This window comes from Scyliorhinus torazame, chromosome 18 (genome assembly GCF_047496885.1).
Source record: "Scyliorhinus torazame isolate Kashiwa2021f chromosome 18, sScyTor2.1, whole genome shotgun sequence".
In the NCBI taxonomy this organism is placed as follows: Eukaryota; Metazoa; Chordata; class Chondrichthyes; order Carcharhiniformes; family Scyliorhinidae; genus Scyliorhinus; species Scyliorhinus torazame.
In genome coordinates this window covers 141,988,797-142,116,438 of record NC_092724.1, presented here as the reverse complement: position 1 = coordinate 142,116,438, position 127,642 = coordinate 141,988,797, and the positions used below count along the sequence as shown (strand labels likewise).

At 47.8% G+C, this 127,642-nt stretch overlaps 2 protein-coding genes and 2 long non-coding RNA genes across 6 annotated transcripts; 2 read left to right on the top strand and 2 right to left on the bottom strand.

Annotated features, from left to right (window-relative positions):
- Positions 1-14,006: 14,006 nt before the first annotated feature.
- LOC140395574 (uncharacterized) lies at positions 14,007-23,565 on the bottom strand. The gene is made up of 2 exons (XR_011936237.1): positions 22,886-23,565; positions 14,007-16,298 (listed from the first exon to the last, which is right to left on the bottom strand). It is a non-coding gene; the product is annotated as an uncharacterized lncRNA (long non-coding RNA).
- On the top strand, positions 23,565-65,049 carry sirt7 (sirtuin 7). 2 transcript variants are annotated; one of them, XM_072483524.1, is made up of 11 exons: positions 23,565-23,720; positions 29,722-29,859; positions 35,523-35,627; positions 41,975-42,045; positions 44,796-44,868; positions 47,393-47,491; positions 54,420-54,656; positions 57,698-57,778; positions 59,571-59,677; positions 61,368-61,486; positions 64,897-65,049. In XM_072483524.1, exons 1-11 carry the CDS (start codon positions 23,631-23,633, stop codon positions 64,944-64,946), a joined length of 1,170 nt encoding a protein of 389 aa, XP_072339625.1. In that variant the 5' UTR covers positions 23,565-23,630; the 3' UTR covers positions 64,947-65,049. The 2 variants fall into 2 exon arrangements, with proteins under 2 accessions (XP_072339625.1, XP_072339626.1); XM_072483525.1 differs by lacking the exon at positions 47,393-47,491 and having other exon boundaries at positions 61,368-65,049.
- LOC140395575 (uncharacterized) lies at positions 48,744-73,743 on the bottom strand. The gene is made up of 2 exons (XR_011936238.1): positions 73,610-73,743; positions 48,744-49,048 (listed from the first exon to the last, which is right to left on the bottom strand). It is a non-coding gene; the product is annotated as an uncharacterized lncRNA (long non-coding RNA).
- Positions 73,744-73,896: 153 nt separating this feature from the next.
- Positions 73,897-117,438, top strand: LOC140395572 (Fc receptor-like protein 5). 2 transcript variants are annotated; one of them, XR_011936236.1, is made up of 10 exons: positions 73,897-74,080; positions 75,474-75,509; positions 87,633-87,911; positions 95,061-95,351; positions 97,150-97,419; positions 99,004-99,243; positions 100,116-100,214; positions 104,108-104,166; positions 104,797-104,907; positions 114,721-117,438. XR_011936236.1 is itself a non-coding variant. In XM_072483523.1 (8 exons), exons 1-8 carry the CDS (start codon positions 74,044-74,046, stop codon positions 104,128-104,130), a joined length of 1,275 nt encoding a protein of 424 aa, XP_072339624.1. In that variant the 5' UTR covers positions 73,897-74,043; the 3' UTR covers positions 104,131-106,897. The 2 variants fall into 2 exon arrangements, 1 of the variants encoding a protein (XP_072339624.1); XM_072483523.1 differs by lacking the exon at positions 114,721-117,438 and having other exon boundaries at positions 104,108-106,897.
- The last annotated feature ends 10,204 nt before the right edge of the window (positions 117,439-127,642 follow it).

Sequence of the window (127,642 nt, the reverse complement as noted above, 5' to 3'; positions counted from 1 at the left end):
TCTCAGAGTGACCCTGTCAGCATTGCCCCTCACCCCATCTCAGAGTGACCATCAGCATTGCCCCTAACCCCATCTCAGAGTGACCCTGTCAGCATTGCCCCTCACCCCATCTCAGAGTGACCCTGTCAGCATTGCCCGAACCCAATCTCAGAGTGACCCTGTCAGCATCACCCCCAAACCCCATCTCAGAGTGACCCTGTCAGCATTGCCCCTAACCCCATCTCAGAGTGACCATCAGCATTGCCCCGAACCCCATCTCAGAGTGACCCTGTCAGCATTGCCCCTAACCCCATCTCAGAGTGACCCTGTCAGCATTGCCCCTAACCCCATCTCAGAGTAACCCTGTCAGCATTGCCCCTAACCCCATCTCACAGTGACACTGTCAGCATTGCCCCTAACCCCACCTCAGAGTGACCCTGTCAGCATTGCCCCGAACCCCATCTCAGAGTGACCCTGTCAGCATTGCCCCTAACCCCATCTCAGAGTGACCCTGTCAGCATTGCCCCAACCCCATCTCACAGTGACCCTGTCAGCATTGCCCCTAACCCCATCTCAGAGTGACCATCAGCATTGCCCCTAACCCCATCTCAGAGTGACCCTGTCAGCATTGCCCCCAAACCCCATCTCAGAGTAACCCTGTCAGCATTGCCCCTAACCCCATCTCAGAGTGACCCTGTCAGCATTGCCCCTAACCCCATCTCAGAGTGACCATCAGCATTGCCCCTAACGCCATCTCAGAGTGACCCTGTCAGCATTGCCCCTAACCCCATCTCAGAGTGACCCTGTCAGCATTGCCCCTAACCCCATCTCAGAGTGACCATCAGCATTGCCCCTAACCCCATCTCAGAGTGACCCTGTCAGCATTGCCCCTAACCCCATCTCAGAGTGACCATCAGCATTGCCCCTAACCCCATCTCAGAGTGACCCTGTCAGCATTGCCCCTAACCCCATCTCAGAGTGACCGTCAGCATTGCCCCCAAACCCCATCTCAGAGTAACCCTGTCAGTATTGCCCCTAACCCCTTCTGAGAGTGACCCTGTCAGCATTGCCCCGAACCTCATCGCAGAGTGACCCTGTCAGCATTGCCCCTAACCCCATCTCAGAGTGACCGTCAGCATTGCCCCCAAACCCCATCTCAGAGTAACCCTGTCAGTATTGCCCCTAACCCCTTCTCAGAGTGACCGTCAGCATTGCCCCTAACCCCTTCTCAGAGTGACCCTGTCAGCATTGCCCCTAACCCCATCTCAGAGTGACCCTGTCAGCATTGCCCCTAACCCCATCTCAGAGTGACCATCAGCATTGCCCCTAAACCCATCTCAGAGTGACCCTGTCAGCATTGCCCCTAACCCCATCTCAGAATGACCGTCAGCATTGCCCCTAACCCCTTCTCAGAGTGACCCTGTCAGCATTGCCCCAAACCCCATCTCAGAGTGACCATCAGCATTGCCCCTAACCCCATCTCAGAGTGACCCTGTCAGCATTGCCCCTAACCCCTTCTCAGAGTGACCCTGTCAGCATTGCCCCCAAACCCCATCTCAGAGTGACCGTCAGCATTGCCCCTAACCCCATCTCAGAGTGACCCTGTTAGCATTGCCCCTAATCCCATCTCAGAGTGACCATCAGCATTGCCCCTAACCCCATCTCAGAGTGACCCTGTCAGCATTGCCCCTAACCCCTTCTCAGAGTGACCCTGTCAGCATTGCCCCCAAACCCCATCTCAGAGTGACCGTCAGCATTGCCCCTAACCCCATCTCAGAGTGACCCTGTCAGCATTGCCCCCAAACCCCATCTCAGAGTGACCGTCAGCATTGCCCCTAACCCCTTCTCAGAGTGACCCTGTCAGCATTGCCCCCAAACCCCATCTCAGAGTGACCGTCAGCATTGCCCCTAACCCCATCTCAGAGTGACCCTGTCAGCATTGCCCCCAAACCCCATCTCAGAGTGACCGTCAGCATTGCCCCTAACCCCATCTCAGAGTGACCCTGTTAGCATTGCCCCTAACCCCATCTCAGAGTGACCCTGTCAGCATTGCCCCTAACCCCATCTCAGAGTGACCGTCAGCATTGCCCCATACCCCATCTCCCAGTGACCCTGTCAGCATTGCCCCTAACCCCATCTCAGAGTGACCCTGTCAGCATTGCCCCTAACCCCTTCTCAGAGTGACCCTGTCAGCATTGCCCCTAACCCCATCTCAGAGTGACCCTGTCAGCATTGCCCCTAACCCCATCTCAAAGTAACCCTGTCAGCATTGCCCCCGAACCCCATCTTAGTGTGACCCTGTCAGCATTGCCCCGAACCCCATCTCAGAGTGACCCTGTCAGCATTGCCCCCAAACCCCATCTCAGAGTGACCGTCAGCATCACCCCCAAACCCCATCTCAGAGTGACCCTGTCAGCATTGCCACGAACCTCATCTCAGAGTGACCGTCAGCATCACCCCCAAACCCCATCTCAGAGTGACCGTCAGCATTGCCCCTAACCCCATCTCAGAGTGACCCTGTCAGCATTGCCCCTAACCCCATCTCACAGTGACTGTCAGCATTGCCCCGAACCCCTTCTCAGAGTAACCCTGTCAGCATTGCCCCTAACCCCATCTCAGAGTGACCGTCAGCATTGCCCCTAACCCCATCTCAGAGTGACCATCAGCATTGCCCCTAACCCCATCTCAGAGTGACCCTGTCAGCATTGCCCCTCACCCCATCTCAGAGTGACCCTGTCAGCATTGCCCCTAACCCCATCTCAGAGTGACCGTCAGCATTGCCCCTAACCCCATCTCAGAGTGACCATCAGCATTGCCACTAACCCCCAGAGTGACCCTGTCAGCATTGCCCCTAACCCCATCTCAGAGTGACCGTCAGCATTGCCCCTAACTCCTTCTCAGAGTGACCCTGTCAGCATTGCCCCGAAGCCCATCTCAGAGTGACCCTGTCAGCATTGCCCCTAACCCCATCTCAGAGTGACCGTCAGCATTGCCCCTAACCCCATCTCAGAGTGACCATCAGCATTGCCCCTAACCCCATCTCAGAGTGACCCTGTCAGCATTGCCCCCAACCCCATCTCACAGTGACCCTGTCAGCATTCCCCCTAACCCCATCTCAGAGTGACCCTGTCAGCATTGCCCCGAACCCCATCTCAGAGTGACCTCAGCATTGGCCCTAACCCCATCTCCCAGTGACCCTGTCAGCATTGCCCCTAACCCCATATCAGAGTGACCCTGTCAGCATTGCCCCTAACCCCATCTCAGAGTGACCGTCAGCATTGCCCCATACCCCATCTCAGAGTGACCATCAGCATTGCCCCATACCCCATCTCAGAGTGACCATCAGCATTGCCCCTAACCCCATCTCAGAGTGACCCTGTCAGCATTGCCCCGAACCCCATCTCAGAGTGACCATCAGCATTGCCCCTAATCCCATCTCAGAGTGACCCTGTCAGCATTGCCCCTAACCCCATCTCAGAGTGACCCTGTCAGCATTGCCCCTAACCCCATCTCAGAGTGACCCTGTCAGCATTGCCCCTAACCCCATCTCACAGTGACCCTGTCAGCATTGCCCCTAACCCCATCTCAGAGTGACCATCAGCATTGCCCCTAACCCCATCTCAGAGTGACCCTGTCAGCATTGCCCCCAAACCCCATCTCAGAGTAACCCTGTCAGCATTGCCCCTAACCCCATCTCAGAGTGACCCTGTCAGCATTGCCCCTAACCCCATCTCACAGTGACCCTGTCAGCATAGCCCCTAACCCCATCTCAGAGTGACCATCAGCATTGCCCCTAACCCCATCTCAGAGTGACCATGTCAGCATTGCCCCCAAATCCCATCTCAGAGTGACCCTGTCAGCATTGCCCCTAACCCCATCTCAGAGTGACCCTGTCAGCATTGCCCCTAACCCCATCTCAGAGTGACCCTGTCAGCATTGCCCCGAACCCCATCTCAGAGTAACCCTGTCAGCATTGCCCCTAACCCCATCTCAGAGTGACCCTGTCAGCATTGCCCCTAACCTCATCTCAGAGTGACCCTGTCAGCATTGCCCCTAACCCCATCTCAGAGTGACCGTCAGCATTGCCCCCAAACCCCATCTCAGAGTAACCCTGTCAGTATTGCCCCTAACCCCTTCTGAGAGTGACCCTGTCAGCATTGCCCCGAACCTCATCTCAGAGTGACCCTGTCAGCATTGCCCCTAACCCCATCTCAGAGTGACCATCAGCATTGCCCCATACCCCATCTCAGAGTGACCCTGTCAGTATTGCCCCTAACCCCTTCTCAGAGTGACCCTGTCAGCATTGCCCCTAACCCCTTCTCAGAGTGACCCTGTCAGCATTGCCCCTAACCCCATCTCAGAGTGACCCTGTCAGTATTGCCCCTAACCCCTTCTCAGAGTGACCCTGTCAGCATTGCCCCTAACCCCATCTCAGAGTGACCCTGTCAGCATTGCCCTAACCCCTTCTCAGAGTGACCCTGTCAGCATTGCCCCTAACCCCTTCTCAGAGTGACCCTGTCAGCATTGCCCCTAACCCCATCTCAGAGTGACCATCAGCATTGCCCCTAAACCCATCTCAGAGTGACCCTGTCAGCATTGCCCCTAACCCCTTCTCAGAGTGACCCTGTCAGCATTGCCCCTAACCCCTTCTCAGAGTGACCCTGTCAGCATTGCCCCTAACCCCATCTCAGAGTGACCCTGTCAGCATTGTCCCTAACTCCATCTCAGAGTGACCCTGTCAGCATTGCCCCCAAACCCCATCTCAGAGTGACCGTCAGCATTGCCCCTAACCCCATCTCAGAGTGACCCTGTTAGCATTGCCCCTAACCCCATCTCAGAGTGACCCTGTCAGCATTGCCCCTAACCCCATCTCAGAGTGACCGTCAGCATTGCCCCTAACCCCATCTCCCAGTGACCCTGTCAGCATTGCCCCTAACCCCATCTCAGAGTGACCCTGTCAGCATTGCCCCTAACCACTTCTCAGAGTGACCCTGTCAGCATTGCCCCTAACCCCATCTCAGAGTGACCGTCAGCATTGCCCCATACCCCATCTCAGAGTGACCCTGTCAGCATTGCCCCGAACCCCATCTCAGGGTGACCGTCAGCATTGCCCCCAAATCCCATCTCAGAGTGACCATCAGCATTGCCCCTAACACCATCTCAGAGTGACCGTCAGCATTGCCCCTAACCCCATCTCAGAGTGACCCTGTCAGCATTGCCCCGAACCCCATCTCCCAGTGACCCTGTCAGCATTGCCCCGAACCCCATCTCAGAGTGACCGTCAGCATTGCCCCAACCCCATCTCAGAGTGACCCTGTCAGCATTGCCCCTAACCCCATCTCAGAGTGACCCTGTCAGCATTGCCCCTAACCCCATCTCAGAGTGACCCTGTCAGCATTGCCCCGAAGCCCATCTCAGAGTAACCCTGTCAGCATTGCCCCTAACCCCATCTCAGAGTGACCCTGTCAGCATTGCCCTAACCCCATCTCAGAGTAACCCTGTCAGCATTGCCCCCAACCCCATCTCAGAGTAACCCTGTCAGTATTGCCCCCAAACCCCATCTCAGAGTGACCCTGTCAGCATTGCCCCTAACCCCATCTCAGAGTGACCCTGTCAGCATCACCCCCAAACCCATCTCAGAGTAACACTGTCAGCATTACATCCCAAACCCATCTCAGAGTAACACTTTCAGCATCACCCCCAAACCCATCTCAGAGTAACGCTTTCAGCATCACCCCCAAACCCATCTCAGAGTAACACTGCCAACATTACATCCCAAACCCATCTCAGAGTTACAGTGTTGCCATTACTCCCGACCCCATCTCAGAGTAACACTGTCAACATTACCCCCAAACCCCATTTCAGAGTACTGTCAGCATTACACCCCCACACATACCTATCTCAGGGTAACACTATTTGTATTACCACCAAACCCCTTCTCAGAGAAACACTGTAAACATTATCCCCAAATCCATCTCAGGGTAACATTGTCAGTATTACCCACAAACACCATCTCAGAGTAGCATTGTCAGCATTATCCCCAAACCATCTCAGAGTCATACTGGTAGCATTATCCCCTGACCCATCTCAGGGCAACACTATTCGTATTACCACCAAACCTCTTCTCAGAGTAACACTGCAACCATTACCTCCAAATCCATCTCAGGATAACATTTTCAGTATTACCCCAAAACCCCATCTCAGATGTTGACTATGTCTGCACCTTGGGAAAGCGGGCAGCATAATCAAAGACCCCTCCCACCCAGCTTTCTCACTCTTCCAACTTATTCCATCGGGCAGGAGATACAAAAGTCTGAGAATACGCACTTACAGATTCCAAAACAGCTTCTGCCCCGCTGTTACCAGACTCCTAAACGACCCTCTTATGGACTGAGCTGATCTTTTCATACACCTTCTCTACTGAGTAGCATTACACTCCTGTGTGCTTCACCTGGTGCCTGTGTCGATGTATTTACATTGTGTATTTTATGTTTGCCCATGTACTTTCCTTTCATGTATGGAATTATCTGTCTGAGCTGCACACAGAAAAATATTTTTCACTGTACCTTGGTACATGTGACAATAAACAAATCCAATCTCCCAAAAAATACTACTGTCAGCATTACCCCCAAACCCATCTCTGTGTAACATTGTCGGCATTGTCCCTAAACACATGTCAGTGTATCATGGTTAGAATGACCTCCCAACCCTATCCCAGAGTAACACTGTCAGTATTACTCCCAAACCCATCTCAGAGTAACACTGTTAACATTACCCTCCATCCTCACCTCAAGAGTAACACTGCCTGCATTGTCCCCTCAATCCATCTCAGAGTAATACTGCTAGCAGTACCCCAAACCTCATCTCAGAGTAACACTGTCAGCATTAGCCCCCAAATTCATCTCAGAGTAACACTGTCACCATTACTCCCAAACACATCTCGGAGTAACACTGTTGACATTACTCCCAAACTCATCCCTGAGTAACATTACCCCTAAACCAATCTCAGAATAATACTATCAGCCTTACCCCCCAATCATAGTGACACTGCATCATTAGGACCCGCATCCCCATATCCGAATGACACCGCCAGCATTACCCCAAAACACATCGCAGGATAACAATGTCAGCAGTACACCAGAATCCATCCAGAGTAACACTGCAAGCATTACCACCCACCCACCCCATCTCAGAGTAACACTGTCAGCCTTACCCCCCAAGCCCATGTCAGTGTAACATGGTCAGCATTACCCCACTACCCTCTCTCAGAGTAATACTGTGAGCATTATCCCCAACCCATCTCAGGGTAACACTGTCAGCATTATCCCCTAAATCTATCTTTGAGTAACACTGTCAGCTCAGAGTAACAATGCCTGCATTACCTCCTAAACCCATATCAGAGTAACAGTGTCAGCATTACTCCCATCCTCATTTAAGAGTAACACTGTCAGCAGAACCCCTCCATCCTCATTTCAGAGTAACATTATCGCCATTACTCCCAAAACCATCTCCGAAGTAACGCTGTCAGCATCAGCCCCAAACTCATCTCAGGGTTACATTGTCAGTGTTGCCCACAAAACCCATCTCAGAATAACACTGTAAGAATTACCCCCAAACACATCTCAGAGTTACTGTCAGCATTATCCACAACCCTATCTCAGAGTAACACTGTCAGCATTACTCCCCCACCAAACACCATCTCAGAGTAACACTGTCAGCATTACTCCCCCACCAAACACCATCTCAGAGTAACACTGTCAGCATTCTCTCTAACCTATCTCAGAGTAACACTGTCTGCATTACCTACAAACCCCATTTCAGAGTAACACTGTCAACATTGCCCCAAATCTATTTCAGAGTAATGTTATCTCCCAAACCCCATCTCAGAGTAACACTGTCAGCATTACCTCCTAAATCCCATCTCAGAGTAACACTGTCAGCATTACCTCTTAAATCCAATCTCAGAGTAACACTGTTAGCATTACCCCAAACCCCCATCTCAGAGTAACACTAACAGCATTACCCTCCAAACCCCATTCCATAGTAACTCTGTAAGAATTACTGTGAAACCCCACCTTGGAGCAACACTGTCAACATTTAAAAAAAATATTTTTAAAAATTCTCCTTTTTCACATTTTCATCCATATTTACACCCACCGACAAACAATCTATGGTGACAAATACAATGTCAATCCCCTGGCCAACATTTCCTCCCTCCCATCAACCCCCAAACAATCCTCAACATTTTAAATACATGAATTGTAGAACCCTTCCATCCTTCTCCTCAACACAAACTTCACCTTCTCGGGTGTTAAAAACTCCAACAGATCACTGCGCCAGGCCAGGGCACAGGGTGGAGAGACAGAACTCCACCCCAACAGGATCCGCCTTCGGGCGATCAACGAGGCGAAGGCTACAACATCTGCCTCTGCACCCGCTTCCAACCCCGGAAGATCTAATACCCCGAATATGGCCTCCAGAGGACCTGGCTCAAGCCTCACAAGTATCACCTTCGAAATTACCCTGAACACCTCCCTCCAATACCCCTGCAGCTTTGGACAGGACCAAAACATATGAACGTGGTTTGAGGCCCCCCCACCTCACCCCCACCCACCCCCTCCCTGCAATGTTCACAAACATCCTCTACCTTCTCAAAGAATCAGCTCATCCTCACCTTTGTGACCACCTTCAGCTGTATCAGCCCCAACCTCGCACACAAAGTTGAGGCATTCACCCTCCGGAGCACCTCACACCACAACCCCTCCTCCATGCCCTCTCCGAACTCTTCCTCCCACTTTGTCTTAATCCCCTCCAGCGGTACCTTCTCTTCTCCCAGAATCGCCCCATAAATCGCCGACACCACCCCCTTCTCCATTTCCCCTGTCGTCAGCACCTCCTCCAACAGTGTGGAGACCGGCGCCACTGGAAAGCTCTGCATCTCCTTCTTAGCAAAATCTCGGACCTACATATACCTAAACATTGACCCCAGCCCCAACCCATATTTCGCAGCCAGCTCCTTCAATCCGGCAAACTGGCCCCCTAGAAACGAATCCTTTAATGCCCTGACTCCCTTCTCCTCCCATATCCGAAAACTCCCATCCCCCATCCCTGGCTCAAACCTGTGATTCCCCCTAATCGGCATTTCCCTTGATCCCGCCCCCAGCCTAAAGTGTTGGTGCAACTGCCTCCAGATTTACAACGTCGTTACTACTACCGGACTCCAACACTATCAACAGTACGACCACACACAGCAGCACAGCATCATCATGGTTGCAAACTAAGCAGCAAAGAAGAACTCAGAAGGAAATCCTTTCTAAAAATGTTGCAGGTTTCCTCTTAAAATTTGAAAATTAAATTTAAATCTAAAAATTGCATTCAGTCCACATGATAAAATCCAGATTATGCTGCTACTCATACATCATGCACATGGAGAAAGAAATTACTGTCAGACTGCCTTCGGGGTAATTTGGATCTTGCCGAAAAACGTGAATATAATTGTGACATGTACAGAGTTTGTATTAAATAAATACCTGTTGGTAAGTTACTGTCACAAATAATAGATGATAAATATTAATAACTTCCATACCAAAATCTTTATCATGGGATTATTCTCCTTCCACACTTCTTGGAGTGTGCATCTTCCAAAGAAGATATGGAGGCATGGAGTTGCCGAATAAAATTCAAACAAAAGAGCCATCTTTTTTAGAGGTGCGCAACTGATAAACAACCAGATCACAGAAGAAAACAATGGAAATTTTCAACTTGAATAGTAATGTTTTTTGCCACATCTATTATGCGTGCCCTATTATGCGTGCCCTTCCCTGCAGTGTCCACCCATTGTGGGTGTACCATAAGACATAGAAGCAGAATTAGGCCACTTGGCCCATCGAGTCTGCTCCGCCATTCAACCATGGCTGATATTTTTCTCATCCCCATTGTAAGAGATCTACCATGCGGAATTAGCGAGGAACTCGCGACAGTAAAACTCAGTTGAAATTTGAGATAAAACTTCTCGGATGCAAACAAGAATCGTTTATTGCCTTTATTTGATTACAATTGAGAGTCACTTAAATCTTATTCTCTAATAAGTACGGCTAGCAAAAAGGACTTAAAGAGAAGTAACTTGTACACAATTTAACTTTAAATTAAATAAATTTAGAGTACTCAATTAATTTTTTCAATTAAGGGTCAATTTAGCATGGCCAATCCACCTAGCCTGCACATCTTTGGGTTGTGGGGGCGAAACCCACGCAAACACGGGGAGAATGTACAAACTCCACATGGACAGTGACCCAGAGCCGGGATCGAACCTGGGACCTCGGCGCCGTGAGGCTGCAGTGCTAACCCACTGCGCCACCGTGCTGCCCTCACAATTTAACTTTTAAAATAATACAGAAATGGTTTCCTGCTTACGGCACAACAGCTTGCATTTACTTCAAGAGTTAGAGTGGAAAAGTGAAAAATAGAGATAGCGAATAGTTTAGATCAAAGTATAGAATGATCCGGATAAAGATGGCCGTACGGACCTTCACGGTTATAGGAAATCATATCTATCTTTAGCCATTATCTACACCTCTAAGTCATCCTAATTGGTTTGGGTTAGAATCAAATGAGTTTGATTTGACGGTTAGCTGTCAATCTTTAATGTGCAACATTAGCTTTAAATGTTTCATGTCTGAATACTTGTGCATGTTATGGAATGCAATTCTGTGCTGTTATCACGACCAGTTTAAACTGGACTTCTGCTGACTTAGCTGTTAGCCACATTGTAAACAATAGCGCCTTAATGTTGCTATGGTGCCTGCCCTGTCCTTGGATTAATATCTGGTACGGCTTGTGTTTTAATGTCACACTGTCTTGCAAATGTATTTGCTCGAACAATGGAGCTCAGTAAAAGTGAATTATGCTGTGTCATGCTATTTTGTGTCTCTATTGAAGCTATATGTTTTGAGATGATGTGAGGTTATGAGTGAATTTAAAATGGGTATTTAAAACTGGGGCTTAATATTTTACGCTAAATAGCCATCTTTTACCTATCAGGTGTATTAGAAAATAGTTGGTTTCTACACCCATTCTCCTGCCTTCTTCCCATAACCTCTGATCTCATTAATCAAGAACCTATCTATCTCTGTCTTAAAGACACTCAATGATTTGGCCTCCACAGCCTTCTGCGGCAAAGAGTTCCACAGATTCACCACCCTCTGGCTGAAGAAATTCCTCCTCATCATCGCAGATACCGTGTGTTTTCTCGGGCCACCTAGGCACAGACAAGACTGCAGCAAGGAAGCGGGAAGTCAGAGCGATCTCCCTCACGGGCCATGCCCACCTTAGATCTGTCGAAGGCCATGTTGCCTATGCCCGGGAGGAGGCCCTTGGGTATGCCTACCTCCTCCACACTTGACGACCAAAAGATCAAGAGTGTGGGACTGAAGCGGTTCCAGAGTTTGTGGAGCAGGCCCTTCAAATAGTGGGACAATGGCATGGGGCAATCAATGCATTATCACAGTACAATTCTCTGGCCGGTATGTCTATACTTATCACATGCATGTGGGAAAGCATCGTGACAGTTAAAAGATCTATTTTGTTGACGTAAATCAAAAGATCAAATGATCTCAACTGGCTATTTTTGTTCTTGCCTGTGAGTCATCTTTTCATGCCCCACCCTGAGCCTTGCTGCTTTATTTGATGAGAAAGACCAAAAACAAATCAGAGGCATCCAGGGCAGTTGTGGTGTAGAATAGTACTGACAAGTGTCATGACCTGCCTTCATAATATGAGTGAGAAAAGCCAAGAACAGCAAGGAAAATTATCACTAGTAAATATCTTTGGCATACACTGTAAAGTTTGGTGCATGTATCACACCTATATAAATACAGATGACGTAACACGCTGAGAATACAAGTTATGTTACACAGTTGAGATTTGTCTGGCTAGTTCTTGTAAAAATATTGGGTACAGGAAATACCACTGGACTTGACCACATCAATTTCAACCCATTGGTGACAATTAAGTATGTCTGTAATAATCTCTTGTCAAACCCTTACTTTTACCTCCCTCTTACATAATAATAAATGGTACAGTTATTAAGTTTCATTGTCCAACCCCACTGATGACTTGTATCAATAATCCAAGGTTCAAATTGATTCACCAGGTGAGGTTATTCAAAGGAGTGTTGGATTTTATTACTCCATACAAGTTTGTAATATATAATTCCATTAAGTGCTTTGGTATGGTGGGTGTTGTGTCAAATGCCACCTAAACTGCTGAGTTTTCAATCTCTGCCTGTGCTAATTGGTGAAGTGGGACTCTCAGGGAAAGTAAAGCACTTCCCCCAAAGACAGAGAGAGACATATGATCTGAGGAAAGAATCGACTGAAGTCACTCAGGCATAATTCCCATCAGCCAGGGGCTAGGTATCATTGACAGGTCAGATATGGGTGAGTAACATATGGAATCTCACACAGGGAACAACAGTTGGGAAGAACAAAAGAAAAGATACATGTGGAATGCATTACCACAAGTTGCCACGGGATCGAGTTTAGTCGCAGGATTTAAGACTTCAGGAAGAATAATATGACAAAGGTGCGGGCGAGAGAAGGGAAATGGATTTGAGCTTCTAGTTCTGATGGTTCCAGCCTTGAAGGACTTTTGTGCTGGAATTTCTAGGAATCCATGATTCCATCACATGGTTACTTTAAAGAGTTAACATCAGAAGCTTAGAAGGAAACAGGTTAGAGGGGGCATTTTCAAAGTGGAACTCGCGACCACTGGGTGGGTCGCAGATGGGTGTCGGGAGGGTCAAGGAGCCGTCCGTCGCGGCGTTCCTGATAGTGCAAATTCGAGCGCCAGCAGCTGCCTTTTAACAATACCGGCTGCGAGTATCCTGGAACTCCCTCCCTAACAGCATTGTGGATGCACCTACATCACATGGACTGCAGCGGTTCAAGAAGGCAACTCACCTCCACCTTCTCACGGGTAATTAGGGATGGACAATAAATGCTAGTCTAGCCAGTGACACCTACATCCTGTCAATGAATTAAAAAATATTTGTATATTTTTAAAAATAAATTTAGAGTACCCAATTCATTTTTTCCAATGAAGCGGCAAATTAGCGTTACCAGTCCACCTAGCCTGCACATCTTTGGGTTGTGGGGGCGAAACCCACGCAAACACGGGGAGAATGTGCAAACTCCACACGGACAGTGACCCAGAGCCAGGATTGAACCTGGGACCTCGGCGCCGTGAGGCAGCAGTGCTACCCACTGCACCACCGCGCTGCCGCCCAAAAAATATATGTATATTTAGGTATCCATGCCCCAAATCCTAGCAATGTTGTCCCAAATGGCAGTCTCTGAGAACATCTGAGTGACAATCAATGGCGTACATAACCATCAGTCCCGTTTGTCAGATCACATAAATTTATATAAAAGTGTAACGTATACACTGACTGCTTGCGAGGCTGCATTAAATGTCTGATGGGCCTCTTGCCACATTACCTTGTTATCTTACTTGGAACCTGATTGTGATGCCAAGTTAGCTGAGATATTCCTCTCACAGTACAATGAATGTTTTGCTACCTTTTTCCAGAGTAGGAAATCATAGCAGCCAAATATGCTACCCAGCTGCACGCACCCACTGATCCGTTAGTAGTGTTTCCTAAAAGGTCTCAGTAAAAGGTTTGTGAATAGTAAGTTCGTCATTACATCTGAATTTAGAATGCTTTTCTTTTTATAAATACGTGTGTGATAATAATGTGATTAGCATAGGGCTACATTCATACTACAAGAAGCTACACCAGTCCACAGCCCATAACAAACTAAATCAAGAACACAAAGCATCAACTGCAAAGCAAACACTTGATGGCGCAAAGGAAAAGTGATGTTTTGCAAAATCGACGGCATTTTGAGAGCAATTACACATTTTTCCTTGCTCTTTACCACCTCAGCTTCCCCACTTACCCCAACCCTTGCTTTCTCGCCCTTCATTTTCACCCCTGTTGTACCCTCAATAACGACGCTTAGAGAGTAAACGGTAAAGAAGGCTTTAATAAGCTAAGAACTAGCCTGGTGCCGAGACGGGTGCTAACTGGGTGCCGCCCACAAGGCGGCCCCTTATATACGGCTCCCAGGTGGGCGGAGCCAGAGGCGGAGTCCCCCAGGGTTCCAAGCCTGGTCTTAAAGGGGACATCACTTTACATGATGACAAGGGTACAGTAATACAGTAACCGTTCATAACATTCACCCCGTTTTTAAAAAAAAGTCCGGCGGGGTGAAGTGCCATCATAAGTCCATTCATCTCGGTGGCCTGATCGTCCTTATCGACCTCCTCAGCTCGGGCGGCGGTGCGGCGGACACGGACGTCTTAGTTGAGGGTACGTCCGGGAGCACGCCTTGGTCCGGGTCAGGGTAGGGGATCGGGGCACAGGGGGAATAGGTGGGGCTGGGGATAGCGGTGCCGGTGCCGGCGCCGGCGGGGTGTGTAGGGGGGGGCGCTAGGGGGCGTGCGCGGTGGGTGCCTACCAACGGGGAGTGGGGCCAGGAGGGGGTGTGTTGTAGTGGGTGCCGGGTCCTGCAGGGGAGCTGCGAGGGAAGGTGCGTCTGTAGTGGGGGAACTAACGGGTGCCAAATCCCGGCGGGAAACCGTATCTTGCCTGCCGTCGGGGTACTAGACGTAGGTGTAACTGGGGTTTGCTTGTAGTAATCGGACCTTCTCGACGAGGGGGTCCGTTTTATGGCTCCTCGTGTGCCTCCGGAGAAGAACAGGTCCCGGAGCCGTGAGCCAAGGTGGAAGCGAGACCCCGGAGGTTGACTTCCTGGGGAAGACAAACAATTGGTTGTGTGGGGTCTCATTCGTGGCCGTGCAGAGGAGCGACCTAATGGAGTGTAGGGCGTCAGGCAGGACCTCCTGCCAGCGGGTAGTTGGGAGACTTCTCGACTGTAGGGCCAAAAGGACAGCTTTCCACACTGTCGCGTTCTCCCTCTCCACCTGCCCGTTTCCCCGCGGGTTATAACAGGTCGTTCTGCTTGAGCAGATACTGACGCAGTTCATCGCTCATGAACGATGTACCCCGGTCGCTGTGGATATAAGCGGGGAAACCAAACCGGGTGAAGATGCTGTGCAGTGCCTTTATCACGGTGGCAGAGGTCATGTCGGGGCAGGGAATGTCGAATGGGAAGCGGGAGAACTCATTGATAATGGTGAGGAAATAGGCATTGTGGTTGGTGGATGGGAGGGGCCCCTTGAAGTCCACGCTTAGTCGTTCGAAGGGCCCCGAGGCCTTCACAAGCCGAGCCTTGTCTGGCCGGTAGAGGCCCATAACGTGGCTGAGTCTGAGGAAGTCTGAGGGGGCCTTGCAGAGTCCGCGGGGTACATACCCAAATTATGTCGGGCCACCTCCAGTGATGAGGCGAGCGTTAGCGTGTCCTGGAGGTCTTTTGCCACGTTTTTGAGTAGCCGCTGCCGGATGTAGGTCGAGCGGATCCCGGACACGAACGCGTCTCTGATGTGCAGGTTCACATGGGTTTCCCCTGTCACATCCTGATGGTCACAGTCCCTGGCAAGCGTGGTGAGTTTTTCAACAAATTTGTCTAGCGATTCCCCCGAGCGCTGCCGGCAGGTAGAGAGCAGGTGCCTGGCGTGTACCTCGTTGATGGGTTTGACAAACCGCTTGCGGAGTAACTCGACTGCCTCTTCATAAGTAGTCACCTTTTCGAGCGTGGCGGAGATTCTGTGACTCACCCGGGCGTGGAGTAGGCGCAGCTTGCATGGCCCCAGGATGGGGGTCACTGAGGAGTCCAGGTAGGCCTCAAAACATCGGAGCCAGTATTTAAACATTTCTTTTGCCTCCGGTGTCCGTGCTTCCAGGTTGAGCTTCTCTGGTTTTAGGCTTGCATCCATCCTGATGTAGTTTAGCTTATTAAATTGTTGTACCCTCAATAACGACGCTTAGAAAGTAAAACGGTAAAGAAGGCTTTAATAAGCTAAGAACTAGCCTGGTGCCGAGACGGGTGCTAACTGGGTGCCGCCCACAAGGCGGCCCCTTATATACGGCTCCCAGGTGGGCGGAGCCGGAGGCGGAGTCCCCCAGGATTCCAAGCCCGGTCTTAAATGGGACATCACCTTACATGATGACAAGGGTACAGTATTACAGTAACCGTTCATCACAACCCCGAAAGTCGAAATCTGTTTTACTCCGATGGGACTGGAAACGACTAAAAAATGGAGAGTGGTCCAGATGTTCTGCCAAAAGGCACAAGATGATTGTTGATGTGAAGGTGAACAACCAGCATCATGGTGACCCCCATGTAACACGGGGAAAGCTGAAAGAGAGAGGATGGAAAGGTAGATTTTCAGCCCATTAATTGTGAGCAGGTCACTATTTGAAAAGAGGTGATCAACAACAAAACAAGAAATCACATTCTGAAAGACTAAGGACGGCTGCAGTAGGATATTGAGGAAAGTATCAGGCTGATTATACCAGCTGAAACTCTCCTGTGGTTGGAGTCAAGGATATTGTTGAGGATTGATTCTTTACCATAGAATCCCTACAGTGCAGAAGGAGGACATTCGGCCCATCGAGTCTGCACCGACCCTTGGAAAGAGCACCATACCTAGGCCCACACCTCCACCCTATCCCTGTAACCCCTCCTGATATTTCGGACACTAAGGGGCAATTTAGCATGGCCAATCCACCTATCCTGCACACCTTTGGACTGTGGGCGGCAATCGGAGCACCCGGAGGAAACCCACACACACACGGGGAGAAAGTGTAAACACCACACAGGCAGATACCCGAGGCGGTGAGGCTGCAGTGCTAACCACTGTGCCATTGTGCCACACATACTATAGCTGACCTAGGAGTGCTTGGACAGAACGTTTGAAGTAAAAAGATGATTCAGCTCTAACCTTTACCTGAATCAGCATAACATTTCTTGCAAAAGTCCACAATCCCTAAATGCCATAAAAAGTTAAGCTATTGGAAGCCTGGGACATTGGGACTGTACAGTACAACATAAGATGGCTGAACCCTCAGTTGGACATTCCACGTGAGGAAAGGTGTTCAGAGGGAATACTGTGTTCAAGAAATCGCAGACCTGGGGCGAAATTCTCCCCCAACAGCGCGATGTCCGCCGACTGGCGCCAAAAACGGCGCCAATCAGACGGGCATCGCGCCGGCCCAAAGGTGCAGAATGCTCCGCATCTTTGGGGGCCGAGCCCCAACATTGAGGGGCTAGGCCGGCGCCGGAGGGATTTCCGCCCCGCCAGCTGGCGGAAATGGCATTTGTTGCCCCGCCAGCTGGCGGAAATGGCGTTTGGTGCCCCGCCAGCTGGCGCGGAAATGCGGCGCATGCGCGGGAGCGTCAGCGGCCGCCAACAGTTTCCCGTGCATGCGCAGTGGGGAGAGTCACTTCCTCCTCCGCCATGGTGGAGACCGTGGCGGAGGCGGAAGGGAAAGAGTGCCCCCACGGCACAGGCCCGCCCGCGGATCGGTGGGCCCCGATCGCGGGCCAGGCCACCGTGGGGGCACCCCCCGGGGTCAGATCGCCCCGCGCCCCCCCCCCCCCAGGACCCCGGAGCCCGCCCACGCCGCCTGGTCCCGCCGGTAAATACCAGCTTTGATTTACACCGGCGGGACAGGCAATTTCTGGGCGGGACTTCGGCCCATCCGGGCCGGAGAATTGAGCGGGGGGTCCCGCCAACCGGCGCGGCCCGATTCCCGCCCCTGCCCAATCTCCGGTACTGGAGACGTCGGCGGGGGCGGGATTCACGGCAGCCAACGGCCATTCTCCGACCCGGCGGGGGGTCGGAGAATGACGCCCCTGTAGTTTCTGACTTTCCATTCACGAACTTGGAGGAACAGAAAATTAAAGTCTGCTGACGCACAGTTACACAGCCAACACTGGGAGAATGCCACCGCAAAAGCTCATTCCTTCCTTGAAGCATCTGATTAGGGAGTCAGCTCAATGCTTCCAAATTGACTTAAAACACTCTAGACTTTGCAAATGTGATTTGTGGTGAAGTCCACACTTTAAATGTGTCTTACTGTAATGAGGTCAGAAGCTTAGGGACCCTGGTGGAACCTAAACTGAACACCCTTGAGCAGACAATTGGTGAGTATGTGCTGCTTGACAGTGCTGTCGATGACCCCTTCCATCATTTTACTGATGCATGTTGGGGTGGTAACTGGCAAGGTTGGATTTGTCCTGTTTCTTGTATACAGGACATACCGGGGCAATTTTCCACATTACCGGGTAGATGCCAGTGTTGCAGCTGAACTGGAAGAGTTTGGATGGGGGCACATCAAGTTCTGGAGCACAAGTCTTCATTAGCACTGGCAGGAAAAATAAAATAGCATGTTCCTTAAATAGAGAATGACTACTGAATTCCAAGGTACAGAGGAATATAGGTGTGTGGTAGTCTGTGTAGAGGTATTACGGTACCTGGTAATGCTGGAACACCATTGGTAGATATTGTATGTTTCCTATTGGTCAAGCTGTATGGTAGCTCTGCCCTGCAAGGCGGGGTATAAGAGCCCGTGCTGCCCCAGCAGCCTTCTTTCTGTCCCTGATCTGCTGGGGGAAACATCTAGCCTATTAAAGCAGTCAGTTGGACTACAACCTCGCTTTAGTGATCATTGATGGTGCATCAATTTAATAAACTAGATTTAAAACGATGGAGCTCCGAATCAAGCCGGAGTGTCTGCAACCCGGCCCCCACGCAGCGAACTCAGCGGCAACCTTCAAGCACTGGCTGGTGTGTTTTAACAGATATCTCGGAACGGCCGAAAACACACCCACGGGAGAACAGAAATTGCAAGTCCTGCACTTGAGGGTGAGCCCGGAAATTTACACCCTCAACGAGGAAGCGGATGACTTCAATGCAGCAATGGAGCAGCTAAAAGGACTTTATATTCGCCCGATACACCAGCTCTATGCCCGACATCTGCTACCAATGAGGCGACAAATCCCTGGGGAAATCGCTGGAAGAATTCTACCATGCGCTCCTGGTATTGGGGAGAAACTGCAGCTGCCCGCAAGTTTTGGCGAGCGACCACACAGAACTCTTGATCCGGGATGCTTTCGTGGCAGGTATGCAGTCCTCCCAAATCCACCAGCGATTGCTGGAAAAAGACACCCTAGGCCTCAAGGAGGCACGGGCCCTTGCAGGCTCCCTGGATGTGGCCTCCCGAAACGCCCGCGTTTACGTTCCCGACCGCGCGGCAGCCCCCTGTGCAGCGTGGAACCCCTCCGCAGCCGACCCCGAGACATCCCCCATCCCCCCACAAGCTTGTGCTGCAAGGCGGCCTGGCAAACCGGGGGACCCCGCTGCTACTTTTGCGCACAGGCCAAGCACCCCCGGCAGCGCTGCCTGGCCCGCGCATCCACCTGCAAGGGATGCGGTAAAAAGAGCCACTTCGTGGTGGTATGCCAGGCCCGTGCGGTCGCCGCGGTCTCCGGTGGCGAATGCGGACCACCACCGGCCTCGAACACTCTCAACTGCTACAACAACAGTACTAATCAACGGGCACGAGACGTCCTGCTTAATCGACTCTGGGAGCACGGAGAGCTTCATACACCCCAAAAACGTCCCTTTCGTTTTCGAAAACGTTCAGGAAGTACGTGTTGCAGTTGGTGGAGGGGAGGGGGCCTTTGAAGTCCATGCTGAGGCGTTCAAAGGGACAGGAAGCCTTTATCAGGTGCACCCTCTCTGGCCGGTTGAAGTGCGGTTTGCACTCCGCGCAGATTTGGCAGTCCCTGGTGGCTGTCCTGACCTCCTCGATGGAGTAGGGCAGGTTGTGGGTCTTTATAAATTGGAAGAAGCGAGTGACCCCCGGGTGGCAGTGGTCCTCGTGGAGGGCTCGGAGACGGTCCACTTGTGCATTGGCACATGTGCCGCGGGACAGGCCGTCAGGAGGCTCGTTTAGCTTCCCGGAACGATACAAGATCTCGTAGTTGTAGGTGGAGAGTTCGAACCTCCACCGAAAGATCTTATCGTTTTTTATCTTGCCCCGCTGTGCATTATCGAACATGAAAGCAACCGGCCGTTGGTCAGTGAGGAGAGTGAATCTCCTGCCGGCCAGGTAATGCCTCCAATGTCGCACAGCTTCTACTATGGTCTGGGCCTCCTTTACGACTGAGGAGTGGCGGATTTCAGAAGCATGGAGGTTACGTGAGAGGAAGGCCACGGGTCTGCCTGCTTGGTTGAGGGTGGCCGCCAGAGCTACGTCAGACGCGTCACTCTCGACCTGGAAGGGGAGGGACTCATCGATGGCATGCATCGTGGCCTTTGCGATATCTGCTTTGATGCGGCTGAAGGCCTGACAGGCCTCTATCGACAGGGGAAAAGCCGTGGATTGGATCAGGGACGGGCCTTGTCCGCATAGTTGGGGACCCACCGGGCACAGTAAGAGAAAAACGCTAGGCAGCGCTTCAGGGCCTTGGAGCAGTGAGGGAGGGCGCACTCCATAAGGGGGCGCATGCGTTCAAGGTCGGGGCCTATGACTCCATTTCGCACTACGTAGCCTAGGATGGCTAGACGGTCGGTGCTAAACATGCATTTATCCTTATTGTAGGTCAGATTAAGGATATTCGCGGTCTGGAGAAATTTTCAGAGGTTGGTGTCGTGGTCCTGCTGGTCATGGCAGTAGATGGTGACGTTATCAAGATACGGGAACGTTGCACGTAAGCCGTACCGGTCAACCATTCGGTCCATCGCACATTGGAAGACCGAGACCCCGTTTGTGACACCGAAGGGAACCCTTAAAAAGTGATAGAGCCGCCCATCTGCTTCGAAGGCAGTGTACTGGCGGTCACCATGACGGAGGGGCAGCTGGTGGTAGGCAGACTTGAGATCCACCGTGGAGAAAACCTTGTACTGCGCAATCCTGTTTACCAGGTCGGCTATACGGGGGAGAGGGTACGCGTCCAGTTGCGTAAACCTGTTGATGGTCTGGCTGTAGTCGATGACCATCCTATGTTTCTCCCCGGTCTTTACCACCACGACTTGAGCTCTCCAGGGGCTGTTGCTTGCTTCGATGACCCCTTCCTTCAACAGCCTTTGGACCTCGGACCTAATGAAGGTCCGGTCCTGGGCACTGTACCGTCTGCTCCTGGTGGCGACGGGTTTGCAATCCGGGGTGAGGTTCGCAAACAGGGAAGGCGGGTCGACCTTAAGGGTCGCGAGGCCGCAGACAGTAAGGGGGGTATAGTGCCGCCAATTTTAAAGGTCAGGCTTTGTAGGTGGCCCTGGAAATCCAGCCCAAGAAGGGTGGCTGCGCAGAGGTGCGGCAGAATGTACTGGCGGAAATTGCGGAATTCCCTGCCTTGGACAGTGAGGTTTGCTAGGCAGAACCCCTTTATCTCCACTGCGTGTGACGCGGAGGCCAGGGAGGTCCGTTGGTTTACGGGATGGGTGACAAGAGAACAGCACCTTACCGTGTCGGGGTGGACAAAGCGTTCCGTGCTCCCGGAATCGATCAGGCATGACGTCGCGTGGCCGTTGATGGCGATCGTTGTGGTGGCTTTCGCTAGCGTCAGGGGCCGACTCTGGTCCAGGGTAACGGAGGCCAGCTGCAGCAAGGGGGAGTTCTGGTCGGGCAGCATGGAGTCGGCTATGCTGGGGGCTTGAGGCCCCATCCAAGATGGCATCAGCCACGGGTCGCACATGGAGTCCGGGGATGCAGAAGATGGTGGCGGCGAGGGACAAAATGGCGGGGGGCAAAATGGCCGCGGCCGTGGGTCGCACGTTGCCTGGGGATAGAAGGGCGGCGGTGGGCCTTGGACGGCCGGGACCTGAAAAAAAGGCTGCTGATAGTCGCTGGAGACTGCTGCCCGACATAGTGGCCTTTCTTGCCGCACCCTTTGCAGGTGGCGGTGCGGGCCGGGCAGCGCGCGCGGGGATGACTTGCCTGGCCGCAGAAGAAGCAGCGTTGGCCGGCGATGAAAACGGGCCGTCTTGCCGCGTAGGCCTGAGGGGTTAGCAGGAAAGTCTGGGGGGCTGCCGCGACGGGATGCTACGCAGCCCAGGGGGGCACCGTGCGTCCGGGAGCAAAAGCCAGTGCGTTTTGTACACAATGTCCATGGACCCTGCCAGGGCCCGTGCCTCAGTGAGGCCCAGTGTGTCCATTTCAAGGAGCCTTCTGCGGATGTCGGGGGAAGTCATACCTGCCATGAAAGCGTCCCGAATTAAAAGTTCCGTGTGCTCGTTCCCCGTAACTGCTGGGCAGCCACAGTTTCGGCCAAGCACTATTAGTGCCCGATAGAAGTCTTCCAGTGTTTCTTCTGGGCTCTGCCTTCTAGTTGCCAGCAGGTGACGGGCGTAGACCTGGTTCAGAGGACGGATGTAATGTCCTTCTAGCAGCTCGATAGCTCCAGCATAATTCTCCGCCTCCTCGATCAGAGGGTAGATTGCAGGGCTGACCCGGGAGCGTAGAAGGTGCATTTTCTGCCTCTCCGTGGGGGTGTCGGCGGCCATGTCGACGAAGCTCTTAAAACGCGCCAGCCAGTGCTTGAAGATAGCAGCGGAGTTGTCTGCGTGGGGGCTGAGCTGAAGGCACTCCGGCTTGATGCAGAGATCCAAACTTTCAGAAGTAATAGCTGATTAAATTGATGCACAATCAATTACTCTCGAGACAAGGTGAGTCATAACTAATAGGCTTTAATCAGATAGAACTGTATCCAGCAGCTTTGATACAGAAAGTGAAGGCTGCTGGGACGGCATTAGTTCTTATACCCCGCCTCCCAGGGTGGAGCTATGTACGTTAGCCAATGGTAGACTCTACGTCTAGCCAATGGTCATCCACCTCTCAGGTACTGCAATACCTGGTATTACCACAGGAACTTTGTTCCCATTTAGTTAAATCGCACCCATAAAGTCTGACATAAGAACTTCTTCGGCGATCACTCACCGACGAGTATGATTGTGGACCTAAGAAATTCTGTGTCGTTGTTCATGGGCTCTGTGGGTGCCTGTGTGGCTGATGAGCCCGATCCGCGAGCCATTTATCTGACCACATACTCGGTTGGGGGTTTCTGGGAGGTGGGATGGATTTGTCCTTGGACTCGAGATTGCTGGTATTCCTTTCCCAGTCTACTTTCCGTAACTCCTCTTGCTGTCGGGTGTTCACGAAGAATAGTGTCCCTTCAATCAGAAGATTCATCCTGAGAATCTTCGACAACCGGGACATCCATGCTGATCCCAAGATCTTCATGTACAAGGCAGTCCATGGTGCCAACTCTTCTATACCACTCAGAAACCTGGACGTAAGAATGCAGTCAAGAATATCAAAAGTAGCTCCCAAAACTTGGGGTTATAAGTAAAGTTGAAATCCAAAATATTATGTCCAGTGATTACGTTTTGCTGATGGATCTTACAGGTAAGAGTGTGCTGGCTCAGTGATTCCTATCCCCTTCAAGCGACTGCTGAAACACGGGGTGTTGTTTAGACTCCGGCCACAGGAGCCGCTGCTGCAGGGAGTTGTTTAGACTCCGGCCACAGGAGCCGCTGCTGCAGGGAGTTGTTTAAACTCCGACCACAGGTGCCGCTGTTGCAGGGGTGAGTGCTCCTCATCCAGGCTCCGGTGGAGCGGGGAGCCCGCTCCCTCCTTGTTTTAAAGGGCCCGGTAGCTGCAGAGAGAGGCTGCTTGCCCGCCCATGGCCGGAGTGTCCCAGCGGGAGGTCCGGAAAGCGGCTGATCGGCGGCAGAAGCGGGTGCTGGAGGAGCAGAGGGCCAGGATCAAACTGGTCAGGTTCACAGCGGCTTCATCGTCTGCTCGGTGTCCGACCACAAGAGCGGGAATTGGCGGGGCGGCTCCTGCAGCCGGGGAGGGCTCGGGTCCCGGTAACCAGCACCGGAGGGGACAGAGCGACCTGGTCAAACTGCCCCCTCCTCACCCCCTGGGCCTTCCCCCCCCCCATCCCCCCACGCCACCCCCTCCATTTCCCCCCAGCCCCTCAATTTCCCCCCAGCCCCTCACCACCTGTGCGCCTCCCCTCCCTGTCTCTTCCCCCGCCCCGTCTCCTCCCACTGCTCCCCGTCGCCCCCTCCGCCTTGCCCCGCCTCTCCCTCCGCCTGGCCCCGCCTCCCCCTCCGCCTGCCCCCCCCCCCCCCTGTCAATGCCCCCTGTCAGCCCCTGCGTCTCTCTTTCTCCCCCCCCCCCCCCCCCGTCACCCACTGCGTCTCTCCCGCACCCCCCCTGGTCACCCCCTGCATCTCCCCGTTGTGGTGGTATGTATTAGGGGTATTCCCCACCCCTCCGTCACCTCCCTGCGTCTCTCCCTCCGTCTCTCCCTCCATCACCCCCCTGCGTCTCTTTTCCCCCCCCCCCCCATCACGCCTTGAGTCTCCTCCCCCCCCCCCCCCCCACAGCGTTTCTTTTCCGCCCGTCACTCTCTTCCCCCTCCCACGCACTCTTTCCCCCTCCCACGCACTCTTTCCCCTTCCCCATGTCTCTTCTCTCCCCCTGTCACTCCCTGCGTCTCTTCCCCTGCCCCCCGTCACCCCCCTGCGTCTCTACCCCTGCCCCCCCCCCGTCACCCCCTGCCCCCTGTCACCCCCTGCATCTCTTCCCCTACCCTCCTGTCACCCCCTGCGTCTCTACCCCTGCCCCCATCACCCCCTGCGTCTCTACCCCTGCCCCCATCACCCCCTGCGTCTCTACCCCTGCCCCCATCACCGCCTGTGTCTCTACCCCTGCCCCCCGTCACCCTGTGTCTCTACCCCTGCCCCCGTCACCCCCCTGTGTCTCTTCTCCACCCCCCCCCCCATCACTCCCTGCGTCTCTTCCCCACCCCCCTGCGTCTCTCCCTCCGTCACTCTCTCGCGCCTCTCCTCCTCTCCCCCCCCCCCCCCCCCGGGTCACCCCTTGCGTATCTCCCCAACCCCGGCGTTTCTTTTCTGCCCGTCGCTCTCTTCCCCCTCCAACGTCACTCTTTCTCCCCCCCCCCCAATGTCTTCTCTCTTCCCCCCCCCCCCCATCACTCCCTGCGTCTCTTCCCCTGACCCCCCCCCCCCCCCCCGTCATTCCCTGAGTCTCTACCCCTGCCCCCCCGTCACCCCCTGCGACTCTCTTCTCCTGACCCCCGTCACCACCCCTGCGCCCGTCACCCCCTGCGTCTCTATCCCTGCCCCGTCACCTCCTGCGTCTCTACCCCTGCCACCGTCACCCCCTGCATCTCTACCGCAGCCCCCCCCCCGCCACCCCCTGCGTCTCTACCCCCACCCCGTCACCCCCTGCGTCTTTACCACTGCCCCCCCCCCCCCCCCCCGTCACCATTTTCCATCTGTAGTGCTCTGAGAAGGCTGGGCCGATGTGCTGTAAATGGCTGAGCTGTGCATCGCAGGAGAGAACGTGCTTGTGTTTGTGGCTTTTATAAGTATGTGTGTGCATATGGAAGAGCTGTGAGGGTAGAATTGGGACCTGCTGCAATGACTCCTTTCTGTGAACATTGGCGAGTTGGGCAAGGCACTGGAAGGTGCCTGGCATCCTTTAATTTGTGCTCTGGTATACCATGTTTTCAGGGAAAGGCGGGTAGAAAAGTGTAGAGTAAAAAGGAAAAACAAGCCAATTACTATCGCGCTTCCACACTAGGTTGCAGAGGTGGGAACATAGAACATTACAGCGCAGTACAGGCCCTTCGACCCGCTATGTTGCTCCGACCTGTGAAACCACTCTAAAGCCCATCTACACTATTCCCTTATCGTCCATATGTCTATCCAATGACCAGTTGAATGCCCTTAGTGTTGGCGAGTCCACTACTGTTGCAGGCAGGGCATTCTAGACTACTCTCTGAGTAAAGAACCTACCTCTGACATCTGTCTTATATCTATCTCCCCTCAATTTAAAGCTATGTCCCCTCGTGCTAGACATCACCACCTGAGGAAGAAGGCTCTCTGTCCACCCTATCCAATCCTCTGATCACCTTGTATGCCTCAATTAAGTCACCTCTTAACCTTCTCTCTCATGAAAACAGCCTCGAGTCCCTCAGCCTTTCCTCATAAGATCTTCCATCCCATACCAGGCAACATTCTGGTAAATCTCCTCTGCGCCCTTTCCAATGCTTCCACATCCTTCCTATAATGCGGCGACCAGAATTGCACGCAATACTCCAAATGCGGCAGCACCAGAGTTTTGTACAGCTGCAACATGACCTCATGGCTCCGAAACTCAATCCCTCTACCAATAAAAGCTAACACACCGTACGCCTTCTTAACAACCCTCTCAACCTGGGTGGCAACTTTCAGGGATCTATGTACGTGGACACCGAGATCTCTCTGCTCATCCACACTGCCAAGAATCTTGCTATTAGCCCAGTACTCTGTCTTCCTGTTATTCCTTCCAAAATGAATCACCTCACACTTTTCTGCATTAAACTCCTCATTTACCACCTCTCAGCCCAGCGCTGCAGCTTATCTATGTCCCTCTGTAACTTATAACATCCGTCCGCACTGTCCACAACTCCACCGACTTTAGTGTCATCTGCAAATTTTTTCACCCATCCTTCTACGCCCTCCTCCAGGTCATTCAAACAGCAGTGGCCCCAAAACAGATCCTTGTGGTACACCACTAGTAACTGGACTCCAGTCTGAACATTTCCCATCAACCACCACCCTTTGTCTTCTTCCAGCTAGCCAATTTCTGATCCAATCTGCTAAATCACCCTGAATCCCATGCCTCTGTATTTTCTTCAGTAGCCTACCATGGGGAACCTTATCAAACACTTTACTGAAATCCATATACGCCACATCAACTGCTTTACCCTCATCCACCTGTTTGGTCACCTTCTCAAAGAACTCAATAAGGTTTGTGAGGCACGACCTACCCTTTACAAAACCGTGTTGACTATCTCTAATCAAATTATTTTTTTACAGATGATTATACATCCTATCTCTTATAAACCTTTCCAAGATTTTGCCCACAACAGAAGTAAGGCTCACTGGTCTATAGTTACCGGGGTTGTCTCTACTCCCCTTCTTGAACAAGGGGACAACATTTGCTATCTTCCAGTCTTCTGGCACTATTCCTGTAGACAAAGATGACTTAAAGATCAAAGCCAAAGGCTCAGCAATCTCCTCCCTAGCTTCCCAGAGAATCCTAGGATAAATCCCATCTGGCGCAGGGGACTTATCTATTTTCACACTTTCCAGAATTGCTAACACCTCCTCCTTATGAACCTCAAGCCCTTCTAGTCTAGTAGCCTGAATCTCAGTATTCTCCTCGACAACATTGTCTTTTTCCTGTGAGAATACTGACAAAAAATATTCATTTAGCACCTCTCCTACCTCCTCGGACTCCAAGCACGACTTCCCACTACTGTCCTTGACTGGCCCAACCCTTGCCCTAGTCATTCGTTTATTCCTGACGTATCTATGGGTTATCCTTGATCCTACCTGCCAAAGACTTCTCATGTCCCCTCCTGGCTCTTAGCTCTCTCTTTAGGTCCTTCCTAGCTAACTTGTAACTCTCGAGCGCCCTAACTGAACCTTCATGACTCATCTTTACAGAAGCCTCTTTCTTCCTCTTGACAAGTGTTTTGACTGCTTTAGTAAACCACGGTTCCCTTGCTCGACCACTTCCTCCCTGCCTGACAGGTACATACTTATCTAGGACACGCAGTAGCTGTTCCTTGAGCAAGCTCCACATTTCCATTGTGCCCATCCCCTGCAGTTTTCCTCTCCATCCGATGCATCCTAAGTCTTGCCTCATTGCATCATAATTGCCTTTCCCCCAGATACAACTCTTGCCCTGCGGTATATACCTATCCCTTTCCATCACTAAAGTAAACGTAATCGAATTGTGGTCACTATCACCAAAGTGCTCACCTACCTCCAAATCTAACACCTGTCCTGGTTCATTACCCAGCACACTGGGCTAAATAGCTGGCTTTGAAAGCAGACCAAGGCAGGCCAGCAGCATTGTTCAATTCCCATACCAGCCTCCCCGAACAGGTGCCGGAATGTGGCGACTAGGAGCTTTTCACAGTAACTTCATTTGAAGCCTACTTGTGACAATAAGCTGTTTCCATTTCATTTTCAATATGGCCTCGCCTCTTGTTGGCCTATCTACATACTGTGTCAGGAAACCCTCCTGCACACATTGGACAAAAATGGACCCATCTAAAGTACTCGAACTATAGCGTTTCCAGTCAATATTTGGAAAGTTAAAGTCCCCCATAACAACTACCCTGTTGCTTTCGCTCCTATCCAGAATCATCTTTGCAATCCTTTCCTCTACACCTCTGGAACTTTTTGGAGGCCTATAGAAAACCCCTGATCATCTGTGGTTGGGACTGCCCAAAAGGTTAGGGTGATTGATGTTAGTGTGGTGCTGTATCCCACAACAAATCTTATGAATATTTACAGTCACTACTTGTAGTGCAAATCTCTGCTAAACACCACAGTTTAGCATGACAATTCTTGGTCGTAAAAATGCCGTTTTCTAAGTGAGAGCATTTGCCTACAAATGACACTTGGGGGTTGCTTTTAATGCAGTAATTGGTAGCATATATTGGTAGCATATCAAGTAATTTCTGTGTATGAATCATGGTGACAGTTTGCTAGATAACACATAACTAATTAAGCTGGGGACAATGACTGCATGTGCCTGGGTAAAAATACTGTCATTCAATTAACTAGTAATGGTAATACTGGAAAACTTCTCTTTTAGTGCAATGAGTACGTGTTTAAAATCTTTCAAGTCTGGCCCATGAGTAAATGGCATATTACTCTTTTAATTAGATATTAATGGCATTCTTTCAACTTTATCAAAAATTAAACCTTCAACTATCATCGCAGCACTAACGTGTGATATTCAGCAGCAAGTGTTAGTTGTGCTGTTGCATAGTATTAAATTAGCCAATGTCCATATACTCCATTGATGAGGCATCATTACTATTATAGAATAGAAATGTCCCTTGTTACACTGGAGATTATCACAAAGAGATTACTTTCTTCAGTGGCAAGTGCCTGGTGCAATAAATTGCTATTTATATTTTTACCAGGGACAGGACGATCACAGTGAAGAGGAAAGGATAGTTACAAATAGGATTTTAGCAAAGTGTAATGTGGGCGTGTGAAAATTGAACTATGAAAAACACTCAACTAGTTTTTTGATTTCTTCGTCTGTGCATTAGTTTTGACAAACATGCAAGTTTGTAAACATGTTTATGATTCATTGGAACAATTGCACAAAGTAAATATTTGAGGCTTACAAACCAGGAACGTGCCTGGAGGGAATGTGACACCTTTGGTAGTTGTGGAAGCAATGTGACATGATCTACGAAGAGTGTTACACAACAACTGCCTAGGTAAAATTAGTTGGCTCAAATATTTTATCGGTACAGGAATTAAAACTGTTTTCAACTCCTGTTCGATGGTGTTCAATTGGAGCAGTAAATTAGAATATGTTTTTTTTTTTTTTTACAATTAGATTCTTCATTCTTTCACACATTAAACCATGACTAGAAAGAGCTGATGTTTGCTAACATTTAGAATTTGTCTGTTGAAATTAAAGTTTGTAAAGTAACGACCCTGGTAAATAATTGTGGAACTTACTGAGGAGTATTGTCACTTGGTCTACACTAGCTATCTGTTCTCTTTCAATTCTTCTGCTCCTATATGCGCTCAATGTTTTTCTTCAAGTATTAACACTTATAGGCAGTTGGATAATTGAATCCGCTGTAACAAGTGTTGCACATCTTCATTGCCCATTTTTTCTAATCTCCTCTTAAACTGAATCTTTTGCAGGTCTCCAAAATCCTACAAAAACCGGATCAACTGCGAACAAAGGATGACCTCACTGTCCTTGCAGCATGTGTTGACACCGTGCAGGAGTTGCAAAAGCGAAAGCAGAAGACCGAGGCACGAAAAAGAAAACTTGAAGAAGTGGGTAATTTATCCGGTGCAATGTAGTTGACTCCTGAACTTCATTATTGATTAGCGACAGACTCTGTCAATAGTGGTTTAAATCAGAGAAACACTTAAAAAAAAAAAAAAAACAATTTTTAAATTCTAGGGCATAATTCTCTATCCTCGTTGCGCTTGATGACAGTGCGAGGGGACCAGTGAATAGCGGGAGAGGCCAAAAACCGCGTGGGCGCCAAACAGTTTGCGATGCAACCAGGCCGCTTCCATTGATGAAACTGGGATCCCGCCGTGAGTGGTGAAAAGCCAATAATGACCACTTAAGCCCTATTTCCATACAATTAACGGGAGCCACCCCATGTCCAATAGCCGGCTGTGATTCCACGGTATCCCCAGCAAGTGGTCACGCTGGCGTCGATTAGTACTCCTTTTTAAAAACGTGAACCTGACGGAAGGACTTCTGCGGGGAGTCGAGGAGGTGAGCAGCCATCTTTGTTCACAGGCAAAGAGCCTCGGGGGAACTGGGCTCGCCGCCCCAGTGCTTGGCGGGGGTTGGGGAGCTGGGCATCTTCGGCTGGCGTGGTCTGCCATGCCGGGTGGGGCAACCACAAGTGACTCCACCATGCCAACCCCTGGATCGTGCACCCGTTCCATGGACAACCCTTGTCCCTGCCCGTCTGCCACACCGACCACCCGTAATCCCCACTGACTGCTGAGGACTCTGGCCGTGTGGCTGAAGGGTATTGCTGAATTGGCAGTCGTAGTTAAGTGAGCACTTTACTCATCCCGAGTGGATTCCCGTAGGTGGGTGGGCCATATAACATGTGTGAGTTCTTGCCTAGCATCCCAATCAGACTGTGATTCCTGGTCACTGCCTGATCACTGCAGCAGGCCACACCACTGACACAGCAGCCAACATTCTAGCACCCAGGGGATGGGACACAGCTCCGGGAACATGTCCTTGGCTGGAGGATGGGTGAGTGCAACGGGGAGGGACCAGCGCCCTGTCCAGCTAACGTTATGTGCGGGTGTCAGGGTTACAGGGTCTGGGGTTTGTTAAGTGGGGGGCCAGCTGTGACCGGAAGTGCTTGGGCAGGGCGTTTTGTGTGTGGGGAAGGGAGTGGGGGGGGAGGATCAACGAGAATTGGAGGGTCCTGGGGTGGGAGCTACCACTCTTGTCAGTCTAACACCCTCTCCCAATTCCTTACAAATATTGGACAGTATTTTGGACCCCACAGAACAGGCCCTAGTGGTGCTGCTGGTAGGCCTGGCCAGAGACAGTGGCAACGGCAATGTTTGCAGAGGCTCGAGGCGGCGGCCATGTGCTGGACCCTGCCCCACACCCTGAGGACTCGGCTGCCCTTCAGCCAGGGTGAGACCCAGAGAGGGAGGCCCATGGCGGCCCAGGGTATGCAGACGTGACCGGTCGTTCAAACAGATGACAGACAGTGTGTGCTGCAGGAAGCTCTGCCTCAACAAGCAGACAGTGCGGCACCTGCGCCGTGTCCTCGCGGACCTGGTACAATATAGAGGATGAGGACCTCGCGAATGGCTGTCAAGGTCACCGCGGTCTTGAACCTTTACACCCCAGGATCATTCCACGGCTCGAATGGGGACCTGTGTGCATCTCGTAGGCCACAGCCCACGGGTGCATCCAACAGGTCATGGCTGCCCTGTTTACCTGGGCGGAAAACTATATCAACTTTGCCGTGGACCGAGCCAGACCAGCTGCCTGGCCAGCAGGATTCGCCGCCATCACCAGGATGGCCCAGGACCTGATACTGCACGCATGTCGCCTTGCATGTACCAGGCCACGCATGTCGCCTTGCATGTACCAGGCCAGCTGGGAGTGCCTTGCATTAACAGGAAGGGCTTCCACTCCCTCAGCGTTCGGCTCGTGTGTGACCACAACGTACAGATCGTTGCACGCTTCCCAGGCTAAAACCGGTGCAGTCAGGCATCCCCGTCATCTTTGAGGACCACCCCAGGATGGCCGGTTTGCTCTTGGGGGATAAGGGGTACCCGCTGAGGATCTGGTTAATGACGCCAGTACAGAGGCTGGAAACCAAAGCGGAGTCTCAATACAACGAGGCCCGCGTGGCCACCCGGGCAGGCATCAAGCGATGCATCAGACTGCTCAAAATGCAGTTCCGATGCGTTGACTGCTCCAGTGGTGCCCTGTCATATCTCTTTCTCTCTCTCGCTTTGTTGAAGCCTGCTGTGTCTTCCACAACCTGGCACAGCAGCAGTGCGACGTTCTGCAGGTGGGGGATGAGGAATATGTGGCCACCGCCGAGGAGGGGGATGAGGAGGAGCCGGACCAGCCGGGGCTGGAGGAGGATCCCGGGGATGAACTGGGGGACCATCCAGAGGCTGTAGGACAGGTGGCAGCGGTGAGGGTCTGGCAGGCCCAGAGAGTCTGTACTCGCCCGCTTCACATAGGACATGGCCTGGTCCATCATTGATACCTTCCCCATCCCTGTTTCCCACTGTCCAAGGCTATGTGTTACATCATTCCAGGGTGCTGGGACTGTATCACTGTCGAGGGCAGGGGCTTGATAATCCGCAGAGAGATGAGCGCTGGCCCTCCTCAATCTATGCCATAGTCTGACCCCTGCTTGTCTGCTAATTGCCTGCTCACACCCATCACCTGCACGCGGTGTGTGGGGGGGGGGCGGGGTGCACTCCTGGAGAGATGGACCAAGGGTTTGGATGTCAGAAGCCAAGTGACAGGTGTCATACTGGTTGCGGTGAAGGGTTTTTAATGTTTCACAGGTGTCCAACAATGCCCCACTCTCCCAGTGGTGTCACCCCCCACCCCAGTTCCCTCAGTGATCCCCGACGTGCTTAGCCTTCCATGCTCTACCGCTACGTCTAGGTGCATCACCAGGATGAACATCCGAGGTGGAGACAGCCAACTGTTTACAATGGCCTTTGCCCCTCGGATACGTCCTCTGGAGCCAGCTGGGTCATTGGATTCAGTGGACCTGCTGTCTCGTCTGGACGTCACTGACTCAGCCTGATCTGCATCAGCAACTGTGTGGTGCTCACCAGATTGTGCCCCAGAAGCCTGACTACTAACGTTGACCACCGAGGTGTGTGTCTCTGTGCTGGTGGAGGCTGGGGATGACGGCTGTGACGCTTTATCTGTGGCATCCTTGGAGCTCTCCTCTGAGGTGGTCGCAGGGGAGGAGGCCACCCCGGATGGCCGTCGGGCTGGAGGACCTGCGGGAGAATGGACATTGTGGTCAGTGGAAGGGATTGGTCAGTTGATATGGCATTAACAGCTTGCGTTTGACAGGTCCTCTGGGTGGGTTCCGGTGGACCCTCGCCTCTACGGTGTACGCCAACCTCCGCACCGGTGACCGCTCTCTTTGGCCACCTCCAGGGCCTGTTCCTTGAAGGTAGTGAGGATTCTTGTGTCCAGCACCCTCTGCCTGTCTGGGCCCCTCTCCACGATTGTGAGAGAGCTTCTGCAGAGGCCATTGTTAGCTGCACACGTGGTTCATAGTGGTGGTGGTGGTGGTGGTGGTGGTGGGGGGGGGGGGTGAAAGGTGAGGGTTGGGTGGGGGATGCTCGCGTGGCTCACTCTCGGGACCCTTTGGGAACATCCCTTTTGGCCTTCACCGCATCTAGGAGCCGCCCCAGGTCTGCGCCTCAACCTTGGGGCCGGATGTCTCGGCGCTATGCCTGCGAGCTGAGTGGGATTGACTGTGCAAGTTTTGTTTTTAAGTGCTGCTCTACCTTGTTAATGGGAGGGGCTGGTGAGCATGGTCCTGGCAAATCGGCTGGTGAACCTTCATTTGCAGCGTGACGCCCATGGAGCCTTCTCAAGTGGACCAATGAACATTGTATTGCATTGCTAGGCTGAGCGCTGGGAAGCTTGCAACAGTTCCCGCTCACCACCACACTTGGTGTGCCTAGTGTTCAACTGCTGTTTTGACCAATTTTAATAATAATCTTTATTGTCACAAGTAGGCTTAACATTAACACTGCAATAAAGTTACTGTGAAAAGCCCCTAGTCACCACATTCCGGCTGTGGGAGGAAACCGGAGCGCCCGGAGGAAACCCACGCAGACACGGGGAGAACGTGCAGACTCCGCACAGACAGTGACCCAAGCCGGGAATCGAACCTGGGACCCTGGTGCTGTGAAGCAACAGTGCTAACTACTGTGCTACCGTGCACCATTCTTTCAATGGATAAGAAAAACTTGCATTTCTTTGGTGCCTTTTATATTGTCTTAAGACCAAAATGTCACTCTTGCAATGTAGGAAACATGACAATCAACTTATCTTTGCAAAGTTCTTCAAACAGCAATGTGATAATGACCAGATAATCTCTTTTAGATGTTAGTTGAGGGATAAATATTAACTAGGGCACAACTGCCATTGTTCTTCGTCAAACTAATGCCATGGGATCTTTTACATCTGCTCGACAGCAGATGGGGCCCCAGTTTGACATCTCATCTGAAAGATAGTGTAGTACTGCACTAACCTAGATTATGTGCTCAAGTCCCGGAATTGGGGCCTGAATCCACGACCTTTTAACTCGGAGCCACAGTTGGCACTTTAGTGTGGGTACATGCTCCCTCTTCTCCTATAACATATTTAATTCTCATATGTTACTCAATACTGAGGCAACTATGAGATTTCCATCGTCCCTTGCCTGCCAATGCCATGCATAATTTGTTTGGTATGGAAACTGTTCTTCGGCATATGCCAATTTGTAAACTAGCACTTGGAGACTGCACGTGTTAACCTTTTCGTTCCTCCGGAAAGCCCTGAAGTCTGCCCTCGTTTCCTCAATGCTATGATCATTATTGGTAACTCGTGTGAAGAAATTGCAGACATTAATTCAACTTCTATTATTGTAATACAGCAAAATAGTGAATTTACTCACTGGGCTGCCTATTATATATCAGCCTTGGCTCAGTAGTAGCACACGTTCCTCTGAATCAGGTCAGGAATTGAAGTCCTGTTCCATGTGCAGCAATCCAGGGTGTCACTTTTGGGTGAGGCATTAAATCAAGGTTTTGTATACCGTGGGCAGCACGGTAGCATTGTGGATAGCACAATTGCTTCACAGCTCCAGGGTCCCAGGTTCGATTCCGGCTTGGGTCACTGTCTGTGCGGAGTCTGCACATTCTCCCCGTGTGTGCGTGGGTTTCCTCCGGGTGCTCCGGTTTACTCCCACAGTCCAAAGATGTGCGGGTTAGGTGGATTGGCCATGATAAATTGCCCTTAGTGTCCAAAATTGCCCTTAGTGTTGGGTGGGGTTGCTGTGTTATGGGGATTAGGTGGGGTTACTGGGTTATGGGGATAGGGTGGAGGTGTGGACCTTGGGTAGGGTGCTCTTTCCAAGAGCCGGTGCAGACTCGATGGGCCGAATGGCCTCCTTCTGCACTGTAAATTCTATGTCTGTCTATGTCTTGGATGGATGGAAAAGATCCCACAGCAATGTGCAAAGGAGAGAAAGGGAGTTGTGCAGTTGCCGTGACTAATATTTATTCCTCAGCCAACACCATCAAAAACAAATTAACTGGGAAAGGCATAATATAAATACAAGGTTCTTTCTTCCTTAACCGATTTGTAAATCACCATTCTTTAAGATGCTGGTATAGAATGGGTACATGTTAAGTGTTTTGTATACAGAGAGGTTTCTGACAGTTTTTCCTCGCATTAGGTTATAGATGAGCCTGAAGAACTAAGGAGAAAAATTAACCTGCTGGCAGCAGCCATTCAGGATGCACAATATCCAGTGATCTACTCTGGTGCAGGGATCAGCACGGTAAGGCAGTACCATAACAAAGCCAGAGAAATGAGATCCGTAATTGGCGAATCACTAGAACATCAAACAACTTTGAAAGCATGTGCAACAGACTATGAAACAGCAGTCGTAGCAATATTAGCTTGACAAAATAAAAATGTGTTACTAAAGGTGCTAACTAGATTTTCATAACACCAAATTGAGAGTGTGGTCCTCTCAACAGCCATAGGAAGCTCAGAGGGCAGTTACAACCTCCCTGGGATGGGACTGACACGAGTATTGATTTCAATTACATTGAATGGAAATATCCGTGAAAGAACCCAACACTGCAACACCGTTTTGTTTCTTTTCATGTGAATTGTAATCTATTCCATACAGAAACAACATCCGCAGTGCATGGAAATGAGAAATGGAGCAATTGATTACATTGGATTTACAGATCATAATCAGTTCATTTGGCCTGGCAGGTCTATCCTCTGCAGAAGCATTGTTCCACCTTGCGTTTCAAGACGTGCTCCAATTATTTTCTTCCTCATTTACTGAGTTACTTACCTTTAAATGGATCTATGCTCAACTAGGTTATGTGGTCACAAGTTCCATACTCTCCTGACTGAATTAAACCATCTTATATTTATCATCTTCTCTACATCTATTCTATCCAACCTCTTTATAATTTTAAAGACAAGTACCTCCTCGGTTTCCAGCCTGTGCTGCTGTGTAACGGATGGCTGTGATACAAATTCCCACTGCTTGACGTATGGGAATTTCACATCTCATGCCTGGCTTTATTACAGTCTCTATTTTGTGCTAAGTATTCAAAAGAAGGCTGGCATTTAGAGTATCAAATGTAGGAAAAGTGATAAAGTCTTCAGAGTATCGTGAAAAGAGCATTGGGATGAATTACTTGCTATCAGTTGGTGCTTTCTAGGCAAGAGTGATTGTGCAGAGGCTGGTGAAGATGTCTGCTGATGAGCCCACTAGCTCTTCACCACCTCCCACACCCCCAAAACCCTCTACCAATTTTGGGGTTGTACAATAGGGAGCAAAACTGTAAAGAAGTTTGACAACACTGAACACCACTTGGAGGAAGCACTGAGGGTGGCAAGGGCACAGAATGTACAGAGTGACTCCGTAGCACCACTACTGACTGAACTGGCCGAGTCCTAAAGGACATAACTGCTAGAATGGGTCTGCGATAGGTGGTGAGGGAACCAACAAGAGGCAAAAACATACCAGACCTCATCCTCACCAACCTGCCTGCCGCAGATGCATCTGTACATGATATCGGTAGGAGTGACCACTGCACACTCCTTGTGGAGATGAAGTCCCATCTTCACATTGAGGATACCTGCCATTGTGTTGCGTGGCACTACCACTGTGCTAAATGGGATAGATTCAGAACCGATCCAGCAGCTCATGACTGTGCATCCATGAGGTGCTGTGGGCCAGCAGCAGTGGAATTTTACTCAACCATAATCTGTAACCTCATGGCCCAACATATTCCCCATTCTACCATTACCAAACAGCCTGGGGATCAACCCTGGTTTAATGAAGAGTGCAGGAAGGCATGCCAGGAGCAGCACCAGTCATACCAAAAAATGAGGTATCAATCTGGTGAAGCTGCAACACCAAACTACTTGCAAGCCAGACAATATAAGCAACAGGTGATAGTGCAAAGCGATTCCACAACCAATAGATCCGATCTAAGCTCTGCAGTCCTGCCACATCAGTTGTGAATGGAGGTGGAGGCACCACAAATATCCCCTTTATCAATGATGGAGGAGCCCAGCACATGTGTGTAAATGACCAGGCTGAAGCATTCGCCACCAATCTTCAGCCAGAAGTGCCGAGTGGATGATCCATCTCAATCTCCTTCAGAGGTCCCCAGCATCACAGATGCCAGTCTTCAGACAATTTTATTTGCCCCATGTGATATCAGGATATGGCTGAAGGCACTGGATGCTGCAAAGGTTATGGGCTCTAACAATGTTCCAGCAGTAGTACTAAAGACTTGTGCTCCAGAAATTGCTGCACCCAAAGCCAAGCTGTACCAGTACAGCTACAGCACTGGCATCTACCCAACACTGGTAAATTGCCCAGGTGTGTCCTGGACATGAGAAGCATGACATCCAACCCGGCTAATTACCACCCTATCCGTCTACTCTCAATCATCACTACAGTGATGGAAGGGGTCATCAACAGTGCTATCAAGCGGCACTCACACTCAGCAATAACATGCTCACTGCAGCTCAGTCTGGAGTCATACCTAACACAAAGGAAGATGGTTGTGGTTGTTGGAGGTCAGTTATCTCAGTCCTGGGACATAACTGCAGGAGTTCCTCAGGGTAGAGTGCTAGGCCTAATCTCTTCATCAGTGATCTTCTTTAACATCAGGTCAGATGTGGGATGTTTGCTGATGACTGCACAATGTTCAGCACCATTTGTGATTTCTCAGACACTGAAGCAGTCCACATGCAAATGCAGCAAGATCTGAACAATATCCAGGCCTGGGCTGATAAGTGGCAAGTAAAATTTGCGCCAGGCAATGACCACCTCCAATAAAAGGGAATCAAACCATTGCCCCATGATATTCAATGGCATTACCATCATTGAATCCCCCACTATCAACATCCTGGGGCTTACCATTGACCAGATACTGAATTAGACTAGCCATATAAATACTGGGGCTGCAAGAGCAGGTCAGAGGTTAGGAATCCTGCAGTGAGTAACTCACCACCTGACTCCCCCAGGTCTATCCACCACATACAAGGCACAAGTCAGGAGTGTGATGGAATACTTCCCACTTGCCTGGATGAGTGCAGCTCAACAACACTGAAAGCTCGACAAAGCATCTAGCTTGATTGGCACCCCAGCCACAAGCATTCACTCTCTCTGTCACTGACGCCCAGTGACAGCTGTGTGTACCATCTACAAGATGCACTGCAGGAACACACAAGACTTTGGCAACAACTTTCAAACCCGCAACCAGTACGATCTAGAGGTGCAAGAGGAGCAGATACATGGGAACACCACCACCTGGAAATTCCCCTCCAAGTCACTCATCATCCGACTTGGAAATATGTTGCCGTTCTTTCACTGTTGCTGGGTCAAAATCCTGGAACTCCCCCTCTAATAGCACAGTGGGTGTACGTACACCACATGGACTGCAGCGGTTCAAGAAGACAGCTCATCACCACCACTTTGAAGGCAATTAGGGATGGGCAACAAGTGCTGGGTGAGCCAGCGAAGCCCATATCCTGTATTTAAAAATTTTTAATAAAAAAAATTAATAAAAAAGAAAAGATTAACCAAGACAGGCTCAGAATGGTGCACACTGGCCAAAGAATTCGGCAACAACCCTTATGTTAAAATTAGAAATGAAATATATCTTGGCTCTAACTGAAACTACTACTTGGCACTATGATTGATTTGTCTATATTCTGCATGATTATGAACTGGAAAGTCATTTTCCAAAGTGTTGAATAACAGGTGGACATGCCTGTTAGTGTGTGTCCATTTATTTCATTTACAATCCTTGAGGTTTTACGGAGGGAAGATTTTGAAGCCATCATTGAGATAGACAAAGTGAAAAGGCAGAGTGGTAACTCCCTTCATATTTCATCATCTTATGCAAGTTTCATTTAAAAGTGAAAATATTATCTAAAATAAAATCAAGAACCTAGCAGTATATATGACAGACATAAGGACACAGGAGCAGGAAAACTGCAATTTGGTCCCTCAAGCCTTCTCTGCCATTCAACTAGAGCATGACTGAACTCCTACCTCAATGCCATCTTCCTGCACTATCCTGAATCCCATGATGTCATTGGTATTGACCACTGCTTTAAACATACTCAATGAATGAACCTTTACAGCCCTTTGGGGTTAAGAATTCCAAGGAGTCACCACCCTCTGACTGAAAACATTCCTCCTTATCTCGGTCATAAATAGCATACCTCTTACTCTGAGACTCTGTCCTCCGTTCTATACCACCCCTCAACCCAACTAGGGCAATCATCCTTCCTGCATCTATTCTGTTGAGCCCAGTAAGCATTTTGTCCACTTTTAATCAGCTCACCTCATTCTTAACTCTAGACAATCCAGGCCCATTCTCCTCAAACTCTCTTATAGGTCAATCCACCCTCCCAGGGATTGGTCTGGTGAGCGTTTGTTGCACTCCCTCTAACAAGGAAGTTAGACAAAGGCGAACCAGTGGACGTGATTTATTTAGATTTCCAGAAGGCTTTTGACAAGGTGCCGCATAGGGGACTGTTAAATAAGTTAAGAGCCCATGGTGTTAAGAGTAAGATCCTGGCATGAATGGAGGATTGGCTGACTGGCAGAAGGCAGAGAGTGGGGATAAAGGGGTCTTTTTCAGGATGGCAGCCGGTGACTAGTGTTGTGCCTCAGGGGTCTGTGCTGGGACCACAACTTTTCACAATGTACATTAATGATCTGGAAGAAGGAACTGAAGGCACTGTTGCTAAGTTTGCAGATGATACAAAGATCTGTAGAGGGACAGGTAGTATTGCGGAAGCAAGGGGGATGCAGAAGGATTTGGACAAGCTGTGAGAGTGGGCAAAGAAGTGGCAAATGAAGTACAATGTGGAAAAGTGTGGGGTTATGCACTTTGGAAAGAGGAATTTAGGCATAGACTATTTTCTAAATGGGGAAATCAGAAACGCAAAGGGTGGGAGTCCTTGTTCACGATTCTCTTAAGGTTAATGTGCAGGTTCAGTCGGCAATTAAGAAGGCAAATGCAATGTTAGCATTCATGTAAAGAGGGCTGGAATACAAGACCAGGGATGTACTTCTGAGGTTGTATAAGGCTCTGGTCAGACCCCGCTTGGAGTATTGTGAGCAGTTTTGGGCCCTGTATCGAAGGATGGACGTGCTGGCCTTGGAAAGGGCCCAGAGGTGGTTCACAAGAATGATCCCTGGAATGAAGAGCTTGTCGTATGAGGAACGGTTGAGGACTCTGGGTCTGTACCCGTTGGAGTTTAGAAGGATGAGGGGGTATCTTATTGAAACTTACAGGATACTGCGAGGCCTCGATAGAGTGGACTTGGAGAGGATGTTTCCACTTGTAGGAAAAACTAGAACCAGAGGACACCTTCTCAGACTAAAGGCACGGTCCTTTAAAACCGAGATGAGGAGGAATTTCTTCAGCCAGAGGGTGGTGAATCTGTGGAACTCTTTGCCACAGAAGGCTGTGGAGGCCAAATCACTGAGTGTCTTTAAGACAGAGATAGATAGGTTCTTGATTAATGAGGGGACCAGGGGTTATGGGGAGAAGGCAGGAGAACAGGGATGAGAAAATATTAGCCATGATTGAATGGCGGAGCAGACTCGATGGGCCGAGTGGCCTAATTCTGCTCCTATGTTTTGTGGTCTTTTGGTCAGTTCACCTTTCCTTTGGTAAGAAGACCAAAACTGCACACTATACTCCAGGTGTCTCACCAAGGCTCCATGCCACTCCAGCACTCTTTCTTACTCAGGTGCTCAAATAACTTTGCAATACAGGCTAACATACCATTTGTCTTCCTATTTGCTTGTTGTACCGACATGTTAGCTCTGACTTATGAACAAGTACACCCAGGCCCCTTTGGACTTCAACACTTCCCAATCTCCTGCATTTAAGAAATACTCTGCATTTCTGTTTTTCCTACCAAGTTTTCCACATTATATTCCCTCTGCCATGTGCTTGCCCACTCACTTAACCAGTCTACATCCCCATGAAGCCATTTTGCATCCTTAAACAAAACTAAAATAGCCCGTTCAAAGTAAAATTATACCCAACCTTTTGGTTTATCAAATCTTTGTGAAGTTTTAGACTCTGCCACAATTGATGTTGCCAGAGAGTGTTGGGTTTGCATTAATTTACCAGCCCTCCTGGCGAGACCCTTTATACTTTTAAAATTAGAATTTTCTTTTGCTGCCATATTTGTACTAGTTAGTTCTGTCTTGTATTTTTAGTAAGTAGTAACAGTTTCTTTAGAACCTCTTTATTATCAAGACTGGAGGGTTAACCATACTCGCCAAAATCCAAGTTTTCATCATTCCAACACTGGCACCTTACCTTTAGCTACCTAGGCCCTAGGTTCTGGAATTGTTTCCCTAAACCTCTCTGCAACTTGATTTCTCTCTTTCTCCTCCTGCATGATGCTCCTTAAAATCTGTATCTTTAAACCAAGTTTTGGTTACCTGGCCTGGTGCGTCCTTATGTGGCTCGGTGTTCAATTCTATGAAGCGTATTGGGACATTTAACTGTTGAAGGTGCTATATAAATGCAAGTTATTGTTATATGTAGCTGCATTTTTTACTCTGTCAAGGTATTAAGACATTACGCTTGTTTCCACTTAACGCAGGCTGCATCAATCCCAGATTACAGGGGCCCCAATGGGGTATGGACGTTATTGCAGAGTGGTCGGGACGTGAGGTAAGAAAAAAAAAATGGCGAGTACCACATAACATTCTGGATTAAAACTATTTGGGTTTTTTATATGTGGTTAGAGTAAACGGCAATACAGTGGTTAGCACTGTTGCTTCACAGCGCCAGGGACCCAGGTTCGATTCCCAGCTTGGGTCACTGTCTGTGCGGAGTCTGCACGTTCTCTCCATGTCTGCGTGGGTTTCCTCCGGGTGCTCCGGTTTCCTCCCACAAGTCCCGAAAGACGTGCTTGTTGGATGAATTGGACATTCTGAATTCCCCCTTGTGTACCTGAACAGGTGCCGTAGTGTGGTGACTAGGGGCTTTTCACAGTAACTTCACTGCAGTGTTAATGTAAGCCTACTTGTGACACTGAAAGATTATCATTAGCTGGTGAAATTAATGTTAATGGAGAGCGCCACAATTTTATAGCCTTAAGTACAATTTAATGATCCAAAAAGTAGACCTTGTTTATGGTGTCAAGTTGGAGCTGATTTAAACAAAAAATCCGGCAGTTCAAAGTAAAATTAAATTAAATACCAACCTTTTGGTTTATTCCAATCTTTGTGATGTTTTAATCTCTGCCACGTGGGATGTTGCCAGGAGGTGTTTTTGAGTTTGCAGTAATTTACCATGGCTGCTGCCAGCCCTCCTGGCAAGACCCATTATACTTTTAAAATGAGAATTTTCTCTCGCTGGTAATATTAATTTAAACCAAAAGTAGTGTTATTAACATAGGTCCTTTTGAAGCCACTTGAAAGATGATTTGTGTGATGAAAGAAGGATTTTAGGAAAATTGGATTATAAAACTATTGGGCAGTTAAAGGGTTAAAACCCTGGGGTTATAGTGTGTTTGACTGCAGTGGTCATGTTTTTTTATTTTAAAAAATCCTGGTTTGCAGGGCTAGGGAGTTTTTAGGAGCCAGAAGGTAAAATTAATCAGTTTTGTGCAGACTGGGCTAATGCACTGTTTGACTGGGGCCAGTCCCTGGGGAGTTAATGTCCCTGGAAAGTTAATTTGTTCTTCAGCTTGGGGAGATTATGTCATTGCTGGGTGGAGCTAAGAGACTTTTTGAGAAAGTTTTAAGAAGAGTTTAAATCTGATCTAACAACCCTTGCTTTGATCACAAACAAAGATAGTGAAAAGAGTAATAATAGTTAAGGCAGAGCAGTGTTGTTTGAGGCCAAGGAAGAAGTGGAGACATGCCAGTTGAACCAACAATTTGAAGATATTCAGCCAGAGTCTGAAGGAGTTCTAACAGGAGTCAAAATCTGTTCACTGAAACAAGAACTACTCTATGCCATGCTGATTTTAAGCTGGATTGAGAGCTGTGTGTTTCTTGTTGTTTAATGGGGAATTGAGTAGTAGTGTTTAAGGGGTAATTGCAAGCTGTTCTTTTCTGGTGTGAATTAAACTGTTTGATATTGTATTCATAATAAAGTTTTGTTTCAAGAAACCAATGCCCAATTTTGTCAAGCAATCTCTCCTGGAGTGAATCATTCTTTCGGCACAGTCTTAGAATTTTTTTGTTATAAATTTAGAGTAACCGATTCTTTTACAATTAAGGGGCAATTTAGCGTGGCCAATCCACCTAGTTTGCACATCTTTGGGCTGTGAGGGTGAAACCCATGTAAACACGGGGAAAATGTGCAAACTCCACACGGACAGTGACCCAGAGCCGGGATCGAACCTGGGACCTCGGCACCATGAAGCAGCAGTGCTACCCACTGCGCCACAGTGCCGCCTGCAGTGTTACAAAATAAACTTATGATATTGGGACTTCGGTCCAGTATCCGAGCCCCTGTTGGGGTCTGGTCTGGGATCTTAATAACTGGCAGGAGTTGGAGTTACTAAATCGGTTTCAAGTTTCCAGCCAGTCGTGCAGTCAATAATACACTTGCAACAAAATGTGACTTGTCGTATTTTTTATTGATTTCGATGAAATGAAAGTGGGAAGTATTGTGAATTGTGAGGAGGATAGTGTACAATTTCAAAGGAACATAGATCGGTTGATGGAATGGACAGACAAGTTGCAGATGAAATTTAATGCAGTGGAGTGATTTATTTTGGTAGGAATAATGCAAAGAATAAAGGGTACAATTCTAACTGGGATGCAGGAGCAGAAAAACCTGGGGGAATGTACATAAATCATTGAAGGTGGCAGGACGGGTCGAGAAAGCAATTAGTAAAGCATACGGCACCCTGGGCTCTATAACCAGGGGTAAATAGGGTATAACAGCAAGGAAGTTGTGTTAAATACATATAAAACACTGGTTTAGCCCCAACTGGAGTATTGCATCCAGTTCTGGGCATCACACTCTGGATGGATGTGAAGGCGGTATAGAGGGTGCAAAAAAGATTCATGAGAACGTTTCCAGGGATGAAGACCATCAGTTGCATAGATAGATTGGAGAAGTTGGAATTGTTCTCCTTGAAGAGGAGGAGCTTTGATGAAGGTATTTGATGAGGGATCTTGACGGGGACAAACTGTTGCCGTTATTGGAAGGATGGTGAACCAGTGGAGACGGGTTTAAGGTAGTTGGCAAAAGGAGCAATGGTGATATGACGGAAAACTTTTTGACACAGCTAATGGTTAGGCCTGAGTGTTGTGGAGCCAGGGTCAATAGAGGTATTCGAAAGGGAATGGGAGTCCAGCTCAGACACACTGAGCCAAAAATGGCCTCCCTTTGAGCTTTAATAGTTCTATGATTCAAGCATACTTCTAATGATGTCTTTGTGTTTGTCTTTTGTTATAAAGCACAGCAGACCTCAGTGAGGCAGAGCCCACCCTGACACACATGTGCATCACACAACTTTACAAAGAAAAACTAGTAAGAAGTATGATTTTTATTCCATTGTATTACAGCGACTGGTCCCCAGAACACAGGAAATGGGTGCAGCAACTACCCCTCTTGCAAATTAGAGCAAATAGATCAAATGAAGAAAGAATGAGATGTTCACATTTCTGCTAGGAGAAGACCATCATGGAATCATTGGAATGATACTCATAATTGGAAAGACCCATTGTGCCTTTTCCAGCTATTTTAAAGAGTTATCCAATTAGTCCCACTCCCCTATCCTTTCTTCAGAGATCAGCAAGTCTTTTTCCTTTTCAAGTGTCCAATTCACTTTTCAAAAAAGTTATTATTGAATCTTCTTCCATCGCTCTTTCAGCCAGTGCAGTCTGTATCACAGCAACTCGCTGCATAGAAAAATGTTTCTGCACATCCCCTCTGGTTCTTTTGCCAGTAACCCTAAATCTGGATCCTTTGATTACTGACACTTTTGCCACAGGGAATAGTTTCTCTCTATTTACTCCATCATTGACATTCAAATATCTTGTTAACTTTCTCTGGTGTCAGGAGAACAACCTTCGTTTTCTCATCTCTCCATGTCACTGAGGTCTTTAATCCCTGGTCTAATTCTAGTAAGTCTCCTCCGAACCCTTTTCAGGAGTGGTGCCAAGAATTAGCCAATAACTCCTTTTGATGACTTCAACACCAGGTATCTTTCTGTCCCTGCACCCTTTAAAATTGCACCTTTCGGTTTATATTGCTTCTTTTGTTGTTCAGTCACTGGGTTTGGGCACCACTGACAAAGCCATCTTCTTGACAGCTTACGTGGTTTGCTAAGCCATTTCAGGGAGAAGTTGAGTAAACTGCATTTATGTCCAATGACACATATAGGTAAGGCTGACAAATCTCCATCTCTGAAGGACATTAGGGAACCAGGTGGATTTTTCCACCAATCTGGCAATTACACGGTCGTCGTTACTGATGCTAACATTTTAGTTCCAGATTTATTTAAATCAACTGAATTTAAATTCCTCAGTTGCTGTGGTGGATTTGAATTAATCAGTCCGGGCCTCTAGATTACTAGTCCAGTAGCACAACCACTGCTATCATTCCCAGTGCCTCTCAGTCTTCCTAACAAAAGGGACCACTCTGGACATCTGGGTTAAATTGCATCTATTATCTGTCTGCCTATCTCGCCAGTCTGTCTGTGTCAATCTGAAGTTAGTTGCTATCTTCCTCACTACTACATTTCCTAATGAGCCTTCTCTCTGAAATTTTGCCCAAGTACTCAAGTCCAAGTCATTGATTATGTATTCAAAAGAAGTGATGTCAACACTGACCCCTAGGGGGACACCACTGCACACAGCCCTCCAGTTTGGAAAATAACCAGACACATTGTTTCTGACCCGAGCCCGAGACAATTTCATATCCCCAAAGCCATTGCCCCTTGCAGCCCAGGCAAGGCCTTTGCAAAAATCTATCATGTGGTACTTTATCAAACATCTTTTGAAAATCTTAATTGCACAATAGCAACCTCTCCAGTATTACTTCATCAAAGAACTCAATCAAATCAGTCAAGTGTTAGTATATCTAACCTGCTCAGCCACTTTCTCTTCTGTTTAATGCAGGACTGATGTCCAAACTAAGCCTGTGGTTGACACACAGTCCCAGACTCTTGACAATCCATGCCTTAAGCCCAGTCAACATTAACATTTCTTCCTCATCGATCTGTCCCACGTTTTGTACGCCTAGAGGTTTGGAAAGGGCTATTAGTGCTTTTTGTCCTGAATCAAAACACCAAAATGTGTATCAGCAGGTCGATATTAAATACAATTAACGGGACTGTAGCATTCAGCTTCATATGTGTGTTTTATGATTCCTCCATGGCATATATGCTGCCCACAGAGGAAAAAGACTTGGAGAACCCCTTCTGTAAAATATTTGCGAATTGTTTCAATAACCATGAATCCTTTTAGGTATCAAGGAAAAATACAAGATCTTCTCCGAAATTAAATTCTCAATAAGAGATTGATTTAAGTTGAACGTGTCAGTCAGTTTTAATTATTTCACTATGGAAAATCCTTATCATTTCTGTGTTCGCTTAAATTTATTTAATTTTTCCTCATTTATAGGTTTGCTATTTTATATTTTCTGTGCTTACACTGGTTGTCCTCTTTGTTTGTTGAAGACTGACTTCTACAAACAAAACCAAGAAGCCATGGGACGTGGCAAATTATACAGTTTGAATTGTAAAATGAGCGGATATGCTTTTTGAAGCAAGGGTCGGATAAAATAATGGCTCATTCTTTCCCTTCCCCCATCTCCATCCTGGGGAAATCCTGAACCAGCACAGAGAGAAGGTTGAGGGGGAATGTATCTTCACTTAAACAAGTTGGTTAGATCCTGCCTTTTACAGATTGATTTGTGAACATTGCACTTTTGGAAAAACTCAAGTTAGCATTTGACTTTGTGCCTTTCACAGGCTTTCAAAACCAAATCGGCATGCCGTGAGTTCAAAAACCCAGCTTGATAAGTATCCTTGTTATATATCTCCCTGCAGGTGCAACATGTGGTGTCTCAGAATTGTGATGGGTTACATTTGCGTAGCAGTTTTCCTAGGAAGGCACTTTCAGAACTGCATGGAAATATGTACATAGAGGTACGGTAACTGAGACTGGCACGCAAATTAAACATAGTATAGTAATATCCATTTCACTATTGGAATGTTAGGATAGGGCCCATCATTTATCATGTGAAGTATCGTTTTATAATTGGTCTGTTTTCAGCCACTTGAAAGTAGTTACTGATGCCAATTGTGGATTGGTTTCTGGCACAATTTTAAATGTTTCCTGTTGCAATTTAAAAACAAAAAGTTACAGCAATGTTTTTGGAAATTTTTTCAATCAAATTTCTCCATCTCCTGAAAGCATTGATTCTACTTTTATGACTTGTACGTAATAATGGCCACTTGGCAAGGTGCGCAAAGAGGAACCGTAACTGTGCACACCCCAGTCAGGAGTCAGAAGGAGAAGAAGGGAAATATTTGATGGAATTTCTTTTCCAAATGCGTCCATATAAACGTACTTCCATATCACGGTTGATTTCCCCCTTTGTAACACTGAGCAATGAAACCAGTTCTAATTGATGTGATTAAGATCAACTAATTTAGCAAACTGAGATTGAACTAAGGACCTTTCTGGTCCATATGATTCAGCTATTTACTGAAAGAAATGATTATGCTTTTGAGGCACAAAGTCAAAATTTAACAATGCAAGAGTTCAAAATAATTTGTTTCCCCAGTTTTTGTTTCCTCTTTTTCTTAGAAGAGGAAGTTAGAAGCAGGAATGTCCGGGGCGTAGTTCAAAGGACAATGCAAAAAGTGGTTCTTAACCTAGAATTGCACAATTGACCCAAGTTAACTACAGTATGAAACATCAAGGGGTTTCCGCATTATAGACACAGATTGAGAAGGCTGCTGCTCTTAGGAGGTGAAAACGAAGAAACTTTTTGAGGTCTCAAAATTATGAAGGGATTTGATAAAGCGGGTGTGGACAAATGTTTTGCTCTTGTGGATGATTCCAAAACAAGGAAGTATAAATGTATGATAGCCAGATCAAATCAAGAAATTTGAAAGAATTTATTTGCACAGAGTATGGTAATAATGCTGAACTTCTGCTACATGGAGTGGCTGAAGCAAAAAGCTTCATGATTCTGTAACGCATTAAAAGTGAGGCTTAATACATAAGGGAGAAGGATAAAAAAGATGTTGGGTACAAGGTATGAGTCAGTTCTTGTCTATAAATTCCGGGTTATATAGTTGGACTGAAAGCCTGTTACTGTGCTGGAAATTCTATGTACTAGAATTACACTCGTCTTTGACTGTAAAGTAAAAAGCTACAATAACAAAAACATTATAACTATAGTAGTTTTATTGACCAAAGAGATAATGTTTCAACACATTGCACTGTGAAATGATGGAATCACATGTGGTGAGCTCTTGATTTCTGCCCTGCCGCTGTCAGCGGCATGGTAACACTGTTGCTTCATAGCGCCAGGGACCCGGGTTTGATTCCCGCCTTGGGTCACGATCTGTGTGGAGTCTGCACTTCCTCCCTGTATCTTCATGGGTTTCCTCCGGGTGCTCCGGTTTCCCCTCAAGTCCCGAAAGACATGCTTGTTAGGTGAATTGGACATTCTGAATTCTCCCTCTGTATACCTGAAAAGGTGCCATAGTGTAAAGACTAGGGGATTTCCACAGTAACTTCATTTCAGTGTTAGCGCAAGTCTACTTGTGACACTAATAAAGATTATTATTATTGTGAGCAGTTACCAAGTGAGTTCAGGTACCTTCCCACACTAAAGTTTACACAGAACTATCAGTCCTTCTCTAAATTAGTGACCGGGTTGTTTTAAGAGTGCTAGTGTCCTGTAATGTTGAAATGATCTCTCCAATAAAATTGTTTCTTTCCCCCCCTGATGTCAGTACATCTAATGGTTAATTACTGTCAGCATGGGGCTTCCGGTTGCGGCTACGCTGAGCTAAGTCGCACGTTCGGCAGCTCCCGCCAGAAACGGACTTTTGGGCTCTTTTGAGGGGCCCCAGCGGCATTTGTTCGATGGTTCCCAGTGTGGGAAGGTGACAGTACGATTTCCCCGGCACTGTATGGATTGGACCGGGACTGGAGCGGTGAAAAAAGTAATTCTGGTGCAGCGAAAAGTGCAAGGGAGGAAAGCCAAGATAGCGGCGGGTGGAGACCAGGCAGTGTGGGCGCAAGAGCAGCAGGAGTTTCTCAAGCGCTGCTTCACGGAATTGAAAGCAGAGCTGCTGGAACCGATGAAGGTTTCGATCGACAAGCTGGTTGAGACCAAGAAGGCCCAAGGGGCGGCGATCCGGGAGGTGCGGCAGAAGGCCTCTGAGAATGAGGACGAGAGGCCTGGAGGTGAAGGTGGAGGCGCACGAGGTGCTGCATAAGAAATGGCAGGAGAAGTTTGAGGACATGATGAATCGGTCGAGGAGGAAGAATCTGCGGATTCTGGGTCTCCCGGAGGGAGTGGAGGGGTCGGATACTGGAGCATATGTGGTCAGGATGCTGAACACTTTGATGGGCGCGGGTGCCTTCCCGATACCCCTGGGGTTGGATGGGGCCCACCGAGTCCTGGCAAGGAGGCCCAAGTCTAACGAGCCGCCGCGGGCGGTATTGGTGCGGTTCCACCGCTTGGTGGACAGGGAGTGTGTCCTAAGATGGGCAAAAAGGGACAGGAGGTGGGGAGAGACTACCGCACTGGGGGGTCGATGGAGTGGCCGGGGTCAGCAGGAGTCAGCTGACTTATGGGAGTGCTATGGGGGGAGCAACGCAGCTAGGGAGGGACCTAGCTGGGGGAGAGGGGGGACCTAGCTGAGGGAGAGGGGGGAACTGGGTTGCTGCTGCATTGGCCAAAGGTGAGCTGGAGCTCGGAGAGAGAGTCGGGGCGGGGGTCTGCCACTGGGGGTGGCTGGCCTCGAAAAGGGGATGGCTAATCGGCGGGGCCGGGGGTCGGGGGGGGGGGGGGGGGGGGGGGCGGGGGTAGCTGATCAGGCTGATAACTTGGAATGTGAGAGGCCTGAACGGGCCGGTCAAGAGGGCCCGTGTGTTTGTGCACCTGAAAGGACTGAAGGCAGATGTGGTTATGCTCCAGGAGACTCATTTGAGGGTGGCAGATCAGGTTCGACTGAGAAAGGGGTGGGTAGGGCAGGTTTTCCACTCTGGGTTGGACGCAAAGAATCGAGGGGTGGCGATTTTGGTGGGGAAGCGGATGTCGTTTGAGACGCTGACCATCGTGGCAGGCAATGGAGGTAGGTATGTGATGGTGAGTGATAAGCTGCAGGGAGTGCGGGTGGTATTAGTGAATGTATATGCCTCGAATTGCAATGATGCCGGATTTATGCGGCGCATGTTGGGCCGGATTCCAGACCTGGAGGCAGGGAGTTTGATAATGGGGGTGGGGGGGACACTTCAACACGGTACTGGATCCAACATTGGACTGCTCGAGGTCCAGGACGGGTAAGAAGCCGGCGGCGGCCAAGGTGCTGAGGGGGTTTATGGACCAGATGGGAGGAGTGGACCCATGGAGGTTTGCCAGGCCGGGGGCCAGGGAATTTTCTTTTTTTCCCCATGTCCATAAAGCCTACTCCCGGATAGACTTCTTCGTTATGAGCAGGGCACTAATTCCGAAGGTGGAGGGCACGGAGTATTCGGCCATAGCCATCTCAGACCATGTCTCGCATTGGGTGGAGCTAGGGGAGGAGAGGGACCAGCGCCTGCTGTGGCGCCTGGATGTGGGCTTGCTGGCGGATGAGGTGGTGAGCGGGCGGATCCGGGGGTGTTTTGAAAGCTATCTAGAGGCTAACGATAATGGGGAGGTGCAGGTGGGGGTGGTCTGGGAGGCGGTGATAAGGGGAGAGCTAATCTCCACGAGGGCCCACAACGACGAGAAGGAGAGGAGAGGGAGGGAGAAATTGGTGGGGGAGATTTTAAGGGTGGATAGGAAGTATGCAGAGGTCCCCAAGGAGGGACTACTCAAGGAGCGACGAAGCATCCAGGCCGAGTTCGATCTGTTGACCACCAAGAAGGCAGAGGTGCAGTGGAGGAAAGCGCAAGTGGCGGTGTATGAGTACGGGGAGAAGGCTAGCCGGATGTTGGCACACCAGCTTCGGAAGCGGGAGGCAGCGAGGGAGATTGGGGGAGTTGTGGATAAAGGAGGGAACATGGTGCGGAGTGCGGTGGGAATAAATGGGGTATTTAGAGACTTTTAGGAGGGGCTGTATAGGTCTGAGCCCCCGACGGAGGAGGGGGGGGAATGCATGATTTTTGGATCGGCTGAGGTTCCCGAGGGTGGACGAGGAGCAGGTGGCTGGGCTTGGGGCACCGGTAGGGCTGGAGGAGCTGACTAAGGGGCTGGGGAGTATGCAGGCACTGGGGCCAGATGGGTTCCCGGTGGAATTTTACCGGAAGAACATGGAACTGCTGGGCCCTCTATTAGTGAGGACTTTCAATGAGGCGAGGGAGGGGGGGCCCTACCCCCGACGATGTCCAGAGCGCTGATCTCGCTGATCTTGAAGCGGGACAAGGACCCATTGCAGTGTGGGTCGTATAAGCCAATCTCTCTCCTCAACGTGGACACAAAGCTGTTAGCGAAGGTGTTGGCTACCAGAATTGAGGACTGTGTACCGGGGGTGATTCACGAGGACCAGACGGGTTTTGATAAGGGAAGGGAGCTGAATGCCAATGTGCGGAGGCTCGTCAACGTAATCATGATGCCTGCAGTGGAGGGGGAGGCGGAGATAGTGGCGGCGATGGACGCGGCGAAGGCCTTCGATAAGGTGGAGTGGTGGTACCTCTGGGAAGTGTTGAGGAGGTTTTGGTTCGGGGAGGGGTTCATTAGTTGGGTTAGGCTACTTTACGAAGCCCCGGTGGCGGGTGTGGCCACGAATCGGAGGAGGTCGGAATACTTTTGGCTGCACCGGGGGACGAGGCAGGGGTGCCCCCTATCCCCCTTGCTATTTGCATTGGCAATTGAGCCTTTGGCTATGGCTCTAAGGGAGACCAGGAACTGGAGGGGGCTGGTCCGGGGCCGGGGGGGGGGGGGAGAGGGGAGAGGAACACTGGGTTTCGTTGTATACCGATGACCTGTTGCTGTATGTGGCGGACCCAGTGGGGGGGATGCCTGAGGTGATGCGGATCCTCAGGGAGTTTGGGGACTTTTCCGGGTCTAAGCTCAACGTGGGGAAGAGTGAGCTCTTTGTGGTACACCCAGGGGACCAGGGAAGGGGGATAGACAAGCTTCCACTGAAGAGGGCAGAAAGGAGTTTTCGGTACCTGGGGATCCGGATGGCCAGGAGCTGGGGGGCCCTACACAGCTCAATTTGATGCGACTGGTGGAGCAGATGGAGGAGGAGTTTAAAAGGTGGGATATGCTGCCACTCTCCCTGGCGGGTAGGGCGCCGTCGGTGAAAATTACGGTGCTCCCGAGGTTCCTTTTTGTATTCCAGTGCCTCTCCATCCTGATTCCTAAGGCCTTTTTTTAAGCGGGTCAGTAGGAGCATCATGGGATTCGTGTGGGCGAAAAAGACCCCGAGGGTGAGAAGGGTGTTTCTGGAGCGGAGTAGGGACAGCGGAGGGTTAGCGTTGCCTAATCTGTGTGGGTATTACTGGGCTGCCAATGATACGCAAGTGGGTAATGGAGGGGCAGGGGGCGGCGTGGAAGAGGCTGGAGATGGCATCCTGTGTGGGCACGAGTCTGGGAGCGCTGGTGACAGCACCGCTGCCGCTCCCGCCGACTAGGTACACCACGGGTCCGGTGGTGGCGGCGTCTTTGAAAATTTGGGGGCAGTGGAGGCGCCACGGGTGAGGTAGAGGCTTCGGTTTGGTCCCCGATCCGGGAGAACCATGGGTTCGTCCCGGGGAGAATGGATAGAGGGTTCCTGAGCTGGCACAGGGCAGGAATTAGAAGGATGGGTAACATGCTTTTAGATGGGACGTTTGCGAGCCTTGGGGCGCTGGAGGAATAATTTGGGCTCCCCCCCCCCCCCCCCCCCCCCCCGGAAATGCCTTCAGGTACATGCAGGTAAGGGCGTTTGTAAGACGGTAGGTGAGGGAGTTCCCGCTGCTTCCAGCACTCAGGATCCAGGATAGGATGCTCTCGGGAGTGTGGGTTGGAGACGGCAGGGTCTCAGCGATCTACCAGGAGATGCAGGAGGAGGAGGAGACCTTGGTGGAGGAGCTAAAGGGTAAATTGGAGGAGGAGCTTGGGGAGGAGATAGACGAGGGTACGCGGGCGGACGCCCTGGGTAGGGTTAATTCTTCCTCTTGTGCCATGCTTAGCCTGATACAATGCAAGGTTCTTCACAGAGCGCGTATGACAGGGGCAAGGCTGAGCAGCTTCTTTGGGGTGGAAGACAGGTGTGGGAGGTGCTCGGGGAGCCCAGCAAATCATACCCATATGTTCTGGGCGTGCCGAGCGCTGGATGGGTTCTGGAGGGGCATTGCGAGGACAATGTCTAAGGTGGTGAACACCCGGGTTAAGCCGAGCTGGGGGTTAGCATTATTTGGGGTATCGGACGAGCCGGCAGTGCAGGAGGCGAAAGAGGCCGGTATTCTGGCCTTTGCGTCCCTGGTAGCCCGGCGGAGGATTCTGCTACAGTGGAAAGATGCGAGGCCCCCCGAGCGTGGAAGCCTGGATCAGCGACATGGCAGGGTTCATTAAATTGGAGAGGGTAAAATTTGCCTTGAGAGGGTCTGTGCAAGGGTTCTTCAGGCGGTGGCAACCGTTCCTAGACTTTCTTGCGGGGTGTCAGGAGATGGTCAGCAGCATCCCAGAGGTGGGGGGGATGTACTTTGTGTTTTCTACTGTGTTTATTACTGCTTAATGGGGGGGTTTGTATTTTGGGGGAATTCGTGATGTAGTTGTAAAATGTTTATTTATGTGTTTTTTGTTTTTTTTCTGTAAGGGTTGTTGAAAATATGTAAAAATTTGAATAAAAATACTTCTTTAAAAAAAAAAATTACTGTCAGCATTTCACTTCATTATGGTGATGTGGATTTTCACAGGTTTGCACATATTGCTCTCCTAACCGAGAATATGTTCGTCTGTTTGATGTCACTGAACGCACATCGCTACACAGACACAATACTGGAAGGAAGTGCCACAAGTGTGGCAGTGAGCTGAGAGACACAATTGTGCACTTTGGGGAAAAGGGAACACTGGAGCAGCCACTGAACTGGAAAGCAGCAGCTGAGGCGGCCAGGAAAGCTGATGTCATCATTTGTCTGGGATCCAGTTTAAAGGTTAAGCATTGTTTTCCAGAAACTTCCTTTGTCATTTCGGATACTGAATGGACTTTGGATGCTTTTGAAGCAGTCATGCCACACCCGCTTGTTAATTTTGTGTAACTAAGAATTTCTAGCAATTTCTTGTGTAGCTGGCTATAAAAGATACGTTATGAATCCGGGACCATGGAATCCACAGTAATCTCTTTTTAATTCACAATTATTAACCTTTTAAAAATGGTGTTAAATGATTTCATCGTTTGAGAACAGGACCTCTCAATTCTTGTATCTAAAGGCTAGGAAGCAATGTTCTGTATGGTTGTAATAGTATCCCAAGAAATTGAAAACAAACTTTATATATAAAGCTTAATTTTGTGTTGGTGCAGAAACATTACTGACTACAGAATCCTTTTATTTACTGCTCCCTGATATTGAAATGTTCATCATTTTTTTTTGCACTCTTATAAGTGGGCAATATCATTGCTAAGGATTACAATCTTTTTCACCTTTTTCCCTCCCTTTTGGCAGCAGTCACTTCCAGATTAGTTGCAGATTGAAACACCTCGCTTCAACAGTATGCAGATGGAGAATCTGAGAACAGTACCATATACCACCTTTCATTTTCGAACACTGACCATCTTTGTGGTCTTGTGTCCAAACTGTTTCAATGAGCACAATCCGACATATCAGATCCAATATCCAAAGCTACTCTGTTTCAACATTTGGAGAACGAGTACATTGGATGTTCGTTGGGCATGTTTGGATTTTGGCAGTTTCTGCCAGTTTGCCTTGCTGACCCGTTAGTTGTTGAAACTGCCTCTTCCATTATGTAAATATTTTCTTATTTCTATTTACGTCCAATTTGAATGATTCTTAGAATCATAGAATTTACAGTGCAGGAGGAGGCCATTCGGTCCATTGAACCTGCACTGACCCTTGGAAAGAGCACCCTACTTAAGCCCACATCTCCATCCTATTAAACTGAGTTTTAAAAAAAATATTTTTATTCAAGGCTTTTCAACAAAATATAGAATACAAAATATCAAAAGAACCACCAAAGAGCATCAGATGACCCTACATCAACCCATCCACCAACCCCAGCCCCTCTGTCACTGACCCTCAATGACGTTCCGCCTTACCCCTTCCGAAAGTGTGTCCCCCCCCCCCATGCTGACCAGTCAATCCTCCTTGAAGAAAACGATGAACGGTTTCCACCTCCGAGTGAACCCTTCTACCGACTCCCGAGTCCCTCCAACATAGCAGGATCCGTCTCTGGAGGTCTGTCAGGGAGGCAAAGGCCAATACATTGGTCTCTCTTACTCTCTCTCTCTCTCTCTCTCTCTCTCTCTCTCCACACCTATCCTCCACCCCCTCAAAAAAAACTTCTCATGCTTGCCACCGTCATGTGGGCCCTTTAAACCCGATGAGGCTTAACCTCGCACATGACGAGGATACATTCACCCTCCGCACCCTCACCCCCACCACCTCTCGCAACTGCTCCTCCTATTTGCGCCTGACATCCTCCACCAGGGCACCCTCTCACTCCTATCACTTCCTTGTAATTATCCAACACCTTCCCCTCCCCTATTTTGTCCTCCGACAGCAGCTTATCTTGCAACACCGGAGGCAGCAACCCTGGGAAAGACAGCACCTCTCTCTTCACAAAATCCTGAATCTGCAGGAACGTAAACCCATTCCCTTTGGGCAACTCAATTCCTCCCAACTCCTCCAGTCCTGCAAATTTGCCCCCTATAAACAATTCCTGAATTACTCAATCTCCGCCTGACGCCAACCTCGGAACCTCACATCCAGTCTCGCCGGCACAACCTATGTTTATCGAAAATAGACGGCCACAACGACATATCCTAAGTGCTGCCTACAATGTCCCCATACCCTCAAAAGCTGACACCACCACTGGACGAACTGAATACCTGGCTGGCGAGAACGGCAGAGGCGCCAATAACAAAGCCCCCAAGCACGTCCCCTTACACGTTGCTGCCTCCACCCGTCCCCAAACCGACCTGTCCTCCATGGGCCATTTCCTCACCATCGCAATGTTTGCAGCAATAATTTATCAAATTCGGCAATGCCAGCCATCCTCCCTTGCTCCCTCTCCAGAAAAGCCCGCTGCACCTGCAGGGCCTGCCCCGCCCACACAAACCCCGAGATGAACCCATTAACTTTCCTCAAAAATGACTTCGGGACAAAGATAGTGAGTTTCTGAAACACAACAGAAACCTAGGCAGCACTGTCATTTTTACTGTCTGCACTCGCCCAGCCAGCAACAACGGCAAAACATCCCACCTAAAATCCACCTTCATTCCCTCTACCAATTGAGCCAAGTTCCACCTTATGCAGCCGGGCCCAGCTCTGCGCCAACTGGATACCGAGGTATCTAAAGTTTGACCCCACCACCCTAATTGGCAACTCCCCTAACCTCCTTTCCTGTCCCCCTCGCATCGATTGGGAACACCTTACTCTTTCCCATATTCAATTTGTATCCCAAAAACCAGGCAAATTCTCCCATAATCCCCCCATGCTGTTCCAACGGGTCCAAAATATCTCTGCATACAGCGAAACCCTATGCCCGCTCAATCCCTCTCCATGCCCTAAGTGCCATGCCAAGGCTAAAAGCAGCAGGCATCCCTGTCTCGTCGCACAGTGCTACCCAAAGTACTCCCAAGTTCACTCAGTTTATCCGCACACTTGCCACTGGCACCTTATACAGCAACCCCACCCAATCCACAATAGCTTGGCATCAACATTCAACAACTATATTGGGCAGTATGACCCACACTGCCCCGGGTCCTTATCCTTTTGAAGAATCAGGGAGATAGAAGCCTGCGATAAAGTCGGAGGTAGGTTTCCCCCCTCTCCTTTGCCTCATTATACACCCTCACCAGCACAGGCCCCAGCTCCACTCCAAAATTCTTCAAAAACTCCACTGGGAACCTGTCCAGACCAAGGACCTTTCCCTATTCTGCCTGAGTTCTTGAATTAAAATGTGAGCAAGTTCCATCAAATTATTTTCATTTAAAACAACACTTTCCTTCTTGCAGGTTCTTAAAAAGTATGCATGTCTTTGGTGCATGAGCAGGGTACCTCACAAAAGGCCAAAGCTGTACATAGTAAACCTACAGGTAAGAACCAGGTTTTTCTTTATTCATTCTTGTGATGTGGGGGTCAGTGCATAAAGCAGTTTACGAGTCTATTACGTTGGTGTGGGACTTGTCTCTCATTGTAGATAGGACTGGATAGGGACAGCAGGTTTATTTCCCTATGTATAATCAGTAGCAAACCAAAGCTGAGTGAGGCTTTTGTTTTACTGAAAAAAGATTTCCAAGCTTGGCTTTTCAAAAACATGCTGATGTGACAATTGCTTTATGCTTCAAGACTGGTTATATTCCCACTGCTATAGTTGAAATTGTAAATGAGCCTCAAGACCCAGGAACCTGGAATCCAGTTATACGTGAAATGAAATCTATCAGCAATAAATGATTTCTTTGGTACATTTATTTTATCAATGGGTTAAAAAATCAACTATATCGGCTTCGATGAATTAAAATTTTGACTTTCATACATGGTGAGTCTAACTTCCTCTTGAGGACCCTTGAGGTGGCTTGTATTGGCGGCGCGGTAGCACAGTGGTTAGCACTGCTGCTTCACAGTGCCAGGGACCCGGGTTCGATTCCCGGCTTGGGTCACTGTCTGTGCGGAGTTTGCACGTTCTCCCCGTGCCTGCGTGGGTTTGCTCCGGGTGCTCCGATTTCTTCCCACAAGTCCCAAAAGGCGTACTTGTTAGGTGAATTGGACATTCTGAATTCTCCCTCCGTGTACCCGAACAGGTGTCGGAATGTGGTGACTCGGTGATTTTCACTTAATGTAAGCCTACTTGTGACACTAATAAAGATTATTATTATTATTGTGTTGAGGTAACAAAGCAAAATTCCCTGGTTGAAAGGATAAAGTAGGCTTTGTGATTAATCATCGTTTTTGTAGGTTAAGCATAGTAGCTTTAAGCAATAGACTATATTAATGTCTGAATCCAATCCTGTTTGTTTTTACACCTGCAAGTTTCATTTTGTTGATTACATTTAATGCTATTATCACAAACAAATTGGTGGACCCAGTTGTGCTAACAGCATCATCTCTAGTATTTCATTCAGATCTGAAGAAGAGTCATATGGATGCAAAGCGTTAACTCTGTTTCTCTCTCCACAGACGCTGCCAAATCTGCTGGGTTTTTCCACCATTTTCTGTTTGATTTCAGATTTCCAGAATCCGCAGTATTTTGTTTTTAATCCCCTGCTCCATCTCCTATTTTCAATGCCCATTTGGGAAAAATTGCATGATATGTAACTTTGCTGCCCTGCTATATTCTGAGGTGAATTTCAAGGCACACAACTCTTAATAATGCCTTTGGCACTATCAGACTTCTTGAACAGCTTTAATATCGGCTTCCTGTGCTCCAACCTACATGAACTCCAGTCATCTGAACTCCAGCACTTGCACCCTGACCAGCTGAAAAGCTACCTGTCAATCTCCATTATCTCTCAGTGGGCCAGTTTCAAAGTTTTCACATCGGTCCAGGGTCCTGCTCATTTCAGTTTTGAAATCTCCGATCCTATGCTAAAGTCTGCACTCTCCATTCTTCCAACTCTGGTCCAATGTGCATTCACCTCACCTTCTATTCTATCTTTGGTGACAGAACCTGTAGCTATCCCTCGCCCTGCCAATCCCACCCTCTGATCCAAAACTCCATTCTAAATTCTCTGTCTTGCTCCACGAAACAGCACCATCTGGTGTCTCCCAAGACCTCTTTCCTGGCTTATACTGCCCAACAACTTTGCACCATCTTGGGATGTTTTTCGATTTTAAAGCCAGTGAATCAGTGTAAATTGTAATTTGTTGCTTCCTCCTTATCCTCTGCAGTGGACACCAAAGGATTTTGTAGCTACACTGAAGATCCATGCAAAATGTGATGATGTCATGCAACTGCTATTGGAAGAACTTCACCTTGACATTCCACACTATGACAGGTATAGGTGCCGTAGTGGTATTGTCACTGAACAAGTAAACGGGAGGCCCAGGACAATGTTCTTGACAGATGGTGAAATTTGAATTAAAATGTCGAATGATGACCATGAAAATTATTATTGATAACTCATCTGGTTCATTAACGTCCTTTAAGGAAGGCAATTTGCCGTCCTTACTCCATGTGACTCAAGATCTACGGCAATGTGGTTGACTCTTAAATGCCCTCTGAAATGGCCTAGCAAGTCACTCAAAGTGCAATTATGGATGGGCAACAGCCAGCGATGCCCACATCCCAAGAATTTAATTTAGCTGCTTCTCTCCTGCCCTCCAGTCCTCCTTTAACTTCTTGCTCCTTATAAAAGGGCAGCACAGTAGCATTGTGGATAGCACAATTGCTTCACAGCTCCAGGGTCCTAGGTTCGATTCCGGCTTGGGTCACTGTCTGTGCGGAGTCTGCACATCCTCCCCGTGTGTGCGTGGGTTTCCTCCGGGTGCTCCGGTTTCCTCCCACAGTCCAAAGATGTGCAGGTTAGGTGGATTGGCCATGATAAATTGCCGTTAGTGTCCAAAATTGCCCTTAGTGTTGGGTAGGGTTACTGGGTTGGGTGGGGTTACTGGGTTATGGGGATAGGGTGGAGGTGTGGACCTTGGGTAGGGCGCTCTTTCCAAGAGCCGGTGCAGACTCGATGGGCTGAATGGCCTCCTGTACTGTAAATTCTATGAAAATAAATTCTATGAAAATCTTCCACCCACAAAATCTGTGCTATTGGCTGTCTGATGTATTCTGAACTTTATCTATTTATGGTGTTGCCGTTTCCAATCTTTGACCTCCAGCTTTACAACACCATGTCCCTCCAACTCCGGCCATATTCCACCTTCCATTTTCCAACACAACTCAAAATAATCAATAAAGATCAACATTAGAGTGAGAGGGACAGGATCTGTTTGTTTGCCTCACTTGCAATCTCTTGATGTTCTCTCACTCACCCCACTGAGTGGTTGCAGTTATGTGTTGGTATGTGGGGGCAAGTGGGAATCCTGAGACTGAGTGAGCGAGACATGCACATGTTTCCCATGCTCTCACAGAGTAACAGCACAGCCTGGGGAAACATTTACCACCCTATCTTTACCAGTTGAACTTTGTCAGAACAGGTGGCTTTTTTGCTGAATATTTCCAGCATTTTATTTTTTTGGCATTTGTTGGTGAATTATACTTATTGACAATAGATTACAAAATGTTTATCCATTAAGATTAAGTGGGCAGCACGGTAGCACAGTGGTTAACACAGTTGCTTCGCCGCTCCAGGGTCCCAGGTTCGATTCCCGGCTTGGGTCACTGTCTCAGCAGAGCCTGCACGTTCTCCCCGTGTCTGCATGGGTTTCCTCCCGGCTGCTCCAGTTTCCTCCCACAGTTCAAAGATGCGCAGGTTAGGTGGATTGGCTCTGCTAAATTGCCCGTAAGTGTCCAAAAAAGTCTAGGTGGGGTTACGGGGATATGGCGGAGGTGTGAGGATAGGGTGGAGGTATGGAATTGGATTGGGTGGAGGTATGGGATTGGATAGGGTGCTCGTTCCAAGGGCCGTGCAGACTCGATGGGCTGTATGGCCTCCTTCCACACTGTAAATTCTATGAAAATGCTATGAAAAAATAATATCTCAATGACTTTTACTGTGATGCCTGATTCTCATTAAGGTCCAAAGATCCTATTTTCAGCCTCGCTACTCAGCTGAGACCAGGTGAAGAAGACAGTCATAGTCGCAAACTTCTAAGCAAGGACAGTCCAGGAGGTGTTGGTTCCGCTGTCTCCGGAGGTTGGTATGGAAAAGGTTGTGCAAAAGGTAGAAGAAAGAAGAAAATCTAAACTGGGAATGCCGATTGTCATTGTTTACATTTTCTAATTTTAAATTTTCCTTCCTTTCCCTTGTAATCCCCGTAACCTTGGGGAAGGAGCAGAGCCAGTGGCAGATTTCTGCAAAGCCTGATGCCAATACTGCTTGATTCGGATTCATTAGGCTGTGCTGGCTGCATGACTAGGAGTTCTATTTTGCATATTAGGTTGGTCCAGAACACCATCCTGTTCCCTACTGGCTTGTGATTTGAGCTAGCATGTTAGTGTGTGTTCTCCGGGTACCACAGTGTAAATTGGACCACCAAATTTCAAACGTTTTAAACTTTGTGGGCTGATTTAAAATCATGTGACACTTGAAATTTGGCCAATAAATGCTTTGTATGAGCTACAGCAAACATGTCCCTTTCATGGCTTAAATCAGGGCGAGGGGAAGGATTTTGTCATAAAGGCATTGGCAGGCAACTAAATACGATTTGGATCCACTTACTACCAGTAAAAAAAAAAATCTTCCCGATGCACCCCTTATTGCTGTATGGAGAGTGAAGCAAAGTATCTGGTTAAAAAAGTTAATCTTTCACCATCTATTTAAGGAAGTTTAGTTTCAAAGTACACACTCTGGGTATGCCTTTATTTTTTAACAAATAAATTTAGAGTACCAATTATTTTTTTTCCAATTCAGGGGCAATTTAGTGTGGCCAATCCACCTACCCTACACATCTTTTGGGTTGGGGGGTGATACCCACGCAGACACTGGGAGAATGTGAAAACCTGGGGCCGGGATTGAACCTGGGACCTCGGCTCCGTGAGGCAGCAATGCTAACCACTGCGCCACCGCGCCGCCTTTGGGTATGCTTTTATTGCTGGTTATTGCATCCTGCTCCTGGTTTCCTGCAATGGAATACAAGACAAGAGAACAGGCAGTTATTGCCAGTTTTCCATTCATTATGATGTTGAAAATGATCTCCCTTCAAAGCCCAATGGAAAGTAGTGGAGACAAGTCTGTAGCCAGTGAATCTCTCAATAATTTTCTAATGTACACCATTAAACCTATGCCCAAGAACCAATGTGGACCAAGTGGATATTCTAGATCACTTTCTGTAACTTTTTCTTTGATAACGCAGATAATTTGAAAAGCCTGTCACCAAACTGGTTTTGTGACTTCCTGTTAAATCGGCCGAATGATTCGTATGAAAATGCAAAGAAAGTTCCAGTGACATCAAACCTTGAGATTAAATGCAGAAGTGGTAGTTGTGTACTAAAATAGCTTTTGCAAGTATTTGTTTGTGCCAAAATTCAGTGAAATTTTTAAATTTCAATTTTGTCTGCCGAACAGCCACTTTCCATCTTCAGTAATGGCATCAAAGCTGATAAAGCAGTGAGCTTGTCCAGCTCTGGTGGTGCTCTGAAAGGTTTAACTTACATTTTGAAAAAGTTAGAGAAACCACAGAAGAAAATAAAGCTTTTGACTATATTTTGCACTAGGAACTATTCAATTTACAATGCCATTTTTATGTCTTTTGTTTACTTATATTGCGTATTTGGACTACTTGAAGAATTTTCAAAACCACCTCTTGTGAACAGGGATTTTTCTAATGATTGGTTGCTTTTCTAGATTTACTACTCTTGCTCATTGTTGGAAGCCTCTAATATATTGTTTTCCAGTTCATTGTACGACTGCAAGCTAGGCTACCGATGGATTGATCCTGAAACAATCTCGCCGTTATCTACATGTTTAATTACTACTTATCAGGGAGTCTGCCCGACCTGAATATAATCCATAGTTTTTTTTCTACTCCGTTTCCCAATGTACCCAAATATGCCATCTGGCTGTAAACTATATGCATTAGGCATACTGTAACGTGAGCTCCACCTATTAATTAGCAAAGGTTTTAAAGAATATTAATGTAGATAACGTCCTATGGAACGGAGGGGAATGGCTATAATCCTTGTGCAAATGTTCCAGTTATGCAATTTGCTGATACTGGACCATAGTTCTAAATGTGAAAGACGGGCTCTTTAAGGGAAAGACAAGAATTCCGAAACTTCAGTTGCTTCGCATGCATGCAAAAAGACTGACCGGTATGTGATAGAGTCCAACTGTGTCATTGTCTGGAGACCATGTCATTAACTGAGTTTGTTCCCAAAGGAACTTCTAGCCTCTTCCATGCTATTCAAAATCCTCATGCACCTTCTTCAGGTACCATGCATGGTTAGGGACGTTGGACTCCTATTGGATTTTCTTTGAATATGCTTGGCAAAGTACTGCAGAGGTTTGCTATTGTCTTCTGCGGTATGGCTGAGCAGAAAACTCACTCACTTACCATCTGCTGTTAGATGTAGCAGAAGGATTTACCATCTGATAATCAACCTGTTTGGCCACGTTATAAACGTACCTTTTGTGACCATACAAGTCCTGAAATGGACTTGAACCTAGAACTTCTGGGCTAGAGATAGGGTCGCTACCCACTATTCAACAAGACCTCCTTTGTTCTAAATCACAAATGTTTTTTTTTTAAAAAAAGTGTTTTGGGATCAATCTACCAGCCTTAAGACAACACGGAGTATTGTGGCTTGTTTTTAATACAACTTAAATTAGTTTTAACACCAAAACCATGTGAAGACATGTATAAAAACGGGTATTTTTTTAGTTGTAAAATAGATTGTGTTTGTATCCTGACAGTTAATGAGCGAATTGAGTGTTAGTATCCTGAAAGAGAATGAATGGATTAAATGGTAAAACAAAAGCTAAAATACTGCAAATACTGGAAATCTGAAATAAAGGTAGTGGATTCAATGGTCGTGTCCTGACTGAGAGTTGGTGGGTGGATTGAGTGGCAGCATCAGATTAAGTGACAGATTCCGAGAATGTGTATTTTGTTAAGAGATGCTGCTGTTTTTATCTGAATCTGAGCTTTTGTTCTGTTTGAAAATTTTAAACATTCTGCAGTTCTAAACTCATGCTTGCATCTGAGTGAATTAAGCCCAGCGATGGCTTTTCAGGGTCAAAATTGAAAAAGAAAATTGACAGATGTGGGCACAGGGCTTGGACTTGCTTATAATAGTTTTTTTTTAAAATCCTGAACACTGTCTTATGCCACCTTTCGAATATTCTTGATGTTTTGCAATGTTATGTAATGTAAACAAGAAAAATTGTTCAGCTTTCCAGCAACATCAGCCTCCACTTTTAAACATGTAAAGAAAAAAGTGAGGTTCAAACATGTGGTTGTAAATTTAACACCTGGGTTGCTCTCTACTTGTGTGTCAGTGGTCATGTGATTGTCGCACATGTGCTGTGTTACACTTACACGGCAGATTATCCTTGTATCTCTGGCGTCCCAACAGAACTTTACATAATGGCATTTCATGTTACAGAATCAAGAAATCCTCTCTCATTACTGGAAGATGAAAACGCATACAATTGATGTGACATTAGTATAGAACAACCCTTCTGTTGTTGCACTTTATTTGTTGTCAATCGTATTACAATAAAACTGTAATTTTTTTAAATAAACAGTCCTAAATGGAGAGCCTGCTTTCTTATTGTTCAATCTAAATTATGTTATCACTAGTAAAGAAAAAGCTGCCGGATAATGATTTTTATGCCATTTTGTGCAATGATGTGAACCTTTTTCCAGAGATGCTTCCTCGATAGCGGGCTGTTGATGTTGGGCTGCCTGATGGGATTGACTCTTGGCAGGGTTCTAACATGTGCCTTGCTTTAGTTTTTCGTTTCCTGATTAAACTAACATTACCTGGCATTTTATAGTAGCTAGAAAGATGTCAGTAAGAATTGACCTGTGCATTCAGCATCAGACCTGGATGCAGAGCCACAGACATTGAGGGAGAAAATAAGTTATTCATAATTATCTAGAGCAACGGCTTTCCAACTTTTTTCAGGCGATCCACTTATGTTTCACCCACCCGACCCAATAGATTGCAGGCTATTCACCAGAAGCCCAGGCATTCTGTTCAGACCTACCATTAGTGCTGCTCTATCTTGTTGTGGACGTGGTGGAGCAGCTAACATTCTTTATGGCAGATTCAGATGGCAAAATGATCCATGGGTTATATACAGCTCGTCATTGCAGCTGTAGCATAAAAAATGTGTGAATCACCTTACTCGAAAGGGAACAAAAATTAAGTTGGAGGAGCTGGGGGAGAAATATGGGTTGGGACAGGGGGAGTTGTTTAGATATATGCAGGTCCAAAGTTTTTTGCCAGGCAGGAGGTACAGAGCTTTCCGATTGCACTGGCCCCCACACGGAAGAGATATTGACAGCAGGGTGATTGGAGAAAGGGATAGTTTTGGTGATTTATGGGGTTATTCTGGGGGAAGGTGAGGTATTACTGGATGGGATTAAGGCGAAGAGTTGGGGGAGGGGTTGTGATGTGAGGTGCTACAGAGGGTGAATGCAACTTCATGCGCAAGGTTGGGACTGATACAGTTGAAGGTGGTGTATAGGGTGCAACTCGAGGGCGAGGATGAGCTGACTTTTTGAAGTGGGGGGGGGTTTTGCAAATCATCATATATTTTGGTCCTGCCCAAAACTGAAAGGGTATTGGAGGGAGGTTTGTTACGGCAATCTCAAGGGTGGTGCATGTGAGACTCGAACCGGGTCCCCAAGAAGCCATATTTGGGGCATCGGATCGGCCAGTGTTGGAAGTGGGTGTGGAGGCAGATGTCTTGGCCTTCGCCGTGCTGATTGCCCGAGGCCAGATTCTGTTGGGGTGGAGGTCGACTTCTCCGCCCTGGTTGTGACCTGCTGGAGTTCCTAACACGAGCGAAAGTAAAGTTGGAGTTGAGGGGCAGGATGGAAGGGTTTTACAATTCATGGGCCTTGTTCATAATGCATTTTCATGAATAGGCTGACATCAAACATTGGGGTGGGGGGGGTTTGGAATGTATAAATTAATGATTTTTCATTGGTGTTTTGTATTCAAAATGTTGGGAGCAGTTTGAGGGTGGGTGGGAAAAGGGGATTGTTGGCTAGGGGATTGCCATTGTATTTGTTATTGTTAATTATTTGTTGTTGTAAATATGATGAATGTGAAAAAGGAGAATAAAACATTTTTTTTAAAAGAAAGGGAACATTGGCGCCAATTGCAGGGCGCGCTGACCTGTTTATTGCCTCACGTGGTCATACTGTGTACCGCAGAGAGAATATGGCCGGATTCTCCGACCCTGCGCCGGGTCAGAGAATCACGTCACGCCACCCTGGCGCCGGCTCGCCGATTCTCGGGTCCCGCGGGATCGCTGCCCCGCCGGTCATGGGCCGTTGAAAGCAGCCCCCCCCCGGGCGATTCCCGGGGGCCGGCACGGAGTCGGGAACCCACGCGCATGCGCGGAATCATGCTGGCCATGACGCGCCAGCTGGAGCTGCGGGGACCACTCCGGCACCGACCTAGCCCCTTAGGAAGGGGAGTATACCTGATGATCGAGGACCGTTGGCGCCGCTTTGCACACCGGCGTCAGAACTTGGCCGCGGGATTGGAGAATCCCGGCCCATGTATTTCAATTACCCGGAGAAGAAATATCAAGAAATCTTTGTGAAATCAATTTTGGCAACCCATGTTTTTACATGTCATGACCCCCACTCTGAAAACCACTGAAGTGGAGGTATTTATAGGAAAATGTTCTCCCATTAATTGTTGAATTTAAAAAAATTTGTAACTCAGGAGAGCAAAAGACTTCAGGGGCATAAACAATATTGAATGAGAAATGGCCATTTTGTCCATTAAGCTTGCTGCTTCTGTGGACCATGTGCCATTGACCCCAACGTGGATGCTATTTTTGATCTCCTGAGGGTAACTTACTTTAAAGCTCAATCTCCATCAGAAATCAGGGGAAAAATGTCCCCACGGCTGCACCATTAGCTCTGGCCAGCTGATGTCTACAAAGAAGACCCGATCTTGAATGTCAAACTGGGCTATGCTATGGAAGCAGGCGTTCAAGTCATGGTAACTTGCGTTCAAATTAATTAATAAAAATGGGATAAAATGTTTTGTTAATAATCATGAAGCTACTGCCATTCGGTCGGGCGGTAACCCATTTTACATACCATGGGGTGCAGGTGGCATGAGATTGAGGGGGGTGGGGGAGCTCCATAGATATAACTATCAGTTTGGTGGGGAGGGTGAAAGCAGATTTGACAAGATGGGATTGTCTTGTGTCGCTGGCAGGTCGGATGCAGGCAATTAAGATGACTTGCTGCGTTTTTTGTCATTTTTCAATGCCTGCCGATCTTTTTATCAAAGGCATTTTTTAAGGGAGTAGAAAAGATGATTACCTCGTTCATTTGGGGGGGGGGGGGGGGGGAGAAAATGCGGCTAGGATTAAGAAGGTGCTGTTGCAGAGAGGGTGACAGTCAGCGGGGGTTGGGTCTCCCAAATTTATTGTATTACTGGGAGGCAAATGCTGAGAATGAGGGGGGCTGGGTTAGAGGGGGTGACTCCCAGTGGGTTAGATTGGAGGGGGTATGGGTTGGAGGGGATATGCAGGGGGTCAGGGTTGAGGGCATTGGCAACAGCACCGCTCGCCATGCCCGGGGTGAAATATTCAGGGAGTCCAGTGGTAGTGGTGATGCTGAAGATCTGGAGGCAATTGCGCCAGCACTTTAGGTTGTGGGTGGGGTCAAGGGAAATGCCCATTCGAGGGAATCATAGATTCGAGCCAGGAAGGTGGGATGGGAATTTTAAAAGATGGGAGGAGAGGAGAGTTAGGGTATTAAAGGATTTGTTTCTGGGAGGCAGTTTTGCAAAGTTGGAGGAGCTGGGGGAAAAATATGGGTTGGGGCAGGGTGGAGATGTTTTGGGTCCGAAATTTTGCGAGGAAAGAGGTACAGAGCTTTCCGATGGCGCCAGCTCCCACACTGTTGGAAGAAAGATTGATGACGGGAATGTCGGCGATATGTGGGGTGATTCTGGGGGAAGATAAGGTATCGCTAGAGAGGATTAAGGCAAACTGGGAGTAAGAGTTGGGGGAGGATATTGATTAAAGGTCATGGTGTGAGGCGCTCCGGAGGGTGAATACGTCAACTTTGTGTGCGAGGTTAGGGCAGATACAGTTGAAGTTGGTGTATAGAGCGCACCTCAAGGGTGAGGATGAGCTGCCTTTGAGGGGGTGGAGGATGTTTGTGAATGGTGGTGGCGGTGGTGGGATGGGAGGGTTGGGGGCCACTAATCATGTTCATATGTTTTGGTCCTGTCCAAAACTAGAGGGGTATTGGGGAGATTTTTGAGATTTTTCCGGGTACAAGCTTAATATGGGGAAGAGCGAATTGTTCATAGTGCACCCGGGGGACTAGGAGAGGGAGATTGGTGAGCACACGCTAAAAAAGGCGGAGAGGAGTTTCAGGTACCTGGGGGTCCAGGTGGCTAGGAGCTGGGGGGCCCTACATAAGCTTAACTTCACGAGGCTGGTGGAGCAGATGGAGGAGGCGTTTAAGAGGTGGGACGTGCTGCCACTCTCCCTGGCGGGTAGAGTGCAGTCAGTTAAAATGACTGTGCTCCAGAGGTTTTTGTTCCTGTTCCAATGCCTCCCCATCCTGATCCCTTGGGCCTTCTTCAGGCGGGTTCACAGGAGCCTTATGATGTTTTTGTGGGTGCAGAAGACCCTGAGGGTGAGAAGGGTGTTCCTGGAGCGGTGCAGGGTTGGGGGGGGGGGGGGTTGGCGCTGCCTAACCTCTGTGGGTATTATTGGGCCGCCAACGTGGCAATGGTGCGTAAGTGGGGGATGAGGTGGCATGGAGATGGCGTCCTGTGTGGGCACGAGCCTGGGGGCGCTGGTGACGGCGCCGCTGCTGCTTCCTCAAACGAGGTACACCACAAGCCCGATGGTGGCGGCTACCCTCCAAATTTGGGGACAATGGAGGCGTCACGGGGGAGGTGGGGGCCTCGGTGTGGTCCCCGATTCGGGGGAACCACCGGTTTGTCCCGGGGAGGATGGACAGAGGGTTTCTGAGCTGGCACAGGGTAGGTATTAGAAGGATGGGGGACCTGTTTGTGGACGGGAAGTTCACGAGCCTGGGTGAGCTGGAGGAGATGTTTGGGCTCCCCCCGGGGAACACCTTCAGATATATGCAGGTAAGGGTGTTTGTTCGGCGGCAGGTGGTGGAGTTCCCACTGTTGCCGCCACGCGGGGTCCAGGACAGGGTGCTGTCGGGGGTGTGGGTTGGAGAGGGAAGGATCTCGGCAACGTATCAGGTGATGTAGGATGAGGAGGAAGCCTCGGTGGGGGAGCTAAAGGGTAAGTGGGAGGAAGAGTTGGGTGAGGAGATTGACAAGGAGATGTGGGCGGATGCCCTGGGGAGGGTGAACTCTTCCTCCTCTTGCGCGAGGCTCAGCCTCATACAATTTAAGGTGCTGCATAGGGCTCACATGACCGGGGCAAGGATAAGCCGGTTCTTTGGGAGCGAGGACAGGTGTGTTAGGTGCTCAGGGAGCCCAGCAAATCACACCCACATGTTCTGGGCCTGCCCAGCGCTGGAGGACTTTTGGAAGGGTGTAGCAGGGACGGTGTGGAGGGTGGTAGGTTCCAGGGTCAAGCCGGGCTGGGGGCTCGCAATATTTGGGGTGGCAGAGGAGCCGGGAGTGCAGGAGGCGAAAGAGGCCGGTATTCTGGCCTTTGCGTCCCTGGTAGCCCGGCGAAGGATACTTCTTCAGTGGAAAGATGCGAGGCCCCCAAGTGTGGAATCCTGGATCAGCGATATGGCGGGGTTTATTAAATTGGAGAGGGTGAAATCCGCCTTAAGGGGATCGGTACAAGGGTTCTTCAGGCGGTGGCAACCGTTCCTAGACTTCCTGGCAGAATGTTAGAAGATGGTCAGCAGCGGCAGCAACCTGGGGGGGGGGGGGGGGGGTTGGTTCGTTTTTCTTGAGTGGGTGTGTATTTTTGCCTTTGTGATGATGAAGACTGTTAATTTATTATTTATGTATATGGGCGGGGGGGGGGGGAGTTGTTCTTTTCTTTCTGTATTTTGTTGTTGATATTTTGTGAACATTTGAATCAAAATTTTTTTTTTTTTTATAAAACCATGTCTCCGTAATCCTGATTTATATCATACCTGTTTACATCTATTTGTGTGGCTAGTTCATCTGCTTTATTGTGACTGCTCCGCGCATTAAGCTCCTCTTTTTAGCATTACTCGTCCAGCTCCTATCTTTTCCACTGTGGCCGGGTTTGAACCTGGCCCCTTGGTTTCTCTGCCTATCACTTTTCTTATTCCCCTTAAATGTCCCTATCGTCCCTGCTTCCACTACCTCCTCCGGTAGTGAGTTCCAGGCACCCACTACCCTCTGCGTAAAAAACTTGCCTCGTACATCTACTCTAAACCTTGCCCCTCTCACCTTAAACCTATGCCCCCTGTAATTGACCCCTCTACCCTGGGGAAAAGCCTCTGACTATCCACTCTGTCTATGCCCCTCATAATTTTGTATACCTCTATCAGGTCGCCCCTCAACCTCCTTCGTTCCAGTGAGAACAAACCGAGTTTATTCAATCGCTCCTCATAGCTTATGCCCTCCATACCAGGCAACATTCTGGTAAATCTCTTCTGCACCCTCTCTAAAGCCTCCACATCCTTCTGGTAGTGTGGCGACCAGAATTGAACACTATACTCCAAGTGTGGCCTAACTAAGGTTCTATACAGCTGCAACATGACCTGCCAATTCTTATACTCAATGCCCCGGCCAATGAAGGCAAGCATGCCGTATGCCTTCTTGACTACCTTCTCCACCTGTGTTGCCCCTTTCAATGACCTGTGGACCTGTACTCCTAGATCTCTTTGACTTTCAGTACTCTTGAGGGTTCTACCATTCACTGTATATTCCCTACCTGCATTAGCCCTTCCAAAATGCATTACCTCACATTTGTCCGGATTAAACTCCATCTGCCATCTCTCCGCCCAAGTCTCCAGACAATCTAAATCCTGCTGTATCCTCAGACAGTCCTCATCGCTATCCGCAATTCCACCAACCTTTGTGTCGTCTGCAAACTTACTAATCAGACCAGTTACATTTTCCTCCAAATCATTTATATATACTACAAAGAGCAAAAGTCCCAGCACTGATCCCTGTGGAACACCACTGGTCACAGCCCTCCAATTAGAAAAGCATCCCTCCATTGCTACCCTCTGCCTTCTATGGCCTAGCCAGTTCTGTATCCACCTTGCCAGTTCACCCCTGATCCCGTGTGACTTCACCTTTTGTACTAGTCTACCATGAGGGACCTTGTCAAAGGCCTTACTGAAGTCCATATAGACAACATCTACTGCCCTACCTGCATCAATCATCTTAGTGACCTCCTCGAAAAACTCTATCAAGTTAGTGAGACACGACCTCCCCTTCACAAAACCGTGCTGCCTCTCACTAATACGTCCATTTGAAAGAATTTTGAAAACTCCAGCACATCAGCACACAAGGCAAGACTTAAACATTTGTAACCATTTTCAGCCAGTGGTGCCAAGTGCATGATCAATAACAGACTCCGCTTGGTCCCCATCTTCACAGATGTTAATCTTCAGACAATATTGTGCATAGCCTGTGATATCAAGAAATGGCTAAAAGCAATGGATACAATAAATGCTATGGGCCTTGACAAAAGTCTGATTGTAATACTGAAGACTTAGGCTCCAGAACCCGCCATGCCCTTAGCCAAGCTGTTCCAGTACAGCTACAACGCCTGGCATCTGTCTGACAATGTGGAGACTTTCCCCAATATGCCCTGTTCACAAAAAGCAGGATAAATCCAATCCAACCAATTATTGCCCCATAATGATGTCAGCAACAGTGCTATAAAACGGCATTTAGCATCCCGTTCACCTGTGCTCAGTTTGGGTTCTACCAGGACCACTCATCTCCTGACCTCATTATAGTCTTGGTCGAAACATGGATAAAATAACTGAATTCCAGAGGTGAGGAGAGGGCGATTGCCCTCGACCTGGCAGAATCTGACTGACTGACATCAAGGAGCCCCAGCAAAGATGAATTTAATGAGAATCAGGAGAACTGTCCACTGTTTAGAACCACAGCTAACACAAAGGTAAAGGGTTGTGGTTGTTAGAGGCCAATTATCTCAGCCCCAAGGCATTAATGTTGGAGTTCCTTCGACCAGTGTTCTGGGTCGAACCAGGATACTGATTCAGCTACTTCATCACTGATCTTCCCTCGAACATATCATAAATGAGGGATTTTCACTGATGATTGCAGTGTTTACGATCATTCACAGCGTCTCAGAAACTGAAGCAGTCCATGCCCACATGTCGTATCACATTCAGGCTTGGACAGACAGGTGCTGAATCTAACTATCCCTTAACATTCAATGGCATTACCATAACTGAATTCTCCGACCAGCAAGATCCTGGGGGTTACCAATGATCAGAAACTGAATTGGACTGGTCACTTGTTGGGTGGAACAGTGGTTAGCACTGCTGCCTCCGTGTCAGGGACCCAGGTTCGATTCCAACCTTGGATGACTGTGTGGAGTTTACACTTTCTCCCTGTGCCACGTGGGATTTTTCCGGATGCTCCAGATTCCTCCAACAGTCAAAGGATGTGCAGGTTAGGTGGATTGGCCATGCTAAATTGCCTGTTAAGTATCCAAAAGGTTGGGTGAGGTTATGGAGTTGGGCCTAGGTAGGTTACTCCTTTAGAGGGTTGGTACAAGACTTGATGGGCAGAATGGCCTCCTTTTGCACTGTAGGGATTCTATGATAATTACTGTAGCTGTAGAAACAGGTCAAAGGCTAGAAATCCTGAGGCGAGTAACTCACCTCCTTACTCTCCAAAGCCTGCCCACCATCTACAAAGCACAATTCAGGAATACTCTCCACTTGCCCCGATGAGGGCAGATCCAACAACACACAAGAAGCTCATGACAAAGCAGCCCGTGGATACCCCTTCCATAACCATTCAATTCCTCCACCACCGACAAACAATGGCAGCCGTGTGTACCACCTACAAGATACACTGTAGTAAGTCGCCAAGGTTCCTCAGGCAGCACCTTGCAAACCCACAACCATTTAGAAGAACAAGAGCAGCAGATATCTGGGAACACCACCACCTCGAGGTTCCCCTCCAATTCACTCACCATGAAGGTAGGGTAACGCTGGAAGAACCTCACGTGACACTTGGGTGATTGGGTGATTTTATATTTAGAATCTTGCGAAATTGATACACAAATGGAAGATCGGAAGTTTCCCCTTTTTTAAAAATGATGCCGATGCTTAAAAACAAACCCAGTCGAGTTCACAACTGCCAATCACACTGCAGCATGTCCTTGAGCTTTCTCATTTCCATTTATTATCACTCTGGTGCAGTTGTCATAGGGCAGAGCGTGCTAGAAACTCCCAGTCTCGGGTGTGGGCCACTCAAGCACCGGGCTGGCCCAGAGAGAAGGAGAGAGACATTTGTTCCACTTTGCTGTGCTTCTGAAGAGCAAATTAAGTCGTTTGACTTCGATCTGGACTCTCGCTGTTTATTAACAGCGAATTACCACGCAGAGGAAGGGGCAACTTGCTCAAGATGACGGGGATCCATTTCGACCTAATATTTTTGCTCGGTGAGTAATAATTTTAACGGTTGCCAGTTCTCAATGAAACAAGAAAACACTTGAGTGTGAACATCATCGTATTCTATGACAGTTGTTACTTTTTAAAACATCCATTTATGGAGCCATGGCATATTCAAATTAAGTTGGGTTTCTGTGAGGCACCCAAAAAGTTTGAAGTTTTCTCAGCGTGTATTTGATTAGAGAGATTTGTAAACGGGCTCAGTTAATATTTCTGTTTATACAGGCAGCAAATTGAACATTAAAACACAGAAAAGCTCTGACGAGAGCCTTTTTTTGTCGTTCAGAAATTCAATTTGTTCAGGGTCTGTTCAATCTCCGAGCAGTATTCAGAAATTTTGTAATTTTTCCACCTTGTACTTTGGGAGCAGTTCGCCGTCAACGAACCGTGGAAAAGTCCAGTGGTTAAGAGTGATTCTTCAAGGCGAAGTCTTTTGTTTCCAAGCGTACCTCGCTCCTGGCAAGAATTGGCTCGGTTTTCCGATATTTGGGCTTTTTCTTGAACGTTTGCCAAAAAACATTTGGTGAAATAATAATTGAGCAAATCAAGTCCAGATAGAAAACAGAATGGTCGCTAATAGAACTTTAGGGTAAATCAGCCAAACATTTTTGAAAGGAATAAATGCAATATTTTAAACAATAAATGTTTACATCTGTTCTCAAAATATATCGCTGAAAGCATTTGATGGTCATCATTAACCATACCTTTTGCATTGTCTCCACCTCGCTCGACCGTATGTCAACTGACCAATGGAATACTGAACCACCCCGTGTTGTCTGTTGCATGGGATGATGATACACATTTGGCTGAACTACACCTACTAACTTTTTTATTACTTTTTCTGAGTTACCAAGCCAGGGCTCAGAGTGTGGACAGGGGCAAACCCCTAATCCAGCTCCTCGTCTGCTCCAAAAACCAATTAGAATTGAACCCAATTCATGGCCCCACAAGGGAGACATACCAGATCTGAGCCAAAAGGCAGAGCAGACACTTGATCTTAACCAAAAGGCTGAGAAGCGATTACGTCTGCTAACTTTAACCTCTCGGGTTTATGATGTCTTTAAACTTAATTTGGGGGATCAAGTTGTTCAGGTGCAATAGGGGCTGTTTAGCCCAGGGCTAAATCGCTGGCTTTGAAAGCAGATCAAGGCAGGCCAGCAGCACGGTTCAATTCCCGTAACAGCCTCCCCGAACAGGCGCCGGAATGTGGCGACTAGTGGCTTTTCACAGTAACTTCATTTGAAGCCTACTTGTGACAATAAGCGATTTTCATTTTTATTTCTGGTGTTTAAGTAAGATTTAACCATCACACAAACATACATAGAAACAAATATTAGTGCAAACGCTGCCATGTGCATAAATGATGCTATTCTCCTCTTACAGCTGTGGTTCAATCTGCTGAAGACCAGGAACTCTCAGGTGAGCACTACAGTATTGTATTCTTAGATTGCATTCACCTCTTTTAAAAGTACTGTGTAGTTATGTCATTGACATGCTGTGTTTAACTCTATTGCCATAATTATTTGAAACATTTTTGTGGTAACTATTTGTCTGTTTGGTGAATGTTGTGTGACACAAAGCTCAAGTATAACCCGAGGTGTCATGATGGTAAAGCCACACTGCTTGAAATGTCTGTTGACCTTAATTCTCATTAAGCTCAGGTCTAAAGCCGTGTCTTGATCGGAGTCACAAGCTAACTACAATATACTACTGATATAACTCATTACTAAGGCGACTCCTTTATCAAGAAGGGTATAAAAAAAATGTACATGCAGGTTATTGATTATTGTAGCATAACTATATTTTTGTTTTAGTACAAATGTGCTGACTAAGGGACCAACATAATGAAGTCGCCATTGACGTCATCTGAGCTATTAGACAGCATTGTGGATAGCAGATAAGAGAGAGATATTGGCTATCTTCTCACTACCAGTATTATTTCATTCGTTAAAATGGGACCACAGTATGTGATGGCCACAAGCATTGGTGGGCTTTACAGAACGTTCCAAACAAAATGATAATCAAACATGTAAGCATTGTAACTCCAGGAAGAAGATACAGTGTATCTGTGATGAATTAGAAAAGTCTCAGTTCTAAAACTGAAAAGATAAAAGTCATAAAGAAAACAAGAGAAACCTGAGGAACGATGTGGAATCTCAAAGAAACAAGTGAAAAAATTAATCACAAAGGAAGAGGCATGTGGAATACAAATATACAATGATCACTGCTTTCAACTTCTGCACTTCCTGTTCTGGGTTGGGTGCATGTATTGGAGCAGGAGTGAGGAATTTTCCATGATTTTTCTGACTATTTAGTTTAGTGGTAGGGGCATGTGTGCATCAAAAGTCCACCAATAGCACTGAGCAGGAAAATCCCCAAATGGTGGCAGAAAATAGTGCAAATGAAATTCTGAAATCGTAAATAGATGTCAAGCAGGTGGTTAGTAATGTGTTGTCATTGTAACAGGTTGGAATGTAAATATGTGTATCGTTAAGGTCATAAAAGCTATGGAAAGAAAATTTTACGCTGAGAATTGAAGAATAACTATTTTAAAATGGCTGATAAAAGATTTCAAACTAAACCTCAGGAAAGGGCAAATTAATGACCTACTGTGGGACTTAATGGCTCATTCCAGCTATGGCAGAAGATGGCTTCAACACTCTGACTATTGTCGTTCAGTTACTATGAACCCCTCATTGGCCCCATTGAATTGGTAATGGATCTTGAGAAAATGAGCACAGATGAAGAAACAACTTATATCACGCCTGTATCATAATATAGCATTCCAAGGCACTTTACAGGAGCGTTATAAAACAGAATATTACACCAAGTCACATCAGAAGTTATTAGATCAGTTGACCAAAAGTTCGGTCATAAACGTAGGTTTTGGAAGGAGCGTCTTAAAGGTGGAAAGTGAGGTCGAGAATTGGAGAAGTGTAGGGCAGGAATTCTAGTGCTCTGGGCCTAAACTACAGAGTGATGAGAGCATGGAAGAATTTGAGAAAAGGATGAGAATTTTAAATGAAGACATTGTTTGACTGGGAACGAATGCAGATATGTGAGCACAGGGCTGATAGGTGAATGGGACTTGGTGTGAGTTAAAATATGGACAGCAGAGTTTTGGAAGTCCTAAAGTTTTGGATATCAATAGGATATGGCCAGCCATTGGAATAGCACGGTAGCATTGTGGTTAGCACAATAGCTTCACAGCTCCAGGGTCCCAGGTTCGATTCCCGGCTTGGGTCACTGTCTGTGCGGAGTCTGCACGTTCTCCCCGTGTGTGCGTGGGTTTCCTCCGGGTGCTCTGGTTTCCTCCCACAGTCCAAAGATGTGCAGGTTAGGTGGATTCGCCATGCTAAATTGCCCTTAGTGTCCAAAATTGCCCTTAGTGTTGGGTGGGGTTACTGGGTTATGGGGATAGGGTGGAGGTATGGACCTTGGGTAGGGTGCTCTTTCCAAGAGCCGGTGCAGACTTGATGGGCTGAATGGCCTCCTTCTGCACTGTAAATTCTATGAAATAGTCAAATCCAGAAGTAGCAAGGCATGAATGAAAATTGCAACAGCAGATGAACAGAGACAGTGCAAAGTCAGGCATTGTTATGGAGGTCTTAATGATGCTGCGAATATGAGGTCACTAACTCCTCTTGGGATCAAATATGACGCCAAGATTGTAAATGGAGGACTTTCAGTGCTGACAGTTAAGAAAAGGTCGCACATAAGGTAGCTCCCGCTATGGTCTTTGTTTTTTGGACTTTTTAAACCCGGTTCCCAGGGATTTTGGTTATCAAAACTGGCCCATCATATGGGATGAAGAATTTGTCAGCAAAAATGTGTTGAAATCTATGAAGCAGGTTGGTGACAAGAGGATTATTGGGGGTAATCCTTTGACAAAGTGAGAAAGCCATCGATGCTCAGCAGGTGGGAAGGTGTTGGACCCGGCCTTGGGTGGGGCTGCTGATATCACGGTGGAAACGCTGACTGAGGTGATGTCGCAGGAGTTTGACAAACAGTTTGGGAAGCATTTTGAGGAGCAGGGCAGGGTGATGATGGAAACCCTGAAGCGATCAATTGACGAGGCACTTGATCTGATTCGTGAGAAGCCGGAAAAAAACCTCTGAGGTGGTGAATATGGAGAGCTGCTGAAGGGTTTGGAGGCAGCCTTGTTGAGGCATGGGGATTAGATCATCTCGTTGGAAGCTGAGATGTTCTGCTGGAGGAGACCCTGAGGGCAAAGGTGGATAACAGGAGACAGAAACTCAGGAGGGGGTAGTGGGCCCGAAGCTGACTGAGTACTTTTCTCAGATGTTCGCCAAGGTTTTGAGGGGTGGGAAAATGTTGCCTCCTGAGTTGGATCGGGCCCACCCGAGTACTCCGGTGGAAGCCTCGGGTGAATGAGCCACCGAGGGCGGTAATTATTGGATTCAACAGCTTCCAAGAGAAGGAGCAGATTGTGCAATGGGCCAAAGTGAATCGGGACTCAAGGCGGGAAGGAAGCATCATCGGATATACCATGATGTCGGAGAGGAGTTGGCGAAGTGGCGTGCGGCTTTTAATAAGGCAAAGTCAGCGCTATTCAGGAGTGGAGTCAGGTTTGGAGTGGTGTACCCGGTGAGGCTGAGTGATCTTCCGTTCGAAAGATCATTTTTTCAATCAGTTGGAGGTGGCGGAGGGTTTTGTCAAGGAGCATCAGCTTGGACTTGCTTAAATGGATTTAATTGGGACTTTAATCGGGAGGGTTGAGAGGGGTTGGTTTGGGATATGTTGTGGTTTGTATCTGTTGTTTGTTTGGGACTGAAGGAGCTACGGTTGTTGGGGGTGGGGGGATAGTGGTCAGGGTAACCGTATGGGGAATATATAGCCCCGGAGTGGTGGGGGGGGAGCGTTTAAGTGTTGTAAGGGTGTTTGGCTTTGGATACTCTTCTGTGGCTGGGACGAGCTGGGGAGTGTTCCTTTCTTTGTTATTTGACCATACACCCTGGGTAGGGGTTTCCTTTGCTGGCTGTAAAGTTACAGCTTGTGAACGGAGTGAGGTGGGAAGGAGCTGTGGCTTGTTGGACCTACTTGGACAAGGTTCAGTGAACCTAGTTTGTTTGGTGGGGGTGGGAGGTGGAGTCAGTGGTTGGTGGGGGTGGGTGGGGGGGGGGGAGTTGGTGGTTGGTTGGGGGGGAGGTTTGGTGGTTGGTTGTGGGGGGAGAGTTGGTGGGGGGTGGGGGGGTGAGTTGGTGGTTGGATGGGGGCGAGGGTTGGTGGTTGGTTGTGGGGGGAGAGTTGGTGGTTGGTTGGGGGGGGAGTTGGTGGTTGGTTGGGGGGGGTTGGTGGTTGGTTGGGGGGGGGGAGTTGGTGGTGGTTGGGGGTGTGGGGGGCGCCCGAGTTGGTGGTTTGTGTGTGGGGGGGGAAATGGTGGTTGGTTGGGGGGGGAGAGTTGGTGGTTGGTTGGGGGGGGGGGAGTTGGGGGTTGGTTGGGGGGGGGAGAGTTGGTGGTTGGTTGGGGGGGGAAGAGTTGGTGGTTGGTTGGGGGGGTAGTTGGTGGTTGGTTGGGGGGGGGAGAGTTGGTGGTTGGTTGGGGGGGGGGAGTTGGTGGTTGGTTGGGGGGGAGAGTTGGTTGGTTGGGGGGGAGAGTTGGTTGGTTGGGGGGGGAGTTGGTGGTTGGTTGTGGGAGGAGGGTTGGTGGTTGGTTGGGGGGGAGAGTTGGTGGTTGGTTGGGGGGGAGAGTTGGTGGTTGGTTGGGGGGGGAGAGTTGGTGGTTGGTTGGGGGGGGGAGAGTTGGTGGTTGGTTGGGGGGGAGAGTTGGTGGTTGGTTGGGGGGGGAGAGTTGGTGGTTGGTTGGGGGGGGAGAGTTGGTGGTTGATTTGGGGGGGAGAGTTGGTGGTTGATTGGGGGGGGGAGAGTTGGTGGTTGATTGGGGGGGGAAGAGTTGGTGGTTGGTTTGTGGGGGGGGGGAGGAGGTGGTGGTGGGGCAGAAGAGGGAGCCAACTTTCTGGTAAGGTCATTTCAAGTTTATGGGGGGAGGGTTCGGAATATCACTGGGACTAAGGGTTTTTCTTTTCCTCGTAGGGGCGGGGTTGATGGCTGTCTTGGGTGGGACCTGGGCACGGGCCTACCGAAAGTGGTGATCTTTGTCTTCTATCTTTAGGAATTGATCACAGTCAGTGGTTGGGAGCGGGGCTTTGTTCTCATCTTCCAGTGACTCTGATCCCAGAGGATCTTCCCAACACCGGATCAGATGGGTTTTTTTTTGGTGAGGTTTCCAGTACGTTTAGCTGCTGCCATGATCGAGTATGGTTGGACATCCCAGTGGAAGAGAAACATTTATTTTCATTTCTCATACAATCTGCTGCGATTAATGGCTCTGTAAATCGTCCTTTCATTTCTGGACCAGCCCCATCTATCTTAACAACACAATGACATTGCTCACAGCACAGTGATGGCAAGAAACAAATTGGGAGACATAATCCTAGGATCTAAATAATATGGAACTCATAATGCCTTCAGCCTTTCCTTCTTCCATCCAGCTAATTGAGCATCCAGATGTAGCTCAATACATTTTTGATTAGAACATTGCTAAAAAAAATGAATAACAAACATTGTCATTGGACAGGTGATGTCAAATATTTGACATCTACTGTGACCTTTTGTGCCTTCATTGCTAAAATTGTAAAGCAGAAAGCAGATTGTGCATATGTTTTTTAAATCATTGAGAGCTTTACTTCCTTGATTACTGAACAGTGGTAGATGTTGTTTAGTATTTGCACACATGTGAGGTACATTTATCTGAATTTTTTACTGAAATGAATAAATGTGGCAAAAACATTAACACGTAGGCATGTCTGTGGCAGGTCAACAGTTTCTCCTCGTGCCTTTCTAGGTAAATATCTTTTAAATCAGCACCATTGAAGCAAGGTTATAAAAGACTATGGGTGCACTTTAACGGCTGCGTTGCGTCCAGCGAGGATCTGTGCAGGCCAGTTAGATCTCAGGACAGGCCCAAACCGGGAACTGCGCTTGGCGGTTTGCGATCTAACTGCCCCGCTCCAGTTGGCAGGATCCGGATCTCGCCAAACGTGGTGAGAAACCAATAAACACCAATTAAGGCCAATCTCCATCTCATTAACGAGATGGTCGTCCAATCCAACAGCCGCCTGCAGTCTAACCGGCTCCCCAGCGATGGGTCGTGCAGGCGGCGATTAGTATGGCCATGACACCTGGGGCTTTCCCGGGCCATTGGAGGCCCCAGGGTAGTTGGGGATAGTACAGGGTGGCTCCCTGGCACACAGGCACCTTGGTACTGTCGCCCTGGTACTGCCAAGGCACCCAAGGTAGCATTTCCCAGGCTGGCAGGAGTTCATCCAGGGTAGCAGTGGCAAGGGTCAGGGCCTGGAGGGAGACATGTCCTTAAAAGGATGGATGAGGGGGTATGAAGACACCTCCAAGTTGGGAGAGGAGAGGGTGAAGGTGGGGCTCCTGGAATGGGGAAGCCCCAAAAGGGGCCTGAAAAGGGGAGGGGAACCTCAGCGCCCCATAATGGGGTGTCGTCATTTGGGGGGTGGTGTGGTAATACCCATGTATGTGTGGGGGGGGGGGGAATATTGCGTGGGGGACCCTCAAGGTCACTTAGAGATTGAGGCACCCTTTCAAAATGGTTGCAGGGGGACCCTCAAGGTCACTTAGAAATTGGGGCATCCTTTCAAAATGGTGGCCCGATCTCAGAGGAGCCGGTCTGGCCAGCGAATTCAGCTCCCCAGTAATGGAAAGAAATTGTAGGTGTGGACTAGCCCAGGGAGAAATTCCCCAGGGCCTGAAAATGTGTGGTTAGATAGCAGTGGGGAATTCGGTGACAGAGCAGGGAGAAACTCTCAGCAAAACCTGCCTGAAACCACTCTTGAGAAATGTTTCCATTAGATCGCTCCCTACACCTTCCTGCACTTACACAGTTACTCATGGAGTGTCACCTGAGTAACATGCCCATCAGGCGTTTAATGTCATTATAAAATATAAACTCATACCTGGTGAGATTCAAAAGAACATGGAAGACATCTGGTTGTGGCAAATCGTTGAACCCACAGGAATAACGCAAAGCGTCCCCACACATCAATTGTACTTTAAAGATCATAATCAAATCAACGCCACAGAGAACAGAACTATTTGATGGTTACCATTTACATTAAATTTAGCTTCTCAATGAGCTAATGGGATTCAAACTTTTTAATCTGTTTTAAAAAAAAAAGTCACATTTGTTTGATGTTGTACATTTTAAAACAACCCAGCCTAGTGCAGCATGGTTTGAAAACTTGTTTAATGTGACCCGGTGAGTTTAAGTTTGTGGACACAGATTTTTCATCAAGCCAATCACCTAACAGAAAGAGAATACTGCATTGTTAGCAGCTTCCTATAGTAGTTGAAAATAGCTCTGTTAATCTAAATTCCAATTTCCTGGCCTTCTTTTCTACGTGTGCTACCACATCCTGGAGTGCAGATAAATTGAAAAGGATGAAGTTAACTGTTGTTTAATGGGAAGAAGGTCTCCTCTCTCTGATTGTTATGTAGGAAGCTGAAACCTTATTGGCAGTGATGAGTAGTGCCAGATCGCAAATATCTTTTAGTCTCCAGACACCGCCCCATTAAAAATTGAAACCTTTACCATTCTTCAAAAAGGAAAAAGATTTAATTTCCTCTGTTCGAGTAACTCTAGTTCCACAGACAATAGGGAAACATTCAAGCTAACGCTGACATTTAAGCTTCTCAGATAAACCAAATACTTAGTGCCTTAGATGAAGGAACATGCACAATTCCTATAACAAATAACCAGAGTGCAACCCTGCAACAATCCATGTAACATAACAATTGCACAAAATATTCCTTTTTCCTCACTTGAATAAAATCACACGGGCGATGACGCTAACATTCGACAAAGCTTCAGTTAATTCAGACTGTCATTTTGTGAAGGAGACTTTCCTTTACAACCATGGCTGAAATTTTGAAGAGACTGAGGAAAATTTCAGGCAGTAAGGACTATGGCCACCTCATTATCTGGACTTGGATTTTCTTTTACCCGCTCCTCCCTCAGGACTGCAGCCAAGTAAATTCTACTACGATTTGAATTTAAATTTAAATTGCATTCATTTGAGACTTTAACCATATCGACACAGGAGGCAGTTTAGTGCAGTAACTCAGGAAATTTTTAATAAGTTGTACATTAACACTTGTCAGCAACAGGGCAGGACTTGCCTGGCATGTAACTGTTCTTGCTTCCTGGTTTAGCCTTGGGCAAGTTGACACTCCGACTCTGTTCTCTCCCCACAACATCTGCTTCCCTGTGGACATCAAGCTCTTCAGTTTCAAACTTGCTACATAACTTTCTCAGTGAAAGCTGCTGCTTAGTAATCAATTATGTTATTGGCCTAAATGGGGCAAGGCTAAATTCTAATTGGCTTACGGGTGTGTGATCAGTCATTATCAGTTTCTTTTTAAAAATAAATTTAGAGTACCCAATTCATTTTTTCCAATTAAGGGGCAATTTAGTGTGGCCAATCCATCTACCCTGCACATCTTTGGGTTGTGGAGTAGAAACCCACGGAAACACGGGGAGAATGTGCAAACTCCACACGGACAGTGACCCAGAGGACCTCGAACCTGGGACCTCGGTGCCGTGAGGCAGAAGTGCTAACCACTGTGCCACCGTGCTTCCCCAATCATCATCAGTTTCTAACTGGTTTCTCAAGGGTGATGATCATCTATTGATTTAATTTCCCATTGTCCCTTGACTGGCCCTCTCAGGTGTCAATTACTTGTGGGGCCATCCCTCTCATTAAAGTTTGTTTTTGTTACTTCTTAGTAAGATTAAGTAATGTTTATATCTTCCTTGCCCATTTGTTCAGGATAGGAGAAACATGCCGTCATGCATGTGTTTATTCCTCAAAAGTAGTTTTTTTCCTATTTGGCGCAAGAGTGGGAAGGGAACTGGGGCCAAACCATGGCTTACAAGGGAAATTAGAGATGGTATTAGATTCAAAGAAGAAACACACAAATTGGCAAGAAAAAGCAATAGACCTGAGGATTGGGAGCAGTTTAAAATTCAGCAAAGGCAGATCAAAGGATTGATTAAGAAGGGAAAAATAGTGTTTTAAAGTCAGTTAGTGGAGAACATAAAAACTGACAAAAAGTTTCTATGGGTATATAAAGAGAAAAAAATTGACAAAAATGAATGTAAGCTCCTTACAGTCAGGAACAGTGGAATTCATAACAGGAAACAAAGAAATGACTGAGGAACTAAATTTGTTCTTTCCTTCTGTCTTCACAAAGGAAGACATGAATAATGTACCAGACATTCCGAGAAATGCATGTTTTAGTAAGGATTAGTAGAGAAATGGGGCAGGATTCTCCGACCCCCCCGCCGGGTCGGAGAATCGCCGGGGGCTGGCGTGAATCCCGCCCCCGCCGGTTGCCGAATTCTCCGGCACCGGATATTCGGCGGGGTCGGGAATCGCGCCGCGCCGGTTGGCAGCCTCCCCCCGGCGATTCTCCGGCCCGCGATGGGCCGAAGTCCCGCCGCTGTCAACCCACGCCTGCCGGCGTGGATTGAACCACCTTTGGGACGGCGGGACACGGCGGCGCGGGCGGGCTATGGGGTCCTGGGGTGGGGGCGCGGGGCGATCTGGCCCCAGGGGGGTGCCCCCGCGGTGGCCTGGCCCGCGATCGGGGCCCACCGATCTGCGGGCGGGCCTGTGCCGTGGGGGCACTCTTTTCCTTCCGCGTTCGCCATGGTCTCCACCATGGCGGAGGCGGAAGTGACCCCCTCCACTGCGCATGTGCGGGGATGCCCGTGAGCAGCCGCTGACGCTCCCGCGCATGCGCCACCCAGCAAAGTCAGTTTCGCGCCAGCTGGCGGGGCACCAAAGGCCTTTCCCATCAGCTGGCAGGGCGGAAATCAGTCCGGCACAGGCCTGGCCCCTCAAGGTGAGGGCTCGGCCGCTCAAGATGCGGAGACTTCCGTACCTTTGGGGCGGCGCGATGCCGGACTGATTTGCGCCGTTTTTGGCGCCGGTCGGCGGACATCGCGTCGATATCGGAGAATCCTGCCCATTGTTTGGGGGGAACTGATGGAATTAAAGGCTGATAAATATCCAGGGCCTGATAATTTTCATTGGAGAGTACTTAAAGATGTGGCCCTATAAATAGTAGATCCTTTGTGGTCATTTTCCAAAATACTTTGGACTCTGGAATGGTTCTTCCAGATTGGAGGACAGCTAGCCTGCTTTTCAAAAAGGTAGGTAGAGAGAAAACAGGGAATTATCGACCAGTGAGTTTAACATCGGTAGTGGGGAAATTGTTTGAGTCCATTATCAAGAATTCCATAGCACAACCTTTGGAAAGTAGCAGTATAATAAGACAAAGTCAGCATGGATTTACAAAGGTTTATATTCTGGAATTATTTGTGGATATGACTAATAGAGTTGACTAGAGAGAACCAGTGAATGTGGTTTATTTGGACTTTCAGAAGGCCTTCAACAAGGTTTCACATAGCTGATTATTATGTAATGTTAAAGTGCATGGAATTGTGGGTAGTGTCTTGAGATGGATAGAAAACTGGTTAGCAGACAGGAAGCAAAGAGGTGGAATAAGTGGGTATTTTTCCAAGTGGCAGGCAGTGACTAGTGTGGTGCCACAGGGATCAGTGCTAGGGCCCCAACTATTCACACATTTATTAATGATTTGGACAAGGGAACTAAGTATATTATCTCCAAATTTGCAGATGATGCAAACTTGGGTGAGAGGATGAGCTGTGAGGAGGATGCAGAGATGCTTCAGCAGGATTTGGACAGGCTGAGTGAGTGGGTACATGCATGACAGATGCAGTGCAATGTGGATAAATGTGAGGTTATCCAGATGGGTAGCAAAAATAAGAAGGCAGATTATTACTTGAATCGGTGTAAATTGAGAGAGGTGGATACTCAAAGAAGTCTTACAATGCCAGGTTAAAGTCCAACAGGTTTGTTTTGAATCACTAGCTTTCGGAGCACTGCTGCTTCCTCAGGTGAGCACTGCTCCTTCATTCACCTGAGGAAGGAGCAGTGCTCCGAAAGCTAGTGATTCGAAACAAACCTGTTGGACTTTAACCTGGTGTTGTAAGACTTATTACTGTGCTCATCCTAGTCCAACGCTGGCATCGCCACATCATGGATACTCAAAGAGACCTTGGTGTTCTCGTGCATTAGTTGCTGAAAGTAAGCGCACAGGTACAGCAGACAGTCAAAAAGGCAAATGGTATGTTGGCCTTCATAGGGAGAGGGTTTGAGTATAGAAATAAGGATATAATTGTACAGAATGTTGGTTAGACCACATCTGGAAGTATTGTGTGCAGTTATGGTGTCCTTATCTGAGGAAGGATGTTGTTGTTATAGAGGGAGTACAACAAAGGTTTACCAGGCTGATTCCTGGGATGGCAGGATTGTCATATATGGAGAGATTCAGTCGGTTAGGATTATATTGATTGGAGTTCAGAAGAATGAGAGGGGATCTCATTGAAATTTATAAAATTCTAACAGGATTAGGCATACATACATATACATACAATTTACAGTGCAGAAGGAGGCCATTCAACCCATCGAGTCTGCACTGGCTCTTGGAATGAGCACCCTACCCAAGGTCCACACCTCCACCCTATCTCCATAACCCAGTAACCCCACCCAACACTAAGGGCAATTTTGGACACTAAGGGCAATTTATCATGGCCAATCCACCTAACCTGCACATCTTTGGACTGTGGGAGGAAACCGGAGCACCCGGAGGAAACCCACGCACACACGGGGAGGATGTGCAGACTCCACACAGACAGTGACCCAAGCCGGAATCAAACCTGGGACCCTGGAGCTGTGAAGCAATTGTGCTATCCACAATGCCACTGTGCAGGGTAGATTCAGAAAGAATGTTCCCCATGGTGGGGGGAGTCCAGAGCTAGGGGTAATAGATTTGTCCAGTGACGAAGGGAAAGTTGTTTGGAGCTGGTCAATTTAAACAATTCACCAATTGTTGTGTTTTATGCCTCCGAGATTTGCAGAGATAATAAACAAGTTTATATGACTGAGCAGGAGTTTATTTACAATGCTTTTGAAAGGTTTGCTCTCTCATGCTTACCCTTTTCTTGCTTTTCATTTAGTTTCTCTTTCTCTGTTACTAAACCCAGTCTTGACTAATGTCACACAGAGAAGAGTCTACAGATACATATAAACTGTTGAACTATCGAATGCAACAAACACCCCAATGGACAAATACCCAGACCCAGGTCAGGCTTGGCTCAAAGAATATTAACTTGAACGCGTGCTACCAGAGAGCTGCCACTACTCATGTAACTGAAAAGTGGGTACCGCAAGGATAGAAGACTTTTAAAGACCAGTGGAAAATTCTACCCCAAGCATACAATTCCATCTGAACTTTTCCAGTGGATATTCTGACAAACAGGGGATGTGGTAGATTTGGTACAGTGTGAGATTCAATTTATTCACATCCAGCTGAAATAATTAATTTTTATCTGTATTCTTTCCCTAGGCCAATTATTAAATCCAACTATCCACGGTCCGGACAGAGTTAATATAAATGACACGGAAACAATTTCCTGCAATGCATCGACAGAAACACGTTTGATAATGTACAGTTTATTCCGCGAGACGACACTCATCCAAGCAAAGAATGTATCGACACCTAATGCGGCTAACTTCTCAGTGTCATTTCACAGTGAGAGTGATGCAGGGGCATACAAATGCAAAGCTGATAGCGGTGATGTCACCAGAGCAAAATACAGTGAAAGCATCAACATTGCAGTATTAGGTACCATTGAAACTGAACCGTGTAAAATTCTACCCGTGCAGGAGGTGAACAGGGAAAGGGGGAATTTATACTTAGCATTACAACCAAATGTTAATTTTCTGAATTATATCTTGATTTCAAATACCAAATAGCCCATTGAACAAATGTTTCTTAATTGAAGATGGCCGGCAATCTGCCTCAAACCTTAATCTAAAACCTGAAGCAAGTTAGTGTCTAGATAACTCACAGTGCCAGGGACCCGGGTTCAATTCCGGCCTTGGGTGACTGTGTTGAGTTTCTCCCCGTGCCGGAATGGGTTACCTCCGGGTGCTCCGGTTTCCTCCCACAGTCCAAAGATGTACAGGTTAGGGGGATTGGCCATGTTAAATTGCCCGAATGGGCTGAGTGGGGTTTCGGGAATGGGGCGGGGAAGTGGGCCTAGGTACAGAGAGTGTCGGTGCAGATCTGATGGGCTGAATGGCCTCCTTCGGCACTGTAGGGATTCTATGATATCTTTCTATGGAGTGGACTTTGCATCAAATCTCCTCTGCCTAAAAACAGGGTAACGCCACTCCTAATTTATTTCCTCTTCCCAATGCTCATAGCATCTTTGCCCCTCCTTAGCCTTTTGCCCAGACAAGGCATGGCTGAAATAAACTGGTCTCAATAAATAACAGCACTAATGTGAACATGTGACTCTCTTCATTTCTGTTTTATGTCTCTTCTGTGAAGTTGCTTTGAAATTTGATGTTTGTACCCTACCAACGGCTGCCTAAATTTTGGGAGGTGTTTCAACTTTCCTTAGAGCTTCATCTCAGATTCTTCCAATGCATGCAAGTGAGGCAGGCTGGTTAGAGGCCCATCGTGGTTCTCTGGGACTTTGACCCGGTTGTATTAAAGACTGCTAGACTGTCCTCATTCCCCACATCTCCTCACCCCCGGCTCACCCCATGCCTGCTTGTCTCTCCCAGGCCCCCTCCATGTCCCCTCATGCCCTCAAGCCCCTTCCATGCTCCCCATATCCCTCATGACCCCTCCGTTTCCCCCTCACATCCCCAACCCTCCCACAGGCCTTCTCATTTCTCCCATGTCCCCCATGTATCCTCGACAGCCACTCACCCAACATCCAGTCTGGGAAAATCTCAGGCATGTGGAGATGAAAATAATTAAACTTCTAGCAATCCAATAAAGGTCTTGTTGCACATTCTCCCCTCTCAATCTGTAGCTATTCAAATAACAATCTGCCTTCCTGTTTTTGCTACCTTACATTTGTCTACATTATATTACATCTGGCAGGCATTTGCCCACTCAGTCAACTTGTCCAAATCACACGGAAGCATTTCTGCATGCACCTTTCAGCTTAGCCTCCCACCTGCCTTTATGTCATCTGACCATTTGGAGATATTACATTTACTTCCCTCATCTAAATCATTAATATATATTGTGAATAGCTGGGGTCCTAACAGTGGTCCCTGCGATACCTGATGAGTCACTGCCTGCTAATTTGAAAAAGACCCATTTATTCTTCCTCTTTGTTTCCTGTCTGTCAATTCGGTTTCTATCCATCTCAATACGCTACCCCAATCCCAAGCGCTTTAAATTTACACGCTAATCTCTTATGTGGGACTTGTTGAAACCCTTCTGAAAGTCCAAATAAATCATATCCATTGGCTTCCCCCCTCCTCAACTCTGTTAGTTACATCCTCAAAGAATCCCAGTAGATTTGTCAAGCATAATTTCCCTTTTTATAAAACAATGCCTCCTGTCCAGTCCTGTACTGTTTTCTACGTGCTCTGCTATTAATATTTTATAATGGACTGTAACATTTTCCCCACTACTGACGTCAGGCTGACTGGTCTATAATTCCCTGTTTTCTCTCTAACTCCCTTTTTAAATAATGTGGTTACATTAGCTACCCTCCAATCTGCAGGAACTGTTCCAGAGTCGATAGAATCTTGGAAGATGACCACAAATGCATTCACTATTTCTAAGGCCACTTCCTTAAATACTCTGGGATGTAGATTATCAGGCCCTGGGGATTCATCGGCCTTCAATCCCATCAATTTCCCAACACCTATTTCCTACTAACCCTCTCACTAAACCCTGTGTTCCCCAACATTTCTTTTTTTAATTACTTTATCAGAGTTACAAAGCCAGAGCTGAGAGTGTGGGCAGGAGCAAACCCCTAATCCAGCTCCTTGCTTGCTCCAAAAACCAATTCGAATTGAATCCAATTCATGACCCCCACAAGAGAGACATACCAGATCCAGGCATCACACCTGACCTCATATTCACCTTAGCCAAAAGGCCGAGAAGCGATGTTCCCAAACATTTCTGTTATGTTATTTGTGTCCTCCTTTGTGAAGACAGAACCTCAGTATGTATTTAATTGATGAGCCATTTCTTTGTTCCCCATTATAAATTCCCCTGTTTCTGACTGTAAGGGACCTACATTTGACTTCATCAATCTTTTTCTCTTCACATACTTCACGAAGAAGCTTTTACAGTCAGTTTTTATGTTCGCTGCAAGCTTACTCTCATACTCTACTTTCTCCTTCTTAATCAATCCGTTTGTCCTCCTTTGCTGAATTCTAAACTGCTCCCAATCCTCAGGTCTGCCTTTTTTTCTGGCCTATGCCTCTTCCTTCGATCTAATACTATCTCTAATTTCCCTTACAAGCCATGGTTTGGGCACCTTTCCCAATTTATTTTTGCGCCAGACAGGAATGAGCAATTGTTGCAGTTCACTCATGCACTCTCTAAATGTTTGCCATTGCTTATCCACTGCCATCACTTTAAATAATATTCCCCAATCCATTATCATCGTAGTTTCCTTTATTTCGATTCAGGACCCTAATCTCAGAATCAGCTACATCACTCTCCATCTTGATGAAGAATTCTATATTATGGTCACTCATCCCCAAGGGGTCTTGCGCAGCTAGATTTGCAATTATTCCTTTCTCATTACACAATACACAGTCCAGGATGGCCTGTTCCCTAGTTAGTTCCTCGGCGGATTGGTCCAGAAAACCATCCCATATGCACTCCAGGAATTCCTCCTCCATGGTATTGTTTCCAATTTGATTTGCCAAATCTACATGCAGATTAAAGTCACCCATAATTACAGATGTTTCTTTATCGCATGCATCTCTAATTTCCTGTTTAATGCCACCCCCAACATCACCACTACAGTTTTGGAGTCTATGTACAACCCCCCACTAATGTTTTTGCCTCCTTGGTGTTTCTCATTGTTAATTGCGTTAATTTCTTCTTTAACCAACAAAGTAACCCCACCGCCTTTAACGTTTTGTCTGTCCTTCCTAAACACTGAACATCCCTGGACATTCAATTCCTATTACTGATCACCCTGCAGCCATGTATTTGTAATCCCGACTCTATCATACCATTTACAACTATTTGCATGATTAATTCATCCACTTTATTGTGAATTCTCAACCCAATAAGGCACAAATCCTTAAGGCTTGTCTTTTTAACGTTCCTTGTCCTGTTCCCATTTTTGTGGCCCTGTTTGATTCTGGCCTTTCATTTCTCTGCCTGTCACTTTTCTTACTCCGCTTTCTGTCTTTTGTTCTTGTCTGTGTTCCCCCTCCTCTGGCTTCTTGTATAGTTTCCCATCCCCCTACTATTTTAGTTTAAACCCTCCTCAACCACTCGAGCAAATACTCCCCCGAGGACACCAGTCCCGGTCTAGCCCAGGTGTAACCCATCCAATTTGTCGGAGTCTCACCTCCCCAGAACTGGACCTAATGTCTCAGAAATCGGAAACCCTCCCCCTCACACCATCTCCTCAGCCATGAATTCATCTGATATATCCTGCGATTTCTGCTCGGACTAGCACGTGGCACTCATAGTAATCTTGAGATCACTGCCTTTGAGGTGCTACTTTTCAACTTACTTCCTAACTTCTTATATTCTTCTTTTAGGACCTTTTCCTGTTGTTTATCTATGTTGTTTGTACCGATGTGTACCACAACCACTGGCTGTCCACTCTCCCCTCCAGAATGTCCTGTAACCGCTGTGAGACATACTTGACCCTAGCACTAGTAAGGCAACAAACCATCTTGGAGTCTCGTTTACGGCCACAGAAACGCCTATCTATTCCCCTTACAATTGAACTCCCTACAAGTATTGCATTCCCACACTTTTTACTCCTGCCCTGTGCAGTAGAGCCAACCGTGATGCAACATATTTGGCTGTTGCTGCTTTCCCCTGAGAGGCCATTCCCCCCCCAACAGTATACAAAGCATATGTGTGTTTGCCAGGCAATGAACACAGGAGATTCCTGCACTTCCCTCTTGCTCTGCCTGCTGGTCACTCATTCCCTTTCTGCCTGTGGGGTCTTAGCCTGCGGTGTGACCACCTGTGCTATCCACGATACACTCTGCCTTGTTGATGCTCCACAGTGTCCCCAGCCGCAACTCAAGCTCCGAAATCCAGTCTTTCAGGAGCTGCAGCTGGAAACACTTGCTGCACATATGCTGCCCAGGGCACTGGAACAATTCCCAGCTTCCCACATGGAGCAGGAGGGGCAGACTATGGCTTTGAGCTCTCCTGCCATAACCTAACCCTTTAAATTCAAACTTCGGGAAGATACTTAAAATCAAATAATATCAATTACTCTAGGGCGCTTCTTTCCTGGTCCTCCTTTCATTAGAATATATGGCGCAGTGAATAGCACTGGACTGCGGCACTGAGGACTCCACAGACATTCGAATCCCGGCCCTGGGTCAATGTCTGTGTGGAGTTTGCACATTCTTCCCATGTCTGTGTGGGTTTCACCGCCACAACTCAAAAGATGTGAAGATTAGGTGGATTGGCCACACTAAATTGCCCCTTAATTGGAAAAAAAAATAATTGGGTACTCTAAATTAAAAAAAGAAAATTAGAATACATATAGAATACAAACTGTATGTCAAATGTAGACCTTACCAACTATAAGTGATAAAAGTAGTAAATACCTACCCAACCAGCCTCACCCAATCAACTGCTTCCACTTGCCCGCGTCATTCTAAAATCCTGACGTCACCTCAGGAGCTCCAAACTTCAAGCTAGCTCTTCACTCTCATCCTCGCTCTTCTTTGTGCTCATTTTTTCCCTCCTGATTCTGCTCGGTCTCACCATTTACCTTCCTGGCTCTGCTCTCAGTCTCGTTGTTTCTCGCGCTTTTTAAATCTTCCTGGCTCCGTTCAGTCTTGCTTCTTCTTGCATTCTTTTATCTCCCTGGTTCCGCTCCAAAGTCTCACTCTTTCTTACACACTTTTATCCGCCCAGCTCTGCTCCCGGTCCAGCACTCTTTCTCGCGCTTCTTTATCTTCCCGTCTCCGCTCTCAATCTTGCTTTTTCTCGCCCTCTTTTATCCTGCAAGCTCTGCTCTCAATCTTGCTCTTTCGTGTGCTCCATTTTCTGCCCAGCTCCACTCTCAGTCTTGCTCCTTCTCGCGCTCTTTTATCCACCAGCTCCGCTCTCAGTCTCTCTCTTTCTTCTGCTCCTTTATCCTCCCAGCATCGCTCTCTGTCTGCTCTTTCTTGCACTCCTTTATCCCCCAGGCTCCGCTCTCATTCTGCTCTTTCTCGTGCTTTTTCATCCTCCCGCCTTCCTCTCTCAGTTTTGCACTTGTGCTCTTTTATCCTGCCGGCTCCGCTCCCAGTCTCGCTCTTTCTCGCGCTCCTTTATCCTCCCGGCTCCCTCTCAGTCTCACTCTTTCTTGTGCTCATTTATCCGCCCCGCTCTGCTTTCAGTCTCGCTCTTTCTCATGATGTGTTATCCTCCAAGCCACGGTCTCAGCATTGCTCTTTTTTGTGCTCCTTTATCCGCAGCTACACTCTCAGTCTCATACTCTTTAATCCTCCTGGCTCAGTCTTGCTCTTGTGCTCTTTTATCCTCCTAACTCCTCTTTCAGTCTCACTCTTTCTCACGCTCTTTTATCCTCCCAGCTCCGCACCCAGTCTCTCCCCTACTCATGCTCCTTTACCTTCCCGGCTCCACTCTCAGTCTCACCCTTTCTCGTGCTCTTTTATCCTCCTAGCTCCCTCTCAGTATTGCTCTTTCTTGTGCTCATTTATTCACCTGGCTCTGCTTTCAGTCTCTCTCTTTCTCACGATGATTTATCCTCCAAGCCACGGTCTCTGTATCGCTCTTTGTTGCACTCCTTTATCCTCCCAGCTCCATTGTCAGTCTTGCTCTTTCTTGCGCCCTTTTATCCTCCTAACTCTGCTCCAGTCTCGCACTTTTTCGTGCTCCTTTATCCTCCCGGTTCTGCTCTCCGTCTCGTTCTTTCTCGCGCTCGTTTATCCTCCTAGCTCATCTCTCAGTTTTGCTCTTTCTCGCACTTCTTTATCCTCCCAGCTTCCTTCTCAGTCTCCTTTCTTGCACTGTTTTATCTCCCTGGCTCTGCTTCAAGTTTAACATACCCATTCTTGGGTTTAAACCCCTCCCTCTCATTGTCGTCTCTTCGAGCCCTAGAACACGGCTCCTTTAATCCTCAGTAGGGTAAAACTAACCTGTCTCACGACGGTCCTTTAAGTCACTGGTGATCCAATTCTGGTCTCTTTTATATCCCCTCATTCCTTCACCGACATCTGTCTAGGCTGCATCCCCAGAATTTTCTTCCTAAACCCCTATCCCTCTATCTTTCCTCTTTGGAGTCTCCTTGAAGTCCACCCAATTGACATCCTGTGATAATTGAGCACCATTGCCCCACCTAATCTTCCTTGTTTCACTCAGTATTTTTTGTTCACACTTTGGGAAGTCGCCCAAGACATTTCACTATGTTAAAGCTGCCTTACAATTACATGCTGCAATTGGTGTAGTTCCTCAGTGGCAGGGAGCATAGAACATAGAACATAGAACATTACAGCGCAGTACACGCCCTTCGGCCCTCGATGTTGCGCCGACCTGTGAAACCACTCTAAAGCCCATCTACACTATTCCCTTATCATCCATATGTCTATCCAATGACCATTTGAATGCCCTTAGTGTTGGCGAGTCCACTACTGTTGCAGGCAGGGCATTCCACACCCTGACTACTCTCTGAGTAAAGAACCTACCTCTGACATCCTCCCGGCCTCTTTACAAATGACTAGTTTTGAATAAGGACTGAGAAATGTAAGAACTTTAAACTAACGATTCATTCTTTGTATTTATTTTTAGCACCAGTATTGGGTGTTACGACAAATTCAACACCTTATCCACCAGTCCTGAAAGTACAGAGCAAACTGTCTCTGAGCTGCTTTGTAAAACAAGGTTCTAATGTGACTTTCCAATGGTACTTTGATAAGCAGCAACTATTGCCATCTCCGTCAGTCAAAATAAACCAATCCAGTTTGGTTATTGATCATGTAAATCTCAATAACACTGGTAGTTACGAATGTAAAGTCAGCAATCAATTCAATATGAAAACATTCAGGATTACCAGCAATCCTACACAAGTCACTGTGAAAGGTAAGTGCTTTCTATATTCTATTAGTTATTTATTTTGTGATGATGCAAACAATAGCTTCCGTTGAAGAACAAAATACAAATTGTCCTCATGCCGCCACGTGAGTATCCCAAACGGCAGGACCATGAGTGGCCCACGCTGTTGGGACTTCGGCCGGTCGAGGGCGAGAATAGCGGGGCAGGCCTCTGGCAATGGCCGCAGGTAGGGGATATGTGGCGCTGTGTACTTTCTGAGTACACCGCTTTTCGGGGGCCGGAGAATCGAAGAACCGGCTCTGGTCCCGATTCCATGCGTGGAACTGGATTCTCCGTCCCGGCGCCGGATTTCGCTTTCAGGGTGCGGAGAATCCAGTCCCTGATATCTGATAGGGTGGCACGGTAGTACAGTGGTTAGCACTGTTGCTTCACAGCTCCAGGGACCTGGGTTCGATTCCCGGCTTGGGTCACTGTCTGTGCGGAGTCTGCACGTTCTCCCTGTGTCTGCGTGGGTTTCCTCCGGGTGCTCCGGTTTCCTCCCACAAGTCCCGAAAGATGTGCTGATAGATGAATTGTACATTCTGAATTCGCCCTCTGTGGACCGGAACAGGTGCTGGAGTGTGGCGACTAGGGGATTTTCACAGTAACCCCATTGCAGCGTTAAGGTAAGCCTACTTGTGACACTAATAAAGATTATTATTGTTATTATTAAAAGCAGCAAGTGCAGGCCTGGCGGCATCTGTGGAGAGAGAAACTGAGTTAGCGTGTCAGGTCAATGATCTGTCATTAGGTCTGTTCTCCTTAGTTAATTATCTGCCTTTCTACAAATAGTGTGCTGAATTTTCCATTCACTGACCCAGGTATAATAATGATACAAAAACCTTGTGGCTGCATAGGAAGATGATCCTATAGCCAGTCTTACTGTTTACAATGAATTCAAATATAATAGAGGCAGAGCCTGCTCAGAATTGTCCCGGTTACAAAAATGTCGGCCATATTGGGCGAAATCCTCCCCCAACGGCGCGATGTCCGCCGACTGGCGCCAAAAACGGCGCCAATCAGACGGGCATCGCGCCGGGCCAAAGGTGCGGAATGCTCCACATCTTTGGGGGCCGAGCCCCAACATTGAGGGGCTAGGCCGACACCGGAGGGATTTCCGCCCCGCCAGCTGGCGGAAATGGCGTTTGTTGCCCCGCCAGCTGGCGCGGAAATGCGGCGCATGCGCGGGAGCGTCAGCGGCCGCCGACAGTTTCCCGCGCATGCGCAGTGGGGAGAGTCTCTTCCGCCTCCGCCATGGTGGAGGCCGTGGCGGAGGCGGAAGGGAAAGAGTGCCCCCACGGCACAGGCCCGCCCGCGGATCGGTCGGCCCCGATCGCGGGCCAGGCCACCGTGGGGGCACCCCCCGGGGTCAGATCGCCCCGCGCCCCCCCCCAGGACCCCGGAGCCCGCCCATGCCGCCTGGTCCCGCCGGTAAATACCAGCTTTGATTTACGCCGGCAGAACAGGCAATTTCTGGGCGGGACTTCGGCCCATCCGGGCCGGAGAATTGAGCGGGGGGTCCCGCCAACCGGCGCGGCCCGATTCCCGCCCCCGCCCAATCTCCGGTACCGGAGGCGGGGGTGGGATTCACGGCGGCCAACGGCCATTCTCCGACCCGGCGGGGGGTCGGAGAATGACGCCCATTGTTTCTGACGCCACTTGAACTATTCGCTGCACTAGGATCGGGGAACTGTTCTGGATTTGTGTGAGCTGTATTTGATTTTTGAAAAGAAGTTAAAACTGTCACTTTAAAGTTTTATTTATGTTCTTCATTTTGTCACTTAAGTTCCGGCGTCCCATCCCGAGATTTCTGCAACAATAACCCATATGGATAAGGAGCAAATGTTCACCAGTTTTTCCTGTGTATCTCGTGAAGGAACCTTACCAATAATATATACATTGTATAGAAATGGAACATTTGTAAACAGTTATACTGCACAGAGTCGGAGAGAAGGACAGTTGCTTGTACCAGTAAAATACAGTGACAAACTGGATAACTTCAAATGCAAGGCTGTGAATGGATTTCAACCAAAATACAGCAATGCGCTGGCTATAGGTATGGACAAACTCAATGTTATAATATAATTCATTTTTCTGCCATTACTCATTTAATTGTCCAGTTTTTATCAAAGGGGACCCTGCTGGAATATATGTTTTACTGAATATATTTGCTAATCTGGATATGGTGACATGGGGGAGGGGAGTAAGTAGCAACAGACACAAAAGTTTGCTTCTGACTGCTCTCTTATTTTATAAAGAGCTGCCGACAACTTCTCTTTCCCTCCAAAGCACTTTAGTTTCAGCCATTAACCTTCCTCCCTCCAGTGCTGCTCCAACCAAATCCTATCTGCTGCTCTTAGGAGTGAATGCTGCTACTAATACTATCTTTAGGGCAGCACAGTGTTTAGCACTGCTGTCTCACAGCGCCAGGGATCCTGGTTCAACTCCAGCCTTGGGTGACTGTATGTGTGGAGTTTGAATGTTCTCCCCGTGTTTTGCATGGGTTTCCTCCGGGTGCTCCAGTTTCCTCCCACAGTCCAAAGATGTGCAGGTTAGGTGGATTGGCCATACTAAATTCCCCCTTGGTGTCCCTTAGGTTAGGTGGCATTACGGGGATAGGGTGGGGGAGTGGCATGGGTAGGGTGCTCTTTCAGACGGTCAGTGCAGATCAATGGGCCGAATGGCTTCCTTCCGCACTGTAGGGATTCTATGAACATTCTCACCCTGATTTTCTAACAGGACAAGTCTCCAATCCTAGACCACCATTGTGAAAGGATGTGAAATGGAACATAAGAAATAGAAGTAGACCATACATCCCCTTGTGCTTACTCCAACATTCAGTACGATTATGGCTAATCTTTTGCCTCAAAGCTACTTTCCTGCCCACTCCCCAAATCCCTTGATTCACTGAGAGACCAAAAATCTCTATCTCAACCTTAAAATCCCTCAATCTGAGCCTTAATTATACTCAACAATGGAGGTTATTCATGAAGGCCCCATCTTCTCAACCTGGTGTGATCCTCGGGTTAAATCACCACCAGTCAGCTCTCCCCTCAAAGGGGAAAGAAGCCTATGGTCACCAGAGACTCTAGCTACTTTACTTGAACCAGGAAACAGTATTTCGGTGTGGAGATCTTCCCTGCACTGGAGAAACCTTAAGAATTCTACAGTTGCATTCATGGATACAAAGATACATGACACCATGGTAGCAAAATTATTGTCTTTGTTATGAAGCCCCAGTAATGCCAGGTATAATTTGCTTAATATGCAGGTTTTCTTTTAAGGCCTTGAATCCAGTTCCACTGGTCATGCAACAATCAGAGATTTCTGTTCTGAATTCTGTGGTGTTGGGTGCTCTGGTGCACAGATGAGCCAACACAGTTGTATGTGGTACAACTCTATTTTATTATAACTCTTATAATACAGTTCGTTCTGGATACTCTGCATGTGCTGTCTCCCTGAGTGTGTTTGGCAATAGATGTGTCCTGGTTCTCCTCTGCAGCTAATACTGACCACCGGGGGTCGTGTCTGTGCTTTTATATCTTTCTGTCATTGGTTGTGGTGTTGTGTGTTCTGATTTGTCTGTTGGTGTGTCTATCATGATGTGTGTGTTTGAATATCATGACAAATTCCTTTATAGATTTGGCTGTCCAGATGACCTCCGATCCAGATCCCCCAATACCAGGCCACCCGTTCACACTTAATTGCAGCGTATCCTATGAACACAAAGGACCCTACACCTGGCACTTTGTGCATCCAGGAAAGAATTCAACCCAAAATACAAATGGGAATCAAATATCTGTCGCTGCAACAGATGCTGGAAGATATTACTGTTCAGTTAACAAGCAGATTAGCAACTGGATTGAAATACCAAGTCAAGGTAACGTGCATTTGGAGTGTTATCATCAACCATGTCATCGGTGTTTCTTCCGCTGGAAAGATTTACATCTGTTTCTTTTTAGTAGCAAAGGCAGGGGATGATGGTGCTGTACAATCAAACACGTTCCTATTTTCTCAATATCAACTATTTGCCAGGCAGATATGGAAACCCAATGTATAGATGGTTCCCAGTACATATCTCATTTTCAAAGCACCATAGGCGGGTCTGTCCATTCTAATCCACATTAGTGTAAACTGAGTGCCCAGCTTAAGCAGGGCACTATGTATAGAACCATGGACCCATAGAAAAGCTACTGCACAGAAAGAGGCCATTCAGCCCATCCTTTTTTGTGCGGGCCGAAATAAATTAAAATATAAAAAAAAATTAGCCACCTATTCCAATCCCACTGACCAGCACCTGGTCCATAGCCTCACAGATTACAGGAGTTTGGGTACAGATCGAGGTACCTTTTTATGAGACAGGACCCCAAATTGCATTTTAAAATCCTGACTGGCCAGTGTTGGGGCCTTGGGCAATGGTGGGAACAGCAGGGTAACCCATACCATGACGAGTATATAATATTTCCTGGCTGATTTTTCTTCTTTCACTCTGCATGGGCAATTCTTGGTGGCAATAGCAAAATCTGCCCCTTGCTTCAATGTTCCTTAACGGAGTATTAATTTGCCTAAAGTGACAGGCAAAGTAATTGCACATAAATGTATTAAGGGTACACATGTTAATATTCCAAGGAGTAGCTTCAAGGCCATTGAGACAAACAACAATGTGCGAGTTTATTAATTTCAGTGGCATAAGGCAGACATTACCTTTTATGCAACAGGAACATAATAATCATTATCGTTCTACTTTTCCAGATTCCAGTCTCCAACCTGTGACAATTGCAGTCAGTATAGCAGCAACTGTTCTGCTAATTTTGACTATTGGGTTGATTTGTTACTGTGTTGCCAATAAAGGTATGTAATAAGAAGCAAAATGTTCACTGCTTTTAATTGCTGTTGATTTTAGTCCTACAGAAAGGGTAGGTAATGTTAGCTGTCAGCTCAATTTTATTTACAATTTTTTTAATGAATTAGTTGGTACCTAATGAACAAGCAAGGTTGAGCCCATCAAGCTCATCTCTCTAGAACGCAAACTCTTCTAAATCGGCATTCACCCCCATTCTCTATTTGCCCAGCACCCCGGATGGAAGATTCTTCGAAAGACATTTAAAAAATATTATTATCTGTTTTAAATGGTCTTCCCACTGACCTGATTCTACGCTTTCTGCTCCGGCTCGTCTTGATTTTACAATACAGTCACAAAATGCTATCTCCAGAGGTTTCTTTTCAGTGACATGGGGCTAGATTGAGCTCACGAAGCTCAGAACTCGGTTTCTTAGGAAATAATTAATACAGATGAAAATTTTCACAGTTTTCTTATGAACCAGGAATTCTGATATTTGTAAGCATTTCCTGAATATCGAGTTTTCCTCTTCAGCTCATGCACTGTTATTTATCTTCCACAAAACTAATGTTCTAAAAAACTATGTGCAGTACATTGGGCAGAATTCTCCTATCTGGATCTAAGCCCCGTGGTGGGGATGAGGAACGGGCAGTGTTTCCCACTGCAGATGCTGAGAGAAAACACACCACCGCTTCCGGCTCCAACCTCATTAATTTTGCATCTAGGCTAACTTTTAGTGCCACATTTGGGCGGGAACCGTGCTGCTGGCCGGGGTGGCGGGGTGGCGAGTTCTGGGTGGACGGGTAGGGGATGGCCTGGGGTGGCGAGGAGGTGTCCAGCGGGCGCTATCTGGCAGGTCAGGTCTGCGCACGGCCAGCGCCACGCTGTACGGCACGAACTCTGCAGATCGCCATCGTGTGCAAGTGTGGCCACAGACCCGGCAATTCTCCAGGTGTTTTTATCGGGAATGGCCAGTTGCTAGCCCCTCACTGGTTGGAGGATCGGTGCGGGGGCCGCGCCGAGTTTTCCCACATAAAACGCCACGGATCCTACGGACGTAGCCTGGAAATCGGAGAATCCAGCCCCCTGTGGGAAATTCACACTGGTGTAAACTGCAGCGGAATTCTCCATCGGCGGAATTCTCGATTGGTGGGACGCTGCGGTCCACCGGCACCGCACCCACGCCCGCGGGTTTCCCGATGGTGTGGGGTGGCCACAATGGCACATCCCATTGGCTGGCTATGGGAACGGAGAATCCCACTGCCGGTGGGGGCACGCCGCTCAGGAAAATGCGACTGGCGGGCGGGAGAATCCCTCCCCTGATTATTGGACCTCCCACTGAATTCTCCACTGCCCACCTACCTTTGAACCCATGGACGTGGGAGAATTCTGCCAGTATTTAGACCTACCCAAAACAAATGAAAACGTTAATCCCATAATATTTTAATTTCACATTGTAAACCCAAATAAAAGCACTGCAGCCACTCTCCCGATTAGCCTGTATGGATTTGAATTCCAGCATTATCTGCCACTTGAATCTGCTGACCATTGTTTCTTCATTATGGCTGCTGAGTAAAGAGGAAGTCATAAAGGAGGCAGCTCACCTCACAAAGAGGAAATCCTGACACTGACTTGCACGATTAGAGCTGCACCTTCCACAGGACACCTCCTGGAGTCCCAGGAACAGCGAACGCAAAGACACCAGTAACCCCATGTTGACCCACCTTTCCTCAAAGCTGAAACAGGACATATAGTGCCAAACAGGCTCCAAGCAAAGAATATAGGGAGGCGAGAGGAAAGTAAGTGCTAAAAAAGGGACCATTCTTATTTGTTATTTTTCTGTGAGCTGAAAAGCTTTTTATTTTTGCAGTCATTGTTTTGGTCCTGGTACGCAGTGTTCCATGCAGTAAGAATTCCATACTGGCTGATCCACTTCCTGTAGAGTAGAACTTGTCTCGCTTCTTCAGTTGGAATACTGGAAGTATGAATAAAGTTTTCCGGCAAACTCTCCCCTCCCAGTCTGGGTTAACTGTCGCACCGAAGGAAATGCTTGCAATTGAAAACGCTGGTTTATCTTTGGAAAAGTACATTTAGGTATGAACAGAACAATTTGCACATGCACTGCAGCGTTTACAATATATCATTACAAGATCTCCACAGAGAAGGAAAAGCAACAGAGCTACTTAATCCGGTATTGACTTTATACGTATTCCTATGGAATTTCACTTCTTTATAATGTTATTTTCCGTCACTAAGTTGATTGAGGAACTGGAAGAAAGGAATATTGTCTTAAAACCTGTGGTCGGTTTTGTGCTGCGAATCTGTGCTCCCAAATCCCAATATTCCCTTGGTGAGATTGCTTCCATTAAGTATCACCTATCGCAGAGCCACCTTTCCTGGGTTTTCCGATGTAAAACAAGCAAAGCAGAGTCCAGTTTGAGGGAGAAGTGTTCACTTCTCAAGAAAGCATCCCACCTGAAACCAAGTCGCACATAAAATAGGTGCTGGGTTTTTTGTACAGGTAAAGCAGGAACTTAACACCTGCTTCAGACCTCCACACTGAAATTTGCTCTGCGATATTGGGACAGGTGTGGAAAGTTGCTGCCAATTTTAAGTTAATGAACAAAATATATTGATGCGATTTACCTGTGCACCAAGAACAGATTAAGACCCAGTATGTCAAGCACCTCTATTCTGACTACAAGTATGATATTGAGTTCCTCTATTCTGACTACAAGTATGATATTGAGCTCCCTTAACCTGCTTTCCCACTTCTGCTCTCCCTTCCCCATCTTTGGCTTTCTACAGGCTTCGAGCGAAACTCGAAACAATTCTCAGGAACAGTATCTGATTTTATTTCCTCGTCACTGTGACCTGAACACTGACTTAATTAACTTCACGCAATGCTATCCTCCATTTTGCAGCATTTCAGTTTTAATTCCAGACCCACATAGAACAGAGAACTTACAGTGCAGAAGGAGGCCATTCGGCCCATTGAGTCTGCACCGACCCACATTAAGCCCCCACTTCCACCCTGTCCCCCTAACCTTTTTGGACACTAAGGGCAATTTAGCATGGCCAATCCACCTAACCTGCATGTCTTTGGACTGGGGGAGGAAACCGGAGTACCCAGAGGAAACCCACGCAGCCACGAGGAGAACGTGCAGACTCCGCATAGACAGTGACCCAGCGGGGAATTGAACCTGGGACCCTGGCGCTGTGAAGCCACAGTGCTATCCACTTGTGCTACCGTGCTGCCCATCCACTTGTGCTACCGTGCTGCATGTGCAGGAATTCACATTTTGTAAAATTTTCCACCACTTCTCAACAGTAAAGGTGCTTCACAGGAAAGATCAAGGATTTATAAATTTAGCCAAAATATTGAACGTAAATAACTGTTTTCATTTATTTTGTGGGAATTATAATTTATAGGGCAGCACGGTGGAACAGTGGTTAGCACTGCTGGCTCACAGTGCCAGGGACCCGGCTTCAATTCCGGCCTTGGGTCACTGTGTGGAGTCTGCACATTCTCCCCGTGTCTGCGTAGGTTCCTTCCTGATGCTCTGGTTTCCTCCCACAGTCCAAAGATGTGCAGATTAGATGGATTGACCATGATCAATTGCCCCTTAGTGTCCAGGGATGTGCAGATTAGGTTACAGGGATAGAGCAAGGCGGACGAGAGAGTGGACATGGGGAGAGTGCCCTTTCAAAGGATCAGTGCAGACTCGATGGGTTGAATGGTCTCCTTCTGCACTGTAGGAATTCTCTTATTCTTATATGTTCTGATTCTTATTTTGACTTTTTAAAGAGATACTCCCCTTATAGATACATTTGAAATAGTTTGTTACGGTTGCTCTGTCATGTGTTTCTTTAAAATATATTTTTTAAAAATAACTTTTTTCAGCCCACAGATTCAATGTTTCCTAAACACGGACCCAACTGCCAGCAAGTTTCCACTTTAAGGTATCTTCAGTTGCAATACAATTTGATCCAAGAAACTCCTTTCGTGATCAATGCCTCATTGATATTGCCAGACAGTGTGAGTTCAGTTGGAGCAGACGATATAGTCTTTGATAAATCTCTCCTTCCTCAAGAGACTCCTCAATCTGCTACTTTATGTCTTATCAAAGAAGTGTGGTTGAAAATCCAGTGCAGTGGAACTCCAGTGTCAATCAAGGCTGCAATGTGAAATCACCAAACTGCAATCCAAAGCCCTGCCTCAACAAAAGCTGCCAGACCACCCTGAATTATTTAAAGAAATTTGATTAATATTTCAGAATAGTATGGTCGTATGTTAAGTTTTCAAATATGAAATAGTCCCGAAAGCATTTGAAGAGAATGATTTAGATCTGACCAGCATTTATTTCCTCCTGTATCTCCATAGCTACATATTCAGAAGCAAGACAAAGTATGACCCTGAGATTAGTTTAATTTGCAACATTTGTACTTGTTTCATTAAAATCAATTATGCTTAGTTATGGAGATTACAAGTGCCGTGAAAACAAATTAGGCCACTTAACCCCCAATTTTATTTGCAATATGTGTGTGGTGGTTGGACCTCTTTAAACCAGTTTCTTTATGTTTTGACTAAAGCATAAATGGTCCATTGATCTACAAAGAAAGCAGGCAAAGATCACAAGGAATGAAGCTTTGGGGAAGAAGGAATATAATGATGAAAATGTGCTGAAGAAAAACACCAGATCAGTAAGCCATGTAATTTTACCTGTTTAATCATAGAATGTAATCAAAGAACCCCTACAGTGCAGAAGGAGGCCATTGGGCCCGTCGAGTCTGCACCGACCCTCTGAAAGAGCACCCTGCCTAGGCCCACACCCCTGCCCGACCCCCTAACCCCGCCTAACCGTTGGACACTAAGGGGCAATTTAGCGGGGTCAATCCACCTATCCTGCTCATCTTTGGACTGTGGGAGGACAGCGGAGCTCCCGGAGGAAACCCACGCAGACACGGGGAGAATGTAGAAACTCCACGCAGTCACCCAAGGTTGGAATCAAACCTGGGTCCCTGGCACTGTGAGGTAGCAGTACTAACCACTGTGCCACCTAAAGTATTTGTAGCAAAGGCATAATGAACCAAATGACTTCCTTTTGGGCCATATGATTGTTTGGTTCCATGATTTAGAAATTAACATCTGTTTTATTCAACCTTGAACAACAAAAAGATTGTACAATGAAAGAGCCTAGTGATTACCTGAGTTTTTAACATACTCAAAAATCTTGCATACCCAGAGGGATGAATGTTGGGGTTAATTCAATTTTTGGATTTAAATTTAGGCTTAGTTTTAGCTCGCTCTTCAGAAGCAAGTATTAAGATGATAGTATCAAAATCAAAATTGAGTTGGTTCCGACCTATGTTTAGCATGGTTTTTTTTTCCTATATAGGGTTACAACTGTTATATTGATCTTCACGCCTTTTAGCCCAAATTTCAGACGTTGTGCTGGTGTGATTGGATAGACACTCACCGCAGTAATATCTCTTTTCATCTTCGCCATACTAGGCGGTTAGGAAGCAGGTAGATGCATGACTGCCAGGAAAATCACTTGTTGCCCGTCTGAACTGAGCAACCCATGTCAAAAATGGCAAGAATATAGGTCCATTCCACATCAGATTGCGAGGGATCAGTTATCTGCTATTAAACCCATTTAACAGAAAATACTGGGCAATCTCAGCAGGCCTGACAGCATCTTTGACAAAGCGTCATCTAGACTCGAAACGTTAGCTCCCTTCTCTCTCTCCACAGATGCTGTCAGACCTGCTGAGATTGTCTAGCATTTTCTGTTTTTGTTTCAGATTTCAGCATCCGCAGTACTTTGCTTTTAGCTTAAACCCATTTAACCTTTTATGATCAAAACATTATGTTACAAAAGCTGTATATAGTTTTATTTTACCCCCGCCACGGCTGGAAGGACCACCCACCCATCGTTATGGTAGTGTAAAACAGTATAATTGCATAAACCGAAGTGTTTAAGCAGAACTAACTGCTGTATAGTTTTCAGGTAGATCTTGGAGAATTCTGCAGTATAAAAAGATACTAAATTACTGTGTCAATATTAGATCAAAGGTCTTGTGACATTAGATTGTACATAACTAATTTCAGCCTTTTTGCTTTCTGCATGTGCGATAGTGTTTATATAGGTCACACATTATCCAATAATAGAAGGTTTCAGAGAGACAGGATAAGAGCTTAGATTAGCCTACGATGTTATCATAGTGATTGTCATTCACTCGAGAAAACATCAAAATGGAATTATGTCACCATCTTTGAAGTAAACGTATGTGTTAAGTTCTGTCCAAAGGATCTACTTTATACACATATCAGCCATTGGCAGTTACGCAATTATAACATAGAAACTTTGTACAACACTGTCCTTTTGTTAGGATGGTTCTCAACCTCTTACACATAAGGCTCTTTTCAGCTATTTTTATTGAAACATCAATGTCGTACCTTGAAGCACAGGGGTGAATTCTCTGCCACCCCAGTCATGTGTTCCTTGGCCGCTGGCCAATGGGATTTCCCATTGTGGAAACCTGCGAGCGGGGGGGTGGGCTGCCAGCAGAACGGAGAATCCCGCCGGCGGAGAATTCACACCATAAACCTCTGTGCACATGAACAATTTATTTTATTCAAATACATATTTGAGAAAAGGTCATTAATAAAAATGGCATTTTATATATAGTTGGTCAGTGTCAACCCTTGTATCATCTGTAAATTGAGCTTTCTTCCCATCTCACCAGCAAAGCCAGAAATTGAGATTCAGAGATTGGTGAAGGGGTCACAATGTTCACATGTCTCGGCTAGACTGCCTAGCACTCAGGTAGGTGCCACATTTCCACTAACAGCACCTGACTTCAATCTCGCCTTGAGGATGTACCAATATTTTATTTTTTAAAATATTCTTATTCACATTTTCAACATTTTTACGACACACAAACCCACCCCAATGTCCCGTTCCCCCCCCCCCCCCCCTCCAACTCCTTCACAGCAACCAAATCCCCAAAATGCAAGACAAACGAACTCCTCTCTGGTGGAACCCATCATCTGCCGCTCTCAGAGCAAATTTCACCTTCTCCAAATACAGGAACTCCATTATATCCTCCTGCCATGCTGAAGCACAGCGGGGAGAAGCTGACGTCCACCCCAATAGAATCCACCTGCGAGTGATCAACGAGGCGGGGACTAAAACACCTGTCCCCTCACCCGTTTGCAGTCCGGCAGGTCTAACACCCCGAATATGGCCCCTAGGGGACCCGGCTCCAAATCCACATGCAGAACCTCAGACATGGTGCTGAAAAACAACCCCTAAAATTTCTCTAACTTTGGGCAGGACCAGAACATATTGACATGGTTGGCTGGGCCCCTCCCGCACCACTCGCAGCTATCATCCACCCCCTCCAACAGCCAGCTCATTCTCACCTTTGTTAAGTGTGCTCTGGACACCACTGTCAATTGAATCAACCCCAGCCTCGTGCATGAGGTTGAGGCATTGACCCTACGCAGCACTTCACACCATTATCCTTCCTCCAACACCATCCCCAACTCTTCCTCCCACTTGACCGTAATCTCTTCCGTCGACTCCTTGTCCTCCTCGATGATCCTACTGTGGATCGCGAAAACGACCCCACTCTCCAGCCCCTGCCGACAGCACCTCCTCCAATTTTCTTGCAAAATGCCACAAAATACCTGACCCCCTCCTAGGATGCACCAGTGTTAACTTGTACTCTGCGTAATGTATTTGAGTTCCCTATTGATAATGATTTTTTTCTGGTTTCAACATTTACTTTGAGTTTTTGCATGCAATCACTTTACTGTTCAATGCCTTTAGCTGCCTTACAATGACCCATTAAATTAATCTGAGTTTTGTTGGTATTTTCAACTTCTGTTCAAATATTGCCTGCTCAGCTTCCTACCTACCCCTCACCTGAGAACACCATGACCCCTCCTTGGGTGCTGACACGTTGAACACTGGCCTAGGTCTTCCCATCTCTGCATCATTGGAGACCGGACATAAGACCCAAGATGCACATCGGGACTCTGCAAATGTCCTGATTCACTGACCTCCATGGGGATTGCCCGGGAACTTTGAACATCAGATGGGCAATTCCCCTGCTCCCCAGGACCCTCCGCAAAAATCTTTAACTCTTGAGTTGGAGCCGGAGACTTCGGACAATTGTGATATACTTAACCTGGATAGTTACCCTGGAAATGTTAGACAGAAAATGGTAGTCTAACTCCTGGTAAAACTGAGCCTCCAATCATTCACACTGCTCTGCCGACGACCCCCTGACTACCCCCACCCTGACTACACTCTTAACCCCCAAATAGCCCCCTGACTTCAATTCCATTCTGCTCATTATTATCTGGAGCATAATCGGCAGATTCTTCCTCTTGTAAGCTATCGATTGTAGTCAACTTTGAAAGGATGGTTTTCTCACGCCATGTGAGAAAATGGAAACCTGTGAGTGGCTCATGTTGCCATGTTGAATTTGTGGGATGAAAATGATTTTCAGTTGCCTGACAAAGTCTGCATCGTTTAAATTAATTTGTGGCATGTGGGTGGCGCTGGCGAGGCCAGCATTTATCGCCCATCCCTAATTGTCCTTGAGAAGCTGGTGGCGAGCTGCCTTCTGGAACTGCTGCGGTCCGTATGGTGTAGGTACACCCACAGTGCTGGTAGGGAGAGAGTTCTGTGGCAGAGGTGATGGGGACAAGGGTTCGAACCTGAACGAGGCAGGTGGTGGAATTGAAATTCAATAATAATTTGGAATTAAAAGTCTAATGATGACCATGAAACCATTGTCAATTGGAAAAGCCCATCTCGGGCAGCACGGTGGCGCAGTGGGTTAGCCCTGCTGCCTCACGGCGCCGAGGTCCCGGGTTCGATCCCGGCTCTGGGTCACTGTCCGTGTGGAGTTTGCACATTCTCCCTGTGTTTGCGTGGGTTTTGCCCCCACAACCCAAAGATATGCAGGGTAGGTAGATTGGCCACGCTTAATTGCCCCTTAATTGGAAAAAATGATTTGGGTTCTCTAAATTTAAAAAAAAAAGTAAAAACGCATCTAGTTCATTAATGTCCTTTAGTGATGGAAATTTGCCATCCTTACCTGGTCTGACCTACATGTGACTCCAGACATACAGCTGTGTAGTTGACTCAACTGACCTAGAAATGGGCAAGCAAGCCACTCGGTTGTAGCAAACCACAATAAAGAAGCCAGCGGCCGTGATTCCTCTGTTCAAAATGAAATGCTCCTGCCAGCACAGAAGCCGGAGTGATTACCGCTGGTATTAGGAGCAAACCCGATGCGCCATACCATGGCGCTTGGAGATTTATGGGTTTTCCGTGCCATTCCCTGGCATGCTGGGGCCCTCACTACAACTCCGAGGGGTGGGACCATCTCTCGATAAGCCCCGCCTGAGATCGGAAGATAGGAGCATAGGAATTAGGAGCAGGAGTAGGTAATTCAGCCCTTCGAGCCTGCTCCGTCATTCAATCAGATCATGGCTGATCTCTTCCTGATCTCAAATCCACCTCCCAACTGTTGCCCATATCCCTTTAACACGTTTAAAAAATCAGACATGGAAGCGGAGCATCCGTTTGCAGTCCGAGGGGCGGAAAGGTGGTCAGCAACCTCAAACAATAGCCACCAGGGTACCAAGGGGGTCCTTTCCTGAGCTGGAGGGGTTCAGGTTGGGGGTCAGCCCTAGGATGGGGCTCCTTTGGCTGCGCTCCCCATCTTCAACTTTTAAACCTAAAACTTCGACCCTCCAGCCCAGCAAAAGCCCCCCTGACCCTCACTTCCCAGGAAGGACCCCATGGCACCATGGCAGCAATTGTTGGAAGGGTCCTTAACACTTTGCCATTCCTCAGACTGCAAACCGCCAGGTCCATGTTCCTCAACATTTGCACCAATCCACTCTCGGAAACCCTCTATGGTGGTGGGGCAGGTGCGGGAGAATCGCAACCAGTTTGCCACCCGACGTGAATCCTGGGGCTGGATTCTCCGCACCCGATGCTGAAATTGCACCCGGAGCGGGGGTGGAGAATCCAGTTTCGCGCATGGAATTGGGTTCGACGCCGGTTCCTCGATTCTCCGGGCCCCAAAAAGCGGCATACCCGGGAAGTACGCACGCTGCGTATCACCCACCTGCGACCATTACTGGAGGCCTGCCCCGCCATTCTCCGCCCGACCGGCCGAAGTCCCAATGGTGTATTTCTAATATGGTCCCGACCGTTCGGGATACTCATGGTCAAGGGTGGGCTGATCGGACGGCGGGGGGAGGGGCCCATATTGCACCGGGGTATTTTCGAATGGGCAGTCCAAGTCGGGCGTGTGGCCAATCGGGGGCACTATTTAGGAGGTCCAGCTTCGCGGTCTGAGCCCACCATGGAACACGGCTCGGCCGCTGGAGGCAGCCGCCATGCGCAAGCACGGCCTCTGACCTAGAAGTGCGGGGGCACGTATCTGCAGCTAAAGCTGCGAGATTCACGATGGGTCACTGCTAGCCCCCTGCAGGGCTGTGAATATGTGGCCTTTTGACCCCAGTTTATCTGGCGTGAAAGGCCACAGTTTTTACGACGGCGTGGGGACATAGTCCCCAAAACGGAGAATCCAGCCCCTGGTTTTGCCCCGCCACAGGATTCTCCACCCGATTGGGATTCTGGGGCGAAATTCTCCGACCCCCCGCCGTGTCGGAAAATCGCCGGGGGCTGGCGTGAATCCCGCCCCCGCCGGTTGCCGAAGTCTCCGGCACCAGAGATTTGGCGGGGGCGGGAATCGTGCCGCGCCGGTTGGCGGCCCCCCCCCCCCCCTGCTCGATTCTCCGGCCCGGATGGGCCGAAGTCCTGCCGCTAAAATGCCTGTCCCGCCGGCGTAAATTGAACCACCTACCTTACCGGCGGGACAAGGCGGTGCGGGCGGGCTCCGGGGTCCTGCTGGGGGCGCGGGGCGATCTGGCCCCGGAGGGTGCCCCCACGGTGGCCTGGCCCACGATCGGGACCCACCGATCCGCGGGCGGGCCTGTGCCGTGGGGGCACTCTTTCCCTTCCCCCTCTGCCACGGTCTCCACCATGGCGGAGGCGGAAGAGACTCCCTCCACTGCGCATGCGCGGGAATGCTGTCATGTGCCGCCCGGAGATGTCATTTCCGCGCCAGCTGGCGGGGCACCAAAGGCCTTTTCCGCCAGCTGGTGGGGCGGAAATTCGTCCGGCGCCGGCCTAGCCCCTCAATGTTGGGGCTCGGCCCCCAAAGATGCGGACATTCCACACCTTTGGGGCGGCGCGATGCCCGTCTGATTTGCGCCGTTTTGGGCGCCAGTCGGCGGACATAGCGCCGTTTCCGGAGAATTTCGCCCCTGATCTTAGCAGCAGGAAGCCGAGATACCCCCCTAGCATATATGCAAAACATCCTGTAGTATCTCCTTATGGGCAGCAGAGGACAGCGATGAAGCATCACAATTGAGTTCGCAGAAGTCCTGCCGCCTGCCAGAGTTTTTACACCAGAGATTGTATAGCTTGATGGCAAGGCCACACAGATGGCCTGCTGAGATAGGAGGCAGACAGTGACCACAGAAGTGGTGTCAACCTCAATGACTCGACGCGAAACTCAGGCAGTTATGTAGGGGTTTTTTCAACGCGGGAAAATGCTCAGAGCAAAACAGCCAGTATGAATGGCAGCAAAAAGGAAGGACTCTGAGAAAAGCCACAGAGGAAATGAGACAATGTTTGACTCAACAGCTCTTACTCCATACTCAACCTTTCCTCTTAGCCTTCTAGTCTTCTAGGTTCCAAAATAATTTGCTTTCTATTTCCCCACAGCAGCATGTTAATTTTTTTCCATGTACGTGTGAAGGCCATCAGTTTAATTTATGTGGAATTATTCTAAAGTAATATATTAGACTTGCGTATAAAACCCATCACCCTCATTTAGCCTTTCATGGGCCCAGATATACTGTAACAAACAAAACACAGCATGCTGGAATCCTAAAGAAAACAGGATGCTGGGAAAACTCCGAGGGTTTGTCTGGCAGCATCTGTGGGAGATAAAGTAGATTCAACAATTTGAGTCCCTTTGACTCTTCTAATATTTAAAAAAAAGTTAACAAATTTTTTAGAGTACCCAATTCATTTTTTCCAATTAAGGGGCAATTTAGCGTGGCCAATCCACCTACCCTGCACAACCTACCCTGCACATCTTTGGGTTGTGGGGACGCAACCCACGCAGACACGGGAAGAATGTGCAAACTCCACACCGACAGTGACCCAGGGCCGGGATCGAACCTGGGACCTCGGCGCCGTGAGCAGCAGATCTAACCCCTTCACCCCGGAGACCTCGGGCGAGTGCCGATTAGTACTGGTCCCCACAAACAGGGACCAGGCGTATGGGTACTTGGGGTGGGGAGGTTCTGAGGAGATTGGAGGCCCCCGGTGGTCATCCTCTGGCCAGGCTGGTATCCTAGCACTTCTGGTACCACCCAAGCACCTTGGCACTGCCATCCTGGCACTCTGGCAGTGCCATCTGGGGGACACCAGCAGTGTCAGGGTGCCATCCTGCCCAGGACAAGTGACTGGGGGCCTCTGATCCCAATGCCTCGGGTAGATCACTGGAGCGCACTAGCTGTCTAACTCTAATATGCAGGTTTGCAAAATAGTGATCCTGCCCAGGAGGCACTGCCAGGGTGCCAGGCTGGCAGTGCCAAGGTGGCATTTTGCCTGGGTTAGGGATTGGGCCCAGGTGTGTTCTTCCGGTATATGGTGGGGTGCCTGCAGGCTCGATGATCCTGTAACATTGGGGAGGGGTGATCTGGGGGTCATGTTGTGGGGGTGCGGGGGGGGGGGGGGGAGCGGTGTCATGAGATCAGGGCCCCATTTAAAAGTGGCGTCCCAATCCCTTCCTTCACTGAAGAGCTCTGCTCTTCGGAGCTCGACAGTGCAGGAAATGACACTAAGTATGGCCTCGGCGGAACATTCCCCGCTGGGAATGTGATTAAATATCGGGGTTGTTCCTGGCGCCTGTAGCTCCGCGAACGATCCCGCTAATCCCGCCCAGAACGGACTCTGATTTTTTTTTTGATTAGATCGCGCACTCTATATTTCTACATCCACCATAGGTTTTCAGCCCCACTCTATGTAATCAGATCTTGACTATAAAACACAATGTTAAGTTATTAATAAATGCCTATCCTGATTTTATATAGAACAATTTCCTTAATCTCATGGAATTAATATCCTTAGTAGTTGTTCCAACTATTGAAACTAGTATTCAGACAAACAAATATTACTGGGTCTGGTATTTTCTGATTGGGCATAGGTACTCAAGGCTCAAGTTCTTGTTGTGTGCGAACCTCAAAAAGGGTTTGAAAACCAAGCAAATGAAGGCGGAACCAGCATTTCTCTCTTAAACCGAGTGCAATTATAAAGTGGGCTCTCACATAGGCATATTAAGCATGATTCAAAGAAGAGTTGGAGTTGTCAGGGCCAGTATTTATTCCTGAACTAACATGTTTTGAAAAAATTATCTCAAGGCGGTTGGTGGAAACTTTCCACGAATTGGCTGTTGCATTTCTCCACATTAGAACAGTGACTTTAGTGGGACATAATTGACTGGGAGGCAGTTCTGGGAGCCTTGAATCTGTGAAAATTGCTGTGCAATTGCTTGAACTTTGCTCATCAAAGGCATTTGTCAGGAAATTGCAAACATGCTCCCCCAGCTTTCTGACCATTAAAGGGAAACCGAATTCAGTAAAAAAAAAACTATCCCAGTCGGTTGCCCACAACAATGCAAACCTACGTTTCTATAATGTCGTAAACATAGAAAGATTTCCCAAGGTGCTTCACAGAGGTGTGAGGAAAACTGGAAATTACGCCGAAAAAAGGAGAGTAGGAAGGAATTAATATTCTTAGCAGATATTCCAAGTGTTGAAACTATTATTCAGCCAAACAAATGTCACTGGGATGTCCTGCTTTATTTAATAAAACCACTGCATCTTTAAAAATCTTATTTAAGTGAATGAAAGAGGAGCTTTTCAATAGCTATGTGCCTGCGGTGCACGCATGAACTTGGTGATCAAAGCCACAGGTTTTAAGAATGATCCTGAATCATGAGAGGCAGAGGGGGTTTTAGACAAGGAAGTCACATATAGCTACATGGTGACTGTCAGCAGTGAGAAAAATCTACCAAGAGTCACTGGAATTGGAGAAATCAGTGAAAAGCTAAGGAATGAGAAAGTACGAAGACAGATGAGAGCATTTTCTACTTTGGCTTTGGCATGCTCGAAAAACATTTTGGGAATGGTGCATCGTCAAACCCATGATGTTCCATTCAGTTAAAAAGCCAGAGCTTCATTTTCTGCTGCATCCTTCCTTAGCGTTTGGAAGGAGTGTCGAGTCAAAAAACGTCCGCAGAGCCCTGACTTCAAATTACTGACAAATTGTTCGAGCTTCTCCCTCATGGCCTGTGGCGTAGTCCTCAGCCTTCAGTGTTATCTGCACACTTTACTTGCAGACGCAGCTCTCCAAGGACGGATGAGGTACAGTCGCCAGAGGGAGTTGCTCTCGTTGAACAGGATTTCAGAAAGCAAAAGAGGGTTTTTCAAGCCCAAACAAGCTACAGGTCAGAGCATAGACTGGGTTTTATAACTGGAATCTTCTGTTATTTTTAGTTCAGTGTTACATCAATGGTGACCTGCGCACGTGTCATCGGTATTGCAAGTAAAAAAAAACGTTGCAAATCATTTTTGCTCAACCAGGGAGTGATGTTTTATTCTCCATCATAAAGCACAGACTATGGGCAGCACAGTGAGCGCAGTGGGTTAACCCTGTTGCTTCACGGTGCCGAGGTCCCAGGTTCGATCCCAGCTCTGGGCCACCGTCTGTGTGGAGTTTGCACATTCTCCCCGTGTTTGTCTGGGTTTTACCCCCACAACCCAAAGATGCACAGAGTAGGTGGATTGGCCACGCTAAATTGCTCCTTAATTGGAAAAAATGAATTGGGTACTCAAATTTTTTTTAAAAATGCACAGACTAAAGCTGATTCATGCAGCTACTAAATGCGGAAATATTCTTTCCCACCTCTAAGTGTTCGTAATTTGTCCTCCACACTTTGAAACATATAATCCCATCTGCGTTAAACAAAGTTGCCTGACTATATATTACGTTAACAAGAGCCGATTAAAGTAGCATTAAGCACCTACGAGCGTAATGGAGACTAAGACTGTTGATGGTCTGACCTCTATTGTACGCAATACATTTAATTGGATCTTGACACGTGAGAAATAAAGAACTGCCTTGTATATCTAGATCAGTTCAAGGAAGGCCAGTCAGTGACTAATTTCAATTTATTAGCACTGAAAGTGCTCACTGTTAAAATGTGTTTGCTGCAATGATGTATTCATTCCAGAATTGTTGCGTGAATCAGCTAAAGGTTATTCCCCTGCCTTAAGGAATTAGCTAGTCAGATCAAATCCCACACGGTAGGAGTTTTATGTCCTCTCCTTGTTGTACCATCATGAATTTCCAAGGGTGAATTACCAATCAAACCCCACTTCCCTCAAGGGAATGGATGAGACTGGATAATGTTAGGTTGCTGCTATTTCTGCCGATATTGTTTGCTGTCCAAACAGTGGAATTGAGGAGGTGGAGTGGGCCTGGGGGGAGAGAGGTTCCTTGACCATTTTGAAAGGATGCCCTGATCTCTAAGTGAGCTTGAGCGTCCCCACCCCACCACCCACGGACAATATGACCCCCCCCCCCCTCCCGCAGACATGGGCATAACCCCTCACCCCCAAGTGAGCACACCCCTCATTGGGGTCATTGCGGGCAACCCCACCTTTAGGACCCCCCTTTCACATCCCTCCCTTCACCCCACAACCTTCATAATGTCCCTTCATATCCCCCTTAACACCCCCCCCCCCCCACCCTTCATGGGCATGCCCCTCCCCCCAAGGCTTTGTATAGCAGTTGCCCAGGAGTGCAACCTTCCCCTGGGCAATTGCCCTGCACTGGGGACGATCCAGGAATGTGATTTAAATTGCAAACATTGGATGGTTCCTACAGGGTTTCATCAATAGTTACACAAAAAAAGTTAAATTAATTAAATCCACTTCCAACATCCGGGTAACTATTTACACACCCAGACAGAATAGCCATGACCCCATCCCCTGACTACCCTACCCGTGTGGAGCTAATTTAGCTCAGTTGGTTAGACAGATGGTTCGTGAAGCGAAGCAAGAGCAGCAAAGTGGATTCAGTTCCCATATGGGCTGAGGATATTCATGAAGGCCCTGCATTCTAACCTTGCTCTTCACCTGAGGTGTGGTGATCCTCAGGTTAAATCACCATCAAAGGAGAAAGCAGCCTATGGTCAGCTAGGACTGAGGTGACTCTACTTTACCCCTGGGAATCCCCCCCTCCCCTCCACACCCAGACAACCCAGGGGTCTCCCCTAACTGTTGATTTTACTACCCGCAGGATTCCACTACCCTCAACCCCTGAAGATGGAAAATACTCCAAATTATGTTGAGACAATATGAACTTTTAAATAAAACCTGTGGTTTTAAAAATGGACATGCAAGCCAAAGATGGCTGAGGATATCAACTCAGTCATTGGCTGAATTGCTGGTGGGTTCCACTAAGAGAGAAAGAGAATGGAATCACACCCTGTCTCCAGGTTAGGAAACATAAAACGCACATAATCCAGATATAAATTAACTTCTATCCCCTGTGGAGATAATGGGAGCTGATTGTCATCCCAGCAGGAATGATATCCTGTGAGCAATATCCCAGACTGGTTTGTGGATTTTTGACTTCAAGTAATGTACAAAGACTGGGATAAAACTTGTTCAGTGTTGACTAATTTGGGCATGTCAGCATATGATTCAGGATGAAAGAAAGCAGACCCTTGAAAGTTTTGTCGGTAGTTCTCTCCCCCTGATTGCTGAAGAAAGCCAAGTCAGGAAAGCCACAGCTGAAAAGGAAACAGGTCAACTTCCTCAGACAAACTGCAGAACACTGGAATCTCGAAACTGACTATTCACCTGCTGAAGTCAATGCTATTGGAATCACAAATAGCTGCAACGTTGCACCATCTACTCTTCAAAGGCTGATTTGTATAGTTTTACTTACTTTTGGTCTCGAATCTCATTTCTAACCTGTGTGAATGTATATGCATATGCTGTATCATTTTTGTTGTATTTAGTAGCAAATAAACTCTTAACTTAAGAAAGCCTGGTTAAATTGGCTCCTTTTAAAATATAAATGCAATAGGACTGGGCAAACATATCGACAAGGGAATGGACCCCTTTAAAATCAATCTTGTTGTGACCAACTGAGGGGTTTGAATAAAGAAAAGGAGTCAGTTAGTCCCTCCTCACCTGGGATAAGAAATCTGGGGAACCTTGCCCGGGAATCGGTGGTAACCCCCCTAGGAGTCTCCCACTGACCCAAAAATGGCATTGTCCCCACCCACATGGGACTCCTCCCCCCCCCACCCGCCGACCAAACCTCTTCAACTGGCCTTTCCCCAGTTGAGAACATTTACTCCTGGTCTATCTTTCTCCTACACTAAAACCAACTGAATTGTGATCACTACCAGCAATGCTCTATCTCTGATACCCCTTCGACCTGCTCAGTTTCATTTCCTCAGACTAAATTCAGAAGCGCTGAAACTCTAGTTGGGCTTGCTGCGCACTGGCCCAAACGGTTCTCCAGAACGTATTTCAAGAACGCCACACCCTCTTTCCCCTTAACACTGATTTAACCCAGTGCATTTTAGGGTAGTTAAAATCTGGTTCTACTACTGCCCTTTGGTATATACTCTTCTATTTTGTTCTGACTGGGGGTCTCTAATACACTCCCAGCAGTGTATTTGCCCTTTGTTGTTGCTTAATTCAACCATATGAACTTCTTTGGTCTCCTGACATATCATTCTTCCTTACAGCAGTGATTGTTTCTTCAACTAATAATACAGACTCCGCCCCCCCCCCCCCCCCCCGCTTTTTTAACCCCTCTCTATTCCGTCTGAAAACCCTGTAACTGTGAATATTAAGCTGCCATTCCTATCCTTAGTTAAGCCATGTTTCAGCTACTTCATCATACTTCCAAGAGTCTACCTGTGTCGTCAGCTCATCTACTTTATTCACGAGACTCCATTGAAGTATACACTAATGATCAGTGATTAATTTCTTTGTTGCCTATTATATAGCCTTTGTTTGCTCTGCCTTACACACTCACTAATTTCCTGTTCTCCATTTCCAAGATTGAGGACGCAATTTTTCATTCCCTCCAGTAGCGGGATTCGTGGCAGGCTAGGGCACTTAACTTGGCATGATTGAAAAAGTAAATTTTAAGGGGGGGCACGGTGGCGTGGTGGTTAGCACTGCTGCTTCGCGGAGCTGAGGACCCAGGTTCGATCCCGGCCCAAGGTCTCTGTCCGTGTGGAGTTTGCACATTCTCCCCGTGTCTGCATGGATCTCACCCCCACAACCCAGAAATGTGCAGGGTAGATGGATTGGGCACGCTAAATTGACCCTTAATTGAAAAAAGAAGAATTGGGTACTCTTTAAAAAAAAATTTTGAATGAAAAAGTGAATTTTCCGCTGTCGGAATATTAGTTTGTAATTTTATTCTCCTGGCTTTCCAGGTGTGGTCAGCGCGGGTCAGGTTTTCCAATGAACATTGTCCGCAATCCCATTTGCATCCATTAACATCTCATGGATGCTAACTAAAAGTCCACCTTGCTGGAATTAAGTTTGCCCTCCAAATTAAGTTTCTCACGAGTGAGAATTTAGAACGTTCAGTTTGGCGACTGTACACAAGCGACTGTATCTGGTGACCTTTTTCTCTGCCACAACCATGGAATCATGAAATGTTGCTTTCACCTACTTGGATACATCACAGAACTTTACTGGAAGCATGTGAAGGCTGGAATGAGGAGGGTGGAGCGAAGGCTGGACAGGGGAGGCAGGTTTACCAGGGATGGTTGGGGACAGTAACCTGGGAAAAGGTGGGGCAGCGTCTTAGAGAGCAAGGTCTGTGGTGTTGATCTTGAGTTCCTGGGGCATGAAATCATGATATAGGTGCTAGGAGGGAACAGTGAACAGTCACTGTCAGGGGTTGGGGGGAGGGGGGTATAGTGGGATGCAGTAGGGTGGCAGGTCCAGGGTGACTCTGGTCAGTGTCATGGGGGGGTGGGGGATCGTCATGAAGGGGGACTAGAGGGATGGCTTGAATAACCGGAGGGGCTAGGATCAGGGTGGGCATGGGGACAGTAATGGGTGTTGACTATGAGTATAGGGAAGGCATGGGGAAGTGCATCATGATGGGGTCCACGGGAACAGGCGGCAGTTCAAAGGTCACAGAGGGGAGAGGAATGGTGACATTGCGTGGGTCTATGGTGATGGAGGTAGTTGATGGGTCACAGAGGGAGGGTAGAAGCGTAGAAGGTTGTGGGGGCAAGGTTGACAGGTGACACACGCCATTTTTCCATTGACCACGCAATTAGCTAGTTGATGAGATCCCTCGAAGCGGAAAGAGGGTCTTTTTGGGTGGGTAGAGTTCAAGATAATAATAATCTTTATTGTCACAAGTAGGCTTACATTAACACTGCAATGAAGTTATTGTGAAAAGCCCCTAGTCGCCACATTCCGGCACCTGTTTGGGTACACAGAGGGAGAATTCAGAATGTCCAATTCACCAAATAGCGCTTCGTTCGGGACTTGTTGGCACAAGTGGCCGATTAAAGGGACACATTAATAATTCAGAGGCAATAGGATGTCAGCCATACTCAGTTGTGTTCCCTTCTCTGTGTGAAACACATATGGCAGCGGACATGTTCCCGACTCATGGGTCTCCTGATATCGAGATCTCAGCAAGATGCGAAGCTGTCATTCATTCTGTGCCATTGTCCATGAGGTGCCGTCAAAGGCAGGGACAAAGGGAGGGAGGGAAGTGAATTGCTCCGTGGGGCATGGCTGGTGGATAACAGCCAACCCACGACTCCAGACTATCATTCTCCTGGGTGAATGGTCATGACTCATGAGAGCTCATGCAGTTAGTCTTTCTGTGCTGCCAAGGCAATGGTTTCTCTACAGAGTAGTGGAGACAAGCGGAACAGTGTCAGAGGAAGGTCTCTTGCATATGGCTCTCATCACCTTGTTCAAAAAACAATGTCTACATGCAAGAAAGCGAGGAACACTCATCACTGGTCCTCCTGGAAGTCCTTTAATCAGAAGGGATGGGGTGGGGATGCCATGTCTAGACAGAGTCCAGGTGAAGGGCTTTGCACTTGTTTGCTGGCTTTGAGATAGCGGGAAACCTGTAAAGGAAATGTTCACTAAATTTATCACCTCAATCCATTCGCACATCCACTGAGACGTCAATGATGCAGGCTGCAGGCAACCCTGCCTTGGTATCAGCTCCTCATTCAGATGGGGAGATGGAGGGCCAGTCACTGGTTGGCACAGGACCATGAGGAGCAAAAGCCCGAGCAGCAAGAGGTAGCGGGGCCTTGAGAAGGTCAAAAGGCTGGTGAACATGGGCACTGCAATGATGAGCATTGATCTGACCGTGGGTGCAGTACGCCCACAGTACTCTTATTGAGCGATGAACAAAAGACAATACAGGAAGCACCCTTATATGTCCAAGGACGTGATTGTTTATATCTGCCACCTTCTTCAGTATGATCTGCGGCCACAAGGACTCTGGGGGAGTAGTGCTGAACTCCTGGTCTGTGATGAGCGCATGTCTATCTGGGTGCTGCCAGAACATTAGGTCCCATGAGGAGACGGCAAGTGACTTCCTGCTTGACCCACCATGAGATTCACCGAGTTCCTCGTGGATGCATAATCAATGATCTGACCAGAGAAAGATTGCGCGTGTTCAGCCATTCCACTGCCCAACGGGAACCACATCGATGTTCCCACCTGGCATCGGACCTCAGCCTGGATTTCCATCCCCGGATTGGGTCCACCAAGTCAGGGGATTTCACGGCTTGGCGAACACAACCTTTAGAAATGTCTGCCCACTGGTCAGATTTTCAGTTAGTGGGGAGCGGGGCGGGGTGGGGTGTTGTATAAGGAGTTGGGGCTGGTGAGCCTGGAAGTTGAGAGGGTTCAGAGATGGGCTTGATGTGGGTGGAGCACCTCTAGTGCAGATATAAAGTGCTCCCTTCAAGATTCAGTCCTGGAGAATTGAGCACATTGTGGGTTTTGGTGGAGACTTTGCGGAGTGGCCGGGGGGGGGGGGGGTCAAAGCACTAAATGCCATCCAATTGTTAGATTATCCGAGAATGGAGAGCCCACCATGGACTTTCTCTACAGGAGAACTGCCATTGATGCTTCCGAATCAAAAGTGTGCTCGAGAGTTACAAGTTAGCTAGGATGGACCTAAAGAGAGAGCTAAGAAGAGCCAGGAGGGGACATGAGAAGTCTTTGACAGGTAGGATCAAGGATAACCCGAAAGCTTTCTATAGATATGTCAGGAATAAAAGAATGACTAGGGTAAGAGTAAGGCCAGTCAAGGACAGTAGTGGGAAGTTGTGCTTGGAGTCCGAGGAGACAGGAGAGGTGCTGAATGAATAATTTTCATCAGTATTCACACAGGAAAAAGACAATGTTGTCGAGGAGAATACTGAGATTCAGGCTACTAGACTAGAAGGGCTTGAGGTTCATAAGGAGGAGGTGTTAGCAATTCTGGAAAGTGTGAAAATAGATAAGTCACCTGGGCCGGATGGGATTTATCCAAGGATTCTCTGGGAAGCTACGGAGGAGATTGCTGAGCCTTTGGCCTTGATCTTTAAGTCATCTTTGTCTACAGGAATAGTGCCAGAAGACTGGAAGATAGCAAATGTTGTCCCCTTGTTCAAGAAGGGGAGTAGAGATAACCCCGGTAACTATAGACCAGTGAGCCTTACTTCTGTTGTGGGAAAAATCTTGGAACGGTTTATAAGAGATAGGATGTATAATCATCTGGAAAGGAATAATTTGATTAGAGATAGTCAACACGGTTTTGTGAAGGGTAGGTCGTGCCTCACAAACCTTATTGAGTTCTTTGAGAAGGTGACCAAACAGGTGATGAGGGTAAAGCAGTTGATGTGGTGAATATGGATTTCAGTAAAGCGTTTGATAAGGTTCCCCATGGTAGGCTACTGCAGAAAATAAGGAGGCATGGGATTCAGGGTGATTTAGCAGTTTGGATCAGAAATTGGCTAGCTGGAAGAAGACAAAGGGTGGTGGTTGATGGGAAATGTTCAGACTGGAGTCCAGTTACTAGTGGTGTACCACAAGGATCTGTTTTGGGGCCACTGCTGTTTGTCATTTTTATAAATGACCTGAAGGAGGGCGTAGAAGGATGGGTGAGTAAATTTGCAGATGACACTAAAGCCGGTGGAGTTGTGGACAGTGCGGAAGGGTGTTACAAGTTACAGAGGGACATACATAAGCTGCAGCGCTGGGCTGAGAGGTGACAAATGGAGTTTAATGCAGAAAAGTGTGAGGTGATTCATTTTGGAAGGAATAACAGGAAGACTGAGTACTGGGCTAATGGTAAGATTCTTGGCAGTGTGGATGAGCAGAGAGATCTCGGTGTCCATGTACATAGATCCCTGAAAGTTGCCACCCAGGTTGAGAGGGTTGTTAAGAAGGCGTACGGTGTGTTAGCTTTTATTGGTAGAGGGATTGAGTTTAGGAGCCATGAGGTCATGTTGCAGCTATACAACACTCAGGTGCGGCCGCATTTGGAGTATTGCGTGAAATTCTGGTCGCCGGATTATAGGACGGATGTGGAAGCATTGGAAAGGGTGCAGAGGAGATTTACCAGAATGTTGCCTGGTATGGAGGGAAGATCTTATGAGGAAAGGCTGAGGGACTTGAGACTGTTTTCGTTAGAGAGAAGAAGGTTAAGAGGTGACTTAATTGAGGCATACAAGATGATCAGAGGTTTGGATAGGGTGGACAGTGAGAGCCATTTTCCTCGGATGGTGATGTCTAGCACGAGGGGACATCCCTTTAAATTTAGGGGAGATAGATATAAGACAGATGTCAGAGGTAGGTTCTTTACTCAGAGAGTAGTAAGGGCGTGGAATGCCCTGCCTGCAACAGTAGTGGACTCGCCAACACTAAGGGTATTCAAATGGTCATTGGATAGACATATGGACAATAAGGGAATAGTGTAGATGGGCTTTAGAGTGGTTTCACAGGTCGGCGCAACATCGAGGGCCGAAGGGCCTGTACTGCGCTGTAATGTTCTATGTTCTGTGTTCTATGAACTAGACCACTGAGTGGATTCCCAAGACAGAGCCATGGAGGTGGCATTGTCTTTCCACCACTGCTTGATACAGATAATAGGCAATGATTTGGTAAACTGGCTTGACTCAGTGGATGAACATTACCATGCTCATCCGGGACAGTGCTGGGAGAGGTGAGTGCACAAAAGGTGTGGCAGGAGAGCCTTTAGTCACGGAGTGCTGATTGGAACAGAGTGCATCTGAGTTTAGGTGAGTGACTGAGTTCGGGTGAGTGGCGAGAGAGGGCTGTGTTCGGTTTATCCTTGAGGTTCTATAAAAAAAATGTTTTTAAATTATTATTTAAATTAATTAACTAATTGATTATGGCTGGACAGGTGGTGTGCTGTTGCTGTATGATGGAAATGGGTGGATCCCATTGAGACCGTCAGTGACCACATCTGCAGCAAGTGTTGGCTGCTCGAGGAACTTCGGCTCAGAATTGATGAGCTGGAGACCGAGCTGCACACACTGCGGCACATCAGGGAGGGGGCAAATTACCTGGACGCTTTGTTTCAGGAGGCAGTCACACCCGGTAGAATAAGTACTGTTAATTCGGACAGTGGTCAGGGACAGAGTGGTGTGACTGCAAGGGAGGCAGGTAGGGGGATCCTGAGTTTAGGAGTTGAGGAGCCTCAGCCCTTGACCTTGTCTAACAGGTATGAGGTACTTGCTCCCTGTGTGGATGAGGAAGAGGGTTGTAGGGAGGATGCGTTGACTGACCACTGCACCGTGGTACAGGAAGCCATTCAAGAGGGGGGAGCAAAAAGACAAGTGGTAGTTGTAGGGGATTCTATAATTAGGGGGATTGATGGCATCCTTTGTAAGCCAGATCGTGAGTCCCGCATGGTATGTTGCCTGCCCGGTGCCAGGGTGAGGGACATCTCTGATCGGCTTGAAAGGATTTTGGAGAGGGAGGGGGAGGATCCAGTTGTTGTGGTCCACGTTGGGACTAACAACATAGGTAAGACTAGGAAAGAGGACCTGTTTGGGGATTATCAAACACTAGGGACTAAATTAAAGAACAGGTCCTCCAGGGTTATAATCCCTGAATTACTACCCGAGCCACGTGCCAATTGGCATAGGGTTGAGAAAATTAGAGAAGTTAACACGTGGCTAAAGGAGTGGTGCGGGAAAGAGGGATTCCATTTCATGGGGCATTGGCATCAGTACTGGGGCAGGAGGGACCTGTACCGTTGGAACGGTCTTCACCTGAACCATTCTAGGACCAGTGTTCTAGCGAATAGGATAAATAGGTTGGTCACAAGGACTTTAAACTAGCAAATTGGGGGGAAGGGAAGTGTAAAGCTATGGACAGTATAATGGTTAATGGAGATCAAGGCAGCAGGTTACGTGACAGATTATTATGTAGAGATATGGGTTCAAAGACAAGGAAAATTAGGAGAAAGGGTAAGAGGAAAAATAAATTGCGCAAAGTTACTGATCAAGGTGTTAGGATTCATAACAAAGACATAAAAAACAGCATAAGTGTACTTTACCTGAATGCTCGTAGTATACGAAATGAGTTGATGGCGCAAATCATCGTGAATGACTATGATTTAGTGGCCATTACTGAAACATGGTTAAAAGATGGTCACGACTGGGAGTTAAATATCCAAGGGTATCAGACTATACAAAAGGATAGAATGGACGGTAAGGGCGGTGGTGTAGCTTTGTTGTTTAAGGATGGCATCCGGGCAATAGTAAGGAATGATATTGGTGCTATAGAGGACAAGGTTGAATCAATTTGGGTGGAAATCAGGAATAGTAAGGCGAAAAGGTCACTGATAGGAGTAGTCTAAAGGCCACCAAATAGTAACAGGATGGTAGGGCAGGCAATAAGCAAAGAAATAACGGATGCATGTAGAAATGGTACAGCGGTTATCATGGGAGATTTTAATCTGCATATCGATTGGTTTAACCAGGTTGGTAAAGGCAGCCTTGAGGAGGAGTTTATAGAATGTGCCCGGGATAATTTCCTGGAACAGTATGTAATGGAACCTACAAGGGAACAAGCGGTCCTAGATCTGGTCCTGTGTAATGAGGCAGGATTGATTAATGATCTCATAGTTCGGGATCCTCTTGGAAGGAGCGACCACAATATGGTGGAATTTAAAATACAGTTGGAGGATGACAAGGTAAAATCAAACACGAGTGTTTTGTGCGTAAAACAAAGGCGATTACAATGGGATGAGAGAAGAACTAGCTAAGGTAGACTGGGAGCAAAGACTTCATGGTGAAGCAGTTGAGGAACAGTGGAGAACCTTCCGAGCGATCTTTCACAGCGTTCAGGAAAGGTTCATACCGACAAAAAAGAAAGACGGTAGAAAGGGGAAAAATCGGGGAGTGGAGCTGAGTCCACAAAGATCAGCCATGATCTCATTAAATGGCGGTGCAGGCTCGAGGGGCCAGATGGCCTACTCCTGTTCCTAGTTCTTATGTTCTCATTATCCCATCTACTTGCCCTATTGCCACTCATCTCTCTGATGCGCCAATACTTTGGGTCCTTTACCAGGTCCCTCACATTTACACAGTGTAGTGGCTCAACAGTCTGAATCAGAGGGAGTAAAACAGTAGGTCTGTCAATTGGCCTTGAGCACAGCATGTGACATTGGAGGGAAAACCCCAACATACAAGACACAAAGCGTATGTGTGGAGCCCTTCTCTCAATTAAGAGATTCATAAATTAGATGATGTGCATAGTTAGTGCATGTAAACACACAAAACTGAATTATTGCAATGTATTTTGATTTGCTCATGACCCTTCTCACCATATATTTTCATTAATTAACTTAATAATTCATAAAATATTGCACAGATCAGGCAGATCTAAAGGGGTGGGGCTCGCTGTCTCACGTTTTTCCGACCACAAACTGAATGGTGAAGGGACGCCACCCAGTCAGCTATCGAAAATCACCCACCATGAGCAAGACTGCATGGGTGCAGATCACGGGCCGATGAGTGCCAGAGGCGAATGCAGAAGATGGTGGATTCAGTGTCACAAAAGGTTTTGTGGCCTTTTGCATTCTGACAAGGGGAGCAGCTTGGCTCAGGCACAGAGGTCAAAGGGAAGGGTCACATATGCATGCTACAGAGAAGGTGAAAAACAGTACATACAGCTCTCTGAATGCTGAAGCAGAGGATTGTGTGAGCAGCTCATTTATCTACATGGAAGTTAGACGTGAAAAGGCAGTACAATGTGCAGGCGCATTGAAGAGCAATAGATCTGCATGTGTGACATACAAGTGTGACTTAGGTTCAGGCACTGGGGTTGCAGAACAAAAGGGTGGGAAATGCCGGAGAGATGGCCCGGACTCGGGGTGGGAGAGTTCAACTGTGGTCTATGTGCACCAAAGGGCACATGGCCCTGGAGATCGTAGAGGTGACCGAGCTGTTGGCCTTTGGTGATTGTGAATCTCCAGTAGCAGGTGACATAGGAGGTGCTGAGATTACCTTAGCACATGGTGGAAGTCCTTCTATCACTTCATTGAGCACAATGGCACCTTGGTATGAGAGGGAAGGTGACAAACGGTTTGCAACATAAAAGGTAGGAGCATAGTTAAGGCAATGTTGAGAGCCTTCTCCCTAATGAGAAGGGCTATACCTAAATATCTCCTTTTGTGTCTCACGCAGGTCTAAGCTTTGCTGGCTCTTCCAATGGGTCCATTTTGCCCATTGGTCACAGAGAGGAGGAAGAGATGTCTGAGGAAGAAACATATCATATTAGCCCGTGGCCTGTCAACGGGCACTTCAGATACATGTAGCGTGTGTTTAGCGTTGGTGGCACAGGATGAAAGTCATCGCACCAGAATGCAGGGGGAGGTGTCGGACTTGGAGATATCTGCGCACAGTCCCCTTCGGAGGAGGGAGAAAAGTCACAATGATGCACCAGTGAGCAAGATCGTGGAACCTCAAGTAATCAGTTTTGAGGCAGAGTATTTGTCCAACCAGGAGTGGATGTGTGGACATCTGGTGGAATTCCCTGATGCAGTGGGAGCTCGTGGACAGAGCATGAAGGAGTTAATCGCCATCATGAGTTGCACATTGTCCTGGGGGCTTAACCGCATGAGTTCTGATCATGTTGAGATTGGCCAATCTCATGGAGAGACACATACAGGAACATACGGGAATGAATGTAAGAGCAGCATCT

What these genes read in the sequence shown, in the direction of transcription:
- LOC140395572 (XM_072483523.1), top strand. Translation starts at nt 74,044, where the DNA reads ATGACGGGGATCCATTTCGACCTAATATTTTTGCTCG. An exon ending in CGACCTAATATTTTTGCTCG is followed by an intron (nt 74,081 to 75,473) that starts GTGAGTAATAAT and finishes CTCCTCTTACAG; the next exon opens with CTGTGGTTCAATCTGCTGAA. An exon ending in TGAAGACCAGGAACTCTCAG is followed by an intron (nt 75,510 to 87,632) that starts GTGAGCACTACA and finishes TTCTTTCCCTAG; the next exon opens with GCCAATTATTAAATCCAACT.
- sirt7 (XM_072483524.1), top strand. Translation starts at nt 23,631, where the DNA reads ATGGCCGGAGTGTCCCAGCGGGAGGTCCGGAAAGCGGCTGATCGGCGG. An exon ending in CAGAGTGGTCGGGACGTGAG is followed by an intron (nt 42,046 to 44,795) that starts GTAAGAAAAAAA and finishes TTTGTTATAAAG; the next exon opens with CACAGCAGACCTCAGTGAGG. An exon ending in TGGTTCCGCTGTCTCCGGAG is followed by an intron (nt 61,487 to 64,896) that starts GTTGGTATGGAA and finishes TTCATGTTACAG; the next exon opens with AATCAAGAAATCCTCTCTCA.